The 121,896-nt window shown below is 43.3% G+C and overlaps 1 protein-coding gene across 1 annotated transcript; it reads left to right on the forward strand.

The window, feature by feature from the left end:
* Window positions 1-14,343: 14,343 nt before the first annotated feature.
* Window positions 14,344-120,671, forward strand: ARMC2 (armadillo repeat containing 2; the record flags this gene model as incomplete). The annotated part of the gene is made up of 18 exons (XM_082669101.1): window positions 14,344-14,481; window positions 20,747-21,007; window positions 21,490-21,562; window positions 29,631-29,802; window positions 36,421-36,622; window positions 49,785-49,861; window positions 54,214-54,312; window positions 58,466-58,641; window positions 63,939-64,041; window positions 65,657-65,880; window positions 80,546-80,691; window positions 84,650-84,749; window positions 99,101-99,416; window positions 111,068-111,190; window positions 111,503-111,616; window positions 113,559-113,691; window positions 114,044-114,204; window positions 120,514-120,671. Exons 2-18 carry the CDS (start codon window positions 20,790-20,792, stop codon window positions 120,669-120,671), a joined length of 2,595 nt encoding a protein of 864 aa, XP_082525227.1. The 5' UTR covers window positions 14,344-14,481; window positions 20,747-20,789.
* Between the last annotated feature and the right edge of the window lie 1,225 nt (window positions 120,672-121,896).

Raw genomic sequence — 121,896 nt, forward strand, 5'->3', positions numbered from 1 at the left:
GGCTGGAGTGAGAGGTTTTTGGAATGAATGAATACCTACTACTACTTTCCGTCATTGAGTCATTTGGTCGGAGAGATCAAGTCTTGAGAAAAAGAGTCTGATTTCCTGCGCTTAGGCCTGAGCCTGCCCCTGGCTGTCGGAGTGAGGGGGGATGCGGGTGGGGTTGTGACAGGAGGTTTCTGCCAGAAGGAACCTCCAGGAACTCCTTCAGCCTTCTCAGTGTCAGGACAGAGTGTCTTCAATTACTGGAGGAAATGAAATTCACAAAAGGAAATAGGATGTTGTTGCAGTCGGGGGATGGATGGGTTCACTTCTGAGAGGGAAAGCTCTTCAGAAGGGACTTTCCTAATATGGCCACATGTTACCCACCCATTTCATTTTCACGGATACATCCTCAGGCTCCTCCAGTACAAGAAGATGACCATGCTTATGTTCCCACCCATTCTCAATCATCCTTGCAATACTGGACAGAGTGGGTAGATCGGGATACTTTGGGCTGCAAGGAAAACCTCAACTGGCTCAGACAAGACAAAAAAGTATTATTTCACATAGCAAGTAGTCCTGAGACAGGATGGGTTGAGTCAGTGGCTAAGCAATGTTATCAAGGATACACATGAATACCATCTTTCTGCTCTGCCATTTTAAGTGTGTCAGTCACTGGATGGTGGCGGCAGCTCCAGAGTTCAAATCCCTACATACTGTCCAGAGGCAGAACAAAGGGATTACTGTGTCCTTGTGTCTCTCCGTGAGAGCTAAGAAACCTTTCTCAGAAGACCCTCAGCAGATGTCTTTTCATGACTCATTGGTCAGAATTGGGTCACACAACTTTTTTGGCCAGTTACCACGAAGGAAAATGGCATTTCCACAACTGGCTTAATCGAGATAGCTGGTAATGGGGCCAGCCTGCCCCAGAGCTCATGGCCAAAAAAAGTAAAATGGACAACTAGACAAAGTTGGGTTAAGTTTTGTGGACACGTCACATTTGTGGCTCCCTATATTTGAGAAATTTCCCACATGATGAGTCCCAGATGGAAGCGGAACTCACCTTCCCAGTTGGTAGGTAAGTTTGGGTGCAGGTATGTTACCTGAACTCCACCAACCAGATACACCTGCACAAGACTTGGATTTAGAACTGAGCAAAGTGAGGGATTAGATGCCAGGCAGATTCCTTTTTCCAGTGAAGCTGGAGGAGCATTTCAGATAGACAATGCCGTTTTCTGAAACAGCTGAGTGGTAACATCTCATGCATTGCATCCACGTTATAGGTGGCAGTGGCCACGGGTCTCCACTGGAGCAATCTGGTGGTATAATTTGGGTATTGTTCCAGGTTATATAGTCTTCAAGCCTGATTTTCCAGCCCTCCTGGGGATTCTGTGAGCTCCCTGTGTCCTTAAAGAAACTCCTTTCTAGCTTAAACTAGCTTGAGTTGGTGCTGTTGTTCATTACCAGGAACTCTGCAAGGAAGAAATGAAGAATAGCTGTTGGGTAGGCAAAACCATGTCTACTCCAGCAGGGGATCAGTAGGTAGTCAGCACTGCAAACCACCAGGGGGCTGTATTCTGTGGGGTGCACCCCACTTATGATGCCCTGCTGCTGAACCTGGCTTCCTTTCTCCATTGTCCTCCTTGGGATAACTCAATGATTACTACCTTTTTCTGGAAATCTGCTCTTACTGCCTCTCTGTTTAAGCAGTTCCAAATGGCTTCATACCCTGAGAATTTTCCCCCTTGGCCTCATGGGTAGATGTAACTTAATACTGTGTGGAAGAAACCACAGACCAGTCTAGCCAAGTCAAGCCGAGCATAAATAAAACGGTTAAAAAAAAGAGACGTTGTATATGCATGATTCTGTATCCTCTTACAAATAACTAGAAGGTAATGAACCTTCCTTGCAATTTATTTAACATTTTTAATAAACAAATAAATTTATGGTAACATTAATGAAACTTTCAACAACAGAAGGAAAAATTGCACTTATAATTCTGCCCCTCCTGCTGCCTTGACAGAACTCCTTGTGCCTCTTAACACTATTATTTGCATATACCAATGCCTTTCATTAAGTGGGTACAACATATCTTACCTAACCACCAACTACACTCACTAGATATTTAGGAGGCTTCCAAGCTTACAGACTTTCTTCTATTAATTTTGCATTAAGCAGGTGCAAAACATTGTTCTTCCTCTGAATAATGCAAATCACTGAATCAGATAAACATTTTGAATGGCTTTGCCTGGCCTTGCTGTTTTGCATTGCCATCATCAGTGTACATGTGGACCCGTTTTGCTACACCATCTCCAGCAACGAGTGTGTTTAAAATATCTTGTTAATTTAATAGAAGCAAAATGCAACCTTATTGCTCTTTTATTTCGTATATTTTAATTATTATTGAGGTTTTCCTACGATTCTGATCGTGAAGATTCCCTCGTTCGGCATTATCATAGAATGTTCCAAGACAGAGTCAGGACCAGGCTCATGGGTTGTAAATGTAATAGCGGTGTGCATATTATCAAGAATGTTTCAGAAGGTGCCATGTGGTTTTTTCAGGAGATGGTTTTAGGCAGAATTAATCCTTTTAGAGGGTTATTATATTGGATTGTCCTAGTTATGTCAAAGGATGGCCTGGGGGAGGGGACTTCTTCGTTTGTTTGAACATTGCTGAACATTTAATTTCAAATTTTCTGCTTCGTACGTAATGAAAAGTGTTCACTGAATTTGTGGCAGTAAATATAAACTGTAGTTTTGACATTTGAAAAATTTGAAATAGATTAATATTACAGAACTGCATTAGTTCTCTGTGGCATCCCTCCCAAAAATAGAATTGCTGTTTTTTAGATAAATTACTCTTCCTCTTTTTCTCTTATTTTCTCTGCTGCAAACATAAACAGTCACTTTTTAAAAAAAATTAGCCATTAAAAGAAATTTACATTTTGGCAAACACTGCTTAATTTGGAATGCTAGTATAGAATTTCTCACAGAAAGCTGGGGTCCTGGAAAACAGAATGTTCTTTTTTGAACTGCACTTTGAAAAGGGACACTAACTGTAACTCTTGCTTTTCCAGGCCTTGCCATCCTGGGGGAGGACAAACAAAAAAGTAACAAAAATAGTTTTTGCCTCCAAGTGCCCACCAATGGAAATGCTGTAACCCATGTCCTCTAAGTTCGTTTCTTCCCCTCCCAGATGACCCTCTGGGTAAAACCTGCATCAGTGGTAGCCATTTAATGTGCTCCCACTTGGTACCCCCCACTCTGCTCTGCCCCCTGGTGGCTCAGTCAGCCATTGCTGCCTCCATATAGTTTGACCTTTTGCCCGAAAGCCACCTGCCCTTTGTCGCTGCCCCCACCCTCCTGCCAGCCTCAGGTGTCAGCGGAAGCTGTTCTCGCTGAGAAGGAAAGGAATTTGTTCCTTCAATGCATTACAGCAACCACTGCGCAGTCACTCTCTGGTGAGCTCATGCCCTCAGAATCTTACAGGCCCTTTTCCTGAAAACCTCTACTCAGGTTCCCTTGGCTCTAGGTCAAAGGACATTTAAGTGACACAATGTTATTATTGCCTCAGAAAAAGTCTCTCACCTCTCTTCAACAGCTGGAACAACTTGGATAGTCACGTGCAAAAGAATGAAGTTTGACCATTACTTACACCATATAAGAATTGACTCAAAATGGACCAAAGACTTCTTTTTTTTTTTTGCGGTACGCGGGCCTCTCACTGCTGTGGCCTCTCCCGTTGCAGAGCACAGGCTCCGGACGCCCAGGCTCAGCGGCCATGGCTCACGGGCCCAGCCGCTCCGCAGCATGTGGGATCTTCCCAGACCGGGGCACGAACCTGTGTCCCCTGCATCGGCAGGCGGACTGTCAACCACTGCACCACCAGAGAAGCCCCAGACCAAAGACTTTTAAACGTAAGAGTTAAAACTATAAAACTCTTAGAAGAAAAGAGGAAAAAATCTTCATGACCTTAGATTTGGCAATAGGTTCTTAGATATGACACCAAAAACACAAGCAACAAAGGAAAAAAATAATCTTGACTAGGAGTGTGGCCAGCCTTCCTGTATGACTGCACAAAAGAACCACATCTGCTTTTCATCCCGTGGAAGCTCCAGGAAGGTGACCCTACCTAAGAGGTGTCTTTTATCTCTGCACTTGCTACAGAAGCTTCCCCTGTTAGCTCCTGGGGTGGGCTATCTCCTCCGCATGACCAGAGGGGCGCTCCCTTACATGCCTTTCCTGGCTAACCGTTGATTACCATGCCTCTAGCTCCTTCCCAGGCCTCTCGCCTTCACTTTCTTCTCCCTCAAATAGCTCATGGTACCACAGACTGCTGGAACCCACTTTCCTTCACACACCCAGAAAGGAAGGCCCAAGAAACTCCCACAGATTCTTTCTCCCATGTTACAAAGCAGTCAGGGGAAAGATGTGAGGCTTGACCTCAGACTCCGGGCCCTAAGCCCAGGGCTCTTTCTTGGGTAGTTCACACCAGACCTCTGCTAACTGGAGACCTGGGAGGTTGGCGACCCCTGCAGGTGCCTGTCTGCAGGAGAGCTTTCGGCTCACACTGACACTGACGGGAAAGGAAGGAGTTTCTTGGTGCCGAAAGGAATAGAAAGATAAGAAAAAGAGGGATGAAGGGGTTCTGACCCTTAGCCAGGCCTGTGGACCGGTTTTGAGCCCCCGAGGGAGGAGCAGGTGAGAAGTGAGGATCCTCTGTTTGTGAATGGCTGTGTGAGGCTCTTGGCGGAAGCAGTGCTGGCCCGGGCCCTGGAGACGAGGTGCACAGAGGACCAGGAGAGCCCACCCCAATGCTCCCACTCCAGGCTGGCCCCAGACCACACTCTCCCAAAGAAAGGGCTCCCACAGCTGGGGCAGTGAGATGGCGTGAGCTGAGGAGCGTGATGGGCTTGTTTCTGATCAGAGGTGAGACTGCACAGCCACAGGCACTCCCAGAAATTACTGACAAGAGACTGGCGGTAGGCGGGGCTGGAGGGGGCTGGGGGTGACTGTCAGTGGACTGATACCGTGGAACATACATGGTACACATCATGACACTCTGGCCCTGAATATCATCTTCTCAAGCCCACATTCACTTGTTCATTTATTCAACAAGTATTTATTAAACATCTATGTGTTCTGGCTACCATTCTCGTATCAAGGATACCCAAAGGTGAGCGAGAGGGACAAACCCTGTGCTCTCAAGTGCTTACCATCCTGCTTAGCTGTGCAGTTCCATTCTCTTCTCCTTGGGGTTCTCCTCTCTAGGACCCAAATGAACAAGAAGTATAATATGCAGTGAGAAAAATAATAACCAAGAAAGAGATGGTTTGGAGCGTCTTTAAAAACTTGCTACAGAGGCATTAATCTTTCTTTTTGGTGAGGTTCTCGAAAACGAGGACTGTCTGGGTGTGGGACACCTGGGCTGAGGGCTCGGGGAACATGAAATGATGCTGTTCCACACCGGATGAGCTTTCCTCATGGCAAACCATGACCTCAGAGTGTGTCCTGGCCGGAGAACTAAAGTGTGCTCTGCCTCGAGCTGTTTTAGGAGACCAGCTGGTACAAGATGCAATCACATGGCTTCTTAAGAACTTAAGCCACTTAGTGCAAAGCCTGGCAGATCTTTAGTGTTGGGTGCTAGGCTGAAACAGGAGGTGGCACAGTGCGTGGTGAGCAATGGTTGGCTAGGGGCTTGGCCCCTGCAGCTTAATTAGAGGGCAGGGGAAGGTAGGACCAGTGGGGGGGGGGGGTCTGGAGCAGCTGCAGCCAATGGGCAGAGAGTAGCAGGGGCCTGGAGGAGCCAGGGGGTCTCCACTCCTAGTAGAAAATGAGCTGCTTCGAACACGGCCATCTATGCCAAAAATTCCTTCTCTTAGTTTGAGTTTGAGCTCTCAAAATCAAAATGGTTTAAAAAATTGAAAAGCTTCTGTTTCTATCCATACCCTAATAAGAACTGTCACAGTGAAGTTAAAAACAACAACAACAACAAACCTGATTGACACACTGTTTATTTTAACAATCTCTGGGTGTGAACTTAGAAAACACCCAGAAAGAATGATTTCACTGAGACTTTCAGTGCTGAAACTTCACGCTTCTTGATCAGTCAAGGCCAATGCACTGTTTTCAAAGTTCAGACAGAAATTGTTTTATCCACACTGCATCATGGGATAATCATCCTGTTTATTTCTGAATTTATATTTCTTCTGTGTTCCCATCATAGCTTTTCACTTTATGAACCTTGTAGAGATGAAGTAGGAAGTGAGGGGGTGAAGTGGTTTATTTGAAACTTTTTACTTTGAGGTCTTGTAGATTCACATGCAGTTGTGAGAAACGATATGGTGAGGCCCTGTGTACCCCTTACCCAGTTTCCCAGTGGTAACATTTTGCAGAACTATGTACAACGTCACAGCCAGGACAATGACACTGTCACTAACAAAATCCATCATTGTCAGATTTCCTGTTTCACATGTACTGGTGTGTGTGTGTGTGTGTGTGTGTGTGTGTGTGTGTGTGTGTGTGTGTGTGTGTGTGTATTTAGCTCTGAAATGTGAAGTGTCTGGGGCTCTGACGCAAAGTGCTTTGCAAGTACACAGTGATTATGATGAGGTTTTCATTGGTTTGTGGCTTTTACTTTTGCTTTCCTGGTAGATAATATTGTGGACCCAATTTATGTAATATCTTTTATCTGAATAGTATAAAGAGTTGTATGATTCTTCTCATCTCAATGAACATAGGTGCTTAGCACCTTTAGTTCTTAAAGATATTGCTATTAGCAGCCCAGATACTATCAGCTAGATTTGGGACCTGCTAGGATTCCTTCTGCCTGAATGCTGAAACTCTACATTTCCTTGATCACCTGAATTCCCACAGCTAAATTAAACTTTTTTCCCTCTATTTAAATTTTCTTTCTTGTCATATTGCCAAGATAATATATTCTTGGGCTGGTAACTCAGTACAGAAGTACATTGTTTTGAAAATCAAACAAACTGAATTTGAGAGCCCCAAGAAGTGGCAAAGTAAGCCTCCTGGGTGAGCTCCTCTAGGCCCACGGGTCTCCAGACTGGTTAGGGGGCTCCTTCTCAGGGCAACTCATTGCTGTCATCACCCAAGAGCGCTGAGAAGCCTCTCTCTCCTAGGGCCTCAAGCCCTGGAGTCACAGCCTTCTCTGGGGCTGCCAGGTTCTGTGGGGAGACACTCGTACACGGGTGTCACTAGCACGAGAGTCTTGAGGAACAAACTACTTGATGGGTCAAGTTCTTCTCTCCCTCTGTCCCTGCCTTGTCAGCACTTCCTCTGGCCTCCTTAGGCCCCCGGCCACCCTGACTTTCCCCGGGGCAGTGGCCAGCCAGGCCACACCTTGGACCTCATTGTCTGGCTCTCACAACTGAGCCACTTCTGAAATCTCTAGCCCTCAGCCCTCTCTCTGACTACAACCTCCTGCCATGGAATGCTGGAGCTTGGCTGTATCTCAAGGGTCATGTAGTTCACCCTCCACATCTCACAGGTGAGAAAAGCGCAGCTGCTCGGGGACATGCCGAAGCTAAGGAGTGGCAGACGCAGCATTTGAAGCAAGGTCTCCTGACTCCTGGTCCAGGACTCTTTCTACCGCAGCACACTCCTCATTCCCTCCCTCAAGCCACCTCATCTGCTCTGTGCCCTGGCGTGACCTCTGTCCTCTACCCTCCCCCAAACCTTCAGACCAGCACACTTTCCTCTCCCTTTACTCCCCCATACAGCCTAGGCCTGTAGCCCGTCCCTTCAGCTTCAGACTTAAGCCTCTGGGCCAACCCCGGTCCTGGTTGTCCCCATTACACACTATTTCTGCTCTTCTTCCCGGGCCACGGGGCATTGTACAGAAAGCCACAGAAGTGTCCTGACTAGATCCACCATGAACTTGACCAGTGGACAACAGGAGGCAGGAGGGAATGAGCAGATACATGTCCTCGTCTTCCTCTCTCCTGTGGGCCACCCCAGGGTGAGTTCCACCTTGCAGTCCTTCCAGAGGAGTGCCTGGTTAGTATAAATATCCCTACCCAGTGCCCTGGCCTTCTAAGGGCAAGGGACCATTCAAAGCCAAGGCAAGGAGGTGGGGAGCTGTAGGAGTGTCCAGGGAATGGCAGCAGTCCGGTTTGTCTGAGTACATGGTATGTGTAGGAACATGGCCTCCAGAATCACACAAGCAGGGCTTGAGTCCTAGATCCACCATTTTTACCAACTGTGTGACCTGGGCAAATGAACTAAACCGCAGTTTGCTTGCATGTAAAGTGAGAATAATTGCAGAGCTTCAGGGTTGAAAGATTTGCCAGTTTAAAGTCATCGAAGCACTTACCACACGGCTAAGTGCTGTTATACCCCCCAAATAAATCCTAGTTATTATAAAAAGGTAGAAGCAGCAGCTGCAGTACAGAACCCAGAGGATCTGGGATATACTTTGGTGGTCGACGGGCACACAGTGAGAGCTTGTGAGCAGAGACAGGCCCACCCAGGACTGTGGTCTATGACAGTTACTTGGTTGCTGCCTGTAGGATGGACTTGGAGCAGGAGGAGAATGGAGTGCGGTCAGAGGGACCAGGTGGAGAGCAGATACAAAAAGTGCCAGGATGGCATGGTAACAGGGTGGGGGCACATCAAGGATAGCACCCTGAGTCTCTGAGACTCATCTCTGAGTCATGCACCGTAAGAGTTCTCTCTTTTCCTTCTGCTGTGAAGCCAAGGATTCTTGGGACACCTCTGCCTCCTGTTTGGATCCTGGCTGAGGCCTTCAGACAGGGGAGCTCTGACCTTCACTGGGGCTGGGGTTCTCCATGCTGGTTGCTGCATGTTATAGCTTCCTCAGCAGCTCTAAAAAACGCCGAACCCTTTGCCCTGTGCTCCCCTCCACCAGCAACTGGACCAACATCGGGGTTGGTGCTGGGCACAGATGCTTTTTTTATTTTAATTAATTAATTAGTTTTTGGTTGCGTTGGGTCTTCGTGGCTGCACGCAGGCTTTCTCTAGTTGCGGAGAACGGGGGCTACTCTTCGTTACGGTGCGTGGGCTTCTCATTGTGGTGGCTTCTCTTGTTGTGGAACACAGGCTCTAGGCGCGCGGGCTTCAGTAGTTGTGGCTCGTGGGCTCTAGAGCACAGGGTCAGCAGTTGTGGCACATGGGCTTAGTTGCTCCGCGGCATGTGGGATCTTCCTGGACCAGGGATCGAACTCGTGTCCCCTGCATTGGCAGGCAGATTCTTAACCACTGTGTCACCAGGGAAGTCCCCAGATATGCTTTTTGAAGCTCTCCGGGTGATTCTAATGGCAGCCACGATTGGGCAGCAGTGAGACCAGGGACCACAGCCTCACTTCAGGACTTGGCACCACAGCACCCTGTCTGGGCATTACTCGTTTGGTTCTCTCGTTCCAATCAGGACGAGCAACTTTCAAAATCTCTTGCCTATCAGGAGACATTCTTCATTAGTTCACCCAGACATTGTGGCAGATGTTGTCGGCATCTACCCAACAGCCATTGCCCCTTCTCCCTGATGAACAGCCTCCAGTTTGGTTCAGGTTGTGGCGGCAAAATACTGAGAGAAGATGGGCTCCTCCCCCAACCCCCAGGGGACGAAACTCAATTGATCTAAATCAATCATAGTCATAGTCATCCTCTTCATCTCTGCCAGCAACTGCTGTGGGGACACGTGACACAGTTCTGGCCAATGAGGTGTAAGGAGAACACAGCTGAGGCGTTGCTGGGACATTTTTTCCTTCTTGGTGTAAAGAGTGTATGGAGAGCACTCTGCCCCTTCTCTCTCTCTTCCCTGCTCTGAGACGCTATCATGTGAGCACGCACAGGTCAGTGCTGCCACCACTGTCTTGTGACAATGTGGGGAGGAGGCATGACTGACACTCCTTAATGCCATCCCTGAGCTTCAGGGCCAACCCTGAAATAGCCCACTTTGAGATTTAAACAACATAATAAACGTCCTTGGTATTGAAGCTACTTTTCATAGAGTATCCTGTTATTCACAGCTGAAAGCTTCCAAAAGATATAGGCATCCTCACTTAGTAATGCCTCACAGGTGAGTTTGACAAAGAATGGGGGTTTCTGATGCTCTCTTCTACAGGAGGTACTTCAGCAGTTGTTTTAAGATGAAGCAATTTGTAGCTAAGACTCCTGACTCAATCCCTGAAAGCTAGAACCCTCTCCCATCCAATGAAATACTAGGTAGTTAGAGACTCTTTGTGATCACCTGGTAATTAAATGGACCCTCTTTGTTAGCATCCTCAGCAATGCTTGACTTGGCTGCTCCTGCAGAGAGTGGCCCAGGTGGTGCAGGTTCCATGGTAAGATAATGTGTTTAAAGGCAAAGACCGAAGGTGCACAGATTAGAGCTGAGCTCCATTAAATAGACTTTTCATGTAATTTTTTTTTCAGTAAATACACTTTAGGACCTTTCCACAGTCTTGTGTCTATCCAGTTCCATGAAATTAGTTGACTTCCACTGCACTGTAAATTTTCACCAAGTTGCATTCTAATGTATTTGTACCTTTAAATCTGCGTGCAAAGTCTGCATAGGCTATCAATTTGATGAACGCCTCATGGGGATACGTGGTAAAAATAATTAAAGCACCGAGATTCCATATTGGCAAAAGCAGAAAGCATCTCAAACGGAATATTAGAATTCTAAACTGGTGATTTTTATTTCAAGCCAGAAGCAATTATTTCTTCTCTGTGAGGCACATCTTTGTTATGGTCATAAAAACCATTGAAGGAATTGTGAGCATGAAAGAAGTATTTATTTAACTTGTATCTTTTCAAAAATATGTCTAATGTACAAATAAAGGCAGGTTACAGATATTAAATATGAAGTATATGTAATGTAAACTAGTATAAACTATAAAACACACTGGTCGTCTGTGGTTGAAAGTAGCTATCATTCTGTTGTACTTCTGCATCTTAGGGTACGTAAAATTATATTATTACCTGCTCTACCACCTATATAATTCTCACCTTAACCGCAAATCCAGAAATCCAGCAGACATTTTCAGGTGAATGGAAAGATTCTTAAGTTCCTCTTGCTCCCTATAGCCCCACACAGGATATACTTTGAGATAAGTGAGGGGAGAAAATGAAGAGCATATCTTAACAGCGTCGGCAGCCTAGGAGGTACCTCTCAATGCTGTGAACAAGAGGCCTCAGCCTGAAAAATTACATTTACATGTGTCCAATGGTGTATGACACATGGGACCTGGGCATCAAAAACACCAGGTCTCAGATCACTTTACTAGCTGTGTGACTGTGGGCAGGTCACTTACCCTCTCTGAACCTCAGTTTTGTCCACTCTCAAATTGGGATAATAATCCCCAAACCAACTACCTCTCAGGCTTACTGTAAACTCTAAATAAAACAATAAAAAGGAAATGCTCCAAATGAAAGCAGTGTAGAAACTATAAAGTGCTTTATAAATGTTAGAGACTAAATGTTTTCCTCTTTTTTTTTTTTTTTTTTGCGGTACGCGGGCCTCTCACTGTTGTGGAGCACAGGCTCCGGACGTGCAGGCTCAGAGGCCATGGCTCACGGGCCCAGCCGCTCCGCGGCACGTGGGATCTTCCCAGACCGGGGCATGAACCCACGTCCCCTGTATCGGCAGGCGGACTCTCAACCACTGCGCCACCAGGGAAGCCCTAAATGTTTTCCTCTTTAATACTTCTAAGGTATAAGAAATGTCAACAATTTTGTTTCTAAAATAATTCCACTTATAAGCTTAACTATGTCAAATTCGGTTAAATAGCCATCAGGTAACCATGGAGGAACAGCCAGGTCAATATAATAGGCCACTGCTATGATATCCTCAAGACTTTCCCATGTCGTGCCCTTCAGTGAGGTAAGCTGGGCAGCTTTATTGCTTTTAAATAACTGCTGCCTATAATTCTGCCCTTGTCATTCTTTTCAATCGTTCTGACTTGCCTGGCAGACATTTCCTGGCCAACTGATCCGGTCAGCTTCACGTTCCAGTAGTGTGCTTACGAGGTCTATTTTAGCCCAAGATCCTAGGGTGCAAAGACCATAGTTAGTAATTGACTGAACAACAGGTTTTTAAACTGAAGTTTCAAAGGAGATGGTAATTGTATAATCATCAGTTCCAAAATGAAGGTGAGGCAAAGTCTCCAGAGGGCCAGTTACAAAGAAACATACAGACTCCCTGGACCTAAGGGTCCAGGCTGAGGCTAAAAATAAGGAGTCAGAGAGTGGAGGAGGGGGAGGATGTATGAGAAAATTTCTTTGGAGTGTGGGGTCGCCAATTCCCTCATCTCAAACTCAGCAAGAGGGGCTTCCCAGAAACTGCAGTTAGGTGGTCCTGGGAAAACTAAAGCTCCATCCTGGGATAGCATGGAGGGGACTGCATGGGCCTGCACTCTCAGAGTCTCAGGGGCAAGAGATGTGTGGGATTTCCCTGGGACAAGATGTGGGGCCATCTTGGGATCCGTCTGAAGGGTCTGGAGTGAACCCTGGATTTCTAGGGGATGGGAGGGAGTTACAAGCAACCAATAGAATAGTACTGCACCCACCCAGAGTCTCAGGGAGAGAGGTCCCCATTAACAGGAAACTGAAGGACTCAGGAAAGACCCACGTGGGTTGCTTTAATCACAGGCCAGGCACAGCAAGCTCAAAGCCATCAGCTCCAGGAACGAGTGCTCTAGCTCTTGGCTTCTCCTTTCCCAACTTCCTGCCCACCTCCACCCAGGCTGGGTCTTAAGGAGCCTCTATTCAATGGGGAAGTGGTGAGCCTAAGCCAACCGCATCCCCTCTGGGAAAGCCAATTACAGACCTTAAGCCTGAGAAGGGAAGAGAGTGATGTGGCCTTACTTCCAAGTTAAGTTTGATGCATTTGTTTATATCTTGTACCCAACATTAGAATTTTGGAACGAAGCTGTGGTTGAGACTTAGTTACTAGAGGACTATCAGTTATCTATAAATGAGCAGAAAATACAACTCTACCCAGCTTTCCATCCAGGGGCAGGGGAAGATAACCAACACTGAATATGTTTTTAAATGGCAGTGAGACACAAAACTAAAGTAGCATCTGGGTCACATCTCACAAGTTGTGAACTCGAAGTACTAGTTATGGTTTACATTAAATGGGCAAAAGTCCCTTTGCACAATAGAGTCCAATGGCCAGTAAAAAGGACTTGATATGATAATTCAGGTCGAGTCACTAGAAAAGATTTCAACCCTGAAGAATGCAAATGCTTTGTTTCAGGTCCTAAAATTACCCAGTAATCTAATAAGTATTTATTGTTTGTTATATGTGAAATCCTGTTGGGTACTTTGAAGAATAATTAGATTCCTTTAGTTCAGGTTAGTATCATTTCCCACCTAACACCATGCCTTACGCATAGTAAGTGCTCAAAAATATTTTCAATTTAATTATTCTTTACAAGATACTTAGCACCAAGGGATGTGGCATTTTTCCAATGTTGACAACAACACTTCAGCTGAAAAATCCCCATATTTATAAAATGTGGTGCAATCCTGAATGGAGAGTGATTATGGTCTCACTTGTATTTAACACTGTACAGTGTTGCTGAATGGTCTAACAGGAGAGAACAGAATTTAAACCAGAAACATATAAATGGGGTTCTTCTGCCAGTCAACTGTGATAATGCAGTAGGAGCAAAAAATGGCTGCTGATGGGAGGCCTAGACTTGAATCTACCGCTGTCACTCACTAGACCTCGGGCCCCGATTTTGTTTCCTATGAATGGGGATGCCAGGCTGGCTACCTCAGAGTGCCAGGGACGCTCAAAAAGATACTACACAGTGAAATACTCTTTGTAAACTCTAAAGTGCTTCACAAGTGCAAGGTCTTAATAGTAGCAACAGTTTAACATTCGTTGACTGCCACATGCATAGCACTTTAAATCTGTTTTCTCATTCAATCTTCACAACCACCCCAAGACCTAGCTAGGTACTTTTATTCCCTCCATTTTACAGATGAGGAGAGACTGAGAGGGTTAAACAACTAGTTCAAGATTATACTGAACCGCAACTTGAACCAGTAAATCCTGAATCTTACTCCTAAACACTAAGCCGCTGTCCTGCTTATTGCGATTTAATACAGGCGCTGATATCTCATAGGGGCTCAACAAACGCGGTTCCGTAAATTGCTGATTTAAAAGCAGACGCCTTCCCACCCCCGCTCTTCCAAGCTTACCGGTCGCCCTTTCTCGCAGCACCTGATGCTCGTACTCCCGGCCACGGGCCCTCGCCCACGCTCCTCCCACTCCCCGCCTGCTGGCGCCCACGCCTCAGTGTTTCTACGCATGCGTTGGGGAGACCTGCGCAAGTCCAGTGGCCCAGCGGGGGCTGAGGGACCTCTCGGACCCTCCTCGCCCGGCCCCACCCTGCTGGGCCCCGCCTGCTCTCGGTGGCTGCTGCCGCCGCCGTCGCCGCCTGGGGAAAGCTGGAGGATGAGCTGAGTCTCCGCAGTTGTCACTGTCTCCACCGCTACCTACAGGTGCTTTGGGTCTGGCCGGAAGCCCCCTTCCCTGCGCCCACTCCCAACTCATTCCCTGGCCCACTCCGCCTGTCCAGCAGCTTCCTGGCTCTGCAGGGAGGCGGCCTGGGCGTCCGGGGTAAATAGTTTGTGTACGGTTACCATGGAGACACTGGCCGGCCCGGCCGAGCGGGCGAGCCAGCAGGCTGGCTAGCTGGCTGGCGGGCAGGGTGAAGATGCTGTTGCGCTCTGCTCTGGCCTGGACCGGTGGAGGAGGGGGTATTGCCGGGAGTGGGGAAGCCGCTGCCTGCGTGGGAGGTGAGGCGTCCCCCGCCGGTTCACCCGGCACCCCTCGTGCTGTTGTCCGCCTTCTGTCCCTCTGTGGGGAGAGAGGTGATGAGAGTTCCCTGTGCACGCCTGTCGGGGTCGGGCCGCGGCTGTCTTTAGTTCTATACACTGAGCATTTCGCCAAGCGCGTGGTGCTTAGTAGAAACTCAGTAGTATTTGTTGAATGAGAGTGATAGACTGAGGGACTTTGTTTAGGCATACAGTGACCCAGCCAAGGTCACACAAATTGTACCTGGGCTCCTCTAGGCAATACATAGGGTCTTCGCTTTTTTTTGTGGTACGCGGGCCTCTCACTGTTGTGGCCTCTCCCGTTGCAGAGCACAGGCTCCGTGGCCATGGCTCACGGGCCCAGCCGCTCCGCGGCACGTGGGATCTTCCCGGACCGGGGCACGAACCCACGTCCCCTGAATCGGCAGGCGGACTCTCAACCACTGCGCCACCAGGGAAGCCCCAATACATAGGGTCTTAATAAATAAGTGTATATGTAACAATATGCACTAAAATATATTGTACATACATATAATGCCTTTTATAATCCATTCCTATGAGTGTCACAGCACATCTTCCATCTCACCCTGATTTAGAATTATTTTACTTGGTAGAAAAGCAAGTACCACTCTTTATTTGTATCCTATTTTGTGAATCTATAAAATTCTGATCAATTGTTTGACATAGCTGATATTCAGTAAGATACTTAAGATTCTTTTTTCACAAAGCAAAACACCCTGGTTTAAATTTTAAAACTTATAAAATGTATGACAACACTGAACAAATGTCATTTCCTTTCTTTTGCAATTTCTTTTTTTTTAAATGCAGCTTTTCATTCATGAGTAAATTTTTTGTTGTATCCTTTTATCACACAGTGCTTGGACGGTATTTAATGTTTTTTAAGGGCCAGGCGCCATGCTAAAGCACTTTACATTAATTTGTCATTTAATCCTCCAAACAATCCTATGAAGCAATTACTATTACTACGCACTTTTTACAGCTGAAGAAACTGAGGCTTAGAGATGTTAGAAGCCTTGCCCAAGGTTACATAGCCGCACATTGTCAGATTATTTGAACCTTTATTCCAGCATCTAAGCATTTAATCACTGCTTCTTTGGATACTCATATTAACACGAAAGTCATTCAGAATCATGGTAAGGGTCTTGAGTATTTGATTTGCAGGAAAAAGAGTATGGAGATGGCCAGTCTTTCCCCTGTTGCAAACATCCTGATAGTGCCGTGTTACATTTAGCAAGAAGCCTGTTTCAGATGACTGTTAGCAGCAGAGGTAAAGACAGATCTTTATAATTAGGTATAAACTTATAAATGACAACGCACAACTTTTCCCCTAACCAATAAGAAATATTTTGTTTGAAAAGGTCACCAGTTTCAAATTTCCTACCGCTGGTGGTGGTCATCCGCTAGAGGTCCTGTGGACATCATAAGCTCAAGACAGTGATGCAAGACAGAACTCAGCTGCTTCTTTCCCTTCAAAGTGCACATCCCCTCCTGTTTTCTTTTATTTTTTAAAAAAAATATTTATTTATTTGGCTGTGCTGGGTCCTGCGACATGTGGGTTCTAGTTCCCCGACCAGGGATTGAACCCAGGCCCCCTGCATTGGAAGTGTGGAGTCTTAACCACTGGACCACCAGGGAAGTCCCTCCTCCTGTTTTTTTTTTGTGTGTGTGTGGTACGTGGACCTCTCACTGTTGTGGCCTCTCGCTGTTGTGGAGCAACAGGCTCCGGACGCGCAGGCTCAGCGGCCATGGCTCACGGGCCCAGCCGCTCTGCGGCATGTGGGATCTTCCCGGACCGGGGCACGAACCCGTGTCCCCTGCATCGGCAGGCGGACTCTAAACCACTGCGCCACCAGGGAAGCCCCTCCTGTTTTCTTTTAAAAGGTCACCTTGCCCTCCCAACCTCCCTAAGTTTGCATACCCAGTGTCACCTCTGCCCCCTTCCTGCCCTCTCAGATGCCAAATCCTGTTGGTTCTTGTGTCCTTGGTGCACCTTACTCATTCTCATCTCTCTTCTTACTCTAGTTCACCTTCACTCCTATGCTTCGGGCTTTCAGTGCCCCATCCACTAATCACAGCATTTATCAAGTCTTACTCCATGCTGGGCAACTTGAAGTGAAAGCAAGAAAGCAAAAAGGGGCTAAATTTGATCTCATATTACCCCATGGCATCAAGAATCAGATGCCATTTGAAATAAAGTCCCTTGTGCTTTCTTAATCCACTGTAACAAATGTCTCCAATTCAGAAGCCATGCAGCCTTCATCTGGATATTTTCTAGCTTGGGTCTGTATTTGAAAATGGAGTCCAGCGATTACACAAATGCCGACTTTAAGCTGTACTTCATGTGAAGAGCTAAGGCTCAGAGTCTGGTGGGGCAACACCAGGTGCGTGGGCAATTCTAACCCAGTGAGGGGTGGGGTGTGCTAACAGAGACCACGGGGGACCTTGCAGAGTATGGCGGAGGGACACCTAGTTGAGGGTGGGAGAGGCATGTCCAGGAAAGCTTTCTTGAGGACCTCTAAGAGTTAGCTGGGTGGTTATATAAAAACTGCCTGATCTTGTCCCTTCTAGTTTTTTCCATCCTGCCCATTCCTGCCATCACATCATGCCTCAACATCTTTTAATTTGCTTATCAGCTTGTATTTACTTTCCTGACCTGCCATTCAGTTCTGTCTCTGCTACAACTCCAGTTTTCATTTCCAGAGCTCCTTCCTCTCCAGTGCACACCCCATATGTCCTAGATACTCTGCCTTGCCTCACTCATTGACTTGGTTGGAAATTCCTCCTCTATTCCAGCCCCAATGTCAGCCATTGTCATTTGTTCAAATTCAGAGCATTTTCCAGAACCTAGCTCAAGCATCACCTCCTCTAGGATGTCTGCCTGACACCTCCCAATCAGAAATCCCTTTCTCTTTCATAATCACATGGTAGTTTATCTCTATTTTATGTATTGCCCCCATCAGTTTCTACCTTGTATTAAAAGCAGGTGGGTACAAGCAGGACTGATACCCAGCTGGTTCACACCAAGAAAGCTGCTCTACTTGTGGAAACACCGGCATGTTTCTATATTGGTGTGTAAATAGCTGTAGCCCCAGGGCCTCTGAGTCCCCACCTTCCACCACCCCATCCAGTGGGTAATAGTTTCAATATCAGCCCTGGGCGTATGTCTTAGGTTGTGTGTGTGCGTGTGTGTGCATGCTATTGCTTAAGACTGTCCGCCTCATAGAGTTAATTGAGATGATGTACTTGAGAGTACTTAGCACGCTGCTTGGTATTAAAGTAAATGTTGAATAGCATTAGTGGTTGGTCCTTGCCTGAGAGTGAAGACAGTGAAGTCTGTGTTCCCAGAGATCCAAGGGGAGGAAACAGTTCATCTATACTAGCTGAATGGATTTGTTCTAGTTGTCAGGAGAAGTTTTGTAAAGTTAAAATTTCTGTGATACTGTTGTGTTATTGTGTTATGGTTCAGGCATACTTTACTATAAATACACAAGCTTTCAAACTCTGATCGTGTTTTAAATTGGCAAAAACCATCTCTAATAAGAATTTGTAATTTAATAATTATAAAGAAAATACTCCCCCCCTGAAAAAAACCCCACTTCTAACTCAGTTCACTTGCATTATTGAACATTTCCATGTTTGAATTAGTTACTAATATATTAATATTGATATGATAATAGATTAACTGAGCAGATACTACATTATTGAAACAGTTTTTCACAATATAGCTGTTAAAGTGGGATTTGCGGGGAAGAGAGAGGCAAAGGGAGAGAGAAAGCTGTGTTAGAATTTGTGGTAAAAATTTACAGACGAAAAGATTTTTAAACCCATTATGTACATCGTTTCCAGCAGTATTTGATCAATCTAAACTCCTGTATGCCCAAATAATTTACAGAGGTCTTAGAATTTGACCTCCTTCATTACTCTATGAAAGGGTATAGTTTTCAATGTAAACTAAAATACAGCCAAGGACAACCTTAGTCAGGAATGATGGTCCATTATTACTCATCCAAAGCACGTTCTCTAATCTTAATTAGTTTTGCCAGATCACCTTTGGACATCCCTAAACTTATTAGTGCCGTGTGGGGCTAAGGCATCACAAACCTCATTTGGTCTTTGGAAGAAACTTGTTCATTGTACTGAAATGTCTTTTTTTCTTACTTCAGTGGGCCTTTTGAAAACAAACCAGCAAACAAACTTGCCATGGACACTGAAGTTAGATGTTGTGGTTCTGAATTTGTATTATTATGCATCAAAAAATTATATATATATATATATACACATATATATAGTGTGTATGAAACACTTTATATTTATTTTTAATAATTAACATTGAATATTTTTTAGCAAAGAGGTTATCATATCATATTAGAAGTAAATGTATGAGGCCTGCCACAGTTTTTGTTAATTGTTCTAATGTACATAATTCCGGAGACCTTGCTTAAATTGGAACTCCTATATCAAAAATTCCTAGAATAGTGTTGCTTATCTAGTAATTTATTACTGTTTTACTTCAACACCTGGCCTTTCCATATGAAAGGAACAGCATATTGTTTGCAGTTATCATATTCTTTTCCTCAAAAACTCTTTTGGAGGGTAGACAACAAATGTTTTTGTTGTCTGTTGTTAAGTAACACCTTAATGTATAGAATCATAATACAGTTAAGCCCTCTTCAGTTGTCTAAGGAATCACCTGTAGATTCTACTTACAAAAATGGTGTCTTTTTAGTTTCCTTGGGCATATGTCACAAAACTTTTTTCTTTTTCGCAGAAGTTATTCTAAAATTGGGCAACTGAGATATATGAATAATTTACAGACCTCAGTCTCCCTGGAGATACAACTTTTTTTTTTAATGAACACTGAATGTACTGATTAGAATTAAGTTTTTAAAATCTCGACTCTTTTAAAGTGTAGAGCTGTCAGAGGTGTGTTGCCAGGTTAGCCAGGCCTCCATGGGCACACGAGCCTAAAGAAGGATCTGCATTCTCATGGCCCTTATGTGTGACTTTAACTTTTTAACCGAGGGCGGTGGCCTGGGAAAGGATCATTTGATATCGATATTCGGTATTTATTCACGTAGGACATTATCTCAAGTTGAAGGTGATTTGAATCAACTCATTCAAATATATCATAGGCAAATGTAAGGCTGAACCTTTCTCTGAGGCTACATTTATAAAAGCTACATTTTTAAAAATGTACATTTATAAAAGCTGATATAGTTTGGATAGAGGCCCCATCTGACTGACTTTAATCTTTTTTTTTTTTTTTTTTTTTTGTGGTACGCGGGCCTCTCACTGTTGTGGTCTCTCTCGTTGTGGAGCACAGGCTCTGGACGCGCAGGCTCAACGGCCATGGCTCACGGGCCCAGCTGCTCGGCGGCATGTGGGATCTTCCCGGACCAGGGCACGAACCCGTGTCCCCTGCATCGGCAGGCAGACTCTCAACCACTGCGCCACTAGGGAAGCCCTAACTTTAATCTTATACTAGCATTTTATGTGGAGGGCTGTGGGAAAAAAAAGGGAAACTTCAGTTAAACATTTTAGCAGAACCCCTCTGCCCTGCCACCCAATGTGTTTTTTATAGATTGGAGACTATGAGATGGTTTTCCCTTCCTGGGGTGTCTTCTTTCACGATTTATCCTCTTTCTCTCCAGGTTTAGCTTTCACTCTAGGTCCCTTCCCTGCGCGTCATTTCCCTTAATCGCATGTATTCCCAAAGGCATCACTGTGCATGTCAACCTATTTTTTTGAAAGCTCTTTTCCCTTCCTGATCTTCTAAGTGTAACTGCGTGGTAGGTTTTTAATTAAAAGTTGTGATTGTTTTTTCAAGTTTAATATACAGGAATGGTTTAAGTATGTATGGTTGGGTTTGAGCACTCCTTTCTAAATGACTGGATGAAAATAGTTGATATTTTGTACCCTATATTTGCAGGGTGTGGTGTCTGCCTGAAGAACATTGCACTTTAAAAGGAAAGATGCTGTCTCCAAACGATAAAAAGTTAGAAAAGCTAGATCCGTTTTACCGACCTTCAGTGTCCGAGCAGAAGACTAGTGCAGAAATCATAAGTGAAGCACGAAATGCCTTAAGAACTGTTAGGACCCAAAGACCATTTACACCACGGGAAGACCAAAGAAAACTATTTGGACGTGCATCTTCAAGAACACCAGAAAATAGACCCCCGTCTTCCTTCAGGTATTTAAAATTTCTCTTGCCTATACACTCAAGTATATATATGTATGAAGATGACATTTTCCCTTAATTCTAGTTACGGATAGTTGCTTTTCTAAGTGTGACTTCTGCTAATTATACCTCTTATATCTGTTCAAGCTTTCTAAAGATATTTCCAGACCTTGGGTCCAAGACGTTGCTTTGGTTTGAAATGGTTAATAATGATTGTCATACCAACTTTATAAAGTAATATGAACAAAGCTTTAAAAAAAATCACAGTATACATTCCTTCTTTTCATTATTCAATATTTACAATCCTCCTAAAAGCAAGAAAAGAGTTGTTAATAAAATGTTTAAAGTACTATGATTTTTAAAAATCGCTTCTTCCTTAAGGCTTATGCATTGAATGCTTTTACTTGTTTGGGGTCTAGAGTTAACTAACATACTAGAAATTTTTAAAAATGATTCTTTACAAACTAACACTTCTCTTCTGTCTCCTATGCTAGCGTCCATGCATCCAGTTTTGAGTCCTCTGATTCCAGACCCATCTTTGGCACACGTCTCAGTCCACTAGAGCTTGTGAGTACTTTATATTACCACGGGTGCTATGAAATGGAATTGGCCCCAGTACTTGGAATCAGCACTTCTATATGCTAAGAAAATGATCACATAGACCTAAATGTATTAATAATTTGATATGAAAGCAAATTCTTTTATACTTTTTCAAATATAATGGTTTGTATATAATGAAACACATTTATTATTCACCTATAGTTTCATAACAAAGAGGAATTTTAGAGATATATAGTAACTTGGCAAACAAATGTTTCACAGTATCTTTTAAATTATGCATATGTATTTTATTTTCAGTAGTTACATATACAAATAAATTATAGATGCATGTACATAATCAAAGATTTGTTACCAAAAAAACCCTCCAGCAGTCTTCCATCCCCTTATTTTTCATTCTCCACTCCCCAGTACTCTCACTTTAAACTCTTTTGGCACATTCTTTTGGTATTTACATCCAAATTTTTAAATAATAACAGTGTCTTGCTGCTCTCTGACTTAGGAGCTTGAGGAATTATCTAATGACTTCCTGCTAGGGAAGATGAAGATTTAACCCTTGTCTGTCTTCCCACACACCTCCTCACAACACATTCACCCTTTCTGTCCCCACTGCTACTCCCAGTATAGATATATCATAATTTTGGTTAGATCCCTTTTCTCTGAGTGTGATTATATAAATTCTGTTTATAGCTGAGCCTTGAACTAATGATGATTAATGATGATTACTTCTCCTTCCCTGCACCACTCTTTGTTTTCCCTGGTGTTAATAATTGCCTTGCTCTTTTAGTTTTGTATTATTATTGTTTCAACTCCAAACTCTTCTCCAGTGGCCTAAATTTCCTTCATATATTCAGACACATGAGGTATTGATTCATCTCCTTGGAGAACTTTTCACACTCCCTCCTGGACCACTTGCCCTGGGCATCTGCACACAGCTTGCTACTCCTTCCTGTGCTGGTTTTATATTTCCTGTATCCCAAGTCCTCCTTTTTCTTGATTTACTCTTGTTTTAGCAGAGTACTCCCTCCAATAGCTTCTTGAGAAAGGGTGTATGGGAAATAAATTATCTGAGACCTTGACTGCTGTTTTTTCTCTCTGGAAGTTTATAGGATTTTTTCTTTTTGTTCCCAGTGTTCTGAAATGTCCTGATGCTGAGCACTTTCAATGTGAAATCTTGTGCCCTTCAGCTCTGGGAAACGTCCTTGAATCATTTTGATGTGTCTTCCCCTCTTTTCTGTTCTTTTTGCCCTTTCTGGAATTTATTATTCGGATATAGGATCCCCTGGACTGGCCCTTCAGTTTTCTTATTTTCTCTTTTCTGGTTCTCATCATTTTTTGGATGAGGCTTTATCTTCTAATCCTTTTATTGAGTCCTTTTCATTTCTGCTATGATATTTTTAATTTCCTAAAGCTTTTCCCCCTCTAAATTATCTTTTTTTAAATATATAGTATTCTGTTCTTATTTAATGGTTGCAGCATCTTATCTCAGTATATTAATGGTGGTTTTGGTTTTTTAATTGTTTGCTTCTTTTAAAATCTCTGTTGCTTTTGTGTATGTTGGGGGGAGGGCTTAAAAAAGAAATTTATTTTCTCACAGTTCTGAAGATTAGAAGTTCAAGATCAAGCTGGCAGCAGGGTTGATTTCTTCTCAGATCTTTCTCCTTGGCTTATAGATGGCTATCTTCTTCCTGTGTCATCACATGGTCTGTCCTCTGTGTCTCTGTTGCAGTTTTATATTTGCCTTGGTCTCTCTTTTTTTCGTAAGAGACTCTCTTCTGATAGCTCACGCTGCTTGTTTGGCTGTTCTTATTTGAGAGGGGAAGCATGTGGAATGGATTGGTCAACCCACAGGTGATATCTACGCAAACCTGCATTTAGGGGGATTTGGCTGGGCTGTGTTGTTTGTGAGACCCTCAATAGCAATATCTTTAGGGCTTTCCTTGTGGGCTGCTCAATTCTCTGTAGAATATTTCTTGGAGGATAAAGACTGGTTGCTAACTGTTGGGCTGTACCCTGCAGGCCTGCAACGCCTGTGCTTGCCCAGCTTTAAGACTGAAGAAAGAGCCCAGAGTCGGCAATAGAGACATCAGTTATAGGGGGCAATTTCTCTGGCTCATTAGTTACCAGGGGAACCAGCAGGGGTGCATGCCCTTCACTTCCCCTTTGATAAGCTATCAGGTGGAGATGTTCTGATCTAAAGACTAGAACAGTCACCAGCTGGGTCAGGGGCGAATATGTAGGAAGGTCAGTCATGTGAGTAGGGTTTAGGTGAAGCAGATGCTGCTCGTGCAGGGGATGTACAGAGAGCAAGAGATCAGTCATTTTGAGTGGCCTGACCATACATACACTGACTTCTAGGAGCCAGGAGGAAGAAGGTAGGAATGCCTAGCATTCAGTATGTCAATATTCAGTTAACATCTATGTTTACATTAAGTATCCTGACTCTTGACTGTGCCTGGTTAGCCTGATTCAGAGACCCTCTGTTTCATCCTCTCCGAAGAACACACTCCCCATCTAATCCTGGGTTCAGTAGCCTGACTGCGTAGAGCTGGGAGGGAAGGAGTTACACAGACTTTCAACCAATTTTCCTTAGGCACCCCTGCCTTTATGCCCCTGCTACCGCAAGTACCTGGTGATACCAGTTCCTTAGACTTTCATGGAACTGGGGCGTCAGTCAAGCTGCTTCTCAATTTTTATTACTGTTTATGTGTGTGTATGTTTGTGTGTGCATATGTTTGGGTTTTTTTGTTTTTTTGCGGTACGTGGGCCTCTCACTGTTGTGGCCTCTCCGGTTGCGGAGCACAGGCTCCGGATGCGCAGGCTCAGCGGCCACGGCTCATGGGCCCAGCCGCTCCGCGGCACGTAGGATCTTCCCGGACCGGGGCACGAACCCGTGTCCCCTGCATGGGCAGGCGGACTCTCAACCACTGCGCCACCAGGGAAGCCCCGTATGTTTGTTTTTGATGAACTATTTTAAAGTAAGTTGTAGCCCTTATAAGACTTTTTCCACAAAAATTTAAGCATGCATCTCATATTAACAGGGACAGTCTCCTACACCACAATGCTATCATCACAGATCAGAAAATTAACGTTACTCAGTAGTATCATTTAATGTATAGTCCGTGCCCAAATGACCCCGATTGTTTCAAAATGCATCATATATTCCCAAAGTACTCATCAAAATGCCTCTGTGAGGAAGATTATACTTGTTCTTATATTGCAGATGACAAAAATAAGATTCCAAAATAGGAAGCATGAACCAGTGTGCAATAAGTATTGTATTTTGTCAGCCATCGTTAACGTATGGCTTCTTGTACCTACAGCCTTGGAAATCACTTGGGTTTTGAGCCAGCAACAGCAAGAGGGCCCCCGGTTTAGCAGCCCAGTAGGTCTGACTTGTTGCAGAGTGGCTCTCCATTCTACAGTTCTGTCATTTGACTCCTATGCTTTGTTTTTTAATATTGCTGTAATTTGGGGGGACTCACTCTTTCCTAAAAATCTAAATTTTTAGAGTTCACATGGTCCCTGTCAAAGTATAGTTCTTGGACTGCAGGATTAGGTGTTAGGCAAAGATAATGTTGGCATTTGCCTCTGTTTAGGATCACTGCAGTTAAATTTCTTTACCGCAGAATGGTTGGGTGCTATGTGCAAATCAGGCTAAGAATAACTCCGTTAGTTTGAGTTTTTTTGTTGGAGTGGATTATTTAAGGGTCTCAGGTATATTTCGTTTTAAACCATAATTAAAGTTTGGAGCTCCCGGTCAAAAAAACCTGAAAGTGGCCTCATAACTACCTCCCCTTCCACCTTTTCTCCTCCTTTCCACTAGACCTTTTAAAGAACCCTTTGACTCTGGTGACCACTAAATTGACAAAGAGGGGAGATCAGGGGCAATGGGAGCCCAGGGAGAGGGAGGGAGGTAAGGACCCCTAGAGGGTGGGGGAGGGGTGGTACATACTTAAGTTCCTTAAGGATGCAGTTGCTGAAAGAATTTGTGAAGACCTAAACAGTTGAATTTCAGCACTTTTTGGATCTGGGACACTTTCTCAGGCTGGTTTGCCTTTTAATAGTTCCTCATGCAGCCCTCAGGCAGGGAAGAGGGACCCATTCCAGCTCCTACATTCAACTCTTTGCACCTGTAGGCTGACAGCTCTCTGTCCCCTCCCCGCCCACCCCCTCCCCTTATTGGCCTGTGCTCCTCCCACAGCCTCCAGCAGGTGTGGGCTGCCTACACTTAGAAGCGCCCTGGGCTTCTGAGAATGACAGGAGAACTGACACTCCTGGTCCCGGCTCACCAGGGTTCCCGTTAGCACCTGTAATCTTACAAGTCAGGGGAAAGCACTGCAGTTTGCAGTCTGCCATGAGCATTTATATCCACCTTCTATGTAGGTGTGCCGTGCACAGCTTTCTCTTTCTCAGCAGCTCTCCCCCTTCCCACGACAGCTCTGAGACGTGGGGCTGTTGTGTAGTGATAGTTATTTCCGTTCTGCCACTCGGGTTAGTTAGCTGACGTTCCGATTTACAGGGTTGTATAAAGTAGGAGAAGAGATTGAGGAAATAGGAAGTTTTGTCTTTCATCATTATCATTGTCAAAACAGAGTTCTCCTTATGTTTCTGAAACTTACAAAGCCTAGTTATTTACGCTCCAAGTATTTTTTTTTTTGGCTGCACCATGCGGCATGTGGGATCTTAGTTCCCCGACCAGGGATGGAACCCATGCCCCCTGCAGTGGAAGCATGGAGTCTTAACCACTGGACCACCAGGGAAGTCCCCAGGTATTTTTATTAATTAAACTTTTTACTGACATACTGAAAAGACACAGATCATAAGAGTACCGCTTGATAAATTTACGCAAACTCCACAGACTCGGTAACCAGCATTGAAGAAGAAAGAAACAGGTCATTACCAACGCCCCAGAAACCACCTTCCCAGGGTGACCACCGTCCTGACTTCTCACAGCATAGATTAGTTTCAGCCCGTTTTTGTATTTTATAGGAACCGAGTTCCAAGTATTTGACAAGTAAAACAAAACTGAATATATTTTAAAAAGAAAGGGACTTAGAAGCCCATATATACCTTTGGACTAGGGGAGGTCCAGGGTAAGAAAGAGCAGAATGTGAATGTCAAAGCAGTGTTTTTTCTTTCACTGTTTCTGAAACGGAAGGGTGACATTACAGCAGTGAATCACATGCTGGGAGTGACAGAGGAGGCCAGAGGACCTGTGGAGAAAATCATAGTAATAGAAATGCACCTACAATTGCCACATCCAAAGAGGTGTGTGTGTGTGTGTGTGTGTGTGTGTGTGTGTGTGTGTGTGTGTGTGTTCTGTTGCCTTACAGATTAAATTACAGCAACCTTCTGAGATGGGAGGTCTTGGACCCCCTTTTCCAGTCCTCATGTAGAGTGGGACCCCACCTTCCCAGCTGGTGATCCGGAGGAGCCAGGTCAGAAGCTGGTCAGGGCCCACCGTGCTGGGATGAGAGTCAAGGCCAGCCAGACCCCTTAAATATTCTAGGGGGTTTGTCTTCGTTGATTGGGTTGTTCTATGAAAATAGTCTTTCAGTCTTCAAGGGACTCTAGCAGTTTTCTCTAACAGGACAGATCTTGAAATCTGACTTTTCCAGTACCTTGGTTATACGCCAGTCACTGGCTAGTATTATGACACAAAACTTGAGGGAGGTAAGGTTCTCAAGTGAAGATTTAAACCCACTTGCAACATTCTCTGAATTATAAAATGAAGTGAATTTTACAAGAAAAAATTTTTACTCTTGTGCTTCAAAAAAGCCATTTTGCTCCACAGAGTGAAAGAACATTTTGTAGAACCTGACATGATAGAAATTGATGGCTTGTTTCGTTTTCCCTTGGAGAATTAAAAATGCTTCACACGCATCACTTTATATTTTAAGTAGTCCAATGAGGTATAGGTTTAAATGCGATACATAATTTAGTAAAGGTCAGTAGTAAAATGGAACTAATTTTTTATTATGCAAGCAATGACTAATTGTGCACTAGGAAAATAATGCCTTTTATCAAGGAGCAGTTAAGGGGATTTATCTTGCCATCCAGAGATAATTCAGTTATTCCCTTCTGGGTAAAAATTAGCATTGCAAAACCACATTTTCTATTTTATAAGATCGTTTATTTAGTACCCAAAACATTTCTAATAGTTACGGCATCTGTAAAAGCAACCATTTACTTTGTCTGCGTTATTATTGTTTGGCAGACTTCTCAATCTTTGTTTCAGATGCAAGGTACCTGCAGAGTACAGACATTTTGAGATAAGAAAACCTTGAATCCACATTCAGTATTGAGAAGGTTATACTTATGTATTTCATCTTTCATAATTAAATGTAGAGCACTTATTTGCCTATATCATACTCTTAGATTTTATTGTTGCTATTAGTTTCATGGCCTAAGTCACATTCTTATGAATATTTTGCAACAAATTAAGGAGGCTGTAAAGTAAACCGACTCTTTATTAAACAAATATAACATAATTTATACAGATAGATGAGTGTTGTCTCCTTCAGAATAAACCCCTCTGAATTCGGGATCTTTTTTCCAGCAAGGTTGCCTCAGGATCTAGGGCCTTAGCTTTTGAGACTTAAAAGTAACGTGGAACCAAATCTGGTAAAGGGTGAGCAGCTTACCGAGATATGCTAGGGAGGGAGCTAGCATATCTTGAGTCTCCATAAGAAGACTTGTATATATATCAGTGTCCCTGCAAGAAGGGAACTGCTGTCTCCATTTGATAGCTGGGCAAGTTCAAAGAAGTAAATGGCCCACCCAAGTTCACATAACTAGTAAGTGGGTTTGATCTCAGAGTCATTTACTCTTCCTGTCTATTATGCTGATTATTTTATTTATGCTTTTTTAACTGTGTTTAGAAGAATGTATCTCTATAGTCATAAAACCGATTTGGGGTTTTATTTGGGTCTGGTTTATGAACCGTTTACAGATGTAAATGACCAAGAGGATATAAAAAATATTTTGAAAAATGTTACCGTTATTGAAATAAGCAGATTCTTGAGAGGAGAACACTAATATAGATGTCTGTGTTCTATTAATGTATATGAGAAAATGAGTGAAATTCTGTGTCATATATGATAGAGGACCTCACCCATTTTTCTAAATTATCTGACTTGAATGTCACACTAGATTTTTAAAAAATTTGTTAATTAACCTATTGGATTGAGAGTCACTCACTTCACACAGTATGTAAGTGATTTGAGGAACTTTAACTTGATTACTTTTGGCTAGAGAGCTAGAAGCACTTGCTGCATAAGATTGTGCTTTCATAGACAGATAATCTTGTTGCCTTGGGCCACCAGGCAACACCACCAGGCAAAAAGTGGGAGTTTAGGCCCCTGTGAGGCTGCGGCCCCAGGTTGGGTTGGAGGCCACTGCCACCTGGAGGTTAGGCCAGAGGGTGCTCTGGGTGGCACAGTGCTTGGTGCAGGTGGTTTTAAGTCTTTAAGGAACTGGAATTTTGCTAGTAATGTCCCTTTTCTAAGGGTATCAGCATAGAATTTTTGAGATGTAGCAAATAAAACATTTTCATATCATAAGTCCAAGACTACTTATTGCTCTTCTGTTTTGTGACTTTTTAATCTACATTATTAAAAATTTTTTTATATCATTAAAAAGATACTTCTGTCAAGTCCAAAATATATAAAGGTAGTATTTAAATTCCACACAGTTCTTGGCACATGTGGGTGCCCAATAAATGTTTTCTGAGCTGAATCGAACACAAAAATTTACAAAGTATGTTGAATGTACTATACCATATTTTATAGTCTCTTGTAGAGATCTGTTTGCTGGCATGGGTAAACCTTTTTTTTTCAAATACACTAAGCAGGACAGTAGAGTATTTCATACAATATAATTGACAAAACAATGAAAAAGTGTTATATACCTGACACATTAAGCAAGGTGGGCCAACGAGACGGAGAACCAGGGGGCTGGGGAGAAGCCAGGCAGGAAGCCCTGTGCTCCTCTGGAAGTGTCAGGGCCAGCTCTGCGTGGTGAGTCTTATTCAAGACAAACTCATGCCAATCATATAAAAAAAATCTCTTTCCAGAAACCAAAACCTCCAGCATCTCCTGCCACAGAAGAGGATCCCTGCCATTCCTTTCCAAAACCCCCAGTGGACCCCACGAAGATTAGAAGGATAAGCAGTGCCCGGGCGCGCTTACACAGGGCGGCCTCGCAGGGGGCTCTTCTGCCAGACATGACCCTTCCTCCTGCTCAGCGTAAGGCCACATAACATCCTTTAAAACCTGGGGGCAAGCATGTTTCTTGAGTTTGCACACAAGAGTTATTTTTATATGATGTTTTTCAAACTGCACATGATTTTTTATGTTAACTTCATTAATCTTGTGCAAAAGCTGGTTAAGAAACATTTTATGGGTGTTTATTAAGGTTTTTTTAAAAAAAGTTACTTGGGGCTTCCCTGGTGGCGCAGTGGTTGGGGGTCCACCTGCCGATGCGGGGGACGCGGGTTCGTGCCCCGGTCCGGGAAGATCCCACATGCCGCGGAGCGGCTGGGCCTGTGAGCCACGGCCGCTGAGCCTGCGCGTCCGGAGCCTGTGCTCCGCAACGGGAGAGGCCACAGCAGTGAGAGGCCCGCGTACCGCAAAAAAAAAAGAAAAGTTACTTTGTAGAAAAAGAATATTAGGATAAGTGTTCTTTAATGAATGCATTTACCTATTGATATATTGGAAATCATTTCTAAATTAGAGTTCAAAAAGTTGTTAATTTCATTAGGCATATTTAAGATTCATATAATGTACGCTAAGCTTAGGTCTTTGAAAATACCTTTCTGATCCCATGTGAAAATGTAACCACAAGTTGAATGGGGCTTATCCTGTGGCCACAGAAGTGCTGGCATGTATCTAAACCTGGAAACAGAGAAGCTAAAAACCTCACATCCTAAGGAATGCCCCCAATAATTGGAATCACCCCCTGTCCAGGGCACACTAAGAGTTTTTCAAACTGTAGGAAATGTCCGATTAGTTGGATGACAATCGATTTAGTGGATCACACCAACATTTAAAACAATGAAGTAGAATAAAATAGAATGGAAAATGTCAGGGCACATTGCAGACAATAAATGCTAGTATGGCTTCAAGGACTTTACTTCAGTCACGTACACGTGTGTTCAGGATCATATTACAAGTTTACTATACATTATATTTACATTACAAATTTATCATTACTATATGTAGCCCCAAAAGTTAGAAATCCCCTTTAACAGGGGCTGATAGAATTGGCCCTCCTTCAGTCAACAGGATTGATGAAGAGGAGGGATAGGTTTACACTCAGAGAGAGGAGATAATCTGAAGATGATCCCCAAAGTTACAAGCCACCACCTTAGGATCCTACTTGTTTGACATACAAGCCTTTTCTTTTAATTAGTCACCAACATTTAAATGTAGAAGATCTCATGGAAGAATCTAGATGTATGACTTTTTGTGAAAAATTGGAAGATCTGGCAAGCGCTGGGCCGCTTTCTGTGCAGCCCCCATGGGGAGTGATTGAGCTGAGTAGCCCCCAGCCCCATTAGCCCGGGATATGATCTGCAGTCCCCATGTCTCCCCCGCCCACTGCACTCATTTTCCTGTCTGGTCCCTAATGATCCCTGATGCAGCTGAAGAGGTACAATCAAGGAGAAAGGAAAAGACAGAGACAGCGCAGGGTGTGCGTGCCACAGCTCGATGGCGTACGGAGTGTGTAATTAGGCAATCTGCCTTACCTTGATGTCCCAGTTTGTTTCTTTTCTAACAGTCAATCAGGTATTTATTGAGCCCCTACTAACTGCCAGGTGCCAGTCTAGGCCAACAGAGTCCTGCCCTCAAAGAGCTCGTGAGGGGAGACAGGCAATAAACTGGAAAGCCAAGAAGTAAGACAGCAGTTGGGTTCTGAGTGCTAAGAAGAAGGTGAGCTAGATGCTGGGCTAGGGAGTGACTGTGGCAGGAGGAATCGTGTCACCTCTGGAAGGTGTCCTTGAGGAGGTGGCCTCTGAGTTGAAATGTGAATAATGAGGAGAAGGCAGCCGGGCGGAAATCTGTAAACACAGTGCCCAGGCTGAAGCTGAGGCCGGAGATGGGCGCAGACTCGGCTGGTGGACCCCAAGGCCCATGTGGCTGGAAGGGGGAGGGAGCTGAGGACACAGGGCCCAGTCAGGGCCGGGCCAGGGGGGACATGGCCAGGACTTTATTCTTCCTGCAGTGAAAAGCCAGGGCAGGGTTTGAGCAAGGGAGAGACATCATCTGATTTCTGTTTCTTAATAGTAGCTGCACGTTTAGACTCACCCGAGGGACTTTTCAGATGTTGCACCACCAGGGCCCCAGTCAGACCAGTTACATCAGAAAGAATTGGTACTTACGGGAGCCGAGTCCTTGCCAAGGTGAGAGGCAACGGGCTCGGGAGCCACGGTGCAGGGTGAGGTCAGACTCGGATAGGAACAGGGTCACTTCTTGTAAACAGGATGGCAGAGCCGGAGTGAGGGTTGCTGAGCTGTTGTTTATCAGCTGTTTTTGCTTCTGAGCCTGAATGCCGCACACATTTAACTCTCGGTGGCTTCCATTTGGAAATCCTGCTGCTTGCTGAGCTGTTGCCGTGTGTGTGAAGGTGACAGGAGAGACAGATGTTTCCCCACCAGCCGAGGCATGTCCCTGTTTCTGTTTTTCCATCCACCGTGTTGGCAGTTGCCCCCTTCACCACTCCCATCATCCCTGGGGTCTGCGTCAGCACCCAGGAAACAGAGGCAGTAAAAAGTCATTGTCTTTTAAAAGCACACATTGCCCAATTTAAAAAACCATTCTAATGCTCCAGCCTTGGACTCATTTTTCTTTGTACAGGAGCTCCTGGGCTTGTTTCAGAGTCCCTATTGTTTAGAAAAGGTATCCTTTGTTGGGTAACAGGCTGTAAAGGCCTGTGGTGGAGACTGAGACAGAGGGAATGTCCCTGCCCCTGGTGTGAAGTCATTAGTAGCTGACACCTCCCCAGGCAGGGCTGGTTTGGTGCCGTGGCAGGTTTGGAATTCCTGTTTGAAGAAAGTGAAAGAAAAGATGTGTGTCGTTGTGTTTGTAGGGCCAGCAGTTTAATCACTTGTGTTCAAATAGGGTTTTTGGCTGGAGGTGGCCGTGTTGCTAACGCCCCCCTTACTCCAGCTGGACGGAGACCTCAGTGCAGGCTCCACCTTCTCACGATCTCTGTCATCTTAGCCGCCATGGACAGGCTTCCTATGTGGGCTTCCTAAATATCCCCGGGTCTGTATTCTCCATCCCAACACTGCCCCACTGCTTTTATCACCTCTTGCCTTGTCCCTGGTCATCCAGCGCTCCTTTCCTGCTCCACCCTCCGCTCGCTGGGGGGCTGCAGGTGGGTCAGCACAAGGACCCTGGCCCTTGGAGCAGCCAGCAGAACGTGGGCACCAAGCGCCCGCGCAGACATGGCTGTGAGCAGCAGCCTTGTCCCTTCATCCCAGTGGGCCATGAAAGACGATGGTTTTCTCTCCGTGTGCCATAAGGGACAAGAGGTCAGGAAGCAAATAAAAATTAGATTTGCATCATCTTCTTGCTGAAAACCTTTCAGAGGGCCCCCCGTGCCTAAAGGAGAGCTTGCCAAACAGTTCCAGGGAACACTTTTGGCAAAAATATTAATAGCTTTTCCTTGGAGGAAGGGTCCTGTGCTCAACCTGTGCCTACTTCCCCTCCCTCTTGGAGAGCCACAGTGCACGTGAGCATAGTAAAGGGTGGGGAAGGCCATCTAGTAAAGTCACCTGTTTCGTTTAAATTCAGCCCAGCATTTTACAAACCTACTTGACTGTGGAATCTGTCTTTTGGGGAACACAGTTTGGGAAACACCGACCTAGCGCAGAAGTTGGCAAACTTCTTCTGTAAAGGGCCAGAGAGTGAATGTTTTAGACCTAGTGGGCCATAGAGTCTCTGTTCAACCTACTCAACTCTGCATTGCAGCAGACTGATTTATGGCTGCTAAAATTCGAATTTCATATAATTTTCACATGTTACAAAATATTGTTCTTTTGATTTCTTTTTTTTTTTTGCTCAACCATTTAAAAATATAAAAGCCATTCTTAGCTTGCAGGCTATACAGAAACAGGGGGCAGGCCAGATTTGGTGGGGCTGCAGTTTGCTGACTCCTGGTCCAGGGGATGAAGTCTTCACTGTGCAGCGTGCATAGTTCTGCCCCAGCCTAACATTCCAGGCCCTTCTCGCCCCTCTCCTTTGCCTGCCTACACCCCCTGCCTCTGGTCTGCGCACCAGCAATATGGAACCCTTAGAGTTCCCCACACCCATCCTGCTGTTTCATGCCTCATGCCGTCTGCTATATAATTCGCTGGACACAGGCATAATGAGAATGGAGCTCTTTGTTCAAAAATCGTTTAGAATTTCAAGATGGCAACAGCAAATCATTAAACCAAGTTCAAGGCCCTTCTAAGCATGGGGTCCTGCTTGACTGTACAGCTTCGACACACGTGAAGCTGACTCTCACGCCAGACTTTTGTTCCCTTTTCTCAGAACTCTTTTTTGGCCTCCTATTAACCCTTTGGAATGCTTTTCAGGCTCCATCTTCTCTATGAATCTTTCCCTGACCAACTCCAACCCCTCAGGACTCCCCTGCTCTCTTACTTGTCCTTACCTGGCGCAGACCACACTGTACTGAATCTCTGTCTGGACGCATCTGCCTCTCTGTTTCCCCTACTAGACTGAACAACTTCAGTAGGAAAAGTGGTTTTCTCTGTTTGAAGCCCGAGAGCATGAAACAGGGTGTAGTCTATAGTAAGTTCCAAAGAAAATATCTGTGAAACAGGACAGTTCCTACACGGTAAGGCTACTGGTTGTAGAATCCTTTTGAAGTGTACCATGATCTGTTACAAAATTAGTACAACGTGCTGCACATATTTTCCAGAGAGACCTAGAGCATCGTTACTCATGTTCAGTTGAATGGTGGACATCTAGCAGGAGTAAGAGTGAGCCCCGGGGCCACTCTTTTTTTTTTTTTTTTTTTTTGGCGGTACATGGGCCTCTCACTGTTGTGGCCTCTCCCGCTGCGGGGCACAGGCTCCGGATGCGCAGGCTCAGTGGCCATGGCTCACGGGCCCAGCCGCTCTGCGGCATGTGGGATCTTCCCGGACCGGGGCACAAACCCATGTCCCCTGCATCGGCAGGCGGACTCTCAACAACTGCGCCACCAGGGAAGCCCCCCGGGGCCACTCTTCACTGTAGTAATAACTGACAGCTCGCTCCAGTAGATTGTGAAGACAGAGGGGCTGCAGCTCCTCCATCCACAAGTGGGGTTGCTTTTTTCCCTCTAGAACAGAAGCTCCATGGCGGCTGGGACTTCTCAGTTCACCACTGGACCACCAACCCCTGCAACAGCATCTGGCACGTGGCAGTGGATGCTTCATAAATATTTGTGGAGTAAAAGAAACGAATACTAAAATATAGGGACAGATTAACAGTGCTTTGTAATCTAAAATGAAGTATGTGCTTTGTAATTCAGACCTAAAGATATTTAAGGTTGTCTGGTGCTGTGGAGAGAGCCCTGAACTAGAAGTCAGGATTCGTGGGTTCCATTAATAATAATGATCATAACTTCTGGGTTTTGAGTGTGCTAGCACCACAGAAGTCACTTTACCAGGCCATTATCACTTGGGACCACTTGAGGAAGGGGAGAGAAGCTGAGTGAGCTGCCTGCATCACACAGCCTGTACTTGACCCCAAGTCTGATGGAATGCCAAGCCCATGCTCTCCCCACCATACAGTCTCGGCTCTCCCCGCACCTGCTCTGTGACCTTAGACTGGTCACCTTACCTTTTGGGTTCTCCATTTTCTCATCTGAAAAATGAAGGTTAGACTAGCCATAGTCTCCTCCCCTTCCCGTCACACACTCCACTTGAGCATGCCAGGCACACTCCTGCCTTTGGGCCTCTGCACCAGCTGTTCCCTCTGCTGGAAATACTGTCCCTCATCATCTGGTGGCTTGATGCCTTACCTGCCATGCCCACCTGTTCAAAATTGCTACCTGCCCCAATTCCCAATCCCCTTTTACCCTTCTCCACTTTTCTACTTTTGCTTTTTTTCCATAGCACTTATTATCTATATACTTCATTTATTATGGTCTGTTACTTATTGTCTATTGTGTAAACAGGTGTATTGTTAGGATGTAAGCCCTATGAGGGCAGGGATCTTTGTTCTGTCACTAATGCATCCCAAGTGCTTAGGACAGTGCCTGACATCAGGAAGGTACTCAGTAAATATTTCTGAATGAAAAGTTACTAACATGATCAAATTCAGGAAGAAGAATTGTTATGGAACACAGAAGTATTTATGTGGACTTAGGTAGTTCATAAACCTCAATTAGAGTATTTACCTACAGGTAGACTCAAAGCTAATAGAGCTAAGATTCTATTCATTTTTACCTGCTGTATTGATGATGTCAAACCTAAAATAGTGGTGAGGTCTTGCATACGTTCAGGGAGGCTTTATCCGTACAATTCCAGACTTGATCACTATAAGTCATATGTAGTTTTTTTTTTTTGCGGTACACGGGCTCTCACTGTTGTGGCCTCTCCCGCTGCGGAGCACAGGCTCCGGACGCGCAGACTCAGCGGCCATGGCTCACGGGCCCAGCTGCTCCGCGGCATGTGGGATCCTCCTGGACCGGGACACGAACCCATGTCCCCTGCATTGGCAGGCGGACTCTCAACCACTGCGCCACCAGGGAAGCCCCATATGTAGTTTTAAAATTGTATAAATTCTTGGATTGAAAAAAATATATTGAAAGGTAGTGATTCCTAAAATAAGAAATGCTTTGACAAAACGTTTCCTTGGTTATTACAGCAAAGAGAGTGGAATCCAAAGAAACAGTTACGATGGGGGACTCTATGGTGAAAATACGTGGGATTTATTTAACAGAATCAAATGCCATTGGCCACTTGAGTCACCCACCTCAGCTAACGTATGACGGAGACTTTGGTGAAATCAAGGAGCAAGAAATTTTCAAAGGGGCAGCATCCTTGCCATCTCATCTCAGAAGGGGAAGGTCAGTATTCTTTTCATTTAACTTTCCAGTCAGGACAACTGTGTCATTTACCAGTTTGCTCTCTGTCTTATGTAGATGATTGATTTGCATTTTCCCCTTTTATGTAAACAAAATTTAAGTTAATGATGCATGAGTAGGAGAGATGTCTTCTCACAGCTGAATGGGGTTGATTTTACATCTCCCTCTTTAATCCTCAGGAAAACAGTCATACCTGCCAAAATGCTGCTTTGATAGGACTGTCAGAATAACGTCTCTGCTTTATTTGGGCTGTTCTAGCAAGCCCTTGAGTGATGACTGATCATTCTGTTTGTGTTACTTGGGATTCTTGCCCGGGCTGGAATGTCTCATTACCTCCCTTTAGGTTAGTTCGCTGTTGTTGACTCCACCAAAGAGTGGACACTTGATTTATTTTATTCTGCAGTAGAAACTTGGATTAGAATATTTATTTTGGAAACTAATAGTTAAAACAGGAGAGTCCTGTGGATTTCTCTTATCTATGATATCTCACTACTAATCCCTCATAAAATGAATGATTGAGGATTACTCTATTTCATACCATGTTCCTAGATAAGGCTTTTTTCACCCCAGTCTGTGATCCTTTCACCCCCATCCCATCTAGGAACCCCTAAATTCATACCGTGTTCCTGTGTAGGGCTTTCTAGGCTTCCCCTAGGAAATTGAGGAGCAATTTTCCTACCATATTAAGAAGTTGTAGAGAATGTTCACTGTATGGACTGTGTGAATTCTTACACTGGTATTTCCCTAAAGAAGCCTTGACTAACTGGGGAACCAGGGTGGGGAACAGAGCAGGCTCTGTTTTCCAGTCCCAGCCAGTAGTGATGCTAAGATAGGCAGAAGGTCTTGCACTGGACAGGGGCACTCAGTTAAGAGATATTTTTCTACGACTTTCCATTGGGTCATTGTGGGCAACTGCCCAGTTCGAATTTGCTTAACAAGATTAAATTCCATGGGCCATTTTAAGACCAAATGCTTGTTGCCCTCACTTAGATTTGGGTCTGACTTTGGCTTGTCCACATGTTGTGTGCTTAAAACTCCTCCCACCCCTACTGGCTGCTTGGCAGCGGGTTAGTTTAGCTGAACTGACCTTGTCTGCGGACACAGCCTGAAGAGCTTTGCACACACAGAATTTATATTAGGCAACCTAGTAGTCCTTGTAATGTCGCTTTGCATTCAGAACATTTTTTAAATTAAAGTAAAAATGAAATGTCTCCTTAAGTGGAAGAGGACTTCAAATTGGGACTTTGGGAGTTGAGCACAAAACATCAAACTAGCCATTGCGACAAATCTTTTCCAGTTAGTGAATAAGAATAGGCTGCGGACCTCAGAGCTTAAACATAAAAGGCAGCAGCAAAACTTGTGTTTCTTTCAGCACTGAACTGAAAAGGAAACATTTATCTTGCTGCACCCATCCTTACAGTAATTAAAGTTGACTAGGAGAAACCAGACAAGAGCTGTTTTCTTTTTTCTTTTTTCTTCTTGCAAGCCTTCAGATGTTGCAGAATACTCTGGCAAGCCAGGGTTCATTATGTCTTCCTCAGTCTGGGACAGCAAAGGCATTTTCAGTTACATATTTTATCCCACGAACAGCAAAGGAGAAATCAGTTAGGGGCTAGAGGCACTTCTTCCTGACTGTCCAAAATTACGAGGCACTGGCGGCAGCACTAATTGTTTTCTTTTTGCCTTGTTAGGATGGCTTTTGCATCGTATAGTGATTGCGTCTGTTTTGGGTTTGCCATACACCCTGGCAAGTTTAACTTCCAGTAACATTTTGGCTTTCGGAATCTTCACCTCCTTTAGTCATTGGATGGAACTTTTGCTGAGGTGATTCCCCCACAAAATATTTTTATACAGTAGGATTAAAACAAACCGGAAAATGGAAACTATTCGCAGTTCTTTCACTAATTACATTTGTGAATCAGTCTGGAACACTTGATAGTTGTTTCTGGTAAACATTTAAGTGAATAATTCCAAGAAATGATCTTTGCTCTGCAGTGGAGTATTCCCAGTCTTGATGCTAAAGCCGTACCCTCAATTAACATGTTTCCATGTTTACACCAGAAAGTGGAAAATGAAGACTCTTGTCAGTGAACTGGGCTGGCAGGAGAAGGGAGGGAAGGGATTGCGTAAGTGGAAGAGGGGGCAGCAGGAACCGACAGCGGGCTGAGGGCTGAGAAGGAGTGCGAGCAGCTTGTGTAGGGGACAGAGGAAGTGAGGTCACACTCCCCGTGCAGGGTCCTTGCTGCCAGTCCAGCGTGGGAGCCTCCACCTTCATGTCAGGACTTCTTGGGCCAGGGAGAGAAAGGAGTAGTTTAATTCAATGAAACCACATTGATTTTAGGGAAACCTATAATTTAGAATAAGCTCAGACCTGGGATGGACTGGAGTTTAACTTTATGCTGATCATGATGGAAAAAGGACTTGCTGGGCTTCCCTGGTGGCGCAGTGGTTGAGAGTCCGCCTGCCGATGCAGGGGACACGGGTTCGTGCCCCGCTTCGGATAGATCCCACATGCCGCGGAGCGGCTGGGCCCGTGAGCCATGGCCACTGAGCCTGTGCGTCTGGAGCCTGTGCTCCGCAATGGGAGAGGCCACAGCAGTGAGAGGCCCGCGTACCGCCAAAAAAAAAAAATGCTGAGCAAGGCATCATTGCAAGCAAGGTGGGCGGGGGGCGGGGAGGAAGCACTCTCTCACTTTCCAGAAGAGAATGCAATCTCTAGCCCCTATTGAACTGTCGTCTTCAAACAGAGTGCCAGTTACGACAGTCTGTGTGTCCGTTTGAGGATTCAGTCAAGGTTTGGCAGGCCTGCTCTTAACAACACTCTGTCTTCTCTTACTTTATGTTGCCATGTTTTGAAAATAGCTTCCATTAGAATATGTCTGTGTGTATATCTCCATCCATCATCCATCCAGTGGTTCTATCTGATGAACCCCTTTATACATCTGCTTTTTAAAACCTTTTAAGGCTTTCTGTATAAACATTGTTCAAACTCTCGTGGTTTGGAAATGTGATTTTTAGGAGGAAAGCCCAACAGCAGTCAGTTGTGGAGAGTCGAGAACTCTTTGTTGGGGGACCAGAGTCTGTGGATTTAGGATTGGTTCTCTCTCAGCCACTTGATTCAGCTGTGTGTTCTTTGACAAGTCTCTGAACACTTTCAGGGAGTCAGTTTTCTAATCTATAAAGTGGAAAAAACTGTGCTCCTTCACTTCCATCTCCTCCCAGCCCTCACTATAGGCTGTGGAATGATAGCTGTTGGTTTAGAGGTGGGTACATGATCCAAGCCAGACCAATTGCATCCTTCCCTGGGACTTTTGCCAAAGCCTTTGGGGAAAGTGCTCTTTCTCCAAGTTCACAAGCTGTAAAGATGATGTTGACTTGGAGCCAACAGTGGCTATTTCATTGCCTTGTGGAGGGTGAGTCTGTCTGGGAAGTGATGTAGAAACAAACAGAGCCGAGGAATGGAGACAGTGACTGAGTTCAAGGATGACATATAAACCCCTAGATCCAGCTGTGCCTGAGGCCACCACATCCACACTGCAGACTGCTCTGTTTCATGAGCCAATATGTTCCTTTTTCTTTCTCTCTCTCTTACACTCTTCTTCCTTCCTTCCTTTTTCTTTTCTTTCCTTTTTTATCTTTCTTTCTTCTTTCCTTTATTGATTTATTTTGACAGGAACAGCTTATGGTACTTAAGATTAGGTTTATGTCGCTTGGAATATTGCAACCAAAAGAGTCTAGTTAACCTACTAGACTTTGTGAAATATAGATGAGGACGGGGGGTAATTTGAGAGCAGACACCTCCTCAGACTCCAGCAAGAAACAAATTTCACTAAAAGCGAGTCTCTTAGTTAAGAGAGGTGTATCCAGTAGTCTTTAATGAAAGAAATGACAGAAGTGGGGAAGCCACAGTAGAGGCCCCCTTCAAGATCCAGAGTGTGGGGAATTCCCTGGTGGTCCAGTGGTTAGGGCTCTGTGTTTTCATTGCTGAGGGCCCAGGTTCAATCCCTGGTCAGGGAACTAAGATCCCCTAAGCTGTGCAGCACGGCCAAAAAAAAGAAAAAGATCCAGAGTGTGAAGTGACACGGGGGAATGGAGCTGAGGGTGACACGCTCTCCTTGTTTCCTGTGATCCAGTCAGTTGGTGTGTGTGTTTATGGGGGAGGGAGTTTGATAGATTAGAACCCAAGGAACCTAGCCTGTAAAGGGGCTTTTCTGTGAGTCATGAAACCTGGTACATACAAACCAAGGGAACACACACTGCAGGTCAAAAAAATAACAAGACCTGGTGGACAGATGTTCAGGAAAACTAAAGTTGAAGCTACCGAGCACCCCAGTTCTCTCCCTCCATGGACCATTTTCATTCTTCAACAAATACATGGCTCTGTTTCAAGTATAAGTAATGTTAGCACAAGAGTTAACATGGAACTTGAGTATGGGCTTTGTAAGGAACATAACAAAAGACAGATGAAGGAAATGGATCGCAAAAGGAACTACCCTCCAAGAATAAGGAGAGTTAAAGCAATTGTCCATAGTGTCAAAGAAATTACAGATAATGTTGTTACCCTCTTTTTAAAAAAAGAGGAAAAGAGCTCTTTGTTGGGTTATAAGAATTCAAATTAGAGATTTTAAGCCCACATAAAGAATGCAAACATGCTCACAGTTCTCAAAAAAGAATGAAAGAAAAATGTATAAACATGGAGAGAAAAGCCACATTAGAAATTAAAAGTGAGAATAAAAGCAGCTGAAAATGCAATCAGACATGGTGGATAAGCTAGAGGAAATCATACATAAAGAAGTGAATAAGAAAATAGAAAAATGATCAGAGAGATTGAGATAGGTGTGGAAGGAACGGCACTTGCATTCCTGAAGAGGAAAGGCATCCTCATCCTCCCCCTCCCCGTCCTCCATCTTACTTTGACTAAGTGCTAGGCACTCTTCCAAGTGATTTACATGTATTAACTCATTTAATATTCACAACAACCCACTGAGAATGGCAGAGAGAATGAAAAGAAAAATATCAACATAATAGAAGACAACTTTCTGAAATAAAGATTTGAATTTGAAGCTCAAATGGACACATCATGTCCCAACAAAATTGGATACGGAGTCATCCACACTAAGACGTTTCCAGTAGTGCTCAGCACCGGAATACTACCCAGTACATAGTACACACTCCATTAGTAATTGTTGATTGGGTGGGTGAATGCGAGAAGGTATCCTATGGCCATCAGGCTGAACAAGCAAGTCACATAGAAGGAAAAAAAGGCAGGCTGCCTCTGGCTCTGTTAGAGCTCCTCTCGGTACCACAAGACAGTGGAGTAAGGCTTATGAAGTCCTAAGTACAAGAAGGATAACCCAAGAATTACATTGCCAGCCAAGTTCCTTCAGCAAAAAGGCAACAGACATTTTCAAATGCGAATGGATTTGGGGACTATGGTACTCGTGCGCTTTCTAGAAAACTTTTTGACAACAAAATGGTGAGTCAAAATTCAGAACTCAAATGGAGAAGCTATGGTAAAAGCATTCATGGCGAGTACTGACTTTGTTTTCATACTGAATTAAAGGTAAACAACTCAGGGGCTTCCCTGGTGGCGCAGTGGTTGAGAGTCCACCTGCCGATTCAGGGGACACGGGTTCGTGCCCCCGTCCGGGAGGATCCCACATGCCGCGGAGCGGCTGGGCCCGTGAGCCATGGCCGCTGAGCCTGCGCGTCCGGAGCCTGTGCTCCGCAACAGGAGAGGCCATAGCAGTGAGAGGCCCGCATACCGCAAAAACAAAACAAGACAAAACAAAACAAAACGTAAACAACTCTGAAAACGATGGTTACGGAACAGAAACCTTGACAGTGTAATATTAGCGTAAAGAACCAAAACTGGTACTTGGGAGGAAGTGTGAGTACTAATCGCTCCACTTCATAGTAGGGAATAGATTTGTCAGTAGCTACAGTCTGAAATTGAAATATATAGTTAAAAAAGAGTGATTTCAGCCTGCTAATGTTTTTCATTCTTTTCTTAACTTTAGAGAGATCTTTTAGAAACTAATGTCTCTTGTGAAGACCCATTCATCTGAAGTTCTACAGTTCCTTCAGTTTCACCTCAATTTCTGTTTCTCTGTCATATTCAAGTAAAATTTATACTTCATACTTTTTAATTACAATGACACGTATGGTATGATCCCATTTATATGTATCTTTTATCTGCCCTTCCCTCCAAGTCATCCTTCTGTTCTTTCATTCTTTTATCTTTTCATCTGAATATATGCAAAATATGTCTGGAAGGATGTTTGCCACACATTAACGATATTTATTTCTGGGTGGTGGGATCTTAGATGGTTTTCTAAATCTTCTTTGTATTTCTTATATTGCCTGGCCTTAAAAAATAATAAATATATCATTTTTTCAAAAATAATGAAGTCATTATTCTTTTAAGAAATTAAGTAAATGTGTCTGAGAAACTTTGCATTCGGAAAAGACAGTCATTGATCAAAATGACTTTGTAGAATCCCACCTTATTTGACAGCTTCCATTCGATAAGAATTTGTTGATAAGCAAAGCCCTGCACTAGCGGGGTTGGGAGATACACAAATGGACCCTGTCCATGAGAACCTTACCAGCATGTCAGGCTCTGAGGCTCAAGTGCGGTCCCTAGACCAGCAGCATCAGTATCACGTGGGAGCTTGTTCGAAATGCAGGATCTCACGCTCCACCCCAGACCTGCTGAATTAGAATCTGCATTTTTATAAGGTATCCAAGTGATTTGAATTCACACAAAGTTTTAGAAGCACTGTTCAATGATTGACTCTAATGCTGGAGGAATGAAAGGAGAATTGAAAGAAAGCGCCTTGGGAGTTTAGAGATGAGAGCACCTAACTCTGACTTAAAGATCAGGGAAGGTTTCCTGGGGTCTGTGGAGTCTGGGATGCCCCTTGAGGCTGGTTTTCAATAGAGGTGGGGCTCTGTGTTCTTTGCTAAAGGAGCAGCATAAGCAGAGGGGGGATTTGACTTGATGGCGGCAGGTTCAAAGAAAGGCAGATGGCCCAGTGTAGCGGAAGCATGGGTCCTAAGGCTGTAGACTGCGTGGAGTGCTGACGGGTTCTCAGGAGAGTGACGCTGGCAGCCGCGTGAAGGACGATTGGAGACGGGAGAGCAGTAGCAGTTCTGGTGGGAGATGGTGATGTGTGAGCTGGAGCAGCCCACTAGGACATGGGGATGGAGAGCGGATTGTGGAAACCGGTGTGCAATCATTTCCACAATAACGCCACGGAAGAGGGTAGTGCCAGCAACTCTCCCCTGTGCTGAAGTACCCGTAGCTGCCGCGGTGAAAAGTTACAGCGCTCTTCACGTGAGGCGCCTTGAAACTGGAGCTGTGAAGGTGAAGGGGAGCGTGAAACTGTGGGCTTTTACTCTAAGCTAAGGGAATTTAAGCCTAACTAAGTTAAGCTAATGTGGTTAGCTACAAAGCAGTGTCTAATCAAGTTTCTGCATATAGAACTTGAGTAATAACCAGTTAGTGATCATTGACAAAGGTACAAGAATATATGCATAATCTTTAAAAATGTATATTTTAAATCTTGGACCATCAACCCAAGGCTATGGTTACCTTTGAGGACTTTATCAAAATTTTGATCTTAGGACCATTCCTTTAAAATCATGTTCTTTAATTTCACTGTGTTTCTATTTAACCATTTAAGTAGAATTCTATTTTAGTGTTAGTTATTAAGGCAGTACTAATGTCTAGAAACGGTGTATCTGGTGTTTCAGGCTGTGAAGACATGATAAAGGGACCACCACCTTTTGGTGGTGGTACTCTTAAATTGCAGTAAAAAAAAATCAAAGAGACTACAAAGCAGGGGCCAGCAAACTAAGGTCCATGGGCCAAATCCAGCCTATTACCTGTTTTTATAAATAAAGTTTTATTGGAACACAGCCACGCCCATTCATTGACCTACTGTCCCTGGCTGCTTTCACACTATAGCCACAGAACTGAGTAGTTGTGACAGAGACTGAGTGACTGCAGAGCCTAAGATATTTACTACCTGACTGGAATCTATACAACTTGAGTCTAATTCTAAAAATGAAGTGTCATCTTCTTAGGGCAAGGAAAATGTTCGCTCAAATTTCCTAAATTTCTTTTTATCATATATATCCTTTAAAATTTCCTTTTCCATTTTTTTACATGTAATTTTTTCCCAAATGGAAATAAATTTATTATATATTTTTTCTTAATTCCAGATCCCACCGTTTAGTCTGCTTCTTAATATCTTTTTAGCTATTGCTCCAGAGAAGGAGTCAACAAACTATAGCCCTGGAGCAAGATCTGGCCAGCCATCTGGTTGTTTGTTTGTTTGTTTGTTTGTTTGTTTTACAGCCCTTAAGCCGAGAATTTTTTTCTGCATTTTAAAATCATTACATTTTAAATGGTTACAAAAGTACCTACATTAATAGCCTCTGTTTTGCCACTTGGCCCACAAAGTGTAAAATATATACTGTCTGGCTCTTTAAGAAAAAGTTGCTGACCCCTGACTAAAGAACCTCAGTCATAATAATTGGAAGAACTGTCTGAATTATAGCAAAATCTGAATTTTGGAATACTTTTAAAGAAATATACTTTTCTTTCTTTGGAGTATAAATGATCCAGAAGTAGATGCTGCCAATGTGACTGACGCATGTATGGGCAGTAGTAACTCAGTCAGTGTGTGACGTTGCCTTGGCTACAGAGCTTGGTTCTGGTTGTTCAGAGTGAAAGATGGGACTCTTGTTAATGATTGGGAAGAGAGGACCTTGTTTTTGCTCTGAAACATATGGGCTACAGCAGAGAGACCTGGGAGTGCCATACCCACTATGCTTTCCTCAGGACTCCAACCTGATTACAGATGGAACCAGAGGAAGGGCAGAGCTAAGAGAATTGCAGAAAGATGGAGCCAGTGCCCTGATCACACCACACCTAAAACCCACCCCTAGTACTTGACTTTTGGGTTACATGAGCCAGTAAATTCCATTTACTGTTTAAGTCAGTTAGAATCAGGTTTCCGTTATTTGTAGATGAAGGTATCCTAATGAAATGGTCTTATTGGGGCTTTAAGAAGGATTTCACAAAAGAGCTTTAAAGAATATTTTCTGGAATTGTTTTATTCTTGGTACATCAAAAGATATTCCAAAAAAATTTAATTATGGTCTTTAACAGCGTGGAACAGAAAGCTGAGAAGAAGAACAATTATACTGGATGTTTGAATCAAGATCTAGAAACATTTAATAGGCAGAAACCCTTTGCCAAGTATAACACTGAAATTTAATAAGAAGGAGTCCAACGTAGATGGGGGAAATCTGCCTTTAGCTGCATATGGAAGAAAAGACGAGAATTGACCAACACTGTGATGTGACCACCAAAACCGCTCACGCAGTTTTAGGCTGCATCATTTAGAAGCTCTCCTCTTTGCTCCTCAGGCCATATCTTTAGCTCAGTGCTGGGTTCCAGACAAACGGACACTCACTCTGAGTAACTGAACAGGCTGACGAAGAGATTTGATGAGGAACAGTTGAAGGGACTGGAGTTTGTTAATGACAACAGTGGTGACAGCCATGATAATAGTAAACACTTGCTGAGTATTTACTGTGTGCCTGGAACTGTGCTAAGCGATTCCACATCACGTCGTTTAATCCTCACAACAGCCTTACGTTGAGGGGCACTGTTATTTACCACCCCCTCATATGCAGATAAGGAAACCAAAGCTTAGGTTAAAAACTTAACCCAAGGTCACACAGCTAAGAAGTGGCGGAACCATAGGATTTAAGCCGTAGGAGATGAACTTAAGTGGTGACCACGACATATTTAAATATTTGAAGGATGGTCAAGAGGAAGAAGTATAAAGATTTGTTTCATTAATAGAGCCAAGATCAATGGGTAGAATTTACAGTGAGACAGTTCTTCTTTAAGTACAAGGGCATCTAGTCTTGAGCAGAGAGGGAATTTCTTTTCTGGATGCCTCTCTCCCCACTTCATGCTTTCTGTGGGTCCTGAGCTGCACTGCTCCACAGAAACCCTTTTAGGCTTACCCTCTCCAGACCGGACGGTTCTTCCTCCGTCCTCATCTTCCTGGACCTGTCAATCACGCTCACTTTCTCAACATGCTGGACCGCACGAGAGCATGTTTTCTCTGTCTTCTCGCTTTGGACTCCTTTTTCTATTTCTGTCCTTTACTTGTGACTATCTGAGACAAGGCCGTGTCCTGAGCTTCTGGTCTTTGAGCCACTCTTCTGATAACTCTAGTCCCAGTGTACTGCTTTGACTTTTAACGGAGCTCCTTTCCTGATCTCCACATCTCCTTTGCTGATGCTCCGTTTTTCATCAGAAACTCAACATGGCAAAACAGAGATCTGCTTTACCCCTCAAACTGTGCTGCTCTCTAACCTCCCCATTTCTGTTATGGCAACCCTGCTGTCCTGTTCCTCCAGGTCTGCCTTTTCGTCTTTCTTCTGCCTGAAATCATCCACTGAATCCTATCAACTTTTCATTTATAGGGTCTCTTGAATTTGTTCCTGCTTCTCCAGTCCCACTATCACCTTCAAAGAATTAGTCCTTGTTACCTCCCTCCAAGTCTCCTAAATACTTTTGTCATCACAGAACTCCAAATCTCACCATTTCCTCGTATAAGAACCTAGGACAGATCCTTATTGCCCATCTAATTGGGCCCATTGATTCAACACAGAGTTTCAGACAGCTGTTCCTGATACCTGCCAGCAGAAACCTATTCCTAAGTTGCTGGCCCTGTGCAGTTACCCCCCTTACGCTACCCACCAGGCTGCTCATGCTCCTCTTTACCTTCACTCATGCTACTCCCCCCACTGAGAGCAGTGTTGTCATTTGTCGGTTTGACTTTTATGCTTTTAAGTCCCATCCTGTGGTCCACTTCTCCCTCTCAGTAATCACTTCCTCTTCAGCATCCCTCTAGTCCTTGTAACCTGCTGAATTTCACGTTCTAGTATTTGATTAGAGAATCCATTAGAATTTTCCATTAAAAAAATAAAAAACTTCCTTAGTTCCTCAAAGTAGATTTTAAACTTCTGGGCAATGTCTTATACATTCTTTATCACAGTAACACCCAGCACTGGGCTGCTCAGACAGGTGCTTGTTTACTCGGAACAAAAGAGAGAAAGAATATTGACAATTTATTAAGTTCTTCAAACGTACCAGTCACTGTGCTAAGTAGAGACATTGCCCTCATTTTAAGAAAAGGAAAACAAGGCCAAGAGGTTAAGTAACTTACCAAGGCCACGTGGCTGACAATACTTGTACCCAGGATTTGACCCCAGGTAGTTTAGGTCCAGAGCCTGCACACTCAACCACTGTACCATGATGATCACACAGAGGGTTAGTGGGTGCCAACCCTGTGCTCTTCTTGAGAACTAGTAAGACCCAGCACTGTCAAGGTTTGGTATTTGATAAGAAGGACCCTTCTTAATCGCCCCTCCAAATGAGGACACACAACTGTGGTATTTACGGAGGCAGCCTCATCACGGCCATGTCCTCAGGGAGGATGGATCAGGGACTTGCATTAGATGCCATGTCCTCAGGGAGGATGGGTCAGGGACTTGCATTAGATGCCATGTCCTCAGGGAGGATGGATCAGGGACTTGCATTAGATGCAAACTATCCTGCTTGATTTCAGTAGCTGTTTAGGACCATAATGAAAAGAAAGGCTTGTCTCTGTGGTCCTCAGACTTTCTTATTTCTAGAATTGAAGTCTGGGAACTTCCTTGGCCTTACACCCTGCCAAACTTTTGGTATTCTGCCTTTTCATAGTGTTGACTTTATTTATTTCTGTCTTCTTTGAGATCTCCATTTGCATCTCTACTCTGAGAGTGTTGACAGAAAGGATCCCATCCCCATTTCTTTCTTGGATTAGCCAGAACATTTTGCTACCAGATCTATGATTTTAGTGTATATAAAAATAAAGCAATTGTTTCAGAGTATTAAATAATTAGACCCTTTTGGGAAGAGTAACTCGATCTTTTCTCTATTGTACGATAAAAGGAAGTGTTAAATCAGGTGTTTTTTAAAAAAGGAAATGTTTATGGAAAAAACGATATTTGGAGAAACGAATCCTTGGGGCAGTAGTCAAGGCCAAGGGCCAAGACACAGCACTGAACATTTGCTGCGGATCTCACTACGCAGGAAGCAGGAGCAGTGGACAGCCACAGATGTTCATGGGTGACCCTGGCCACATGAGTGTGCATTCTTTATGATTTTTGCGGCAAATATTATATTTGATGGCGAAAATGAAATTTTTGTTGTAAAACTTGCGCTATTATTCTCTAAGTAGTTTTTTTTTTTACCTTGGAATTTTGTACAGGTATTTAAAAGTAAGTGTTTTAAGTATCAGCTCTAGCTAAAGAGAAGTTATGTCCTTCATAGACCATCTCTACATTGTATATAAGCTTCAAAACAAAAAACCCAGGCATATAATCCTGCTGTTGGCCAGCCACCAAATTTTCATTTGAAACACAGAATATTTGTCATCTGGGGACTGCTAGAATTTACCTTCGATTTTTTATCATGTCAAATATTTCTTAAAAAAAATTTTTTTAGAGAAAATTAATTTTAAAATTATAAAATGGAGACAGGAGACTTAGTGATTTGGTGGGAAGAGCAGTGAATTGGAAAAATGAGACGTGGGTTCCAGATCTGACCTTGCCGTGCGATCCTCGCCACATCTGACCAATTTGGGAACAGTCTTCTTGCCTGGAGCACGTGTGTACCAGAGTGTGAGAGAAAGAGGTCTTTTCCAGCCCCTAAACACTACTAGGCTTTTGTGATTCAAGCATACCAGAGTTCTTTCTTACTGCAACAGTGACCTCTTGTGGTGTAGATCCTTAATCAGTTTTTTTGATTTGCAAAATAAACTTTGGATTTATTTTGTTGTTGTTTCTAGTAGCTGTATTTCATATTGTAAAGCAAATCTGACTTGTCTTTAAAAGATAAATCTCAGTTGAAAATTAGAGGTTGCTTGAAATGAGGTATGGAGTACCAAACTCCATTTCTGGTTTCTTTAGAAATTATATTTAGCCAACTCTTGACTCTTGACACTTACAAAAAGAGAACTGCTATGGCTTTTGTGCTGAGTGTTGTGTGTATTCCTCTTCCTCCCAGGGACCAGGGGAAGAGGCGTTCAGGGGCCTCCTTATGCTCCCGAAGCTCAGACCGGAGCAGGCTAGACACCAAAACAGGTGAGGATCCCGTGTTCTTAGAGGTCCCCAGCACTCCTTCATCTTATCCTCAGAATCTCCATCTGTAGGATAATCATTTGCACTAAAGAGGTCTGATGTTGGCTCACTCTTTGAAAATTCCAGGAACTTAGTCCAGCTTGGTCACATGTCAGCATTTATTTTGATAAATTTTTATTATTTTCACAACAGTCTTAGCACTCTTACCATTACCCGGCTCTAGTGCCTCAAGCATCTGTAGATTACAATCTTAATGACTGCACAGAAATTATTTTGCAAAAGCACTCGGAAGGTTGCAAAACTTGACATCCACATTGTTCTTAAGTTCAATACTTGAGTCAAAATCATGGCTCCCTTAAATGAAACTATATTAACTATGTGAAATCAGCCCTTTGCAACTTAAACTGTTTGAGAAAGTATATAACAATATAAATCACAGGCTAGAAATGCTACAGAGTGTATTCATACAATGGAACATAGCAGTTAGAAAAGTGAACAGAGCACATTTATAATAGTGAATGAAATGACTACAAACATAACATTACATGAAAAAATTAAGTTGGAAAAACAATGACATGTGTTGTTTATGGTTACAGATCTATGTGGTAAACATGTAAAGTCAAGCATGATAAAAATAATCATTGAATTTAGAGTGGTGGTAACCCCTGGGGAGGGGAATGGATGGGGTAGGCACACAGAGAGCCTTAACAATATCTGTAATGTTTATTTCTTTGAAATAAGGAGGAGAATGAAAATATAGTTAGTATTTGACCAAACTATTTGTGGGTACACAGGTGTTTGTTACATTCTTCATACTTTTTTTGGTGCATGTGATCTTTTATGAAACCAAATTAATATTCAGTTCAAAAATATTTTATTACCTTCAGAACTAATTTCTTATCAATCAAATGACTTTTGTGACCAGTGGGAATTTCTGTAGTACTCAGGAAAATCTTAGATAGACTGATTTCCTCATCAGCATTGTTGCTAAGCATCTTACGTGTACATGCTAAAAACAGCAGCCAATAAACATTGTGTCAAGTTTTTGTGTCCAGAACTCAAAGCTGCGGTTAAGAACTATAACAACTGAGACAGCAAAATCTTCAAAAACATGCTGAAATTTCTGCTTGACTTACCCAATTTCCTGTTGAATCATAATTTTTATATTTAGCAAACTGTGAACCTAGATGAAAGTGCTTTCTAAATGGGTTGTTGCCCAGGACTGAGACAAACTGTATTTATTTGTCATCTGTGGATCTTAAAAAGTAGTCACATGACTCTAGGCTTCAGTTTCTAGGGTAGAAGCTGGGTTCGTGTATAAAATGGGAGTTTTGTGGAGAGCAGAGTTGGAGGAGGTGTGGGAGGCGAAAGGCCATAGCCGGACACCACTGCTTGCACAGGGGTTCCTGGGAGAGGGTTGAAAGCAGACTTACACCACAGTGTCTGGCAAACTGCTGTTCTGAGAAGAAACAAGTCTCAGAAACATTCAGAAGGGCCTGCGAGGGCCTTTCCTTTCCAAAGGCTAAATAAACTGCTCTGTGATTTCTGGCTCACCCCTGTAATTCAGCTCTTCCTGGGGTGAACATGTTATCAGTTTTGTTTGTCCTGACAAACGGTTTGATAATCGTGGTTTCTCATAGAGCGGTCCTGTTAAAGAGCATGTCGCATAGAAGGTGAAAAGGCTGCTTTGAACTGATTGGACTTGAGGTCTGTTTTTCTGATAAATTTAAGTGTGTCATAAATAGTTGTCTATTATATTTTTTGCCTGGCTTATTATCTCCTGGCTTTCCCCTTGCCTTGATATATGTTGAATTTATTCGCATACTTTGGACTTTGACTGTGTCTGATACCTGGGAATATGACCCACTATGGCTTTTTCATATTGCTTGAATAGTCATGTTTACTTTTAGGATCCATAACCATGATTTATCAATGGGAGGGAAGATTCATAAAAGTAATAATCCAAAAGATGGAGATGGTGGTCTGCAATCCTTTTCCTGCAATTCTGAAACCCCAAAAGCTCTGAAAGCTGAAATACTGCACAAACTCACTTAGTGGCGGTGCCTGAGCCGCCCTGATGGGAGGCCAGTTATAGTCTTTGTTTCTTTAGTGTGAGTATTCCCATGTTTTGCTGCAGGGTGCTGCCTCAGGAGACCCCGCTGGTGGTGGTATGTCATGCAGTGTGGGCACCATATTGCCTTACTCAAATTCAAAATTTTCTGAATCCCCAACCGCGTCTGGTCCCAAAGGTTTTTGGCTAAGGGATTGTGAACTGATATGGACTGGTTTTGTCCTAAAGACAATTCAACTGTGTGTTTTGGTGAATTCTTCCTTTGGGGTTGGGCAGATTCTGTGCAGCCTGGCTATTAAAACCATTGACAGCACCTACATTGTTTAATAACAGCTTTGTTGACATCCTTTCTATCTGCTTTGGCTGCTCAAATGCTCTTCATGCCCAGTGTGCATCGGCCCCTCTTGATATTAAGAAGGTTTGATAAAAGCAAGCCTGGACTCACAGCAGCTGGGGGCGGCCGTTTCCAGCATGGAGTGTCAGGGAAAGGCCTGTACACTGGGCGGGAGAGCTGTCCAGGTTCTCCTGGGTGATATCACCACTGCTTGGAAAATTTAATATGTGTTGTGTATTTTTTTCTCAAGAGTAATACAAGTACATGAGAGGTTTGGGAAAATACAGGAGCACATAAAAGAAGATAATAACCTGTAATCCCATTACTTGGAGATGCTCACTGTTACCCCATTTTACAGAGGGAAAGTGAAGCAACTTGCCCAGAGTCAGCTAGTAGGTGACAGAGCTAGGAGTCAAACCCAGACAGTGACTCTAGAACCAGTGCTCTTAGCAGGCTTCCCTGGTCAGCTTGTCTTGGTTTTGAGTTAAAACACCCTAAAAATATATAAGCCACACACCCTTTCACTACTCTGTCTCTCTCTGCAGAACCTTCTGATTGCCCCTATGATTTCTAACTCTCCGTGTGACATTTTTAGGGTCCAGGCACCCGCTGCGGGGGCACTTAATTGGTACCAGGTCTGCTCTAAGCAGGCACGGACTCCCTGAACCAGTATAGGTTGGGTGCCAGGTGAGGGCCTTAGGGGGTGGCCTTCAGAGAAGGAAGGCTGAGGATTTTGTCTGTAGCACTGCTGCTTAGTGCCCGGCACAGCGGTGCCCCCTCTGGCTAGACTGTCAGTGTTTTAGACCTGGAGATCTTGCCTGTATGAAATGTAATCATGATTTGCAGTTTCTAATGTGATTTACATTTCTCCCCAAAGTTACCTTCTAGTTTTCCAGTTTGCTTCAGGCAGAATGGCCCTGAAGAGGTCAAGTGCAAGGGCTCTGGAGCTCTATGACCTTGGGCAGGTCACTTAATAACTCTGAGCCCCACTTTCTTCATCTGGAAAATAGTGACAGTTTGGGGACCTCCTCATAGTGTGACAAAAATTAAATACAGGCCTGCTAGATCTAAAGTACACAAGCTGTGGGAGCTATTACTCTTCCACAGCCTGCATCCTCAGGCAGCATCTCTTCTCGGTGATGTGGTGACATCATACAGCCCGATACGCTTCAGACAGTGATGATCTGTTTGTTGGTTTTTTAATCAGGGAAGTGAAATCCATATTGATTGAGTGTTACTAGATGCTAGGCACTGGGCTCAGAGCTTTGCCTATATCATGTCTTTGAATTCTCATAACCCTGAAGGCAAATATTTTAATCTCTGTTTTGCTGATGAGGCTCAGAAAGGATAAGAAACCAGACCCCTGTCACCCAGTGCATCAGTAATGGAGTTGGGATTTGAAATGAGATCTGCCAGCACCCAGAGCTCGGGCTTCCCACTGCCCCACACAGAGCCACAGGCGTGAACAGCACTGGCCTCACAATAACGTGGACATTTTATTTTCTATAGGAAGGATAGCCCCTGCAGGCCTCCCTTTCAGAAAATTTTTCATTAAACATTTTCAAAATCCTTATTCTTTTCATATCAGTAGTTTTCTATTTATTTTATATTACAGAGGGATATGTCTAAGTAAACAAACAAACAAAAAAACAACTCCAAACTCTTTGCCACACTGATAATAATTTCAACATTTACAAAGCTGAAGACTTTATGCAGTATCCCAGAGTTTAAAGTTCTGATTTCTTTACATTATCTTATCTGAGTTTAATTTGGGATGATTTGATTAGAAGAAATGTAGTTCTAATTAGAATTAGTTGGGCTTCGGGGGCAAAGCGTAATGTAATTTTAGAGTTTGTTAATTATACGGATGGATAACACAGTCTCATGGCGGTGCTCCAGTTATAACTCCTTTTTCATGGCTCTTTCTCCTCTTCTGGGTTTCTATTGCAGACTCAAAACTCGACTTGCAAGAAAAAGATACAGAAATAGAAGTAGGTGAAGTCTTTTGGAATACAAGGATCGTACCGATTTTGCGTGAATTAGAAAAAGGTAAAAAAGAAAAAAGTTGTTTTACATTAAAAATATCTGCACTTATTTATATGTTCCTCATTGCCCTGATATTTTCAGCACACTTTGACTATCATTTCTGTGAACATGTTCAAAAACAAATGAAGTCATCTATTTTATTTACCCAGTAATGTATGTATTAGATGTTATCAATACATGTAAACTTAATTTTCAATGAGTAAAATTATACTTTAAATGCAGCAAAAGAACCTACTTCTGAAATTCCCTTTGGAATATAAATTATCACCTCCTCTTCCCAAGGAAATGCCAGTTTGAACACTGTAGAGTGGCAGTTCATGAAAAACGGTGAAAAATTAAAACATTTCAGGCCTCTGAAACCCTGACTAAGTCTCATAGACTGGCATCCTTGGCAGGTGTGCCTGTGGTTTTCTAGATCCAAACATATACAGTCGGCCCTCCATGGCTACAGGTTCCACACCCACAGATTCGACCAACTGCAAATGGAATTTTGATCCGTGGTGGTTTGAATTCAAGGATGCAGAACCCGCGGATATGGAGGGCCGACTGCACTATGTCATTTTATACAAGGGACTTGAGCATCCACGGATTTTGGTATATGCAGGGGTCCTAGAACCAATCCCCTGTGGATCCTGAGGGAGGACTGTATGTCCTCTTTCCTAAGGTTGAGCATGCATGTCAGGGAGGCCACTCAGAGCAGGAAGTGGTCTGGGATATGCCCAACCCTTACACTCTGGAATGCCCCAGCAAGGAAGGCTCACAGCCCATGGGTCTCTGCCAAGGTGACCTATGGAAAGCTTGACCTATGGAATTCCCCCCCGCATCCCACCTTCTGCCCCCTTGCTGCTCCTCAGGGATTCCACCTCTGAAGTTGAAATGGGCTCCTCTGGAGCTGCAGTCCTGGCCCAGGGCCGAGCCCAGTGCCTGGCCCACAGCACACATGAGGCCCTCACTAACAACTGTGGAATGAGTGCTCCTTGGATGAGCGAACCAGCATGGTAGCCACCAGAAGAAGCCCTAGGAGAAGCAGGGTAAATGAGTCCTTCCCACCAACGAACCAGGGAAGTTGTGCAAAAGACCTACTTCCTTAAAGGTTCAAATGACCTCACGCCTCCTGGGCTCTCTGATGGTGCCTGGCAGTGTTGCTGGTTAATGTGGGAGCCCTGGATGGGGTTTCTGGTCCTGGTGCTGCTAACGAAGCAGATGGCTGGGAATCACCTGATCTCTGTGCGCAGAGGTGCTCTCACCTGCCAGGTGAGGCATAGCCGAGGCTAGAACATCACCAGAGACTACTGCAGCTCAAAACCCTGAGAATAAGACCATGATGACTTTGTTCCCCCAGGGTCAATCATTTTCACCCTCATGATAGCCTGATTAACATTGGGTCCTTTATTTTAGGAGATGTGCCTAAAAACTAATGGGAAGAGCAATCAATCTGGGCAAAGGTTAAAGAAAAAAACATACCAGGAGGAGCACAGTGGGGAGGATAGGGGCAGCACAAAGGCCTGTCTTGGAGAAAGTCTTCAGCTTGAAGGATTTTAAGAGCGTTCTGAGGGCTCTGTCACCACAGGCACTAACAGAGAAAACTTAGCAGGAGTTTGGGATTTGAAATGTGGATGAATCTCCCTTCTTGGGGGATTATTAAATGCTGAAGGATGACATCTCTTCCATAGACAACTTTAAGAACAGCAGGTGGTGGTAGGACTAGGTTACTTGACCCTTTGAGATCTTTCTTTCCTCCCTTCCTCCTTCCCTCCCTCCCTCCCTTCTTTCTTTCTTTCTTTCTTTGACTTTTTATTTTGACCTAATTTCAGACTTTTAGAAAAGTTGCAAGAATAGTACAAAGAAATCCTGTATGCTCTTCCCCCAGATTCCCAAAATATTAACATTTTACCACATAAGCTTTATCATTCTCTCTCTCCCTGCCCCCCTCTCTCCCTCTTGCTCTCTTTTTCTGTACACACCCCCCCAACACACGCACACATTGTCTTTTCCCCTTTTTTGAACCGTTTGAGAACAAATAGCCATCATGATACCCATATCCCTAAGTACTCCAGCATGTATTTGTAGAAACAAGGGCATTCTGTTACGTATCTGGAAGTTACAAACCGTATTCAGATTTTGCCCGTTATCCTAATGATTTCCTTTATAGAAAGAAAATACAGTTGTTTGTCATGTCTCTTTCAGGATCTTGATGTATTTGAGGAGAAAAGGCCAATTATTTTATAGACTGCCCCACAAATCGGGTTTGTCTGGTTTGTTCTCACCATTGGATGCTTGTTAGGTGTTTGGGGCAGTGTGCAGCATGAGCGGGGCTGTGTCCTTCCCAGTGTGTCCTATCCGGAGGCACGTGATGCTGATTTGGTCCTTTACTGGTGACGTGGACTTTGATCGCTTGGGGAAGGTGGTGTCTGCCAGGTTTTTCCACTGTAAAATCACTGCTTTTCACTTTCTAGTGAACAGGTATCTTATGGGGAGAAGTTACTTTGAGTCTACCTTGCTTTCTGTTACTCCTCAAACTTTAACCCACTAGCTTTAGCCCCTTGAGGATCTTGATGGCTCTTAGATTCAAGCTGTCTTTTGACGCTACATGGCAGTTCTAACAGACCAACTGGTAGAAAGAGGTAATTTGATCAACAGTTTAAAATTTGACCCGGGAGCCTTCCTTTTTAATTTCTTTTAAGCTAAAACAGCTACTCTTAAGTAGAACCCACCAGGCTGAAGAGTTTGCGGAGGGAAGTATTAGAAAAATACCTTGACGTCTACCCACTGCCACAGAGTAGCCCTCAGCCTGGACTTGGGCTTTGTGAAGAAACTGCCAGTAACAGAAGAATAAAACAACAAAACAAAACCATTTCTTACAGTAGAGCTCAGGTTTTTCCCTTTATTTAAAGTTAGTCTAAGTCATTTCCCATCAATTCATTTATTTAAGCGCATAACTGAAAGGCATGGAAGGTTACTTAGCTATTGAGGTTTAAAATTTTTTCTTAGATGTTATTGTTGAAAAGAGCTAAAAATGGCCTGAGTCATTTCCTTCTGCAGGCGCACACTTCCTCTATGCGGGCTTTCAAGAGCACATTATGGTATTTATTTAAGATTGGTTTCCTACTTTTAAATTTTGTGACGGAATCTATCAGAGATAATATTTTTCAACTGAATGCCTTATACCTTGGATCCTTGTATTCCCCTCCTGTTCTAGTTTGTGTGCTACTTTTCTTCCCTGTATGCCTGTTGGTAGGGCTACCACTTGCAAAAATTGCTTTCCTCAGAATCCCAATTATAAAATGAAGTGGTCTAGGTCTCCCGTTTCCTAACTAAAGTCTTCTTTTTATTATCCTCTTTGCTAATACGCACCTCCAAATAATGGTGGATGTGGTGACATTTTGAGATTTTGTTCCACTTGCTCCTTCCTTTCTCAGATAATGAGCATTAGTCTCATAGGAAAATGTTGATCATCATTTTTATCAACAGACATATTAGAAAATGAATCTGCATTAAACTGTGGTATAGGCTGTCAGTACAGTATTTTCACTGCACCAGGCACTATCGGTACAAAGATGTGTCAGACATGGTTCCTACTCACTTAGCATGACATCTGTTTGAGGGCATTGGACATGTAACACAACATGCATATATATGTGAAAAATAACAGTATTTGTCGAATGTTGCATGGTACACCTTTTCTAGAGGAGCCAGAAAGTAAACAGAGCCTTGAAGGATCAAAATCAGTAGGGAGGGTAAGGAGAACATTCTGGGCCCTTGGAACTGTGTGGCGGAGGGTCGACGGCAGAGTCGTGAGCGGAATGCTTCTGGGGCCCTGAGCAGAGCATTGGCGGGTAGCTCATCAGGAATAAAGGAGAGCAGCTGAGATAGTGCAGTTCCGCTTCTCAATACACTCTTTGAAAGGCTGTGTGTTTTAGATAAGCTAACTGATTAGTAAAGAAGTCAACATGGTAGGAGATGGAGCAACAAAATGGAAAAAAAAAATCAGGTAGTTGGAAATGATAAGAAACGGAAAAAAAAAGAAACATAGTTCAAGAATTTGAAGATGTCCGGGGAACTAATTATGGGGTTTTACTTACACCTTCTGTGTTTGACACACTTGTAAACTTGACCTCAATGAGTAAGTTCTGCTTTGCTCTCTTTGCCCTGACAGAAGAAAACATTGAAACGGTTTGTGCTGCTTGCACACAGCTTCACCACGCTTTAGAGGAAGGAAACATGCTTGGAAGTAAATTTAAGAGAAGAAGTATTCTCCTGAAGACCCTATATAAACTTGTTGATGTTGGCTCAGACATGCTGAGCCTTAAACTTGCAAAAATTATTCTAGCAGTAAGTTTTTCCTTCCTCTGGTCTCGTAGACTGTAGCACGTAAAAGTTCTGTTTAATGCTTTATTTGTAAATATTACAAAGAAGATTAGAAATGCAGTGTGTTTGTTTAGAATCTTGAAAAAAAATTAAGGTGGTAAACTGACATCCCAGAATTTTGACCAGAAAGTACCATCTAAGGAACTAAGGCTGAGTACAGATAAAATGTTCAAATAAACGCTTACACATGGACTGTGGCAAGGTTTTTTAAAAAAAAGTGACAACAGGCAAACACAGTCAAAACAGTCGCTCAGGTACCCTGACTGGAGATCAGTATCGGAGAGCAGACTGTGGTTTCTGCTGGGTGCTTGGTTCTATCACGTGATTTAATAAATAACTTCAGGGCTTCCCTGGTGACGCAGTGGTTGAGAGTCCGCCTGCCGATGCAGGGAACACGGGTTCGTGCCCCGGTCCGGGAAGATCCCACATGCCGCGGAGCGGCTGGGCCCGTGAGCCATGGCCGCTGAGCCTGCGCGTCCGGAGCCTGTGCTCCGCAACGGGAGAGGCCACAACAGTGAGAGGCCCGCGTACCGCAAAAAAATAAATAAATAAATAAATAAATAAATAAATAAATAAATAACTTCAGATAACTTGGGCTGCAGTCATAGTGGCCAGGTGCTTTATGAGGCCGCGTGAAACAGAACCAGCTGCTTGGTGGTCATAGAAGGCTCCTGTGAGGTGTTAGAAGAAAAGGCCAGACACCTTTAATAAAAGTATGTAGAAGCTCTGTCTCAAGCAAAATGATATCATTGTTTGAGGGCAGCCCTTTGTTGTCACAGCCATAAACAGTTGGAACCAAAAGATAAGACACAATTATTAGAGACCGTTCTAAGAGAGCCGCTAAAACAAATGAATGAAGCTTTGTTTACCTGGTTTCATAAAAGTAAAAGCTATTAACACCCATAATTCATGTAATTTAAAATCTTAAAGTACACGGTGAAGGTAAGTGTTGGCATACTTACTAATAGTTTAGTAAGGGCGCCACCATTTCTTACTTTGAAGTGTTTCAAAGAGCAGGATATTCTGACTACACATGGCATGCAGTGTTTTGGAGAAGTACGTTCTTATTTAGCTGCCACCCTAAACTATTCACCCTCTTTGTAAAAACTGTGATGTGATGCAGAAAGCAACATTTCCTTGAAATAATGATTTCAGTAGTAGTTTAATCCCCTCTCATTGATGAAAATGGATCAGTTTTAATGAAACAGAAAGACCATAAACCACAGGGAGGATTTAAAGTCAGAAGTTATAAGTAGAGATGAAAAGATAACTGCACGCTTGCCCAGTTCCTTCTCCAGCCCTGGATTTGGGGCACCTCCTGGCCCAGGAGACCCCAGTGTGAGGCTGGAGGGCTCTACTGGTGTAGCTGCCCTGGGCTGGACCCAAGCAACCAGCTGCCCAGGGACTGCCTTTGTTTTTCATCCTAGGCATTGTGCTCTGTACCAAGTAAGTAAATAAATAAAAGAGAGAGAGAAAGGAAGAAGGAAAATGCCATGAATTTGTTAATGTTCTGCAGAGAAAATGTCATCTTGGTTATTAAAGGCGCCATTCAAATTAATTATATACATGGCACAATTTAAATATTTTAGGGCAAAAGGCTGCGATCTGCCAGGCAGTGAACACATTCTGAACGAAACATACGTTTAGATAAAGCCCTTTCCATGACACTGACCGCCTGGCTGAATTGGGCAAGACCGCTAGGCTACAGTCCAGAGTGCGGAGGTGGGTGGGCTGTCCTTTTTGATCGAGTGTAGATGGCGGCCAGGATCGACCAACAAGTCCCACTTCCCATTTGCCACGTGAATCTTCTATAATGCTCCAGGCAAGACATCGCTTCCCTTAGACCTTGGTAATGGGGTTCTATGTAAATTTTTTTAAAGGACATCATAAAAAGCTGTTGAAGAAAAAAAAATTTGACAAAAAACTGAAGATAATAGGAGTAAAATTTTTTTAAATAACTTCTGCTAAGATTTTATCTACCAGTTTAATATTATAATTCAGACATTTAAAATTATTTATAGTTAAAAAAAAATCCAGTGAGTTTAATGTTAGTTCTGATTTCTTGCATTCTTTGGTTAAGTGGGGTTTGCCAGATAGCCATTTTCATTTTAACCTTTGTATCAAAAAAATCTTACAAAAATATATCTGCCTATTTTAAGATTTTTTTAGAGTACAAACATATATACAGTGTGAAAGCAACTACATTCAGGAAGGGAGGACAATCTAACATCCTATACAGGGGGAAAAACAGAAAAGAAATAGCAGTATGTCAACAGTGGCTATATATAGTGGCAGTGTTACGAGTGATTTTTAAACTTCCCTTTTCTTTAATTTTCCAAATTGGCTTTAAATAAAATAAACTCCTATGTTTAACATAAAGGTGAACTACCCCACTGCAAGAACCTACTTTGTGCCAGGGAATGAAAGTGAATAAAATAACCCCTGCCCTGCAGGCTGGCCATGTAGCAGGAGAGACAGAGTAAACACTTCAAGTGCTAAAGGGGCTGATGAGCACTGTGGGAAAAAAATAAAGCAGAGTAAAGGGAATGGCCTGTGTTGGGGCAAGTGCTGTTTTATACAGGGTAGTCTGTATTCCTTGCATATAATTTAATGTTTTATTGTCTTTTTTGGTCTCAAAGTCATAATTTTACAGTTACCAAAAGAGAAGGTATAGGAATTTGCTCTGAATGTAAACTGACCTTATAGCAGGCCTGGAAATGGTGAGGTTTGTTGGGGTTTTTTTTAATGAAAACTCTGATACCAGGTGTTCTTTTGTTGTTGTTGTTGTTGTTTTCTTTCCCACTTTTCACTAAAAATATAAGACTTGGAGTGGGGAGTGAGGTTAGTTGTATTCATTCATTTATTCAGCAAGTTTCACTAAGTACATAGCAGATGCTATGTTCCACATGTAGAAAGAGTAACAAATCATGGTTTTGACCTCAAAGGCTCATAATGTAGTGGAAGATTGCCAACAGATTAAAATATATTCCCAGATATAAAGGGCAATATATATTTCCATTGATGCAGATTTTTTTTCTCTCTAGTCAGCTTTTTTTCCCTAGGTTTTTAAACAACATTTTAAAAATACCTAAACATTGAAAACATTTTTTTTAAGTTTCCATTTCCTTTTTTCATCCTGAGAACAGAAAGAATTTCCATTCTGCCACGTGTGACAGTTTCTGAGCCTTCCGTAGCAGAGCTTCTCAGACTTGAATGTACACACGATCCCCTGGCAAAGTTGTAAAATGCAGATTCTGGTTCAGTACGGCTGGTGGGGCCTGAGATTCTGCATTTCTAATACACACCCAGGTGATGCTGAGATGAGATGACATGGCCTGTCTGAGGAGCAGACTCTTCAGTTGCAAAATGGGAATGACTACAGCTAATTTGCAGGGTTTGCTCTGAGATGTCATGAAAAGCACCAGAGCAGAGGGGCAGACAGAAGCTGCTCCATGAATAATACTCACCTCCCCCTTTCTCTCCAGCTTGGGGCTGACCACGTTCACCTTGGTATTTCCTCCAGCAAACAGCACAGTGCCTGGTACACAATAGGAGCTCAATAATATTTGTGGATCAAATATAGAATGAATCTTTTAAAAATATGTCTGACAAATTCCATTATCTTTTTTTTGTTTTACTAGCTGAAAACTCATTAATAAACAATATTGAGGGCTTCCCTGGTGGCGCAGTGGTTGGGAATCCGCCTGCCAATGCAGGGGACACGGGTTTGATCCCTGGTCTGGGAAGATCCCACATGCCGCGGAGCAACTAAGCCCGTGCACCACAACTACTGAGCCAGCGCTCTTGTAGCAGCGCATGGTCTCTAGGCATGCGGGCTTCAGTAGTTGTGGCCCTAAATAAATAAAATTTAAAAAATAAGTAAACAATATTGAAGATAATTTTAAGGATACATTTTTTCTAAAGGAATTTTTTCTTTTTTTTAGATTAATTATTTTTGGCTGCGTTGGGTCTTTGTTGCTGCACACGGGCTTTCTCTACTTGCGGCGAGCAGGAGCTACTCTTCGTTGCGGTGCGCGGGCTTCTCACTGCGGTGGCTTCTCTTGTTGTGGAGCACGGGCTCTAGGCACGTGGGCTCAGTAGTTGTGGCTCTAGAGTGCAGGCTCAGTAGTTATGACGCACGGGCTTAGTTGCTCCGCGGCACGTGGGATCGTCCCAGACTAGTACTCGAATCCGTGTCCCCTGCATTGGCAGGCTTATTCTTAACCACTGTGCCACCAGGGAAGACCCTTTTTTTTTAAGGATACTTTTTAATTATAAAATAATGACCTATATGCCATCCTTTTCACACAGATATATTTATTTGTTCAGATGACCTCATTCCTACAAATATATTCTACACTCTTGCAATGAGGGCACATAGTATTTCCATCTTACAGTAGGTTATGTCTTTTTATGCATGGTGTTCACTGTTATACTTTTGTCACTGCTTAATATGAATAGTATTGATGTTCCACAATTTATTAAATTATTCTTAAATGTTGGGTATTTAGGATTTTTTATTTTAATTTTTACTACTTTACATAAATATGCAGCTAATTTAGACCATTTGATTCAGTCCTCCTATACTGTGTTCTTTTTTTAAAGAGTATACTTCCTTATTGCTTAATTTACTTGAATATTTTTCTGTGATTTAGAAGGTAATTTTAACCTTTGAACGTTACTTGCGATTTTCTCAGAGCATTCCAGAAATAGGCTTAAATATTGTAATAAATACATATGTATTATTTAATCAAATAATATTACTTTTTCATTTTATTTTATACAAATGATAAATATAATTGTACTTTTCCCCTTTCTTTTCTTTCCTTCACCTCCATGATGTATTCTTTTCTAGGTTAGTTTAATCTGAAATTTTAGTATCCATCTTCCTTTACTTTTGTGGAAGGCAATTACTCCATTTACTTAAATTTATCAACATCAGCCCCCCCCTTTTCCTCATATATTCTTTGAAAAATAATAATTTCACATATAAGCATGAGACTTTATGAAGTAAGAAATAAAGGCTTATCATTAAAAGGTACTTACTCTAAATATCACTTACATTGTTTACTATAAGTGAGTTAATTAGATACCATAGTTGGCAAATATGAGGCCAAAACTTTTGAAAGTTGATTTCCTTAGAACTTTTATTTATGTTTTAAAAATTCTCTTGCCACACTTTTTAAATTAGATGTTTATGTTTAAAAATTATGGTATATCTTTATTTCCCTGCAGTGGAAATGTGATTTCTTTCTCTGCAGCTTAAAGTGAGTGGAAAGAATCTTCTTAATGTCTGCAAGCTTATATTTAAAATTAGCAGGAGTGAGAAGAATGATTCTCTGATTCAAAATGATGGCATTCTGGGTGAGTATTATTCAGCACTACCATTGAGCAAATGTTGTACTTGAGTATGAATGAAAAGTTTGGAGAGCAAAGTTATAATTAATGATAACTGGAATATTTTATTTTCTTATAATATGCAGAAGTTAAGTGATGCCTGTTTTTTCTCTGTCCTCTATGTTTTCCATGTTTCACTTAATGTATCCTTTGGAACCTAGGAGGATAGCCTGCTATTTTTTTTTAAATGCCTGTAGTAATAATATATAATTTATAAAGTGGTTCCTATTTAAAAATTCATTTCCTGGTCTTGGTTTTACTACTAGAAAAAATACATTTAATAGTGTTTGACATAATTGAAATGTTTGATCTTTTGATATAGTAGGAATGATTAGAACTGGGAAAACATCTATAACTGTTGTATAAAATTGACATCACAGTGTGTCAAATGTGTTTCAAATATGTAGATAGAGGAATTTTAATACATTGTAATTATCTAGCTAATAATGTATAATTCTTTATATACCCTTAAATAATTAAGATGCTTAAATAGTTACCTAAACAGAAATCTTTTATGAATTAGTATTGTTGATCTAAGGGAAGGCAGCAACATGGAAAAGGCTTTAAGTCCTCTTTTTGCAACATAGGATAAATGGTCTTCTTCTTTCTTTTTTTTTAATCCCAGCAGACAGGGACAAAGCCAGTACTGAAAGAAATTTCTAACACTGAATCAGCTCATTGAGAGTAAGAGACTAAAAACAAAGAAAGGTTCTGACAGATGATCACATTGACATTAATAAAAATTAATGTGAGATAGGCATGTTTAACTTTATCAGAGCTGCCTGGATTAATCCTAAAACCTAGTACTTGTATGTTATTTGGATGGATGTTCTTTAAGTTGTCTTGGGAAAGGGTGGATGTTATATTCGAAGCACCCCTTTCTACTGTTGAGATACTTTTAAAAGTTCCTATCTTGATTAACTTTCCATTCATACAGCAACCAGTATATTCTTTTTTTTTTTTTTAACCAGTATATTCTTAAAGGTTTGTTGAAATTTAACTCTTAAATTGCTTTGATTATTAGTTATTCTATAATAACTCAAACTGTTTGTAACCAAAAATAAAGTTTGGCAAATATTAATAAGAGGCAAGGAATGGTGGGCTTCCCTGGTGGTGCAGTGGTTGAGAGTCCGCCTGCTAATGCAGGGGACACGGGTTCGTGCCCCGGTCCAGGAGGATCCCACATGCCGCGGAGCGGCTGGGCCCGTGAGCCATGGCCGCCGAGCCTGCGCGTCCGGAGCCTGTGCTCCGCAAGGGGAGAGGCCACAACAGTGAGAGGCCCGTGTACCGCAAAAAAAAAAAAAAAAAAAAAAAGGCAAGGAATGGCACTCAGTTAAAAGAACACTTTCTTATTTACATATAATAATCCCATCTTTTTGCTGTCATTACTGTTACAGAGATTTGTCTTAGCTAAAAGTAAGCTTTCCTGTTTATGCCATGTGAGCAACTCTTCACAAGCATTTGAATGTAGGTTCTGGCTAACATTTTACAAATCGTATTTGATGTTCACATACAAGTGCTTTAATATCTCTCTTTCCAGCTGTTCTACTCATCCATTTGTAATAATTCATCTTTTTGACAGAATCATTATTGGAGGTCCTGAGAAGTGAAGGGCTGCAAGCTAACACCGAAGCTTTCTTATACTGCATGGGGGTGATCAAATTCATTTCTGGAAATCCAGGATTTCTTCATGAAATGATTGGCAAAGGTGCTGTAGAAATATTGATGAATTTGATGACACAAATAAACGAGAACACCAAGAGGTCTGGTACATGTTTGCCTAATTCAGGCCACTTGTTAGTCCAAGTAAGTATTTTACTTGAAAGAGTTAGACGTGTAAAGTTAGTCTTCATGTTGTCTAATACCACTTACCTGCCAGTGGGTGTATCGGGAAACAGTTGGGCTGTTATCTGTAGCCAGGTGAGGGTGCCCAGCCTCGGGGATCAGGGTGGCAGCCCTAGCCACACCTCTGCCCCGTGTGTGCCCATTTCCTCTGGAAAGGCTATTCCATGGCTTTTCACGGAGCAGGTCTCCAGCATGTAGACATCTATTTCCACTACCCTGCGGAGAAAGCAAGCCTGGAAGAATGAAAAATTAGCACCTCTTCAAAACAATTGCATGTTATAATCAGAATTTTAATAGGCAGAGTGTTAACTTTCAGAGTTTAAGACAGGTCTAGCTTGGAGATTGTTCATGAAGATTGGTAGCTTATATCATAAATATTGTATCTACAATAAAGAAAACAGAATTTAATGACACTGAGTGGACAGTTGTTGAGGGCGTGTGTAGACGGCGGTAGCAAAGCCAGATACATTTAGTATGACCAGGGCAGGAAGAAAAAATGTGTTAGGTGTTAGAGTTTCATAACTTCTTTTGCGGCAGATTAAATTTCATAGTTGAATTATTTTCATTGGAGCTGCTTCAGGTCTCGTATTCTTCTTTAGAAGAGATTTTACTCTTTAATAGCATTTGTATATCAGATAATAGCATCTTTGGTGTAATAATTGATGAGATTTGAAATGTGCTTGTCAGTTAATGGGGCTTGATCAAGGACTGCGTGCTCGAAGCCTTGGGGAAAGTGTGCTAAAAATTAGATTTAGGCCCTGCCTTAAAGATGCTTAAAGTGTATATGATAATTATTAATTTTGGACTTTGTGGTCTGTCTCCATTTCAGAAAAGACTGTGAAAACCTCCTTTAGTTATGAGTGATTCAAAATTCTACTGGATGTGCCACCTTTTGGCTAGGGAGACTTCAGAAACATTATTTTCATGCTGACAGTGTTATGGAGTTATTTAAATTTTTCCCTCAATGAAAATAGTTATTTGGGTTATATAATTATTATGTTTCTTGTTAAAATGCAAAAAAAGAAGTATGAGGAAGAGTGTAAAAATCACCTGAATTATTTTCACCCTTAGATAATCTACCTCCAACATTTTAGTAACCATTCTTCCATGCATTTTACATGCATATATATTATATACACTTACATATGTATAATTTTATATAATTCTTTTTATCATGAACGTCCTCTTTCTAAGAGTTGTTTTTGCTTGTTTTCTGTCACCCTCTTTTCCTCCTTGTTTCTCCTCCTGGTTCTCCCTGTTAGCCGATATTGTTCACACAGATGTGCTCAGCACCTTTTAATACACTCGTAGGTTTTCTCTTTTTTTATATAAATTTATTTTTATTTATTTGTTTTTGGCTGCGTTGGGTCTTCATTGCTGTGTGCGGGCTTTCCCTAGTTGCAGTGAGCAGGGGCTACTCTTCGTTGAGGTGCGCAGGCTTCTCATTGAGGTGGTTTCTCTTGTTGCGGATCACATGGTCTAGGTACGTGGGCTTCAGTAGTTGTGGCTCACGGGCTCTAGGGCTCAGGCTCAGTAGTTGTGGTGCACGGGCTTAGTTGCTCCGCAGCATGTGGGATCTTACCGGACCAGGGCTCAAACCCATGTCACCTGCATTGGCAGGCAGATTCTTAACCACAGTGCCACCAGGGAAACCCCACTCATAGGTTTTCAAAAATGGAATATTCTGTGCACATCTCTTTTCTATTTTAACAATAGAAAAAAAACTCAATAGACTTATTCTTTTTATTGGCAGCATAATATTCTGTGATGAAGATGTACCTCAAATTCTCAACCATTCTTCCATTGAGATAGTCTGCTTTTAATTTTTACGTAAAAGCTTTTGGAATTCTTGTCTTGTTTTAAAAAGCTCTTTCATATATATATAGTTGTCCCTCAGCATCCATGGGGGACCTGCCCCAGATACTAAAGTCCACAGATGCTCAGGTCCCATACTCGGTCCTCTGTATCCACGGATACAGTACACCGTCCGTGGTTAGTTGAATCTGTAGATGTGGAACCTACAGATAGGAGTGCTGACTGGATATATGTATATGCATTTATATATTTATACATAATTTATAAATTTAAAAATAAAAACATATATAAATGTATTTGTATAGAATAAAAATATATAATTAAATCAGTTGGTATAAAGGAGAATTGAGTATTATTGTGACCCAAAATATATCAAATCCAGAGCTAGGACCTCTGGTATGCCAGTAAGTACAGTGCACTTCTCCCTACGCTCCTCTCCTTTCCCTCTTCCCTTGCTTCGGCCTCCTCAAACGCAAAACTGACTCAGTGGGTCAGATGCCCCTTTCTTGTCCCGAGGTCCTTGCGTCCCTCTAGGGCGTGGGGGAAAGGGCACTGTAGTAACTCCCTCCTCGCTGCCCACCACCGCTCACCGGGCACTGTCATCATCTCCAAAGCCTTCCTCTGAACCTGCCTGGGATCTGGCGGGGGAGGGGCTTACACAGCCCGAGGCCTCTCTCAGGAGCGCAGTCAGCAGCCCACATCCCAGTCCAGCAGGAGAAAGGGGCCCATTATTGCCTCCACCTGAGAACGTGCTCCCGCTGTGGTCACCAAGAGCCATTTGTGTCAACTGTACACTGTCACTATGTGTATGTACGTTTACAAATTTGGGGGAAGGGAGGTATTGTTTTAGGGTATTTCATTTGCAGAATCCCCTGAACTGGACATTCCCTTGTGTTTAATTGAAACAAAGAAAAACTGTTTTGTATCATCCAAATGATAAAAACGTAAGCAACTTGACTTCACCGTAAGAACAGATGAAAATCTCTACTCTTGCGAATGTGTCGCACTGACGGGCTTTTTACCAGCTCGCTCATGGGCACATTCACCCCAACAGATCTGGCCGTGGGCAGAATTGTTCAATTACACCAGCCTTCAGAACCGGTAACTCTAGCTCAAGGCATTTTTAAAAAGCAACTTTGTTCAATTGAAAAAATAAATAAATGACTTGCGGCTGTACTAATAGAATAATGTCTGTAAGCCAGAGAGAACACAGCAAGGCAAAAAGATAAGGGCAGGACTTCCTCTCCTTTATGACTTTAACTGCTGCTAAACTTTGTGCATTCTGCCATCCGACCCAGTGCTAGAGTCGTCCTGTCTCCCTAAAGCAGCCCTGTTGGAGGCCATTGAATGAGTAGAAGGCGTGTGAAGCTGGGTCCTGCAGGTTGTGTAGGATTTGGGAAACTGTCACTGAGGAAAAGGGATACGGTGTGTTTGGGGGCTGCTGAAAAGGTAGGTCTGTCCAGAGCAGAGAGTTCCGTGGGGGAGGCGTGGGAGGTGAGATTCAGAGGCTACGGTCATGGGCCTCGAATACCAGGCTGCAGAGTGCAGACTTGGAGTAACACAGAGCGGCTGGAGGTCAGTGCAAGGGGAGGAGGAGATGAGATCAGAGTGGCAGACAGGCGGGCATGCGCGAGATGTTAAACTGATAAAGGCCGAAAAGCTGAAATGTGGCAGGAGGAAAGTGTGTCAGTGGTACGGATGGATTGGAGGGTTAAGATCTCACACACAGCAGCCCCAATTGAGAGGTGTTGCTGCAGTTATTAGATTTTAGACTGATTATAATGGAGCTAAAGGATCGAGATCAAAGAATGGGCACGAAAGATAAAAAAGCTCCTCCACAGCATAGGGGCCAGTGATGCTTAGAGGAAAAAGTACTGAAGTGTTGAGATTTTTGAAAGTTTCCTTTGCATTGTTTCTTACATATATGTATTTGTGTACACGTACATATATGTTTATTACTGCACCACTGACATCAAGAGACATTGATTGCACAAGTGTTTGTGCGGTGGCTGCTTTATGCCAGGCGTGCTTTGGGTGGTTAGTGAGGCAGTGGAGGGCAAGAGAGCTGCCAGTAGGGGCCTACTTTTTAAATTTATTTATTTATTTATTTATTTTTGGCTGTGTTGGGTCTTCGTTTCTGTGCGAGGGCTTTCTCTAGTTGTGGCAAGCGGGGGCCACTCTTCATCGCGGTGCGCGGGCCTCTCACTGTCATGGCCTCTCTTGTTGCGGAGCACAGGCTCCGGATGCGCAGGCTCAGCGGCCATGGCTCACAGGCCCAGTTGCTCCGTGGCATGTGGGATCTTCCCGGACCGGGGCGCGAACCTGTGTCCCCTGCATCGGCAGACGGACTCTCAACCACTGCACCATCAGGGAAGACCAGGGGGCCTACGTTTTGATGATCCGCATGTCCAGATAATAGTATTCTGATGCCCTATTCTTTGACAAAACTCTGGTACTTCCACGAGTTCAGTTCTACCTGTCAGATGCTTAATAGCATTTTGAGGAGAGGATGATCTTTGGTGCTCAGAGGGACCAGCACCACTTCCCACTAAGTGGAAGGATTAATATTCCCAGTCTGGCAAAACTGGAGACGGGAGTTTGTCTGCAAAATCATTAGCGTAAAGAAGGTTAATCTGTGCACGATCACTAAATTCCAGAACGTTAGGCTTTCGGGAGAGCTCCTTGAAACCTGGAAAATGAGAAATACCAGATAAAAGGCTAGGCCCTCTAGATTCCAGCATTAAATTGCATCACTTAAGGAGGTGACACAGACGAAATAGGGGTTTGTCAATATTAATCTCAGTGGATTATCAGGAGGTGTTAGGGTTCCTTTCTGGCTTATAAGGCCCAACAATTGGGAAGGGATAATACAGGAACTGAGGAAAATTCCTGGAGTCACCTCCATCAGAAAGTCTGTTGTAGTTTGCATCGTGCACTGCAAGGGGAGGAGGAGATGAGATCAGTCTCTTGTAGTTTCCATCGTGCCCCCTTTCTGGGGACTGGAGAAGAGTCTTTTGTATGCGTCACAGTCACAAACAAGCCCCAGCTTCCCTGGTGTCTCATTTGTCCTCTTGTGTCTTGGGGACACTATGTACAAAGCTGCTTTACCGTAATTGAAGCAAATCTCAAGGTACTCACATTTTCAGTTAGGTAATTTGTAGGTATATAACGTAACTATTAAACCCAGGTTGATTTAAACTAATGTTCCTATTTTTATGGATTCCTTTGTATTTCCAGCCTTTTCTTCTTTACAGCCTGACCCACTTGATCTTGAGTTCAATTCTTAGAGAAATATATTCTTTCCCTGCTTCAGATTTAACATTTTTGAAGTTAGAACTGTCTGGCGCCCCCCACCGCCCCCAGATAACATGGTTTCTTTCCTTCGTCTTACACCTGGTCTCTCTTCTCTGACCTCCAAACCTGCCGCCCAGAGGGTCCTTCAAGTCCTAATCTTTCACCCTTCTTGCTCAGTACAGCTCCACTGTCCAATTCTTCCTTTTTCTGAGCGGAAGTTTCTCAGGAAGGTCGGTCCTCCCACCCCTTGGCAGTCCCTCTCCTCCACTTTGGCTCTAGAGTGTGGGGAAAAGGAGAGTGAATTAAACAGAGATTTGACCCTGGGTAGCTCAGAAAATGATAATGTTATTGTCAGAAATTAGAGGGTTACGTAAGGGAACTGATTTGGCGAGAGGAGGGAGGGAAATGATGTAATTAGCCCTCGTGTAAAACTTGAAGGTGCCAGCAGAACAGCCAAGCGGGACTGTCCGGTGGGAAACTGGAGAGAAGACCCCGTGCTTAGCAGAGAAAGTAAAGCCAAAAAAGCAGACTTAGCGTCATCTACATGGAGTTGACCGTTGAAGTCAAGAAAGACGATGATACTACTCAAGGGGAGAGTAGAGGGAGAGAGGAGGGCTAGAGGAGGGCTGAGGACAGGTTCCATAAAATGGCCAGATTTGTGGAATAGGGAGAGACAAGAGAAGTGACCAGAAAATTCAGGGAGGACAGTGTGTGGAAGAGGGTAGAGATTTTAAGAGCAAGGATTGGTCAGCTTTGGCAAGTGCTACGGCAAGCACACGGGGGAAGAGGAATTCCGCTACTGTGTGGGGCAATCTGAGTGGGCAGGTGGGGTCGCGTCCTGTTGCAGGGGGTCTGTCCACACTCTCTTTAAATCTTAAATGATTTCTTTATCTCTGCACTTTTAAATTAAGAGATGTTTTGGGGGCTTCCCTGGTGGCGCAGTGGTTTGAGAGTCCGCCTGCCGATGCAGGGGACGCGGGTTCGTGCCCTGGTCCGGGAGGGTCCCTCGTGCCGCGGAGCGGCTGGGCCCATGAGCTATGGCCACTGGGCCTGCACGTCCGGAGCCTGTGCTCCGCGGCGGGATAGGCCACAGGGGTGAGAGGCCCGCATACCGCAAAAAAAAAAAAAAAAAGATGTTTTGATATAGTTGGGTTTTTGTTTTTTAATTTCTAAGCCCTAGAGTAAACTCCCCACCTTGGCTAATGCGAGTTCACTCCTGTATTGTGTATTCCACGTCCCGAGCACATGGTACTGTCGCCTTCCAGAGCGCTGATGGTCCCTCTGGCTTTGGGCCCGGCGGGGACAGGTCTCAGTGCTGCCTCATGGACTAGTGATGGGAGCATAGGCCTGAACTGGCGGTTCAGCTCTGACATTCTGTGAGCCTCGCCCTCCTCACCTCCCAGTGACTGGCCGTGCCTGGGGTAGAGGGTAGTCAGGCGAGTTAAACAAGATGATCTATTGAAGCACCTAGAACAGGACATGGCACGTAGATGGCACTCAGCAGAAATTTATTAAACAAAGTGAGATCAGAATTCCAAAACTTGAAGCTTCGGGCTTCCCTGGTGGCGCAGTGGTTGAGAGTCCGCCTGCCGATGCAGGGGACATGGGTTCGTGCCCCGGTCCGGGAAGATCCCACATGCCGCAGAGCGGCTGGGCCCATGATCCATGGCCGCTGAGCCTGCACGTCTGGAGCCTGTGCGTCTGGAGCCTGTGCTCTGCAACGGGAGAGGCCACAACAGTGAGAGGTCCGCGTACCGCAAAAAAAAAAAAAAACCTTGAAGCTTCAAAGAGCAATTATTTCTGATAAGAAAAAATTAATCACAACAATTAAGATGACAGAGTTAAAGATGGATTTCATCTTTGTGTATTTTGTGTGTGTGTGGCTTTCCTTTTTATCTTTTAGTTTGAACTCAGTATAGGTTCACAAGATGTTGCAAAAATAGTAGAGGGGTCCTATTTACCCAGTCACCCTGCTTCTCCCAGTGATGACATCTTACGTAACTGTAGGACATTATTAAAAGGGGGAAACTGATATGAGTACGATACAATTAACTGTTTTACTTATTTGCATATTATTTTTGAGATTAGGTGAGTCTCTTTTTGTCACAGTATTTAGTTTGGTTATTAAGCTTGCTAATTTTTTAATGATGTATTTGTTAGTGGGAAGGGGAGCTATTTCTGCTTATGAGGTTTCCTTCCTATAAAGGAATACCCAGTAGTGTAATGACCACTCGGTCATCCAACTGGCATGAGAGAGCGGGCAGTCAGAGCCTACTCTTCCCTTTCCTGGGAAAGGGCTACATATAGGCAACTCTTGTTCAACTTTGACTCTCCACGGATGGCATACCTGAAGATTTGGGGGCAGTCAGAGGTCCCAAACATGTAACGCCTTGGGCTTTGAATTAGAAATGAGAGAGAGACTAAGGCAGATGGGGAAGAAAGTTGAAGGATGTAGTTTATAGCTGAGGTGGGTGTGCTTTCTAATCCTGAACCCCTGAATCAGATTTGCCCACCCAGTCACAGGCCACACCTGCCCCAGGAGGAGCAGAGGAGAACACCTGTGCTCACCAAGCAGGAAGTGAGGGGTGGAGAGTGACCAGGAGATTATGCTAAGAAATGTCACCTCACAAGGAAGGAACATCAGGTGTGGGAAGTAAGTATTCCTATGCCACCTGCTTCTGGGGAGAGCCATTTGCTTTTCAATTGCTGTCATATCTGCTCAGTCTCATCTCTTCCCTGTAGACATATTAGTTGTGGCAATAAAGAAATGTCACTAACTTTAACATGTAATTCTGAAAATCAGTGTTATTACTCTGCAGTTCTTAAAGCATTATCTTTTTCAGACTCATTTTCCTTATTTTACTGCTCTGGCATTCTATGTAGTCTAGATGACATTCAAATTTCAGCTGTATTGATACATATAATGGCCACAACTGGAAGAATCAGCTACCTACTCATTTTACCAAGGTAACTGACATAGTGGCAGTAAATGGAGAAACAATAACAAACATAGGCAAGTGTTAAATAAGAGTCTCAAAGTAGGGCACTGGAGCTTGAGGGCAGAACCATTTCCTGCAGAAGTAGGACACTCATGGTAGGAATGTGCCAAATGGGCTCCACAGCCAGGCACCAAGCATTGCTGAGGATTGCGAATTAATATGACTTTCACATGCATGTACCTTAACTCCAAGAAAATGCTTAGGACGTTTTGGAACTAGTGGTTTCATGTATATAGTGGCATCTTACAATTGGTTTCCTTTTTCTCAGGCAGAGCTGTACTAATCATACATGAGACAATATGAAACTTCTTGGGTTACCACATGGGCTCTGGTTTTGGCATATATGTGGTCTCGATCGGGCACAAATCCAGAAAATGAATATGCTTTCATTAATAGAGGGAGATGGTTTTGCTGAGGTTGGAAAATGGTGTGGCTTTGGTCTTAAATCATTTGACACTGTTTGTGGTCTCTGGCGGCTGTGTTTATTCTTTCACATCATCAGCGGGAAGTGAACCATTTTGCAGTTGGCAGTTAAGTTGAGATAAAGCTCTAGGGATTTTGGTTATGGATATTCCAGATGATTGAGCAATAAAATGAATGCTTTTAGGAGACAGTCAAATGGAGCAGGGGAGACAACAGATGAGGAGTCGTTAGAGCCCCAGATGCCCACCTACCTGGAGCTGGTAGACTTTCTGAGCTTCAGTTTCCTCATCTGAAAGTTGGAGCTCAGGATACCTTTCCTGTCTACAACATTCAGGGAGCAAATGAGACCAAGCTCACAAGATAGCTTTATAAAAAATAAAGTAGCTGCTCATATTTTTTTCATAATAACATTCAATGTATAAAAATAAAATGACTCATGATGCTAATTTTGGTAGAGGAAGCATAATAACTTTCAGACTGTTAGTGCAATTTTCAATTGCATTATGTTCCAAAGTTTTCTTTGAAAGCCGGTTTTTTGAAATTGGGAAAATATTTCTCCAAGGAATAATACCATGATTGACGGTGAAGTTCCTGGGCTAGCCAAAGAGCCTGTTCAATTTCTGATGCACCTAAACGGGAATTCTCTGGTGGGCTGTGAGCTGCAAGCCCCTCTGATCTGGGCCAGCTCTGATGGCTGAATGCCTCCTAGGGCAGAAGAATCTGGTGAGTTCCCTGAGGACTGAGGACTCTGATGGAGGGAGAGTGCAAAGGGAGTAGAGAAGTCACCCACTCGAGAAATGAGCAGTATATGGAGGCCCAGGTGGACCAACCAGCCCTCCCCACCGTGCGCACACCCCCCTGCAGTAGAGAATGCTGGGGATGAGGCCACAGCTGCTGGGCCTGCACTGTCATTCTTAAGTTCATCCATCTAAATCAGGAGGGCCTCATATTTTAAGGCAAATATTTCATGTGTTTGCTTAGGTTTTTCAAATAATAATTGGAAACATAATTTAAAATCGATAATGAAGTACCTAAATTGATTTTTTTAAATGCTAAATCTTTTGAATTCTAATTTTGCTTTACTAAAATGCTTTTTGAGCCCTTATAAAATAATCACTTCTTGATAGAATTTTTCCCTTTAAAATGGCTCTCCCAATGTTGACTGCATGGTGAAGACTTTGAGGCCCAACTAATTCAGTGTGAGATAGGACAGCTTTGCCAAACTCACCAGGTGTTTTACCTGGAGATGCTGATTGAGGTTGGGGCCCAACCTGACGATCAAGGAGTTTGGGGAAACCCAGAGAGAAAAAGCTGCCGCAGGAAAAGTGAGCACCACAAAGCTGTAACGTGTGTGTGTGGCGCAGTCATTTTCCAGCAGTAGATTAGCGACCAGAATCACACCAGCATGTTTCTTCCCTGACACATACCCAACATTTAGGTCCCCTTTTGTCCCAGACATCATCTAACAGCTGCTAATAAGCAAGGACACTTAAATTTTTATCAATCCTTTTTGTGGATTACCAGTTCCACATTCTTCTCCTTTTTCTTCTTCCCACTGGTCGCCTTCTGACTCAGTATATCTGTCCCAAGGGGTTGCACATTAAGTGATGGGAAAAAGAAGAATGGAAACTCCTGTTTTTCAGTTTGCTCTTGCTTGGTGAGATGACAGTTCAGAGGTTGGGAATTGTTCCAGTAAAGTCCTCTAGAAGCTAAACAAGCATCTGTGTATGCATCTGACTTCTACTTCTTTTTCTTTCTTTGTCATAAAGTGTTTGACATGGCTTAAAAGATTATATGCAGTAAAATAGAAGAGTACATAACTCAGTGGAATTAGGAACAATATAAACTAGAATAGAAAGTTAAGAAAGGAACAGATACATTTCTCCCAGCACGAAGCTCGGACTTCGGTGAACTCCTGCTTTGGGTGCAGGCCCAGTGGGTGGGCTTTCCTGCGGGGTGGAAAACAAAGACTCAGCGGCAGAGCACACAGCTCATTAACAATTTCTGCAAATACATCTCTGTTAAAAAGTTGGAGCGAGGCTGAGAGTTAGGTGGGTTGACTTGGAATTTGCTTTTACTGTTACCACAGTATTTAGCTAGACTCTCCTCCCACTGATCTCTTTATATTTTTCCCAGAAAAAGCCACTTGTCTGTGCTCAGCGTTCAGCCCCAGCCCCTCCCGCAGTGAGATCATTGGCTCACAGCCAGCCTTTCAAATGGGGGGCCTTCACGGCTGCATCTGCCTGGCGACCTCCTCCTGACCCTCCTCCCCGGGGATTTAAGCTCTGATTTACCACCAGCCCTCTGCTAATGCCGGCACTTTCTTGTCAGAGGCTTCTTAAAGGGGAAAAGCCTCCTTTTCTGTCTCCTGTCTCCCTTGTCCCTTCATTTCCTTCCTCCTCCTCCTTTCCTTCTTTCCCTTCCTCATCCCCTTCTCCTGATGTGTATCATCCAGTAAGCTTTTTTTTTTTTTTTGCGGTACGCGGGCCTCTCATTGTTGTGGTCTCTCCCGTTGCGGAGCACAGGCTCCGGACGCGCAGGCTCAGCGGCCATGGCTCACGGGCCCAGCCGCTCCGCGGCATGTGCGATCTTCCCGGACCGGGGCACGAACCCGCGTCCCCTACATTGGCAGGTGGACTCTCAACCACTGCGCCACCAGGGAAGCCCCATCCAGTAAGCTTTTTATGGGCATATTTATTGTCCTCTGGGTAGGAAAAGGAATAAGAAACTGTTTGGACTGTGGAGGAGCTCACAGTGGGAGAGAAGGTACCTGAAACTAGTGGTTAGGAGTCTGTGAGGGGTGTGTAGCAGGAAGGTCTGTTCACCTGGAAGAGAAGCAATCAACCGCTGAAAAGTCTTCACAGAGGAGAAGTGAGCCTGAGCTGGGTCCATAAACCCGAGCAGGAGGTGAGCACGTTGGAGAGGGGGCGGCAGAGTGTGATGGAGGGGGACATTCTGGGCAGAGGCAGTGGTCCGTTCAAAGGCTTGGAATTGTGAAAGGATGAGGTGCAGAGTCTGAAAGATAGAGAGGGAGGAAGGGGGAGGTGAAGGAGATGAGCTTGAGGGGGGTGAACCGCGCTTTAGGAGTGAATAGCCTTTAGGATATGGATTTTGCCCAGTAGGCCACCGGAAGTCAGAGGAAGTCTTTGAACAGGGAAGGTTGGGTTTCCAGATGCTCCCTCTGGCAGCAGGGAGATGCTGTGGGGAGATGAGCCCAACAGTGGAGAGAGTGGAAGGAGCCCATGCGGGGAGTGTAGAGTTTGGGAGAGAGATGAAATGGGCTTAAACAGAACCAGCAGCCTTGAAGATGGGAAGAAGAGGTAGAACAGGTGATCAATCAGCTGTTGAAAGGGAAGGAGGGAGAGGAGTTAGGAGCCTAGGAAGGAGCTGCTGTCGTGAATGAGATGAGTAGGGAATACACTAGTCCCCCTCCAGGAAGTCCATTTTTCTTTCATCGATTATTTTTTTATTCCTCCGCTCCTTTTAAATCATCTTAAAATCCATCTACCTGAGATATTGTCTGATTCATCCATGGTTTTCTTTCTATTTATACCAGTGTTTCCTTTGTAGGTATTAATCCATTCGTCCATTCCATCAACAAATGTTTATTGAGGACCCACTGTGTGCCAGGCACTAGATTTGGGCCTGGGGGGCACAATGGTGAAAAGACAAAGTGTATCCCCTCACTGAAGCTTCTAGTATAGAGAAATAGACAATAAAACATAATATTAAATAACCTAACATGAAGTAGTTTGTGGGGGGTGTGTGGTATGAGATGAAGTTTGAGGGGTTGGCAAGAGTCAGACCATACCAGGCCCTGTACACCAAGGTCAGGAAATGGAGTCATATTCTAGGAGCAATAGACAAAAAGCCAGTAGGGCTTAGGGTGACAGAAAGGCAAGATTCTGGAATGTGTCTGAAGTTTTGCAACTTGAGACACTGTGTTGATGCTAGTGTCATATATTGAGGCATCACTATGTATTTTTCAAGTGCATGGTATATGTTTCATGTATATTATTCTGCTAGCATCACAACTGACAAATTTGGAAACATTCAACTCACTCAACTCCCTGTGCTCCATACAATGTGATTGATACAGGCAGTAAATAGATAGGGATTTAAAATCAGGTGATGTGTCACATATAAATGTGTGCTTCCACTCTTGATTGGGGCCATTTATAAAAGTTATGTATTCGGGGCAAAAGAACCATGAGCTGTCTTAACTTTTTCTAATGAGGTGAGAAAAAGGGTTGAAAGGGAGAAAAAAAACTCCACCAAAACTGAGGTTAAAACAAGAAAATCTCCTAAGAAAAATCTGGTCCCTCCTGCTGACAGCGCCCCCTGCCAGAGGTTGATTTAGGGAGCCAGAAGATGACAACAGATTGAGGTGCCCAATCTGTGAAGCCTTGGGGGCCAGGGAAGGGGAGGCGTTTGTGTGCACCGTGGGTGGAATGAATGTTCCATGATCTGCCACGGTCTCTGTCTGTCTGGTTCAGGCCAGGATTCACTTGGGCATCTGTGCTGTTTGGTGTCGGAGTGGGGAAGCCTCTGAGTTTCCCTTTGGATTGACATAAACCAGCAGTGGTCCAGTGCCTGGGCTGTCTCTGAAGAAGGAGAACAGGTAGAGCCAGGATCCGATGATGAGAATTTTCCATTTTATGGCAGTGATGGCTTGAATAGACTTAGCTTAATAGACTGCGTTGTCGATCCCTGGTAAAGTGGAATGCTAGAATAGTTTGTTTCCCCTCCAGTGTTTTGGATACTGAACCTTTCCGGGAAGAATTTACTAAATTGCTACGTAAGTGAATTGACTACAAAAGACTTGCCCACATTTATTTGAAACATTAATTTTATTTTCTCTGCTTTAAAAGGTAGTGGGTTATATTTTAACAAAATCTTTTTGTTGCGGTTGTTACAAAGGAAAACTAATCAAAGGTACATGTCATCTTAATAATTGTTTTCAAAGTTTATTAATTATGGCTTTATATTTACATAATGCTCTACAGTGTACAAAAACAGTGTTACATTTTTTCCACCTGATACACACAACCCTGGCTGGTGAGCAGGGGTTGTAACCCCCTTTTCACAGATGAGGAACTGAGGGAGCTGAGGAACGAGTGAGTGCCTCAGTCACTTATTTAGGAAGGGATTTCGGACTTGAATCTCCATCCTTTCACTCCATGGCCAGCGATCTCCCTTCTTCTGCATTTTGGGTGTGAAGACCCACAACAAAGGCGGGGATGGGACCCATGACTTTTGAGCTCCTGTTAGTTAATCAGCAGTGGCAGTGCCACGCATGCATCTCATCTCATTGAATCCTAATAACTCCAGGGCAATTATCACCATCCCCGCTTTACTGTTGAGAAAAATATGCTCTGGGAGGTTAACTAACCTAAACTGGTGAGTGGTAGGGCTGGGATTTGACCAGGCCATCCAACTTCCAAGCTGACTCTCTTAACCAGTAGCCTGCCTGTACTATCTCACGAGGAAAGATCACCCTGCATATTTAAAATTATTAGATAACAGCAACTTTCATTTTATGGATTTATTAAATTGTTCTCCATTTTCAGACAAGGGTTAAAGTACATAGCTTTTCTGAACATTTTTTACAAAATAAGACAAATTTGCAAGACATCAGTTCTTGCCACTTGGAAGAGAATGAGACTAACAGTCTTAAATATTCTTTGGCTATAGCATTGTTATTTGATGGTATTTATAAGAATATGGAACAAGGAATTTCTGTCCTGTGGAACTCATGTGGCATGTCACAGGGTCAGTGGATGATCTTATGACTTCTACTAAACCCAGATGACGATTTGCTTAACCCTGGGGTTTTGGTATACTAATTGCTTCTTAACACGAATATTTCATTCATTACTTTTGAACCAAAGTAGGCTTTCTTTGTATTCATTTCTTGGTCTTCATTTTGTGCTACTTGTGCATATAAGGCCCATGTTCTCGGATGGGAGATGCATAACAGGGCCTCGGTTTAGCTACTCATGTAGCGAAACGTATGGTATGAATTATGCTGTGCCGATTAGTGTTGCTGTATTTTCTAATTTTAAAAAATGACACTAATGTGTTTTTTTTCATAGATGACTGCTACGCTGAGAAACTTGGTTGACTCACCACTAGCAAGAAGCAAGTTGCTAAGCATCAGTGCCCTTCCCCAGCTCTGCACGGTGATGGAACAGTACATAGGTGACAAGGAGGTCTGCACCAATGTTGCCAGAATATTCAGGTAGGTAGACTAGGAAAACAAAGTAGCCTTACAAAAATGCTGATGTTTAGATTTAGGGGGTTGTTTTTAATATTTGAGTGTGTGACTGGCAAGGAATCCTGTTTTTACTTTTTATGTCACCTCAAAGAAAAGGTAAATCTAGTGGCCTGAGTTTTTAAAAAAATGATTTAAACTAATGACTTCATTTCTTATGTATTTCTGTTGTGATTCTAAACTCATTGATTTTAAGTTACTGTAACTAAAGCTGTGAGTTGTCCTAGTATTTTTACAAAACAAACAAACAAACAAAACTTCCTCTCTGCTTATCGGAGATAAAGAGCTATATCACAAAACATGGCAAACCTTCTGGTGCGCTTGGAAGCAATGCTTACGGATTTTAACTGAAAACGGAGGCCATTGCTTAGAAAGACTGATCTGACTTAATTTGTAATTGAAGGTCATTTTATTTCAGCTGTTTGGCTGAACTTTGGCTCACACATTCACTAGTCATGTTTATACTTACTTTTCTCCAGAAGCAATGATCACCTGAATCCAGGCTGCCTCAAAGCAAGATGTGGCTAAATTTCGGAACTGTCTTTAAATTATGCATTTATATTTCTTCCCTCACTGCTCTTTGCTATTGTTTTTACATAATGATCCTTCTCAAGAGACCTGGGCCTTTCTTGAACTATAATATTGTAGTTGTTTAATGAAATACAAAATTTCCTGAAGACTGAATTGGTAATTGACCCCAATATGAGGATGTGAGTCCAGCTTTGATCTTTTAGCACTGTGCTTTCCTGTCTGGGTACTTCATTCTGGGTACTTAGTCCCATTTTGAAGCACTATAAAATCATAAAAAGTTTATTTTTGTATATGGTGGCATGTAGAGATCCAATTTAATTTTTTTTTCCCCACGTGGACAGTTTTCCCAGCACATGTTATTGAATACACCATTCTTTTTTCACTGTGTTTGAATGCCTAGTCAGTAGAACACGAGGTTCCATATACTTGCAGGCCTGTTTGTGGACATTCTGTTTGGTCCGTCTTCAGACCAGTTCCATGCTGTTTTTACTATTCTGGATTTAAGTCTTGCTGTAGGATAAGATGAATCCCTCACTTCTTTTCTCCTTTAAGATCCAAATTCTTATTTTCTCTTCCTCATGAATTGGAGAATCAGCTAAAGTCCATGACAGGAACTTTGGATTTTTTTTTCATGAAACTACATTGACTGTGTAGAGTATCTGGGACAGACGTGGGGATAATTGATTAGCATCTTTATGACATCGAGTCTTCCATCCACAAACATTTGTGATGTCTTCTTCTTTTAATAAAATTGTATAACTTTCTCCAAAAAGATTCTGTACATCTTTTGTTAGATACATTTCTTCACGGTGCTTGCTGCAATTATGAATGCAGTCTTCAAAAAAAACAATTCTAATGAGTGTTGCTAGTGTTTATGGATAGTATTGATGTTTGCTTATTAATCTTGTATCCAGGACATCTTTTTGGTACGCGGGCCTCTCACTGTTGTGGCCTCTCCCGTTGCGGAGCACAGGCTCCGGACGCGCAGGCTCAGCGGCCATGGCTCACAGGCCCAGCCGCTCCATGGCATGTGGGATCTTCCTGGACCGGGGCACGAACCCGCGTCCCCCGCATCGGCAGGCAGACTCTCAACCACTGCGCCACCAGGGAAGCCCCAGGACATCTTGATTAACATTAGGTCTAAGAGTTAGTGTATAGATTCTCTTTGATTTTCTATGCAAATTATATGCAAATAAGTACTTTTGGGTTTTTTCCGATGATTACAACTCTTGGCCCCTGTCCCTACCTTTTTCTTGGGTGTGTGGCTTAGGATGTCCAATACAAAGTTGTGAGAGTGTTGAACCAGCTGACTTTCTCCTGAGTTGAAAGGAAATATTTTTGTGGTTTTGCCAGTTGAAATTAATGTTTGTTGTAGGTTTCTGTAGATACCCTTGGACAGTTAAGGAATAATTTTCTCTCATTAATGGATTTTAAGTTTCCTTGAATACTTGCCTCGAATGTATTTTGATTATGTGGATTTTCTTAACAGATTTTCTCATGTTAAGCCATTATATATTGCTAGATTTGCTTAACTAATATTCTGTTTAGTATTTTTCATCTATGGTTATGAGTTACATTGACCTGTATGTTTCCTTTCTCATACTGTCCGTGTCTGGTTTTAGTGTCAAGTTTATACCAGCCTCATAAAATGAGCTGGGATATATTCCAATATTTTCTCTCTTCTAGAAGAATTTCTGAAAATTAAACTTACCTGTTTCTTGAAAAGTTTGTAGAACTTGCTTGAAAGCTGTTTTATCCTGGTGTGTGTATATGTGTGTGTGCATGCATGCATGCATGCATGTGTGAATGTCATTGACAACTGATTCACTTTCTTTAATAGTTATATGTCTAGTCATATTCCTATTTCTACTTGATTCAGTTTCTAAAAGTTATATTTTTATAGGAATTTGTCCATTTAAGTTTTCAAACTGTATAAAGTCATTCCAAATATTCTATTATCCTTTTAATCTCTATTCTATCTCTAATTATGCCCCTTTTGTTTATATTATTTATTTAAGAAATACTTATACAGTGCCTGCTATGTGCCAGGCAATGTTCTAAGCACTTTCCAAATACTAATTCATTTGTCCCTTATAACAGCTTTAAAAGGTGGGTACTATTATTATTATCTTCATTGTACATATGAGGAGACTGAGGCATAGAGAGGTTTGGTAGTTTTCCCAGGGTCACACAGCCATGATTTAAACCAGGTAGTATGGCTCTAGAATTCATACATTTAAAAGCTATGTTACACCACCTCTTCATTTTGATATTGATTTTTATTCCTTATTTTGATGATTTGTGATGTTTCTCTTTTTCTCTTGATCAGTCTTGCCAAAGGTTTGACAATTTATTAGTTTTTGTGAAGAACCAACAGATTATTGAACCACTCTGTTGTATGTTTATTTTGTATTTTATTCCTTCTGTTCTTATCCTTAATAATCCCTATCTTCTGTTCTTTGGGGATACATTATATTTTCTTCTGTTTTGATTAGAAATTCCTTTCTTTTCAGCTTTCTTAAGGTTATAAATTTTCCTCTAAATACTGCTGTAGCTGCATCTCACAAATTTTGATTTGTAGTGTTTTTGTTATTATTCAGATATGTGTTTTTCTATTTTCTTATTGATTTGACCCACAAGCTATGTGTTTTTAAATTTCCAAAAGTAAGTTTTTTAAACAGTGTGTTTTTCATTGATTTCTAATTTAATTGTACTTTGACCAGAGAATGTGATCTGAGACACTGGTTCTCTGAAAATTTACTGAGACTTGTTAATGGCCTGTTAACATGATCAAGTTTTTAAAATATTAGTGATGTTTTACCTACTAATCTATCACTTAATGAGAAATTTATGGACATCTCCCAATTTGAGGTAGGTTTGTCAACTCCACCTTGTGAGTTTCATTGTTTTCTTGCTTACTTTTGAAAATTTGAAGCTATTTTCAAGGCTTTTTGCCTTAAGGTCTATCTTGCCTGATATTAATATACCACTAACAGCCTAGTATATTTGAGCATTTTAACATTTACTTGTACTGGAGTCCCAGGAGATTGGTTGATATCCATCCAGATTTTGTGTAAATTTCTTCGCTTGTGTCTTCTGAACCACATGGGCAGTGTAAATGCATACCTTGTACATGTGTTAGAGGCTTCAGGTTTCTGTTTTTCAAAGAACTTGAAAAAAAATCTTCCCTCCTCCCACTCTGTGCCCCCAGAGTCTAGAGCAGACAGCGCGCCTCCTTGAGGCTTCTCTGGACCGGTGTGTACAGTATTTCCAGACTGCTTTTCATGCACAGAACAGTGCTTTGAAGGTCTGCATTTAAAGTGACCCTAGGTATAGTTGAACTTTATTGAAAAACAAAGTTTATTTTTATTTTTTCCATTTGACATTTCTGCAGCAAAGTTACTACTTATCATGACTGCTGTGTAGCCTTGGCCAACTACTCCAGATGTTATGCCTTGTTTTTGAATCTGATAAACAAATACCAGAAGAAGCAGGTCAGTTTTTCATACATTTAATTCTTCAGTGTGTCTTTGCATTGGTGTATTTGTGTAAGCCCATGTTTTTTTTGTTTTTTTAAATATTTATTTATTTGACTGTGTTGGGTCTTAGCTGCGGCACGTAGGCTCAGTAGTTGCAGCCGGTGGGCTTAGTTGCCCCGCAGCATGTGGGATCTTAGTTCCCTGACCAGGGATCAAACCTGCGTCCCCTGCGTTGGAAGGCAGATTCTTTACCACTGGACTGCCAGTCAAGTCCCTGTGTAATCCCATGTTGAATAAGTTTATGTTTTGAATGTATAGGTTTCTATTAGAAGCTTCCATCCGATGTGTAACGAGCTTCCCCAGGAGGCAGAGTTCCATGGAGGAGGTGGGGAGGGAGTAGTTTGAGGGAGAAATGGCCTCAGTAGGATGTGGATGCAGTAGGAGGATTCACGATTTGGGGTGCAGGGTGGGTGGACCCCCCCCCCAGTGTTGCTCCTCCCAGTGATCTGTGGACCCGTACATGAGAGGCATCTTTGGGTGGGGTGGGGTTAACCGGGTTATTTCCAGGCCCCACCCCAGGCCTGCTGAGCCAGCTGGGTGCACATGGGCCTAGCCATCTGCACTTTAACAAGAACTGCAGGGACTCCTGATGCAGACTAAAGTTTGGGATCTCCTACGCTGGATATAGTCTAAAGATTCTTCTGGCCCTGAAATTCTCTAATTCCTTGACACTGCTGTATTTAGAAGATGACATTTCTAGGTAAGTATTTAAAGGAAATAATTTGGTTTTAATGGATCGGACAAAAATGTGTATAGCTGTTTAAAAAGAAAAAAAAAGGAAGAACTCACAAATGACTTCCCCTTAATAAAATTATAATAGTGCAAATGTTAAGTTTTATTAGAAGTTTTTGAATATTCGTTAAATGCAGTATATAAATAAAATGCTTAAAGTGACATCAACTCTTTAGTGGAGACGGTTTATACATGAAGACAATATATATTCATTTGAAATACAGTAAATTTTCAAAATCACATAGTAGGTATCACCAGTTTAAAACCAAATAATTTATGTATATATAAGACCATTTTAATATAAAGCTTTGTGTTTATTTATATTAACCATATCAAAACCACCTCAAAATATAATCCCTGTTTGCCACAAACAGCATTGAACTTATTCTTACCCAGCCAAGTACTTCTGCTGAGAGTGACTAAATTTGTCATATTTTACACTGTTATCAGCTATTTATTAAATGGTTACTAGTGTCTTTTTGGTTATATAGATGGTAGAGAAATTTCTGTGCTCATATTACACCATTACTACATTTTAAAGGTGATAAAACTTTGCTTAAAGTGTTAATGTTTCTATTTAACTTTAAAAAACTGATTCACAAATAGGCACTTGAGTTCCTGATTCTGAGTATTTGGATTACAAATGCTTTCCCCTATGTATTTTGTATTTTCTTTAAATTACATACCTTGAAAGATTTCCTGGTATAAGAATTTGCTGTGTCAGGTGGAGAATGAATTTGATTAATGTACCTTAAAGTAGTCACAGTGTTAATTTAAGTGTCCATTAAGCATTTATTGATTTAGATTTTGGTACAATGTATTACCAGAACTCTAATCTTTAGACAAGTGAATTAACCCCATAGGAGCTTAGGCACTCCTAGTCCTCGTTTTCTTTTTTAAGGAAAAAATTAAAAGGGTAGAAAAGATAGTTTGCTATAACATTAAAAGAAAATTTCAATATTATATCTAAAAAGGGATTTAGTTATGGATTTTATTTTGTAGTTTTGTTTTATGGGATTCCTTTATGGGTTTTAATTGTAATATTATTTTATCATCATTGTTTCTCTTTTGCTTTGGTGTTTTGATCATGGATGTCTTAGATTAGACATAACCGGAGAAGATGTTTTCAAATGTGGATGAAAGAAAACACTTCTGTTTTACAGTTTGATTTCAAGTTATGTCGTAACCTGTAATCTGTTTGAAAAGGAAGAAAACCCATCAGTTCAGTACTGACAAATAGCCCTGTTGTCTTACGGCATTGTGAGCACATAACTGTTTCTCTGATTGTAGCTTAGATGATGGTCATATTTAATAAACAGTGAAAAGTCCTGGTATCCCGCTAATATTAGATACTTGAGATGTCAGTATGGTTAAGGATATGCTTTTTCTGGCTCAAGGGACTAAATGTCTTAAAGTTTAATTGGCATAAAATTTTAACGCACTTCTTACTGAACTACTTTTCACTTTGGACCAATAGTTGTCTGTAAAGCAAAATTGGTGTTTAAAGGCCATATTCTTCTCTATTGATTTATGTTTTAATTTTGTGTTCCTGTTAAAGTTATTTTGGTCCAAAGAAGAATAAAGAGCACCTTGCAAACTAAGTACATTAATATGTTGTTTTCAGAACCATCAAGGAAATGTGTAATTTATCCCCTTAATCACCAAAATTATTTTACTCATTGTGGTAAAATCATATTCAAATATATTGCATATTTCCTTGCCTTCTTAGAGGATATTAAAAATAATTTAACCTCTCCTTGATGCCAAAGGTCAATATTACAGGTATTAATTGTTACTCTAGAGGTTATTTGTCCTACATTGGGAGCATGAGTCTATTGATAAGGTTCTTTTAATGTCTGTTCTTCTTGTAGATTTCTCTCTCCCTTTCCGTGGTTGTTAACTTTGCCTTTGGTAATCATTAACTGTCTTTTGCATTTATTTGTAATTAGCAGGGGAACCTCATAACCGAACTTGTTAAAAGTAACACCTAAATAGTCTAAAAATTGAACATGAATAGGTTCTTAGCGAGAAAGGCTTGAGGGACTCTCTGATGAAGTTTCTCTTGTCCCTTCTCATCTTCAAAAGACAATTCATGTTTCAAGATGTAGCACTCATGTTCCCTTCTCTGTGAAGCCTTCTAAGACCAGCCAATTTTTCCCTCATCAGTGCTTCATTTTATTTTTATTTTTAAAATGTTTGTAGCAACTTTATATGTAATAGTCAAAAACTAGAAACAACCAGATGTCCTTCACTGGATAAATGGCTAAACAAACTGGAATATCCATACCATGGAATACTATTCAGCAATAAAAAAAAGAATGAACTATTTATACACACTACAACTTGGACGAATCTCCAATTACGCTGAGTGAAAAAAAGCCAATCCCAAAAGTTTACATACTGCATGCATCATTTTGAAGACTTTAATGTAGCTAGCACACCCAGTTAGTATAGCCAGAGCTAAGGACCCAAGCAGTATGTCCCTGACCTCAACCATTTCACTATTATTAAGAAAAACTAACAAAAACTTAGAACTAGGGTGTGGGGTAGGAGCCTAGATGTCCTGACAAAGTCATGCTAGGGCATTAATGGGCAGGGCTTAATTCTCAAGGAGAATATATCTTTGTTTAAACTTGCTGTTTACTATTTGATTAGAACCCAGACACTATAAAGTTACACATTAATTTGTAGATTTCTCTCTGGTAGACAAGATAACCTCAAAGTTATGTTTTGTTACCTTTAGGCTATTAGCCAGGTGTGTATCTAACCTAGTAATCTTAATTCTAACATTCTTTTTAATGCCTGTAAACCCCCCTGTTCTTTGATTGTTCGTGGAGCCCACTTTACCATTGTATTGGCTTCCCTCATTAAATGAGATAATTTTTTAACTTGTGTTAATTTTATATTTCTTTGAGAGCCATGTTAACTTTTTAAAAATTATACTTTGACTCTATATTGTCTTTTACTTATGTAGAAGAATGAAATATTACAGTTTTGAACCATCTTTGATTTTTTTCTAGTAAGAAAAAATATGTATAATTCATATTTTCCTCAAAACCAAAATATTTTAGAAGAGCAGGGAAATTGTTCAGGCTACAAGGAAGTAGTTATGTGTCCCAACTATTTCCTAAAATCACTAACCAGAAGCTCTCATAGGTCTTTGTAAATATTTCTTCTGTGATTCTCCAAATGGTTATCATTTGCGTAGCTACCTCACCCACTGTTGGGATTTCCTAAGGACACAGTCTTTGTCTTTATAAACCTGAGATGATTCTTGGCATAACAGACTCATGATAAAAGTGCTGAAAGAATGAATTTTGAGTATGTGAGATGCTTTGGAGTCTGTAAAGTATTATACAGTATTTTTTTCTAGTCATCTAGTACTTCTTCCTTAAATGTTTACTTTCTTCTTCCTACTTTGGAGGAGGAAATAATAATTTTCCCCACATTTTTCACGTTGGTGGGCTGCCATACACAATGGCAAAACAGAAATGATGGATCTTAAATTACTTTGGACCAGCACAACATCTTAGGTTCCTGTTCCCCTTGGCCCAGGTGACCAGTTGGATAAGATTTGTTTTTCCTCTTTGCCTAGTGATAAAAGTGATTTTCAGAAACCGCACACGACATTCTGATGTGAGTGTATTAATCTTTGGTGGCTCAAACTTTGCTCCGTCTGAGGTTTACTTGGACGCTGAGGCTTTGAACTGATCTTTGAAACATACACCAGTCCTCCAGCAACTTTTAAAATAGAGTCATTACTTCCTGGAACTATTTTTGTTTCAGCTCTAGGAAATGTTTCTCTGAGGCTAACTTGGATTGTGGACACATATGTACTTCGGAGGCTTTATAGTCTCTTAATGTACACAGATATCACCCAGGGATTAATAATCAGAAAGAGTCTATAGACTTTGTTCTGAGAGGTTAGTGTTGCCTTTGTCTTAAAAGTCTGAAGACTACATTGGCAATTGGGAGATTTCATTTTTCTGGGCCTTAGCCATAACATAAATTATGAATCATGGGGAGGGGGAAGGGCAAGCTGTGACGAGGCGAGAGAGTGGCATGGACATATACACACTACCAAGCGTAAGATAGCTAGCTAGTGGGAGGCAGCCGCATAGCACAGGGAGATCAGCTCGGTGCTTTGTGACCACCTGGAGGGGTGGGATAGGGAGGGTGGGAGGGAGGGAGACACAAGAGGGAAGAGATATGGGAACATATGTATATGTATAACTGATTCACTTTGTTATAAAGCAGAAACTAACATACCATTGTAAAGCAATTATACTCCAATAAAGATGTAAAAAAAATCATAAATCATGTTATGGCTAAGTATATTTTCGAAGAACATAGAAACAAAAATCTAAAACAAACAAAAAGAAAAAGAAAAATCCTCTCTAGTAATAAATGAACTGTCACCTACGCACACCTCCTTAAGTGTTTTTTATCAACCAGGTGAGGAGCTTGGCAGGAAACTGCCCAGCCACTTCCACAGTCCACCCGGGAGGAAATCCTGCTTGGAACTAGGTAGTACGAGAGCTGATGGCTGATGGGAGAAGTAGGATATTTCCTCCCCCATCCGATGTTGTTTCCCATTAAAGGAAAAAAAAAAAAAGAAACGAAATTGTTTGAGAAAATGTCAAAAGTAAAAATTGTTTTCCAGTTTTTTTTTTTTACATTATTCATATTCATCTCTTTTCAAGGGTAAAGTCTGACTTCAGCATATGAGAACGGATCTTTTTGGAAAGTCCTTAATCTGTCTCTGTTGAGTCAGTTGATAATGAAGGGTAGGAGGAGCATTTTCACTTTTATTTTCTACACATCTGTGTTGTGGGAATTATTTACAAGGAACATGGATTCATATTATGTTTAAACATGATATTATAAGAACAGTTAGTAGGTATTAAGGTGGTGAGATTTCTAATTCTTTCTTGATTTGAATCAGTGTCTCCTAAACTTGCGGAGCTTTAAAAATATAGGTTCTCACAGGGAACTCTACTCAGTGCCCTCTGGTGACCTAAATGGGAAGGAAATCCAAGGAAGAGGGGATATATGTATACGTGTGGCTGATTCACTTTGCTGTACAGCAGAAACTAACACTATTGTAAAGCAACTATACTCTAATACAAAAAATAAAATACAGGTTCTCAGGCCCCACCTGGGAGATCTTGATTCAGATCTGGGACAGGGCTCAAGAACCTGTTTTTAAGAGGCTCCGCAGGTGATTCAAATGAAGAGCAGGTTGAGAACCTGTGGTATACATTATTAAGATGGCTCCTGAAAACAATTTTTTCCCCCGTATCGACAGTAGAGTGTTTTCTACAAAACCTCAAGAGATTTTAAAGTGATTAAAAAAAAGCAGCCACACAGGGTCAGTCTTTCTCTACAGGCATGTGGCTGAAACTGAATCTGCCTCACAAAGTAGGAACCAAATTAGCAAGACATGCCAGGTGTTGGTGTAGGTTTCGCCAGTGAGTGGTGATAACCACATGCCTTGTGCCGTTTGCAACAATAGCTGAGGAGCACTTTCTTAGCCAGAGAAAATGAGATGGGTCATTAGACCCTTACAGGAATTTTCTCTGCCAGATTTGTGTCCAAACAAGTCATCCTGAGACCAAACCCAATTTGATAACTAGGCCATCGCACCGATGGGGCTTGAGGCACTGGTCAGAGTTGGCTACCGGGAAAGGCGAGCACCGGCCCCCAGGACCCTTGAATTGGCTGCAGAAGGGAGGGCTCGTTATCCTCCGTTAGCTAGACAAGCACGAGCTGCTGTTGATTCATTTGTCAGTGAAACAACCACCCAGCTTTATGTCTGCTTTGCGACATTTCAGTAGATAGCCATATCTTAACCGTGTAAGTTTACAACAGATAAAGTTGAGGGCGATTTGTTCATTTTAAATAACGCAGGGTTTGGTTTATAACACCCCCCGCCACACACAGCCCGTCAGTGACGGGGGCATGTCAGAATATGATGGCTGTGGTACAAGCCAAGGGTTTCTAGTTATCAACAGCCTCAGAGAAAAGGAATCCACTCCTCCCAGCTCTTACGAAGGACTTCCCCAAGGAGAACAAGGGAAACTGCTTTGGCTCATGTCTGTCTCTGAGGTTGATTTGTCCAAGATCCGTGGTCCAACTAGTAACTCCCAGTTCCTACACACATAGAACCTGAGACCGAAAAATGCAGCACTTCCATCAGCTGGGTGCAGTGTGTAAGCTAGACTCTAACCTTAAGTAAAGCATCTATTTAGAACGCTGACTGAAATTCAATTAAATGGCAAATCTCATTTAGAAACAAGCACATATTGTATGCTTTATGGTATAAACTGCGTTTGGTACAACCAAATGTGCAAACAGATGGGCCTAGTGTCGAAGGCATGGGCAGGGGCTGGCCATAGCAGCCTTGCGAAGCAGACCCGCCTCAGGAGGTGCCTCTGACGTCAGCATTGCCGCATTTAGCAGCTCAGCAAAATACGTTTGGGTTTGCTTTTTTGGAAAAACGTGAAAGGATTTTCCCCCATTTCTTCTGTAAATATCTACTGGGCAGGAGATCTGGTAAAATGTCTCAAATAAGACTTATAAGACTGGCACTATTTTGCAAAGGTCACAGTCCAAAAGGAATAACCTTTACCTACATTCCCATCACTTGTGTCCATTGAACAACTGTCTGTCTAACCCTCTCCACTTTTAGATATGGTCAACTTCTTGTGTTTCTTTTTTTAAACAGAACCTCCAAATGCAGGGCAATCATCAGCGCCTCAGAGAGCACTGTCTGGGAATCCCCCGACATGTCCTTGCTTGTGCTGCTTTTAAAGTCATGCCTCTCTCATCCCGTTTAGACCTCTTCCTGGGCAAGCAGCTGTCTCCAGCCATGATGAACAGTGTCTGATTTGGAGCGCTCAGGCAGCATGATGTCGAAAACGAGACCTGGAATGTCTGGAGAGTATAGGCTGAAAGCAAAAACATCTGCCCTTTTTGGAGCTGTTCACCTCCAATGCAGCCACAGCCAAGGAGCAGGCCAGAGATAGCACGACCTCTCTCTGCCTCCCCTCCATCCTCCCTGGGGCCGGAGAGGATTGGTGAGGGAGGCGCCTCCACCCCTTCCCCTGGCGCCTTTATATGGTGACTTGGCTCCCCGCTTGCCCTCCGCCTCCTGCCTGGCAGGAGCGCGCCCGTGGCTCTCTTCCCAGCCCCTCTGCAGGCACATTCCCAGTGGGTGCCGCGAGCGTTTGGCTGAGCTGGCTCCTTCTTTCGGCCTTGGCCTTGGTCTGTACCCCTGACCGGGCGGGCAGCACAATAAGCCCTTAGCTTGTTCATTCTTTCCAGCTCCTGCTGCTTCGCCCTTGTGGAACTGGCTCTTCCCCCTACTCAGCATGGAACCCAAAAGCCTGATTTATGTCTGCTGACTTAGAAAAGAACTGAGCCCAGTGAAATTCTAGCATCGTCCTGGTGCTTTTGAGTGATAGCCGCATTCAGAAGCATACAGTGGGCGCTCAGTAAACGATTGTTGACGGAATGGATAGATGGATGGAAGCATCAGGAATAATCTCTTCTGGTTTTCAAATGATTTTCTACTTAGATTCTGGTTTTGCGTCTCCAACATCTCAGATTCTTTCGCTTTGTATGGCTCAGCACTTCAGCAAACCATTGACCCACTTTCAGTCGCCTAAGATTAATTAGCATTTCTGCAGCACTGCAGTCTGTCTTCCCGATTGGTAACATTTATCTGTTCTTCAAGCCCCCTATAAGCTCAATTAATGTTGGGGTTTTGTTTGAGGTTGAGAAGTTGGATAAATGTTGCAAATTGCAAATCCTGACTGAGCTGTCAGATCCAGACTGCACGAGAACTTTTTAACCCAGATTTAAACAGGGCATCTTGGTTAGTTTAATTTTCTGGTTAAGAGAGGGTTCTGATTTTAAGTCTGTTTACAGCTCTTTCAGTTTCAACCCATTCTTGAAAACCTTTCTCAAATGTTTTCCTTGACTTAGAAGAAGTAGTCCTCTCCCAAGTAAGTAATGGAGTCTGCTGAACATCGTTGATTCTTTCTGTGACAGCTCGATAGGGTTCCTTCCCCATGGTCAACATGATGCACATGGGCTGTTTTAAGGGTTATTTTAAGGTACTACGGTAGGAAGTGTGTGGGAGTGGGGGAGGAGTGCGATCCCATTGGTGGGCCGTGGGTGGGGAATAACGTGAAGCAATGTAGAAGTGGTCACATGGGGCCAGATGGCGTGTTAGATGCTGGCTTTGGCATTTAATAGGCAGTGGATGTTTTTGAGCAAGGGGATGACGTAAGAGCTGCGCTTCAAGAAGTGGAGTTAACCTTGGTTGCAGAGGGAGGAGCCCGTCGAGGGTCTCTGACAAGAGTCTACAGACGGGGGAGCCAGGGTTGATTTTAAGACGACAGGTTGGAGGGAACTTGGTGACTGGCTGCTGAGGGAAGTGAGATAGGGAGGAATGGAAGATGCCTCTGGGGCTGAGCCTGGGGAAGGTGAGCAGGTGCGCTTAGGTGGTTTTGGAATCCATCTGTGAGTACAGAAGTGATTGTCCAAGTCCTGCCTCTTCTCTTCACCAGTGTGGGACTTTGGGGCCAGGGAGCCTCTTGAAGCCTCAGTTTCTACATCTCTGAGTAGGGGGGAATCTCCTCCATTGACTTTAGGCCAGTCGTTCTCACATGGAAAGTAACAGTCAACATGGTGGCTGCTGCTGGAACTTGACAGAGACCATTCTTTTCAGCAGTGTCCTGCTCCTTGTTTTGTTCCAGTTAATTTTATTTACAGGCATGGGGAGCCCATTCAGACTGAGTAACATGCTTGCTTATGAGGGCATAGCTTATGCTAAACCAAGGAGAACATCCCATAGACTATACCTGGGATGCACAGTTGAGTCAGGCTTTGTCCGGTAGGTGTACCTGTCTGAGCTCTGGTTGGCCGGAGCTGTTGCTGGGCTGATTCCATTTTAAGCAAAATTAGAGTCGATATGAACTGGTTATACTAGACTGCCTTCTTAAAAAAGAAAAATAAGATTCTGTCTCCTGATTCATCTTCATTTTGCTGTTTTAAAACTACATAGTTGTGGTATGAATATGCAACTTGTGTTCAGTTTAATAAGAAGGCTATAAAAAGTGCAGTGTTGATTTATAGGTGGTTCTCAGATGTTGTCTAAGAATAAAGGAGAGCCTCTGTACCTCAAAGGAGAATGGCCCCTCGATGAAATCGTTTTCTGCACATTGTTTCTCTACAGATTGATGATTTTGGCCTTTGCCTGATTTTTCAAATCTTTACAGGATTTTAACTAAGTGATGTTTGGTAGACTTGAGATAGATTGGGCTGTGGAACAACAAACCACCTCTCTGTACACCATCCAGGGGCAGTGCTCTGCATGGCGCAGAGGCCACCCGCAGGGAGCTGAGGGGGCCCTGCTAAGCCCTCTTGGTCAGCCTCCTTGTTCCGGATTCCAGATGAGTCCAGACAAGCACTGGCATGGGAGTAAGGAAACACCACCGCCGCCAGCCTCCTGTGAGACTGCTGCTCTTGTGGCCTATTCCCTCGATTCACAGAGAATATATTTGAGAGAGGGGATGGGGGGAGAAAAAAGAAAAAGATGCCTTAGCCAACCCTGAGAAAGAGGACAGAAACAGCAAGCACAGCAGTCGCTGCAAGTTTGGTGCTGCAATCTGCCAGCCCATTTGTTGATTCTGCATGCCATCCTTCAGTTGGCACCACTGCTGCCAGGAACCACCCCCTCCTTTTTCCATCTGAAGGAAGGGAGAGAGGTGCTGCGGCAGGGTTAACTCTTCCTGCCCTGAAGCCTAAAGTTTCTTCTTCCCACATCAGGCTCAATAATCTGTGCCATGTTAGGACCCACAGAGATATTTGAATCCAAGAATTTTAGAAGTGGAAGGGGCCCGAGGCGATTTTTCAAACAAGAAAAGCAGCATCAGTCTTCCCAGATTTGACCACATGTGACAGGGGGTAGAGGTCATTTGAATTATGAAGAATGAGGACCTCTAAGGAAACCTGCTGTTTTTTTTTTTTTTTTTTTTTAACCTGCAGCCAGGGATCTGGTCAGCAAATCAGCAGGGACAGGTGGAGGTGGTACAGGGTCAGAGAAGCCTTCTGAGTTAGACCAACCAGAAAAACAAACATCAGAGGTGGAGGTAAAGCAGCAGAGCTAGGAAGAGGGAGAAAGGAGAAAAAAAAGAGTCTAGCATCCTTCAGAAGACGGCAGTGACATTTTAGGAGGTAACTTGATTAGTCCTGGCAATGATTTAACCAATAGAATGCAGTTATTTATCGTATTCTTTGTGAAGTCATTTAAGAGCACCGATCATGTCTTTCCTGACTTGCTTAATGTGCTTTTGTGGAAATAAGAGCACAATCCAGGGAATACCGGGAAGTCCAAAAATATTGGCCATAACTGCTGTCTAGGGCCTGAGGGAGGTGGCTATCCAGATTGTGGAGATTGGGAACGTTTTGTTCAAATTAGAGAACTGCAAATTGTCACTTTTAGTGCATTGGTTAATTTGTGTACCTAGGTGCTTGGAGCAGTGCCTGGTGCCTCATAAACACAGTGTATTAGTTGCTGCTACTACTATCAGTAGTAATAGTAAGTATTACAGTTTTCAGAGGTAGGACTAGTGTAGAGTGTGATTAATCAGAAATCTTGTATCAGTTTGTGTGAAAAGCTCATATTCCTCAATTTAGAAATTCAGTGGAATTTTCCTTCAGGGAGACTAGCTCTCAGAAATAGCCTCTGTCCTGGTTGGAAAATGGTCTGCTTTGCCGCTGGGTGTTGCCAGGGTGGAGGAGTGCACTCCTTCCAGAGCCCAGGGAGGAGCCTGCACCATCGGGAATTACATGAAGTAACCATTGGTTGCATGCGAAGGGAGACTGGAGTATTGTAACGAAACTTCGTGTGCTTGGTTTAGATTTAAGGCCTACAGGCTTCAGCTTCTTTAGGGAACTGTCTGGTGATCGGACACAAACAAGGTGACCCCAGGCCCCGGAAAGGGACGGCTCTAGGTCCTCTGTCTCAAGACAAGCTCCTTTTGCCCCGTGCCACATCTCTGCTTTCATTCATTTTTCAAGGTTGAACTTATCATGGTTAACGCTACTAACATTTTATTGATAGTAAAGCGTTCTTAACAGTGCCTGAGGGGAGTTCCCTCGTGGTCTAGTGGTTGGGATTCGGCGCTCTCTCGTAGCCCGGGTTCAATCCCTGGTCAGAGAACTGAGATCCCACAAGCCACGTGGTGTAACCAAAAAAAAAAAAAAAAAAAACCCCAAAACAGTGCCTGAATCATCACTCACCACAACCTGTGCTTTACCTGTTTTTTTTTTTCAAATGAATTTATTTTTATTTATTTTTGGCTGTGTTGGGTCTTCGTTGCTGTGCGCGGGGCTTTCTCTAGTTCCAGTGAGCGGGGGCTACTCTTCGTTGCGGTGCGTGGGCTTTTCATTGCACGGGCTCTAGAGCGCAGGCTCAGTAGTTGTGGCGCACGGGCTTAGTTGCTCCGCGGCATGTGGGATCTTCCCAGACCAGGGCTCGAACCCATGTCTCCTGAATTGGCAGGTAGATTCTTAACCACTGAGCCACCAGGGAAGTCCCTGTGCTTTATCTGTTTTGTCTTAATTTTGCAACACAATATTCCCCCCATTTTACAGATGAGTTAATCGAGTCACAAAGAAGCTAAGTGAAGTGTGACGCAGGCTGCCTGGCTCTCTTGCTGGGAGTCGTAATCCCTTAGGGTGTCTAGCTTCTTCCTTATTAGCCTTTCAGTCTTTGCTGTGTCCCCTCATGCACTAGCCTTGTCTTCTCAAGTCGATTCTAACTCTTCAGAGCACCTTGCCTTATCCTTGTTTGTGTGTGTGTATTTCCCCCAGACCCCAGCATTCAAGATATACCCAAGGACTAGCATTCCAGTTGGGGTGGGGGCAGGAGTGGGTCCCCTGACTGGACCACCTGCTGTGATTGGTTGCACACTGCCCAGCTGAGGTTCCCCGCCCCCCCCCACACCCCCGGTGTGAATGCTCTCCTGGGCCAGCGCATCCTGTTAGACTCCATCCTTTCTTAATGTTGGCAAATGATTCCCAGCTTCACAAGCAGCAGCTTGGCTGCTTCTTCACCAGGGCCAGGGAAGACTTTTTCAGGAACAAACAGGAATAAGTTGGTATTGGCAGAGCAGACCCAGGCAAACCCCAGTGTCTTGTCCTTTGTCCTGGATCACCCACTCTCTCTAGGCCACACACAGTGCTCAGTGCAGCTCCCATCCCCCAGGTCCCACCTGGAGAAAAACCAACCCAGCCCTTTGCCCTTTGTCCCAGTTCCTTAAGGCTATTGCTGACTACAGATCTGATAAATTAACCTTTATCAGAATCCCTCCTGGTGACATATTTACATTTAAAAGGAGATAATTCCTTTACTGCTCTGAAAGCAGGGTAGGTCGAAGGAGGTTCGTAAATAACAGGCCACGTGAGAGGCATGGGTGTAGGAAGGACTCCAGGTCTGGGTAATCCTGGGTTCAAATCCTGACTCCACCCCTCACTGGGTGTGACCAAGGCAGCTTCTCCAAGCCAGTTTCTTGTCTGTAAATAGCACAGCGCCTGCACAGTGAGCATTAGCACCCTGGCCAGTTGTAGCCCCTCAGTAAGTGTTCCTTTAACCACTGAACTGGTATGTCTGCCTGCTATTGTCAAATTAAGAACATAATTGTTTCTGTTTCTTGTTCATTGTAAAGTGTTCTCAGCTTGGGATTTTTTAGAAACGTTTATTTATTGTGAAATATGGCTCATATACAGAAAGGTGCACAAAACACATTTGTACCATTTAGCAAACAGTTATAAAAGTGTCACCCATGTAACCACTACCCTGGTCAAGAAAAACAAATAGTGCTTTAAAGTGGTGAACACTTTGTAACAGTGGTTCTCACCTGGGGGCCATTTTGCCCTCAGGGGACGTTGAAACATTTTTGGTTGTGGTATCTGGGGAAGTGCTTCTGGTATCTAGTAGGAAAGGAATGCCACTAAACATAAACAGCCCCCCATAGCAAAGAATTATTCAGCCCCCAAAGTCAGCAGTGCCCAGGCTGAGAAAGCCTGCTGTAACACAAGCTGATTAGCCACTATGGGACAAACACAGGGTTTAGAAACACAGTGCTTCAGCAAGAGGTGAACTTTTAGGAAAAGATTTGGATACTCAAGAAACCTGTTTGGGTGAAGACTTAGATTTATATGACACATTGTTAGTAATGTCATCCCGCTCAACTAATTGCTCTCCAGGAAAAAAAAAAAAAAAAAAAGGCCAGGCAGCATTTCAGATGAAGGATCTGAAGTTAATAGACCTTGCTAACAGCATCAATCAGTTTGTATTCTTTCATTGTTGCCAAATGCTTTTAATCTCCTCTGTCACTTTGCACCAATCTTGGGAATCAAATACTGTACAAGTCAGAAGAAGCCAGATGTGTTCCATTTTACTATTAATTAAATTGTGAATTAATTAAATACTGTCTTCTTCCCAACAACTTGTCCCAACCCCTTCGGTCTTGTGACTCTTTGTCTTTAATTTATTGCAGGATTTAGTCGTTCGTATTGTTTTTATTCTTGGCAACCTGACAGCGAAAAATAACCAGGCTCGTGAGCAGTTTTCCAAAGAGAAAGGGAGCATCCCAACTCTGCTGTCTTTATTCCATACATTCTACAAACTGGATCTGCATTCCCAGAAGCCCCTGGGGGAAGGAGAAGAGAGGCCCAAGGCGCCGAGGCCGGCCCAGGCGGAGGACGTACTCATCAAGCTGACCCGCGTGCTCGCCAACCTGGCCATCCACCCTAGCGTGGGCCCAGCCATCGCCGCCCACCCGCGCATCGTGGGCCTGCTTCTCGCCATGCTGGGTAAGAAATGAGGCCCCCTGGCGGCAAGGGCGTTGCCGGGAGATGGACCGGAGCTCGGGTGCCATGGGGGCTTTAGGAGTACAGTCGGCTAGCTTTAACAGGCCTTCTCAGCTGTGAAGGAAAATTCATTCCTTTTCTGTTCAGAACTGCCTCAAACGTCGTCCAGATTTTTTAAAAAAAGATAAAAAAGAAAAAAATAGTAATACAAATTATTACTAAAACTCACTGAACTGTACAATTTAAAAGTGAATTTTACAGTATGTGAATTATATCACAATTTCTTTTGAAAGCATACCAATCAAATTGTAAAAAATTGGCCAAAGTAACCACAGAGTTTAAAATCCCAAATTTTTCCTGGGGTAGCCCACACGATTAAAGTTTATTTATCTTTTTATTTTTTCAGCTTTTTACATTATCAGTAATTAGAGCCCCTGGTCATTCAGGTCCCATTCCCCTGCCCACCCCACATGAGTCAGTTGGAGCTGCCATAACAGAATGCTGCAGACTGGATGGCTTAAGCAACACAAGTTTATTTCTCACAGCTCTGGAGGCTGGAAATCCAAGATCAAAGTGCCGCTGATCCTGTTCTGGGGAGAGCCCTCTTCCTGGCTTGCAGGTGGCTACATTCTCACTAAGTCTTCCTGTGGCTTTTCTTCAATGTGTGCATGTGCACATGGGAAAGAGAATGATCTTTCTCTTCTTATAAGACCACCCTATCAGATACGGACACCACCCTTCTGACCTCATTTAACTTTACCTCCTAAAATCCTTGTCTCCAAAAATAATCACATTAGGGGTTAGGGCTTCAACGTATGAATTTGGGGGAAGGGACACAATTCAGTCAATAGTATTCTACCCCAGGTCCCCCAATTTCATGTCCTTCTCACATGCAAAATACATTCATTCCATCCCAACAGCCCCCCAGATTTTAACTCATTCCAGCATCAACTCTAAAGTCTAAGGTCCAAAATCTCATTTAAATATCATCTAAATCAGATAGATATGATACATCCTGAGGAACAATTCCTCTCCTGCTTGAAGCTGTGAAACCAGACACGTTATATGCAAGATACAATGGTGGGGCAGGCACGGGATAGACATTCCCATTCCAGAAGAGAGAAATAGGAAAAAAAAGAAAGTGTGATGGGTCGCAAGCAAGTCCCAAACCTAGTAAGGCGAATTCCATCAGATCTTTTTTTTTAAAACAAATTTATTTATTTTATTTATTTATTTTTGGCTGCGTGCGGGCTTTCTCTAGTTGCGGCGAGCAGGGGCTACTCTTCGTTGCAGTGCGGGGGCTACTCTTTGTTGCGGTGCGTGGGCTTCTCATTGCAGTGGCTTCTCTTGTTGTGAAGCTGGGCTCTAGGGGCGTGGACTTGAGTACTTGTGGCATGTGAGCTCAGTAGTCATGGCTCGCAGGCTCTAGAGCACAGGCTCCGTAGTTGCAGTGCACGGGCTTAGCTGCTCCACGGCATGTGGGATCTTCCCGGACCAGGGCTCGAACCTGTGTCCCCTGCATTGGCAGGCGGATTCTTAACCACTACACCACCAGGGAAGCCCCCATCAGACCTTAAGGCTTGAGAATAATCCTCTTTGGTTAGATGCTTTGCCTTGCAGACCCACTGGGACAGTGGCCCTTCCTCCACAGCTCTGTCAGTTAGGCCACCAGGGCTCTGCAGGGCAGTCTTGCCCTCAAAGCTTTGGGGTGGAGGCCAGTGTGGCCTGTTGAAACTGAGGCAGTGGCCCTGGTGATCTCTGAATCACCACTGGGGACATTCTCTTCTCTACTAGAAGAATAGTGCATATTCACAGCCAAATAGCTGTACACTCTGTCCTGTCAAATCCAAGGAGTCTGACAGCCTTCCTTCGTTTGGTCCTGTCTCAGCTTCAGTTCAAATTGGCAGTGTTTCTGCTCACATAATCCCGTAAACTCTTTACTGAGTGATAGGCCAACCACACCCTTGGTATTCTCTCCAGCACATGCTTTCTTCTTTCTTGCAATATGGACAGGCTGAGAATTTTCCAAATCTTCAAGTTCTAGTTCCTTTTGCTTAACAACTTCTTCAGTTCATCCCTCTCTTCTTATATGTTACTGTAAGCAGTCAGGAAGAGCCAAGCCTCTCCTTAAACACTTTGCTTGGAATTCTCAGCTAAATACCCAGTATCGTTGCTCGCAAACTAGACCTTCCACAAAACACTAGAACACAAACAATTCAGACAAATTCTTTGCCACTTTATAACAAGGATCACCTTTCCTGCAGTTTCCAAGGACCTGTTCCTCCTTCCCATCTGAGACTTTGTCAGAGTGGCCTTTAATGTCCATCTTCCTAACAGCATTGTATTCATGATTATTTCTGTGTTCTCTAAGAAGATGGAAGCTTTCTCTCCAGCTCTCTCCTGTCTTTGAGCTTTTGCCGGAATCACCCTGTTGACAAAAAATTAATCAGTAGTGGGCTTCCCTGGTGGTGCAGTGGTTAAGAATCCGCCTGCCAATGCAGGGGACACAGGTTCGAGCCCTGGTCTGGGAAGATCCCACATGCCGCGGAGCAGCTAAGCCCATGCACCACAACTACTGAGCCTGCGCTATAGGGCCTGCAAGCCACAACTGCAGAGCCTGTGTGCCACAGCTACTGAGCCCGTGTGTCACAACTACTGAAGCCTGTGAGCCTAGAGCCCTTGCTCCGCAACAAGAGAAGCCACCGCAATGAGAAGCCCACTCACTGTAACAAAGAATAGCCCCCGCTCGCCGCAACTAGAGAAAGCCCGCACGCAGCAATGAAGACTCAACGCAGCCAAAAATAATAAATAAATAAATAAATAATTTATATTAAAAAAATCAGTGGATCAAAGAAAGAATTGGAAAATTTTATTCGAGCCAAATTTGAGGATTATAACCCAGGAAGAGCATCTCAGAAAGCTTTGAGAACTGTTCCACTGGTTAGAAATCAAGGCACAGTTACATAAGTTTCTTTGAGGCAGAAGGGTGTACGTCAAATGATGTGTTATTGACAGTTTACATAATCCAGATCTAAGCATCATCCTGGTGGGTCATGTGACCCCTTACAAGATCAAGAAGGAATGTTATCTTTTAAGGAGGGAGTCGTCTTGATGCTAGGAGAATGTTGCTCTTTATGGTTGAACAGGTATTCCTACCGATGGGAGAGGTTTGGTCGATGCATAAGGCAGATACACAAAGCACAGTGTGGGGAGAGAGGAGGCCAAAGAGCAGAGAAGAAGTTCTATGTTTAAATTTTTCTTGTCTTGGCATAAAATACGAATTTTATTTCACAACCTTTAACATCCGTATTTCTTGTATACATCTCAGAACTCCTCCAGCCTCTACCCATTACCCAGTTCCAAAGCCACCTCCATACTTTTAGGTATTTGTTACAGTAGCACCTCACTGCTAGGCACCCAAACCTGTCTCAGTCTGTTTAGGGTGCCACAACAAAATAGCATAGGCTGGGTGGCTCAAACAACAGACACTTTCTCACACATCTGGAGGCTGAAAGTCTGAGATCAGGGTGCCGGCGTGGTTGGTTCTGGTGAGACCTCTCTTCCTGGCTTATAGATGGCTGCCTTCTCTCTCTCTTCCTCTTCTTCTAATGCCACCAATCCTATTGGATAAGGACTCCACCCATCTAACCCTAATTACCTCCTAACAGCCCTACCTCCAAATACAGGCGCATTAGAGGTGAGGGCTTCAACAAACAAATTTGGGAGGGACACAGTTCAGTCCATAGCACCCCCCCTTCCACTTTTTAGGCCTTGTCATTTCCCATGGGCACCTCTGCCTACTAGTGTGCAAGGAAATTGACTGCCATCTAGAGTGATCTACTTCGCCACTACTTACCAGACTCTGAAAGATTGTGTTGTTGTGGAAGAAGCATTCATGCCTGATGAAAATGATGTGTTGGGGTAATCTTTGAACTTTGCCCCTTTGCCACTCATTTATTGAGTCTTCACTGCATAATCAGTCCTATGCTGTATGTTAAAAGAGGTTTGTCTTAGTTTGCTCAGGATGCCATAACAAAATACCACAGACTGGGTAGCTTAAACAATAGAAATCTATTTCTCACAGTCTGTAGGCTGGAATTCCAAGGTCAAGGTGCCAGCAGGGTTGGTGTCTGGTGAGAATCCTCTTTCTGGCTTGTCTATGGCCACCTTCTTGCTGTGTCCTCACATGGTGGAGAGAGAGCTCTGGTGTCTCCTCCTTTTCTTCTAAGGGCACCAGCCCTGTGGGATGAGGGCCCCACCTTTACGACCTCATTTGACTTTTACCACGTCACAGGCCCTATCTCCAAATATAGTCACATTGCGGGTAGGTCTTCAACATATGAATTTGGAGGGGAACACAAACTCAGGCCAGCACAACGTTTAAAAAAGTATAGGTTGGTATCTGCTTTCAGGGAACTCAGGGTACGTGGTGGGGGAATATCAGGTGTATAGACAAGAAGCTTATGAAAAGTGCCAGCAGCATGGGGTATACAGAACATGGAAGCTGAGAGGACAGAGCCACAGAGCCCAGCTTTTGGCGTGTGGGAGTGTAAGTGACCGTGCCTTCCGTTGTTGTGGAGCTGTGTGATTTATTTTTATTTTATTTACTTATTTAATTTTTAAAATAAACTTATTTATTTATTTATTTTTGGCTCTGTTGGGTCCTCGTTGCTGTGCGCGGGCCCTCTCCAGTTGTGGCGAGCGGGGGCTACCCCTTGCCGCGGTGCGCGGGCCTCTCATCATCGTGGCCTCTCCCGCTATGGAACACGGGCTCCAGGCGTGCAGGCCCCAGCAGCCGTGGCACGTGGGCCCCAGAGCTCAGGCTCGGCAGTTGTGGCGCACGGGCCTAGCTGCTCTGCGGCATGTGGGGCCCTCCCGGGCCAGGGCTCGAACCCGTGTCCCCAGCGTTGGCAGGCAGACTCCCAACCGCTGCGCCACCAAGGAAGCCCTATTTTATTTATTTTTTTAACTGGGGTATAATTGACCAAAAACATTATGTTAGTTCCAGGTATACAACATAGTGATTTGATATTTCTGTACATTACAAAATGATCACTATCATAGCCGCGCAGTTTAAGAAGCATGTTCACATCTGTTACCTCACAGCAGCTGTGCGACAGTAGGTTGTTGTTATTTTAGCCATTTCACAGAGGAGGAAACAGCCTTAGTGAGATAAAGTGACTTTTAGAGGTCACAAAGTTAGTAAGTGACAGGGTTACTCTGCATGTTGCTGATCCTTTTTTGCTGTTTTTTTTTTTTTAAATGTTTATTTATTTATTTGGCTCTGCGGGGTCTCAGTTGAGGCACGCAGGATCTTTGTTGCTGCACTTGGGATCTTAGTTCCCTGACTAGGGATCGAGCCCGGGCCCCCTGCATTGGGAGCTCCGAGTCTTAGCTACTGGACCACCAGGGAAGTCCCTGCATGTTGCTGGTCTTAAGGAAGGATTATTAAATTCTGACTGAGGTCTTTCCTTGTGACTTAATCACTTCCACATGATAACTCAAAAACCTACACGTTTAGTGTGGGACTGTCTTCCAAGCTGCTGACGGCACGTTAAACCGTCTGTGCAAACCTGCATCGAGCTGTTCCAGAAATTCAGTTTCTCTAACAACCTCAAAACTTCCAGCACTTGGACCATACTATCTCCCTGTCTTCTGATGATCCTTCTGCATCTGGAGGATCAATTCTTCTCCACCCAGAAGTCAGGGATCCAGCTGCCTCAGAGTCAGCTATGGGGCTCATTAAAATACCCTTTCTAGTTTCTGGTCTTACCCAGAAAAAGGCTTTACCTGAGGGATGGTTTTAGGGTCTTGAAATATGCATTTCAACTACTCCCCTGCTCCCAGTTGATTCTTCTGCCCCTTAAATGTTGAAACCCACTGCTCAGAGAATCACCTTTAGCCTCTCTGGCTAGTGAGGCGCTGGCAGGTGTCTGAAACCCACCCGGTGAGTTCTCATCTGCTGGCAGGCCAAATCGCTTCACCTGACTGTAGCTACCTGGGGAGAGCCTGAGGACCTGCCCTTAGACACCTGGACACATCACTGTGGATAGTCAAGAAATAAAGCTCTGGATGATTCATTTTCCTGCAATTATTAATATTCACATGTGAAGTGAGAAAATTCCTGGTCTTATATGTATTTTCTGAGCTTAGAAATTACATTTCTTCCTATGAACTAAAGGTACAATGGATAATTTGTGTTTGACTTCTAGGAAACTGATGCTTTGGAGGCAGAAGAAAGGCTGAGAAGCAGATTTGGCCAGAGCTGAAAGGGTTAACCAGGGGGGCCTGGCTAGAGTCCTTAGGAGGCTAGGGCCTGTCCCCTCCATTCCTCCATCACCAAGTCCTCTGGGAGGGTAGGTGCTCTGTCTTGGTCACTGGGGGATTCCCATGTGAGGTCTCTCCAGTGCACCCTCTTGAGGTTACTGTCACTCGGAAATAGCCTACTTTCTTTCTTTTGCTCTAAAGCGATCAGTGAAACTCAAATCTGGTACTTCGCAAACTTCTTTGTGCGTAGAATCATGCAGGGAGCTTATGAAAGACACAGATTCTTCACCCTACCCTCAGAAGTTGTGACTGATCAAGTGAGGTGTGGAACCCAGGAGTCTGCATTTTTTAAAGCTCCCCGGCTGGTCCTGATGTGGGTGGTGGAAGGTCTCACTTGAGAATGCTTCAGTCTCTGCACGTTAGAGCTCAGTGCCGTCTGAGGTTAAGCCCAAGTGAAGAAACCCTTCTCTCTAGCCTGCCATGCTGGGCAGTTGTTTGGGCAGGCAGTGGGATCCCTTGTCTGTTTTATCTCCTGAACGATTTGACCTCCCACGTAAAGCTGTGGTGGGGTGAAGTGACCTTGACAGAGGATCATACGCCTGCACCCTCCTCTTGGCAGCTCAGCTGCAGGGACGAATGTCCTGAGCCCTACGAGGCCCCCCGAAACTGGTCTCCGCTGGTTCCTACCTGGAGTCTCTGCATCAGTGCAGAAGGGCGATCAGATCCTGGGAGAGGGAGCTGGTCTTCAGAGCGCCTGCCTCCCTTAGCCAGCCTGGTAGTGGCTTTGGAAAGCAGGTCAGGGCTGGCTTGACTCTGACCTGCTCACTTGCCTGAGGGCAAGGCAGCTGTTGCCCTGATAGTCCCCAGTGCTCACTTAGTCCTCACTCCTCCCAACCTGACACCTTTGCTGCACTGCACCCTCCCCCCAGGCACGTGGGAAAGGCATCCCTTGGGACCTTGTCCTCCACCTCTCCCCAGCCCTACTCCCCTCACAGAGGAGTTGCTTGTACCCCAGGACTCCCCTCCAGAGGCCAGTCTCATTGCAGAGGGTGTTTTAAAATAAAAAATATTTCTAGTAAGGACCAGCCTTCTCAGCAAGCGCCCAGATGCAGCGATTTGCTGCCTTAGTGGAATCTCCAAATTCCAGATTCTCTTATATTCACGAGTCCGCTACACAGGGCTGGGTGGGTGCCTCATGCTCTTTGGAGGCAAATTATTGCCCCAACTGGCTCTAATAGGCACTCAGCAAGATGCTGTGGAAAGAGCAGGATGGATGAGTCGGGCAGACCAGGATTCACATGTGTGCTCTATGAAATCAGGCAAGGTATTTTTCTCTAAGCCTCAATGTTCTCATCTGGGAGGAGAAAATGGGCTATTAGGAGGCTGCTATGGACTAAACTGTGTCCCTCAAATTCATGTGTGGAAGCGCTAACCCCCAGTGTGATGGTATTTGGAGATGGAGCATTTGGGAGATAATTAGGTTTAGATGAGGGCACAGAGAGAACGCAGCCATCTGCAAGCCAGGAAGAGCCCTCACCAGAACCCAGCCATACTGGCTCCCTGATCTTGGACATTTCGCCTCCAGAGCTGTTAAATAATTTCCTGTTGTTTGAGCCACTCAGTTTACGGCATTCTGTTATGGCAGCCTGAGCTGACTGAGGCAGGTGCACCTTTAGAGTATTAATTATTGTGGGTTTAAATGTAAGTGCATTTAAAGCGTTATTAATAAATAACTTCTGTGGGGTTAAATGCATGGAAAGTGCTTGGTGCTGTTCATGATAGATGCCTAGTAGCTGTGAATGTCTCTCCTCTTGCCCCAGATGCCAGACGTTATCCCTGCTCCCAAACGTGAGGTCCTACAGGGGGGTGGTGACACATAAGAGCTACATTCCTTTTTCCGGGCAGACTAATAAATTCTCCTACCAAGGCAAGAGAGAAAAACAGATCCCTAGACACTGCCCAAGATCTTTTGTCATCAGTCCAGGGATGGAGGGAACCAGGGATGAGAATTCCTCTTTGCTAAGTTTTAGACATTCACTCAAGCCATTCCCCATGAGCCATCATTCTGGACAGCCCTCCTGTTCATTAACAGATGTTTATTTAGCACCCACAGTGTGCCACGCACTTTTATAAGCCCTTCACAAGTATTAACGCATTTAAACTTTGTAACAAATCTGTAATGTAGGTGCAGTTATTATCCCACTTTGCCGACAAGGAAACTGAGGCCCAAGGAGTTTAAATGACTTGAACAAGGTCACACAGCCAGCAGGTAGAAGATCAGGATTCCAGCTCCAGAGTCCCAGCGAAGCAAGCGAGGATACTTTTGGGGGTCCTATGTCCCTACTTTTACCTTGCCTCCCTCAAAAACACCTGGGATCTTTTTACAGATCTCCTAGAAACCTGAGGCCACTAGGATATTTCCTTGCTGTAGAATCCATACTGAAGTCCAAGATAATTCTGTTCTTTATTCCCTTCCCATGTGTTTAAACTAACAAACCAGGCAATTAGGGCCTCATTTATTCTTTCTTTCTCCAGGTATTCATTGAGTGTCTGCCAGGTACTGGACCCATGCTGGCTGCTGTGGGTGGAGGAACCACTGGCTGAAGGGCCAGTACGTGTTTTCTGTAGCGTAACAAATGCCTGAATTTCCCTTTGAATAGAGTAAACTGTAGAAAGGTCATTCTCTTTAATGAAAAGAAGGCCGAAAGGAGGGAGAATTAAATCAGAGAATGTAAGAGCTCCCAGAGTCCTCCTGCTCAGCTCACAGCCTCCCTCTTATCCCGGAGGAACTTTGGTTTCATACAAGAGATAAAAGGCACTTCCTTACTCATAAAAAAGAATGAAATTTTGCCATTCGCAGCAACACGGAGGGACCTAGAGGGTATTATACTAAGTGAAGTAAGTCAGACAGAGAAAGACATACTGTAATGATTTCACTTATATGTGGAATCCAAAAAAAGAAAACAAACAAATGAAGACAACAAAACAGAAATAGACTCATAGAGATAGAGAACTAGTTGTTACCAGTAGGCAGAGGCAAGGGGGAGGGGCAAGATGGGGTAGGGGATTGAGGTACAAGCTACTGTGTATAAAACAGATAAGCAACGAGGATATATCGTGCAGCGCAGGGAATATAGCCAATATTTTATAATAACTTTAAATGGAGTATAATTTGTAAAAATATTGAATCACTGTGTTCTATACCTGAGGTAATATTGTTTATCAACTATACTTGAATTTTTTAAAAAAAGAGGTACAAGGTACTTCTTAACCAGTAAAACCCAGTGGGCAAATCAGGGCCCAAGACATGCGTGGGCACTGAGCTTATTCCCTCCCAGGCTGGGGAAGGGCTTCCCAGTCAGGCGGTGACCGATGCCTGGGTGGAGAGGGGGGTGAATGTACTCCAGGCACGGGGCAGGGCGGGGGGTGAAGTGGAGGGGGCGTGTGCAGGGTCAGAGGTGAGAGGCAGAGGCTGCTATAGCTAGTTTAGTATAACCAGACTCCTGGCGTTTTCCTCTGACTCCCAGACCCGTATGTCCACCTGCCTTACCTAATCTCATCAACTGTGGGTACTTGAGAAGCACCTCAAGATGTCTAACTCATGACCTTTCCTCCACCTGGCCTTTCTTCCCATTAATTCAGAGTATGGGATTGCCGTCCATCCAATTATGTAATCCAGAAACCCAGAGCTCATCCTGAGTGATTCCTCTCCCTCATCCCCCAATCTAGTCTTCACCACACACTGTCCGTTTTCCTCCCTAAATAGTTTTCCAGCCTGGCTTCCCTGTTCCATCTCCGCCATCACCCCAGCCCCAGCTTTATTTGCCATCTGGAACACCACAGGAGGTTCCGGACTGGCATCCCTGCATCTGCCCTTCTCTGCACTGTGGTCTCAGTCACCAGGAGATGAGTCTGGAGGCTGAGTGGAAGGCAGGGACAAAATAACTAAGGGTCTTATGTGCTAAGCTAAAGGCTCATTCATTCATTCATTCTTGCATTCAGCAACCACTTATTTTTTTTTACAACAATGAAGTTTATTATTATTATTATTTTGCTTCAAAAATTTATCATCTAGGCTTTATTCTGATCCACCCCAAGACACTGAAATGCTACAGTTTTCTGTTTTGTTAGTTGATATTTCCGGGGGGAATTCCAGAGGGAATGATTTCTTTTCTTTTTTTAAATTTTTATTGGAGTATAGTTAATTTACAATATTGTGTTTATATATATGCACACATCCACTCTTTTTTAGATTCCTTTCCCATGTAGGTCATTACAGAGTATTGAGTAGAGTTCCCTGTGCTGTACAGTAGGTTCTTATTAGTTATCTATTGAGCACCGCTCTGTGCAGACACTGTTCTAGATGCTGGGAATGCAGTGATGAATAAAAGAAGTCCCTAGTCTTGTGGAGCTTACACCTTAGAGCTGGAAGACAGACATTAAACACATAACAAGTCAGATGGTCACATGTGTTACAGAGAAGAGGGGGAGAGGAAAGTGAGTAACAGTGCTATTTTATATAGGGTGGCTGAGGAAAGTATGTCCAATAAGGTGACAGCTAAGCAACAGCCCAAAGGACATGAGGAGTGAGCCTGGATAACTGGAGGAAGGAATATGCCAGACAGGGGGACTATCAGTGCAGAGATTCTTGGGCAGGATCAGGCTGACATGCTCAAAAAGAGCAAGAAGACTGGTGAGGTTGGCATGGGGATGGGGGGAGCTGGGTGCTGGAGCAGCAAATGAGGCCAGGGAGGTAAGGACTGGGGCAGCTGGGTCAGGCCTGTGGGCTGGATGAGATGAGTGGTGTTATCTGAGTGAATTTTAAAGGACCACCATGTTGAGGACAGGCTCAGAGAGGCAAAGGCAGAAGAAGAGAAGCCAGTAAGGAGGTGAAAGATGGACTAGGTGGTAGCAGAGGAGTTGAGAGGCGATCAGACTGCGTGTTTCGAAGGCAGCGTTGATAGGAGTTGTAGATGGATTATGACCTGAGGGCCATTCTTTTTGGGGGGGGGCAGGTCTGGGGAACAGACGTCCAGGGTGGGGGGCCCGGGGGACCTCTGGGTCAGGGCAAACAAGCTCTGCTCAGTGGTGTTGGCACCTTTGTACACAGGAACTAGATCAGCCCGACGTTTCCAGACCCTTGGCTGGAGGGACTGAGCTTAGAGTGTTCCAAACCCTGGCCCAGAGTGGTCCCCTGCCTTTGGCGCATTTCCCTGCAGGAGGAGTCATGGGAAACAAAGCAGCAAACAGCGAGGGCAAACACTGCCCTCACACAGCCCTTGCCTGGGACAACGGCTTGTCCCTGCCACTGCTGGGGTTGCAGTGAGGATGTTGTGGTTTCTGCCCTGCAGTGAGTCTTTGACACCCTTGTCCTCACTTTATTTCAGAATCTACGTCCATTGATGATTGTGAGGAGCTGGTGATCAACACTACGGCAGCGATCAACAACTTGTCTTACTACCAAGTGAAGAATTCCATAATTCAAGACAAAAAGCTATATATTGCTGAATGTAAGGTTCAGAGTTGGGTTTGGGTAGATGCATGTTCATTTAAGGTTTTGACTTTACTAACTAAACACAGAACTGGAGGCATTTATATTTTCTGATTTCTGGTGCTACTATCTAAGAGCCTGATTTAATTCTAAGAAAGTTGAATATGGGGACACATTAGTTTCTTAGTTCTGGCTAAAGTCCCCTATAGTTGGAATTTTATTATCATTTTTAATTTGAAAATTATCAGTATTTAGCATGATATTGGTTTCTAGTAGTCTTTAAATTGAAACTTAAGTTCACTAATTTTATTTCTCTGGTCACAAAACCCAGTGCTCTTAAAGCTCCTTGTGAGTCACAACATGGATGGAATCCTGGAGGCTGTGCGCGTTTTTGGAAATCTCTCCCAGGACCATGACATCTGTGATTTCATTGTGCAGAAAAATGGTGAGTTAATGACACTCACATTCATAAACAGGCATGTCTTGCCAATAAACAGCTGAGCGGTTTTGCAGCTTGGGTCATGACAACGTGATACTTGTTTCTGCTTTGGGACAAGTGATGCCTCACATTCTGTTCCGTCCATCCGTAAGGCTCTCAGCTCAGGATGCCAAGACGGACCTAGGCTGTGTTCTTAGCGTTTCCCTCTCCTTCCCAAGTGGTCTTCTGAGTTTTGAGATGGCGCATGTGTGCCTGTGTGTGTGTGCGTGTGCGTGTGTTTAAGAGAAACAAGTAATCTGTACACATCATTTCTGTCCATGGGAATGGACTCAAAAGACATTCTCCATCATGTACTGGAATGTCTATTATAGTACTGCTTGTAATAGTGAAAACTGGAAATAACCTAAACGTCCATCAACAGGTAAGAGGATAAATACATTACAGTATATTCATGCAACCAAGCTTCTACAGAAATGAAAATAAATGAGCTAGAAGTTCATGTATCACCCTGCGTCAACCTCAAATGTGTAATATAGGAGCAAAAAGGCTAGTAATCGGAGGACATATATGAAATAATGCCATTAAGATAGTTTTAAAACCTGCAAAACAGCCTGGGATATTATTTATGTAATACTCACATGGTAATGGAATAGGGTATAAATGTAGTTGGAAATGATAAACTCCACATTTAAGACAAAGTTACATTTGAATGGTTGCCCCCAAATATAAAATTGAATCTGTAATGTTTTATTTCTTAAACTGGGTAGCAGGTACACAAGAGTGTATACTAAACATACTGTTTGTATGTCTTAAATATTTCATGTAAAAACGGTAAAAAATACCTAATTATTTATGTTCGTGATAGAAACTTTGGATAATACAGATTAAAAAAAACACTACCCCAGAGATAACTGTTAACATTTTAGTGTATATTCTTTTTTTTTTTTTTTTTTTTTTGCGGTACGCGGGCCTCTCACTGTTGTGGCCTCTCCCGTTGCGGAGCACAGGCTCCGGACGCCCAGGCTCAGCGGCCATGGCTCACGGGCCCAGCCGCTCTGCGGCATGTGGGATCTTCCCGGACTGGGGCATGAACCCGCGTCCCCTGCATCGGCAGGCGGACTCTCAACCACTGCGCCACCAGGGAAGCCCTAGTGTATATTCTTTAGACTCTTAAAAACACACTTACATGTGATGCAGCCTTTGCCAAGCTCACTGTGTGACACATCAGTAGGCCAAGGTCAGCACAGGGTGGCCACCTCTCAGGTGAGCAGTAGAACAGAGCACACACCTTATTCATTCTCCCCCAACCCTTTGCCGAGCCCCTGCTGGGGGATGAGAAGACAGGACAAACAGTTCCATTTCTAGGAGTAAGGGAAGGCTGGGAGCCTGTCCTGATACGAGACATCCCCTACCCTGGAAGTCCGGCCTCACTACAGGCTTGTTTCCTGCGGTCTGCGTGAGTCTTCTCTTACAAACTGTGGCTCTGGAAGACTTCCAGGAAGATCTCCACTGGAGCCTGTGCTCCCCTCTCCCAGGGCTGTGTATTTAAACAAAGTTGCTGCTGGAGGTTCATAAGGGCCCTGGAGAACAACCAGAAGTTAGAGATGAAATGAATGGCACCTGTGTGATTGGAAGGCCCGTGGTTCCCTCCTCTCCATGGGCGGGGGCTCTACCACTGCCTGGGAGGGGGAGCTGATGCCTGCGGCAGATACAGCAATATCAGGGGACAGGGGGCCTGGGGGGCGGGGAGCAGGTTCTGAAGTGGTGGATGTTGGGGAAGGTGCTTCTGAGCAGTGGGTGAAGTCCACTTAGGAAGAGTGGACCGAGTCCCCGAGCAGGGTTTCCAGTTTTGCAAGCTGCTCCCCATTTCCCCTTTGCCATTTGAGAAATGAAACACAGCTGGGGCCCCTGAGCCTTACTGGCCTGCATTCGTTCTCTGCCCTCCCAGTTCACAAGTTCATGATTGCTCTGCTGGATGCTAAGCGTCAGGATATTTGCTTTTCTGCCTGTGGTGTTCTTCTAAACCTCACCGTGGATAAAGACAAGCGTGTCATCCTAAAAGAAGGAGGTGGCATTAAAAAGTAAGTTCAAGGCATGGAGTCCTGACTCTGTCAGGATTCAGAGGACATAGTATTCCGGGGAGCTTGGGTCCCTCTCCTCACTTCTCCCAGGCAGAGGTATTTCAACATTTGGAAGTGCCAAGCTAGGGCTAAAGAGGGGATTTAGGTTCCACTGGATGTTTAAAATAATTCAGAAGTAGGTTATTGCTACTTTAGAGCTGCTTAAATTTGTAGATATGAAATTAATTTTAATAACACTGAATTATATATAATGCATATGAAATATCACAGAAAGTTAAGCATCATGTTAAAAATATAAAAATTAAAGAGATCCTGTCCTAATAACTTCTCAATTTGACTTTTATTAACTCAGGTTAGTGGATTGTTTAAGGGATTTTGGTCCCACTGATTGGCAGCTGGCCTGCTTGGTGTGCAAAACTTTATGGAACTTCAGTGAAAATATCACCAGTGCTTCGTCATGCTTTGGAGATGAGGCCGCCAACACACTCTTAGTCCTGCTCTCATCGTTTTTAGGTAAGACCCTGACTGTGAGCTTTATCAAAATGAGAAAAAATTGTTTTCTGTGACCTGTATGGGTAAAGATTGGTAGGCATTTGGGTGGCTTTGTTTCTATAAATAACAAGAGCATGTTAAAGATGATTATAATTTGGAGCTCTCTGGAAGAGGCTGAATGTTATTTACAGTGGGATGCAAGGACTTTTAACTCATTGCCTGATGTCATGATTTCTTCTGTGGCTTTTCCCCCTTGTTTGCATTTTCTGTAAACTGCATAAATAGAAGATCTAGGCATAAATGTATTGCTGTTGTTTAAAAAGTATATAGACATTGTCGTAATTGAGAAATACAGCTGAAAGCTACTCTGAATTAAGTCACGCTTTTCATGAACCCGTACGTGTTCATTAGCATCTATGTTAATTATGTGAGGGAGGGTCTGTGAAACTATGTGACATTACAGTGGGGCCCTACATTGAACGGTGGGAAATCACTGATGCAAACCAAAGGAAAGATGAGAGTGTCTTACCTTGAAAAATTTCTATTTTTAGGATAATTTTTTCATCCTGGGTTAGGTCTAACAGCAGTGGTTTGGGTCAGTAAATGAGTTTGAGTGTTTAAATAATCTCTTTTCCAAAACGGAGGTGTCCCTACCATTGCCTAGGCACTGTGCTGGATCAGCAAGGCCGTGTGGAAAGACTCGGTTTGACTCAGAGGCTGTGGATTCAAATCCAGCCTCTCTCGGGGGGGGGGGGGGGTGACTCGACAGGAGAATCTCTCAGAACCCGTCTTTTCGTCTGTAAAATGGGGACGTGATATCCCTGCCCTGTTGCAGAGAGTCGTGAAAATCAAACAAGCATCCTAAGAACACTCCAGGAAGACCAGAAGGCTGTAGTCAGACAATTCTGAGTTAAGGCCTCGCTTTATCAAGCTTTTAACCTTGGGCTTAACCTCTCTGAGCTTATATTTCTCATGTCTAAGATGGGGATGATTGATGTCCACTTTGCAGACCTGTAAGGCTAATAAATGAGCAGACCTGTACAAAGAACCTGATACCAGAGCCTGACAGACAGCAAGGCCTCAAATCACGGTTGTGAAAGTGCTTCATAAACGCTGTGTCGTAACGACATGTTATTAAACAGGAACTCGGAACCTGAAGCTATTTGAAAGAATCGGGTGTGCTAGGTTGATGTGAAATTTGCTTTTTTCCAGGTAAATAAAATTTTGCATAAGAGTAGGAAAAATGAGCGTGACTTTAAATCATTGAGGCTCACAGTCTGCTCCGTGGACGTGAAGCTTTCTCAGGTTGCCAGGAGCAGAAGCCTGCTCAACTTGCCTTAATTCAGTTCTCAAGTGTGGCAGAACATTGGAATCAGCTGTGGAATTAAAAAACAAAAACAACAACAACAAAACACTTGTCCTGGCCCCATCCCCCGGAATTGATTCAGGAGCTCTGGGTGGGAGGCTGATTATCTGCACCATTAAAAAGTTCCACAGGTGAGTCTGCTCTTCAGGCAGCACTGAGAACCTCTGCCCTGGTTAATGAAGGAGTTGAAGGTGAGGATGTCTGGGGAAGAAGGAAGCTGGGAAACAAGCGCATTGCCCAGAGCCTGCTGGACAGGCACTCAGGACCAGGAAGGTTGTTCCAGGTGGAACCAGAGACCCCCCAGTGGCCCCCTCAGTAGCGGGCGTCATCTGCTCCACCCTGCTGAGACCCAGCCGTGCTCTGTCAGCTCTTGTAGGAAAAGCCCTTCCTCCCCCTCGTTCCCTCTAGGCTCCTGCATGGCCGTGGCTTCAGCTGCCTTGAGTCTTCTTCTTGCCGCGCTCCGTGAGTGGGACTCTGTCTCCTCTGTTGTTGGCATGACTTTCTGTGTCCCACTGGGGAGATGTGACTGGTTCCGTGAGTCACTCTCCTGCGGTGTCGGGCTTTCGTGCCTCAGGCAGCAGCTGCCTCGACCACAGGCTGTCTGTGGTTTGCTTTGGCACCTAAGTCTGGGGCAGTCAATGATATATAACAAAATGGTGGGGCCGTGTGGCACCTTGAAGGGATGTGGGCACGGCCGGCTGCGCGGCAAGGGGCAGCACACCGGGCGGACACTCGACTGTAACGGGCCTGTTCCTACCTCTTCCCTCCCCCAACCTTCCCTACAGCCGGGTTGGGCTTCGCGTGCTTCCCTAACCTTGTACCTTTGCTCGTGCCATATCCCTTACCTACCTGGCCCAATGCTGCCGGCCTTGCAGGCCCTTCCCATGAGCTTTTCAAGCCCACGGTCATAAGAAATCTATACTACTTATATAGCAATTAATCATGAGCTGTGTAACTTGTTCTGTATTATTGTTTTGTAACTTTTATCTCTTTTTCCCCACTCCGGTGGAGACAATTTGGGGGAAGGATATTGCCTTGTGCAAAGCAGGTTCTTGATGCTTGTGGATTAACTGACAAGAGTGGTATCTTTAATAGTGCTGTATACTTTTAAAAGCACGTTCATTCTATCCTTGTAAGATCTCTCTAAGGTCATCAGCTAGGTGACAGATGAGGTAGGTAGGTCTAGGAGGGTTAGGTGACTTGTGTAAGATCATACTGTAGCAAGGCCAGGGCTCTTCATCTGAAAGTAAACATCTAGCCCCTGTGTTTTTCTGCTGTTCCATTACATAGTATACCCTTACCCTACCCTGCCGTGGAAGGGGACAGAGGCATGGGGAACAAAAATCAACATAGTGCATCAGGGAGCCAGGTCATCACACTGTGGAGGACCGGCTGCTTGCTGGCTCTTCTCTCCACGGTGTGGGCATCAGACCCTTACTTCTGACAGGATTGTAGCTGCGTCTGGCCAGTTGGGTGGCACCAGGTGAAATTGATATATGAGTGAGAGTATACTTAAATTTCAACTCTTCTACAAAAAGAGCTGAAAAACAGGCCATTTTGAAAACAGGATGAGCTGTTAGATCACAAAAGTCCCACACTGAAGTGTGAGCACTGTTTTTAGAAATAATGGTAGGGTAATTGATAAAGCAATGTAATAAGTTAACCAACTTTTTCTTGATGGGGAACTGGAAAAAGAAAGTAATGGTCCTCAATGTGGTTGGGATGTTGACAGTCTTTTAGAAAAGTGGCTTAAAAAGAAATGTTGTCTGAAACTTCCTGATGTACTGCGGCCGCTTCTTATAAACTCATTAGCAATGTGTTTATCTTGAAGTTCTTAAGTGGTGTGCCCTGGCACACTAGGCTACCGTGAGCTTCTCTCAGGATTGCCTGAAAATGGTGATTAGTGTGTGCAGTTTGTTATTGTGAATGTAAACGACACTAGGTTATTTTACGTTCGTCTGTGGTATGTGGAACTTAGCACCTAGGTTATATGACGGGGTAGAGGGGGACCCAGTGTTCAAGTTAGAGGATCACACCACCAAGGCCATGCCAAAGAGCCATCAGGTGCTTCTGGAACATGTAAGGACTGTGCCTTCTAATAGTCACAACAATAATCGAACCTTCAAGAGCCACCTGGTGCTGAACAGCAAGCTAGGAAATGGTGCAGTGAGTAGAGGAAGCTTTTATTGCTGCTGCAGGATCCTTCAACTGTAATAGATAGAGATTGTGTTATAATGGTCACTGACAAACTTGTTTTGAGTCCTTTAATCCTTTCTAATATCTTACCTAAAATTCTAGTATTTGGAAGTATGTTGTGCACAAAGAAAGTTTAAGAATAATTTAAATCAGTTATCTAAATCAGCACTTTTCACACTGTGACCAGCATCTTTAAAAAATGAAGTAGCAAAGAAACAGAATATCAGAATATAGTACATGGGGCTTCCCTGGTGGTGCAGTGGTTGAGAATCTTCCTGCCAATGTAGGGGACATGGGTTCGATCCCTGGTCCAGGAAGATCCCACATGCTGGAGGGCAACTAAGCCCGTGCGCCACAACTACTGGACCTACCTCTAGAGCCCGCGAGCCACAACTACTGAGCCCACATGCCACAACTGCTGAAGTCCGTGCGCCTAGAGCCTGTGCTTCACAACAAGAGAAGCCACTGCAATGAGTAGCCCCCGCTCACTGCAACTAGAAAAAGCCCACACACAGCAACAAAGACCCAGCGCAGCCAAAAATAAATAAATAAATTTATTTTAAAAAATATATAGTACATGTAGTAATATATAAATAAGTTAAATAAGTAAAGTAAGTATTCTATTGTGAAACATTTGCTATTTGTATATGAATATTTAAGTGTGCATATATAGTCATCATGTAATATGGACTTCTTAGGTCACAGTAAAAAAAAAGTTTGAAAATCATAGACCTAAATTTTTCTTGGATTAGCCTCTGCTATTCTTTGCAGTACAAGTTCCAAAATTTAATACCTAGTGCAATATGACACATTTTAGGCATTTGCTGTATTTACTTTGAAACTTGAGACTGCTTTTATCTTACCTATAGGTATTTGGCCACTTTTGTTATCTTGCCTAACCCAATTTACAATTAATAGGGTCTGAGTGTAGATTAACTAATTATGTGCTAAGCCTCAAGAAAAGTAACATAGTCTTGACGTTAGATTAAAAAACCCTAAAACACTAAAATAGTGACTTGGCTAAAACCATCAAATCCAACCAAAAGCCCTGGGCAGAGGAAAGGACTGTGGGGTGCCTGGGCAGCCCTCAGCCCTAAGCTGCTTGGGTAAGAAGGGCATGAAACAAGAGAATTCATTTTTAATGAAAGTTTAGTGCTCAGAAAATCTGGAGAAGAGTGAGCAGGAAGAAGATCTAGAAATTCAAAAGCACTCAGAGTCTCACAGACTCCTTTTGTTTGGAAGTAGCCCAACGTGAAGGACTTTGAAGGCATTGAACACCATCTGTATTCTCTTTCTTTCAAGGCCCTGATTATCAAATGGGTGGGGAGAGCCAGGTTTGCTTACAGGGGTCTCCATGGAGAGCCTCGCTGAAGTGTGTGTGTCTGCCCGGAACTTATCTCAGAGCTGCATAGCTGTCCACTTGGCTGGAGGAGAGGAGGGGAAGGTACAGACTGGGATTCCAGACTTATCTTATCCTGGATGGTGACACTAACACCAATAGTGCCAAAGTACACTCTGTGTACTGAAAATATTCAGGGTAGAAAATGTGATGTAAACACTAATGAAGCATTTTATGGTAGGATTTTAATTGGCCTTGTGAAAAAAGTTTGCGAATTATGCAAGTAGCAATATTTGTGGTCACTTTAGGACTTAGTGGTTACCACTTAAGAAGGCCTCAGACCTAGGAAGTAGCAGAGCAACCTTCTGACTGGCAGGCCAGTGCATTGTCCTGAAGTCCTTCACATGGGGTCCAATATAAACAAACAAAAATGCAGTGGCAGGTCGGTGCAGAAACCTCAGTAGCCATTTGTCTTCCTACGTGGGTTGGATATACTTATGACATTCACAGAATTCAGAGTGCCCTTGGATTAAGAAGCAAATCAAGGGCTTCCCTGGTGGCGCAGTGGTTGAGAGTCCGCCTGCCGATGCAGGGGACACGGGTTCGTGCCCCGGTCTGGGAAGATCCCACATGCCGTGGAGCGCCTAGGCCCGTGAGCCATGGCCGCTGAGCCTGCGTGTCTGGAGCCTGTGCTCCACAACGGGAGAGGCCACAACAGTGAGAGGCCCGCGTACCGCAAAAAAAAAAAAAAAAAAAAAAGAAGCAAATCAAGGTTGTAATATTGCATTTTTTTTTTTTACAAGTGCTTTTCTGCATTATCCATGGACTCACTTGGGATTCTGATACTCCTTAGGATTCTCAGTCTCCCACTTTTCACTTTATTGGTGAGAGCATAAGGTGGCAGGGAGAGGGGTTGTCTTTTCAAAGAAGTATGTCTGGCTTGCTCTGAAATGAGCAATTTGATTTTTAATCAAGTTTACAGTGTCAAATTCAGCTGTGCTACTTTCCCCAAAGATTTCCTAACTTCTTTTATATCTGTTAACCACTGAAGTAATTAACTTTTCTAATGTGCAGATGAGGAAATAAACTATTAATACTTTGTTTATTCTGAGAAATTGTGATCTGACTTTTGGATGTAGACTTACATGTAAACGTTAGGGATAAATTGAAGTAAGAGCTCAAGTCAATCTAGGATTTTTTTTTTGAGAAGATTATTATCTTTTTTAAATTAAGAGACTAACCTATACTTACTTAAAAGTTTTGTAAAGAACGGAAAAGAGTTAAAGAACTACTCCCATAAAAAAAAAAAAGCCTTGTTGGAATTAGAGATGATCCAGGATGAGTTTAACTCATGCCATCAAAAATTAAACTTAATTCAGTAGGATTATGTTTCTAAATAATTGCTGTAATGTTAATTTTTCTGATACAGATGAAGAACTAGCACTGAATGGGAGTTTTGACCAAGACCTAAAAAACTATCACAAACTACATTGGGAAACAGAATTCAAACCGGTGGCACAGCAGCTTCTAAACCGAATTCAGAGTCATCACACCTTCCTGGAACCCCTGCCTGTTCCTTCTTTCTAACATGATGCAGATTAACAACAGAAACAGGAAGTCAGGTCTCCTTCATTCTTAAGAAGTGGCAACATATGTGAACTTTTTTTCAGTATTAACAAATATTGAAAGTTTTTCAGGTACTGATTTTAGTGAGTAGTCTTAGTATTTTAAAAGAAATAAGCATTTCTTCTTGTTAGGTATTATGGAAAAATGAATATACATTTTGTACTTTCTGCTATGAGAAATGTAAGATGAAAATATATGCATGGGATTTCTAAGTAAATGACTTTTTCTTCTATTCTCTATTAAATAATTTAGTTCTAGTCTTAAAATCCTGACTTAACAATTCTAGAATTTAAGTGCTTGTCAGTTCAGTAAATCAACTGTGCAATGAAGACTATTAGGTTTTGTGTATAGAAATAATGGTGGTCAACACTATTAGGAATACATTACTACATAAGCATCTGCACTAATTCTTACAGCATCTAATAATAATTTTCTGGTTAGGTATCAGTATTTTTCTGGTTGTCATATTAAGAGAAGGGGTAAGCAGAAACGGTAGAGAAGGGGTAAACAGATTGCCTGTGGCCATCTACTCTTTACTAAATAAGTAAAATAGATGGAAAAGGAAGTATTTTACCTTTTTATTTTCATTTGAAATAAAGTGAGTAGACCAGACAATTCTTCTACTTATAACTCTCTGTGACTAGGGAGGTGATATAATGTACTAGAAAGAGTGTAGGCTTAAGTGTACGGCAGATCTCATTTGAATCCTAGCTCTCTCCTGCTTGGGCCTTGGGCAAATAACTTAATTTTTTTTAGCTTCAACTGTAAAATGGCATTAATATCTATTTTAATATCGTGTAGTTTAGGGAAAAAAACAAAATGGGCAAATTGTCCAGTACAGTGACTGATGTATAGTAGGTGCTCAATAAATTATGATGGTAGTTAGTTTATTAGTTTGCCACTCTTTGTAGGATAAGTTTGGCCTTTGAATAAATGATAAAAACCAAAGAAACTGAGATAACCGTTGTTATCCCATATTAGCCAAAGGCGATTTGGAAATAAAAGTAGATTTACTACTCTACTCTGTAGGGTGAGAGATGAGCCATTAATAACCAAAAAGCTCATCTCTCACACTGACAAAATACCAAGACTAATGGGATGAAGGCAGGCATCCCAGACTAGATGGGCTCTTAAAATCTATTAGAAAAAACCTAAATTTCCAGGAACAAATAGACTTACCAAGGGC

The sequence above is a fragment of the Grampus griseus genome, assembly GCF_964374135.1.
Source record: "Grampus griseus genome assembly, chromosome: 13".
NCBI lineage: Eukaryota > Metazoa > Chordata > Mammalia > Artiodactyla > Delphinidae > Grampus > Grampus griseus.